The 121488-nt window shown below is 37.1% G+C and overlaps 4 protein-coding genes across 6 annotated transcripts; 2 read left to right on the top strand and 2 right to left on the bottom strand.

The window, feature by feature from the left end:
- Positions 1–3669: 3669 nt before the first annotated feature.
- RBP4 (retinol binding protein 4) lies at positions 3670–13479 on the top strand. Its single transcript, XM_033066716.2, has 6 exons — positions 3670–6634; positions 7331–7466; positions 8110–8246; positions 8384–8490; positions 9822–10034; positions 13277–13479. Exons 1-6 carry the CDS (start codon positions 6402–6404, stop codon positions 13288–13290), a joined length of 840 nt encoding a protein of 279 aa, XP_032922607.2. The 5' UTR covers positions 3670–6401; the 3' UTR covers positions 13291–13479.
- A 698-nt stretch (positions 13480–14177) lies between these two features.
- Positions 14178–19769, bottom strand: FFAR4 (free fatty acid receptor 4). Of its 2 annotated transcripts, none has more exons than XM_033066620.1 (3): positions 19217–19769; positions 18425–18553; positions 14178–14763 (listed from the first exon to the last, which is right to left on the bottom strand). In XM_033066620.1, the coding sequence occupies exons 1-3, from the start codon at positions 19748–19750 to the stop codon at positions 14356–14358; spliced, it is 1071 nt and encodes a 356-aa protein (XP_032922511.1). In that variant the 5' UTR covers positions 19751–19769; the 3' UTR covers positions 14178–14355. The 2 variants fall into 2 exon arrangements, with proteins under 2 accessions (XP_032922511.1, XP_032922512.1); XM_033066621.1 differs by having other exon boundaries at positions 19322–19769.
- Positions 19770–29003: 9234 nt separating this feature from the next.
- On the bottom strand, positions 29004–39138 carry CEP55 (centrosomal protein 55). Its single transcript, XM_033066562.1, has 8 exons — positions 38962–39138; positions 36872–37159; positions 34583–34627; positions 33677–33815; positions 31474–31787; positions 30410–30481; positions 29650–29775; positions 29004–29210 (listed from the first exon to the last, which is right to left on the bottom strand). The coding sequence occupies exons 1-8, from the start codon at positions 39136–39138 to the stop codon at positions 29004–29006; spliced, it is 1368 nt and encodes a 455-aa protein (XP_032922453.1).
- Positions 39139–40800: 1662 nt separating this feature from the next.
- MYOF (myoferlin) lies at positions 40801–101605 on the top strand. 2 transcript variants are annotated; one of them, XM_033066725.1, is made up of 54 exons: positions 40801–40973; positions 46615–46670; positions 47537–47628; positions 53827–53935; positions 55123–55207; positions 57256–57416; positions 57911–58039; positions 59489–59551; positions 59658–59708; positions 61219–61249; positions 61700–61815; positions 62942–63068; positions 63501–63604; positions 64531–64599; positions 64715–64758; positions 65147–65229; positions 67381–67419; positions 69116–69240; positions 69695–69811; positions 70154–70331; positions 71154–71278; positions 71765–71871; positions 74169–74361; positions 75404–75559; positions 76552–76683; positions 77998–78161; positions 79842–79956; positions 80076–80181; positions 81715–81857; positions 82145–82318; positions 83533–83644; positions 84901–84978; positions 85442–85623; positions 85716–85874; positions 86002–86100; positions 86412–86573; positions 87070–87235; positions 87846–87922; positions 91275–91286; positions 92023–92121; positions 92730–92855; positions 93601–93756; positions 93865–93956; positions 94880–95050; positions 95571–95719; positions 95943–96082; positions 96363–96451; positions 96533–96628; positions 97197–97338; positions 97653–97752; positions 98627–98820; positions 100045–100154; positions 100477–100624; positions 101012–101605. In XM_033066725.1, the coding sequence occupies exons 1-54, from the start codon at positions 40886–40888 to the stop codon at positions 101045–101047; spliced, it is 6177 nt and encodes a 2058-aa protein (XP_032922616.1). In that variant the 5' UTR covers positions 40801–40885; the 3' UTR covers positions 101048–101605. The 2 variants fall into 2 exon arrangements, with proteins under 2 accessions (XP_032922616.1, XP_032922618.1); XM_033066727.1 differs by lacking the exon at positions 67381–67419 and having other exon boundaries at positions 81715–81882; positions 82164–82318.
- The last annotated feature ends 19883 nt before the right edge of the window (positions 101606–121488 follow it).

The following is a 121488-nucleotide window of genomic DNA, read 5'->3' as shown; positions in this document are numbered from 1 at the left end:
TATATGTCCTCATTGAAACAGATCTGAATTCCAGCACAGTAGGAGAACTGCAATACAATTAAACTTACTTCTGTTTATGGCATCCACATAGATCAGAACCAATGAGAAAGTCTTGGTGTAAGGAAATAGCACATACACCCTTTGACCATTCTTAATTTGAAATGAGTATTGCCAAAGTACAACATCATCTGTCTGCCAGAAGCCACAGTGTGTTGATATTTGTTTTTATCAACAGATCTCAAAGAATCAACATGGGCAACTGACACAGATACTCTCGAGCACAAAGAACAGGTCACTGATAGATGCTCAATGACACCTAACATTACTTTTCCCTCTGACCATTGGCACTAATTTTTTCCAGACTGCAGATGCTCTACAGATTTTAAATGGTGTATGAAAATCAGTACATTACAAACACATTTTGGCCTGGCTCCTTTTCTCTGATTGGGTTGCTGCCCCCTGCAACCTGGGGGACAGGCCCCTCCCTGGTGGGTGTGTGAGTTTTGCAGCATCTTCTTGACAGGTGACTCGGTGATAGGAACTTATGGCAGCACAGCAAAGTGTTCTCACCATTGTAGAAGAAGATTACAAGAAAACAGCAGAAGAAAGGCACATTTATTCTTACTCAATTTCAATATTAACAGTTTCAATATTTGATCAACATAAAAGAGTAGAGACTTGAAAAGAATTTTTAATGTAACTATATAGAGCTAAACTATTTCTTGTCATCTTCCTAATTTCTAGCTCATTACTTTTCATTCTGCACCTTAAAAGAAGAGGATGTTGAGGAGTCTCAATGAAATCATGAGAAGGAATAGTAACATTTTTTTGCATTATGTGTTCAGTCATATGTTTTTACTGACTTTGGAACATTCCACATAGTAGTTTCTTTGAAGTAGAAGGCACTTATAGAGGATCTATCTCATGCCCAGCTAAAACATTTTAAAAATTAAATTCTATGTAAAATTTACACATTCATCTTTATCACAGATGATAAATCAGTTTAAACTTCAATTCTTTATAGTGTGATCACATTAATTTGGTGAAATAGAGTGGCATGTCACTCTCTGGAGGGAGAATAAGTGACCAAGTGATATCATTCTGCTTGGGGGCAGGGAGGTTGGGTGTTTACATTTTTGTAAACTAATAAATTTACTATCATTTTATTGTCATTTTTTTCCTATGTGCAAGATCATCTAAAATGCTTATCACACTTCCACCAGATCTCCCTCATGCTCATCAGTTTTTACAAAGGATAAACTACAGTATGTGTACTTTGAGATAACAAAGATAATTTTTTAATTAGGTACTACTGTAAGGTGATACATTTTCTTTGTAATAAAATATTTCAGAAGTAGCTGGGCTGTCCCATAATCATTCTTATATCATAAAGCAATTCTAATTGTATTTTCCTTAATTTAGATTCACTCTTAAAATTTCACTCTTGCACTGTCAAGTCTGAAATGACATGGAAAGAAATAACAGAAACCAATAGAAGTTATTTTTGAAATGTTGTAATGAATTTTAAAATTTCTCTGCTGGAATATGACTTTTATTTTCTGTTCTATCTCCTTTATTCTCCTTTTTTTTCCACAGTATTGAACATTTTATCTTTATTACAGCTAATTCACATTTGTATTTTAAAAAATTAATTTCAGAGACTCTCAGAAGTATGTGTGCTTTGTGATTTTAATACATATTATTTCATTTGCCTTTGACTTTCATAGTACCTACAGAAACAAAACTATTTATGGAGTAGTTCTTAGTAGTAGACCGTTCCTGAGCCCTTGTGATACATGGAAACTCCTAAGAAGGATAACTGACAGACATGGTTATTTAAATAGATTCAAGCAGCACTTAAATGTCAAAGGCATTTATAAGGTTTCCCAGTTCAGCTCAGTGTTTGTATCTGAACATCTCTGCCCATCCTGATAGCGGTTAATGTGGTTCGTTCAGTTAAGATTTTCTGAAAGAACACAGATCAAATGTGCCTATTTCAATTGCATGACTTTTGATGTGGTTAATATTGTGGCCACTGTCTGGACATTGGAGATTCATATGTATAGTCCAAGAAATTATTATTCAGAGTTGTTTGGTTTTTTTTCTAAATGGATAGGTTGTGAGAATGGGTTCTGTAGGTTTTTACAACAAGTACTGTGTGACACTAACATAGCCAGGTTTTGGCACTGAAATGTTTTGGTGTCACCGACTTGGTATCTTCTAGGAACCCTTATAAACTTCCTTAATTTCATGTTTCTTTTACAATAATTCTCTATTCCTTTTATTACAAAAATAATCTTAAAATATAAGCACTGGAGATGGTAAGTTAACTGCTTTTTCCATAGAGCTGGAAATGTTTATTTTCTCTTTAAACAAGCAATTATTAGCTCTAGGGGATCATGAAATTGGTAAGCAACAGAGATTATAGACTCAGGGGGAGATTTTCTGAAGTAAATGGCCAATCCAGTGTGAAGGGGTTAACCTGAGTTACCAGATGGACTGCAACTTTGACCAAAAGCATGGATTTCTTCATAGCTCAGCATGAATTTTAGTATACAGACTAAGGAAAAGGCAGCAGCCTTTTATCTCAGCCATTCTCACATATACTCCTGGGCAATCTTAGGTTACTTGACAAGTTTTTACTGTTGAGAATGTTATTCAGCACTGCTGAGAAGGGTCTGACTGTCTCCTTCTTGCTCTCCTGTCAGGTATGTATGTCGTTAAGATCCCCTCAAACCTTTTTGGGCTGAAGAGTCCCAGCTGTCTCAGCCTCTATTTTTGTCAGATTCTCCTATTGCTTTGTGATCTTTGTGGTTCATTGCTAGACTCATTTCATCATGTCCATTGTCTCCCATAATTTTAGAGCTCTTCTCACCTGGCTGGCCAGCCTGCTGACTGTTTAGATCTTTGTTTCCAATTGTTTCCATTTCAGTAATATGCCCAGAAAGAACTTCAGTTCAGAATCACAATCTCAGAAAGACTTGCAAAAGAAAACAGAGGTACCAATTTTAATTAGTTTTGTTAGTAAATAGTGTTTGTAAAGAGCTCAGTGTAAATTTACTCCCTAAACAAAATGTCACGTCATTAAATTACAAAAACAGGTAGTAGACAGGCTGGCATGGAGCAAAGGGCAGTCTTTTCTATTCTGTTCTGTCCTTGACCTCTGTACTCAGACTGCCACCAAGAGGAACAGCTGTGATGGTGACAGCTTACACTGTTGTCCTTTACAAAGTACACGGAGCTCCTTGGCTCAGCTTATGCCGTTTGTTGTTGATGTGAGTCTGGTTTCACAGGGCAGTGGCTACACTTGCATCCCCTGCTCTGTGCACACAGTGGTCATTCATTTGCCTGCAAATCTGCCTCTGAGAGTTCAGTGGATACCCGTGCTTGTAAATGGCATTCTATAAATAGTCAAGAGAAGACAGCAAAAAGTCTTTCAATCTATGTGTAGTCTGGCTAGAAATGGATGGTCCATTTCCTACTAGTACTTTTTGAGTTAACTTTCTCCTAAAAGCTCAACGTATTCTTGTGAACAAAAATAAAATTTTAGTTCTTTCAATATGCAAAGCTTGAAAGTTGCAGCATTAAAAATGTTTTAAATAGTAATTTGACTAGTTTCTTCTTTTTTTTTTTAAGTAATAAATGAAGATAAAATCATTCCTACAATTAAAGGTTTTTTTGCAGCCATTTCCTTCCATATTTTTTCCTTGCTATGCCTAATTGAAAATATTGCAGAGTTTTACATGCTATTAATGTAGAAAATAATCCAGTCATAGAATCACTGCCAGAAGATAGCCCTTTTGCTATCCTCTTGGCAAAATTCAAAGGTCGAAGACCTTCTTTCCTTTTCATTAAATAGAGTTCAAAAAACTAAATAATGACTTTAAAAAAGAAATCTGTAATATTCATAATACACTGCCAGCCTCAGGTATCAGAAGTAATTTATTAAACTTATAAATATTTAAATAATTCATCAATATTTTAATAATTCCTTTAAATATAATTGTCTGAGCTTTCCCAGAACCTGGAAATCCTCGGATATCATTGACTTGATCTATGCATATTCCTCTCAGATTCAATTGATATCCTGGCCCAAGTTCCTTTCCATTTGCATGAGAAGTATAAATCTGTGAGGTGAATATCTAGGACTGGATGAGGATCATTCCCTGACATCATTTCTCAAGCAAACCCAGATCCCAGTCAATCCAAATGATATTTAACTGAGTCAAAGTTTGCACTGTTTATGAGTTTACACAGTTCTGCTGGCACTGCTGTATCTCTTAGGACTGAGGAAGAATTCACCCTTGAATTGCCATAGCGATGCTCGTCAGCCAGAGCCCTTCCATTCCTCTCCCAACACACCCTGATCTTGATGTAACCAACAACAGTGTAGCCTTTTTGCCTAAAATGCTTGTCCCACTGAACCAATGAAGTGCTTAATCTGTAACTCTGAAAGCACTTCACCAATGTAAACTGTCTCTTGTAGGTAGTATTGGAGGTACAGCTAAAGCAGAGGAGGCAGAGAGCCCAGTTCCCTGTGTAACCTTCACGTCATTCTAACTTGCCCAGCTTCTCTTCTGCACTTGTCAAAGTCTGACTGGGAAAATACTGGTGTGATTTCACTGTAGCTGCACTGCCCCAAATTCCCAATGATAACACATCAAAAGAAGAGTTTCCTTGGGCATTGTCTAGAGTATGTAGAGGTCCCAGATTTGAGGACTTGAATGAGTGGAAGTTATAATTACTGTCAGGCACCTCCACCAGATATGAGTTATCAAATATTGCAGAGATCGGTAGAGGTACAAATTAAAGTAATGCTGTGCCATGACTTATACAAAATTACATTAATTTAATTTAATTATAACATCAGATTAATTTAGGAGAGTGCAATATCTCTTGTGCACATTTAGAACTGATCTTATTAAAACTTATTAACAGAAGTAAATTTTTGTTTCATTGACACCTGGTTTCATTTGGTTTCATTTCCTGTCTGTGAATCTTCTGACAACAGCAGTATGTGTAACAGGAACACTGACCTAGAATTTCAGAGGTGGTCAAAACTCAGCAGGTTTTGATTTATGTGGTTGACTGACTGTAGACTCCTTTGAAAATTTCATAGACAATTATGCTATTGAAAAAACTTTAGAGGAATAGATTTGATCCTGCAAGAACCTCTCTAGTAGTATAAAGTAGTATGCAGATTTTTGAACAGGACAAACTTAGGAGAAAGGATAATATTTCACAAATTGGCAGAGAATAATAATAAAAAAAGTTTTCCTTGGTATTAAATAAAGCAGTAGATTCAAAGCTTATGAATTAACCTATAATCCATCTTATTGCTATCAGTCATATGAGACACTGAACAAAGAAAATCCATGTTGATTTTGGTCTTGTTGTATATTTCATATGATGAATTCATATATTAAGATGGTGAGTGTTTTGTAAAGGTTTTATAAAAATGTATGTGTATCATTGGTATCACCATTACCAGACTAGAGCAAGATTCTGAAAGTCACCAGAAGAACAGAGTTTACTTTTGCTCTTCAGTCTTTGTAGCAACTAGCAAATTTGAAAATCTCAGCTTAAAAATAGAAATGTTATTGCAAAGCTGCCGCTGAAAGTTTCAGGACAATTAATATACATATGCTCTTCTAGCTCCCTGTGTTAAATATGTTCTTTACTTTGAATAGAAGCTTAATATTTAATGCAGTAGAATTTTTACTGTCTGGTGTTATCCAGGAAATCAAATGCAGACATGGAACAATAGATTGCTCAGCCTTGAGCAATAGATGTTTGAGAAAGTGAATAAGACATACTCACTGTGCAGAAAGCCTCCAACAGAAAGCAGAAAAGGAAGATAAATCAATCAGACTGTTTGCATTATATGTGAGAAGACTGTAAAGGACAGCAACAGTAAAACATCTAATACTTTTATGAATGTATGAAAGAATATTAACTAAACATCTGGGAAAGGTCATGCTGAATAAATTGGTTAAAGCTGTACATCGGCTACTATTGCGGGGTTTTTTTAATACTACATTGGTATCTCCATATTTAAATTATATTTTTACTTGATTCTTAAAGTAATGAATACCATCCTTTTATATAACAGGCTTCTGTCTTTATTCTTTAAAAAAAGTGAGGGGAAAAAAGGAGGTGAATTAGTTCTCTTGGTAACAATCAGTCCTGCTCTGGTTACATGCCTGGAAAATAATTAACAGATTTTCTCTAATGCTTCCTAAAGATGTTGAAACTAGAGAACAAATATTGACCAAGAGGCAGCAAAACTTGCCTGGACAGGGGAAAATAATGGTTTATATAACTGAAAACAGTTTGCCAAAAAACAGAATAGAAATTATGGAATATCTGATTTTAAATCAACCAGATGTCAAAACAGCCAAATGTGGTGTGTACATGCACTCAGGTATTTGCAGGCCACACTTAAGTCCTGCTACCACATAAAAGGCTCTTTCACCATCCTGAAGATCTGCAGGGCCCTGCAGGAATCTTCTGGGAGCTGCTCTGGAGATAATTTAGCACTTAAGAGAGCCCTTTGGATGCAAGAGGGAACCAATCATGAAGACTGGAAGAGGTTCTGGCATGACCAGGCTTTCAGAAACATGAGCAGAACCTTGCAAGTATTACGGTTGCCAGTGTTTATCAGGATAAAAGAGGAAAGGACTTTGAGGAGGAGGTGAAGGAAACAAGTCCGCACCTTGTAACTGGGTTGAGCATATTGGGTAAGATGGATTTTGGACTGCAGTGTGTAAAATCACCGAGGAGGTGGAGGCAGTTCACTCTGCCCCATGCAAAGGTGGGATGCCTCTCATTCCATTTGTTCTCCCCACACAGGTGTACACCCCTTCCCCCAGGTGTAAGCTCTGCTTTTGGGTTGGGAAAAACAAAGAGAGGCATTTGCTCCTAGCGCCTGCTTGGCTGCAGATCAGGGTCAAAGACCACCTGAGCCCATGGGTGTTATGCAAGAGGCTGTTGTGAAGGGGCCCCAGGCTGCAGCATCCACCAACCCGCCTCCCCGCTGCCCTCCCCAGCGCTGGCTCTGGGGCTCAGCAGGTTGCGAAAGCCCCAGGGGTACATAAAGCATTCCCTGTCTGGGCACTGCCACCAACATCAACACTCAGGCTCTCAAGAGGCTCCAGGGATCAGCACTGTCTGTAAGGACCCTGCTGTTACGGGCTGGGGACAGCCAGCTTCCTTGGCTGCACACTCATCAGGGAAAGCTGCGTGATTTCTGGAGACCTATCAGGGCAGCCTTCCTCCCTTCACTTGTGTGACAGAGCCTGTTTCTGATGCTATTCTCTGTTTGCTGCAGGGACAGGATGGCCCACACAGAGAGAGCTCTGCCCTGGCTGCTGCTGCTGTCACTGGCCTTGCTGGGCAGCAGCACTGCAGAGCGGGACTGCCGAGTAAGCAGCTTCAAAGTCAAGGAGAACTTCGACAAGAACAGGGTAAATTTTCTTTACTCTCCTGGATCAGTGATGTTTTGCATAGTTCTTTCCAGGCTACAAACTTTGGTATTCAGTAGCACCATCGTGGTCACATTTCAAACTCCCAGACTGTAATACTGACTGAGAAACAGCTAAAGTGTGTGATGTCCACACCTCCACAGATACTGGATCCTGATGCACTATGAGGAATACTGCAGAAACTGAGTTTTAGCAGACTGGTCTCAAACTGTAGGGTAAAAGCAGAAGGAGTATATTGACTTGGTTGTTTCTGTGAAAAATAATACTCTAGTGTTTTCAGACACCATTGCAAGGAAAAAATATACATAGATCTGTCAAGATCTGTCAGTTGTTATTCTTTTTTCTGCTATATTTTGTATTCCTTATACTGGACAGCTGCAGATGCAGATACAGATATGATTACCAGAAAAAGGTAAGTATTTCCACAAATTATGACTGCACTAGGATGTATTGATCAGTTTATAGTGCTGAAACACTGAAACAGCTAGATTTGTTTCTTAGGTACACCTTTGAGGCATGGTGTCAAAGACCTGCATGCTCTTCCCTCTGTCACCTCCCCTGTTCTGTACTATTGTAATGTTTCATTGTTCTAGGTCTAACTGCGGCCTCTCTCATTTCCTTGCAGTACAGTGGCACCTGGTATGCTATGGCAAAAAAAGATCCTGAGGGGCTGTTTCTGCAGGACAATGTGGTTGCCCAGTTCACTGTAGATGAGAATGGACAAATGACTGCTACTGCAAAGGGCAGAGTCAGACTCTTCAAGTAAGCTGTTTGCTGTTCTCTTGTTCCATTTCGCTAGCCTACTGCTCCAGTCCTACCTGCTATCCTATCCCTGTGCTAGTCAAACTGAACCTGTGCTCTTAGATTGGAATGTGATTTTTTTTTGTCTCTGGCTACAGTAACTGGGATGTCTGTGCTGACATGATCGGCTCTTTCACTGACACAGAGGATCCTGCCAAGTTCAAGATGAAGTACTGGGGTGTCGCCTCTTTTCTGCAGAAAGGAAGTGAGTACTTAACTATAGAAGATGCAGAATTTCCTGGAAGACTAGTTATGTTGTATGTCCATGCTGGGGAAGGAAAACTGTTGAATTTCTTAAACACACTTAAAAGACATAATAACTATCACATTGCAAGGTTTAATGTGAACAAGGTAATCACTACTTTTTTATGGGACAGCTGGTTGGCTTTCTTTAAACAATTGAAGACCTGGCCTTTGTATATCTTTGTATTTATTTTGCTTGTTACCCAACAATATAATTGAAGGTCACTGTTTGGAAAGAAATGAAAGGCAGATGAAATATTTTAAGACTTGTTTCAGTTCAGAACTCAGTTACCGGATGCTTCTGATCTATCTGAAGCATGATGTCAGAGCCGGTCAAGCAGGAAAGAGGAATTAGAAAATGTTACTTTGTTTGGTCTTGGGTCTGCAAATGTAGAGATTTATCTGTTTTAAGAGATAAATATGGTCATATGTATATATTGATATATTCATACTTTTGTGTCCTCTCGAACCCTATGCAAAATCAGTTCCTTGAGCCAAGCAGAGATTCAGACACTTTGTAGCTCAAGACATTTCTTTGGATTGGTTCCAAGAGAAGCAGGTAGAATTTGGAACTGACAGGAGCTCTAGTCCATCCAAAGACACGGTTACAAAGCATGTTTTGGATGCCAATTTGTCTTAAATAGTTCCCAGGTCTCCTCAGAATATGCTGCTGCGTCATGGGTTCCTCAGATTGCTGGCTGACCCCAAACTCTACCTTTCTAAAAGGTCTGGTGTCCCCTCCACAGGAGAGAAGGGGGGGACAGAGTGTTGCTTTCACCAGTGCAGATGGACTGTAAGGGTACTGTAAAGGAGAATACACTAGGTTTTACTGCAAACACTGAAACAGCCTCACTTCTGTTAGAACAGAGTGTCTGTGTGACCAGGTTTTTGTCAGATTACATAGCTAGAGTTAAGAATTATCTGAAATTGTAACTGTGTTCTAAGAAGAGGGTTTATGGCAGAACTCATAGCAAATAACACTTCTAATACACATGCATACTGCATGATAATATTTTCCCTTTAAAATGCAGTCCAAGTAACATCCCTGGTAGGAAAATATTTATGGGTTTGTGTCATCTTGAGCAGGCCTAGCATGTCCATCTATTTTCTTTTAGAAATAAACATGGAATTAAATACTGGACGTAGGAATAAATGAAAAGCTAATCTGTCATAATTTGTGCTGATCTTCATCTTAGTATTTTCTTTACAGAGTTGTGGCAGTAATCCTTTCTGATTTACTAGATTTCACTGGTGTCTCTAACACTTTTCCTTCTTTGCTATGGTTTCTTCCAGATGACGATCACTGGGTAGTGGACACAGATTACGACACATACGCTCTTCATTACTCCTGCCGCCAACTAAATGCAGATGGCACCTGTGCTGATAGCTACTCCTTTGTGTTCTCCCGGGACCCCAAGGGATTGCCTCCAGATGCACTGAAAATTGTCAGACAAAGGCAGATGGATCTGTGTTTGGACAGAAAATACAGAGTTATCACTCATAATGGTGAGAAGTCTTTTTTTCTGAAGAATTTTATTTCAGGGTTTAATGACTAAAGCATTGGGATTCTCTTGCCTATTACATATGAAATGCATGAAACCTTTTACTTAGTGGCTGCAACATTGTCTTTTGAAAACTGGAGGATGTAGGAAGTTATTTCCAACTTTACTTCCCTTATCTGAAGGAGAGCTGAGGTGTATAGTTTTTCATGCAGCATATCAGATCAGCTGAAACAGTAATTAGAGGAAGTTGTAAAACAATCAAATCAATGTAGTGTGAGTAAACATGGTAAGGATAAACTTCATAGCTACAGTAAAAAGTAATTGGGCAGCTTTTATCATATCTCTTTGCCTCTGTTCAAATACTTTCTTGAGAAATTCTTCTGAAAAGCTTTTAAGGAAAATAGAAATCTTGGAAAGGATACCTTTTAGAAGACCCTTTCTCACAAGTCCTCATGCCACTGTTTCACAAAGAGGTGTGGAAGAGGGACATAGCCCTCATACTGGAAGCGTGACACTATCTTGAGTCACATAGTCAGGCTGAGCTTACAACACAGGGAATTAGCTCACTTATGCTCAAGTATATTACAAAAGGCCAAATGGTAATAATCTAGAAGAAGCCATAAGGTACTTACTCATAAGAATTACACCCAGGGTGGGGAATTGTAAAGAGTGAAGGAGAAAAATCAAAATATTTAGAACTAATAAAATAGTAGTAGCTCTCCCTACTCCCTCCCCATCCTTCACATCCTGGAAGACATGCTATCTGTGAGAGACTTGACTGATGAATTACCTGAATGGGAACTCCCAATGTAATTATGTGAGCAAAAGAGTTAACACAATTCTTGGATGCGTAAACCAAGACTCACATGAGATTGTGGTGCTTGGCATAGGTCTAATTGCTATGTCACGTTTTGTGACAAGCATAACTAGAAAAAGTATTGAGGATGAATTAGAAGTTTCAAAGAAGAGCAGAGAAAATGATTGAAAGTTTGTAAAATGTGTTCTCTAGTGAGTGCTTCAAAGATCTTAATCTTTTCTCATTAGAAAGATGTTAAAGGCTGACCTGAGTAAAGTCTGCTTGTCCACACAAGCAATAGGAATTGGATAGAAAAGGACTTGCAAACACAGAAATAATACATTTAAATGGATGGAACTTTAAACTGGACACATTCAGAGCAGAAATAAACAGCCATTTGTTTAACTCCAAAGGTCATTAACCTTTGGAACAGTTTACCAAGAGCTGTTGCATGCTCTTCATCACTGAAATCTGTAAATCAAGATTAAAGGCTTTTCTCAATTACATGCTAGAACAAACTGGGATTGACCAAAGGAACTTTTGCATTTTATAAAGAAAGTCATAACAGATGAGTGAAGTCATCTGCTGTGGCTCTATTATCTGTTTATCTGATCCGTAAACACAGAGTAATATATTGCTGTGCTGTAAAGTAGTATGCTGATAACAGGGTGCCTTGAAGAAAGGGTGTCACCTACTCTGCTGAACTAGGTGGTGTTTACAGTATTAATCAGTGACCCGGGAAAAGTGCCTGACAACAATGAAAAAAAAATTGTCTTGAATGAGAATTTGGAGACAACATAAGTCAGCTGACACTTAGAACAGTCAAAAATAAGTGATATCATAAATGCAAATGGAATCAACTTCTGTGAATGACTTGTATGATTGCATAAATGGTAGGATAGAAGAGAAACAGTGTCATTATATAAATTGATGATACTTTTCTCTTTTGAATCCTGCATTCCCTGCTTTTCAAATCAGGTCCAGCAAGAATGAAAATTTCTGAAAATGAGAAAGCCAAATAATCATATGCTTTGGGATATTCTGTTTAACATAGTTTAAAAGTTGATCATACTTCCTCTAGTTTGTTATACATATCAAATATCCAATCTACCAAGTCACACTGTTCTTTGATATCCTAAACTCAGCTGTTAGGTGTTGAGTGCAGTGTCTGATATGACTGTTTGAGTTTTGTAGTTTGCAAATGAAAAATAGGAGCCTTGGTACTTTTTTATTAAGGATTATGCCAGAGTTTATAAACCCAAATATAAATTGAAGCCAGCAATTTCCATTTTCCTCTTTACTGATCAGGACCTTATTATTAGTTGATTCTGATTTCCCAAGTATCATTAAGCCAAAGTTCCCACAAATCAAGCACATTTGGGACTGAGGGAATGATTGTGAGCTGAACTAAAAAAAAAACCCAAAACCAAAAACAAACCCAAAACCAAACCAAATTAAAAAACCCCCGACTTTTTAACCGTACTATTAAGAGCTACATAATTAGTACCAAAATAAAACAACTTCAATTGTCTGCACTCACCTGCATCCTATTGTTATTGTGGTAAAATTCTGACTGAATCCTGCAAGAATAGGCTTCTATCTGTTGCTAATTGTGCACACTCTGCCTATGTCTTGAAGCTAAGTAAGAGTGTGTGTGTGTGTGTGTGTGCGCATGTGTGTGTGGCCCCTCAAATAATAGATGTACAAAATTTACCTTGATTTAAAAAAACATTAAAATATCTGTACTGGCTGTTCAATGGAAAAAAGAAGCCTAGGAAATGAAAGTTTTTTGTTCTAACTTACACTGCATTTACGATGTTAGGTCCTTCTGAAACAGCTCAAGCTAGGATGCACTTAGTCTCTCAGAGTAATAACTCAAGTAACTTTCAGCTATGTAATGTCAGTGTCAATATTAAGTTAGAGTACTTGTAAATACAGTGTCATGTCAGTAGAGCTGAAATCTGCATCTGCTGTCAGCATTTGCTAGAAGCAAAAATGGTGAAATAAAGAGTGGTATACTCCTTCTGCTAATTTACTATTGCCATTAGAAGTTTTGGGGGTCAGAAGATTCTTACTTTGTTGAAAGACATTATTAAATGAATTATTTTTAGGCAAATAACTAGAAGCTTGTTAAAATATAGACTCTTATCACTGAAAGATACTCTTTTATCACTGATCTGTCTAGTACCTTGTCTGCAAAAGTATTAAAATGCTCAGGAGACGTGTAACAGATTGGATGAATTCCCATTTTCTTCCAAGTTGAAAATTCCTTGGAATTACAAACTGCAGAGTAAGATAATAGCATTTTTATTACAAGTAACAGACTGCTGGACTCAAGAGCATTTTAAAGACATTAGATATGTATGCATTTTTAATTAGGTGAAAGTTCGAGTAATTAAATTTTGTCTCGAGTGTTTGACAAATACAACTGTGGTTTTTGTGTGTTTCAGGATTTTGCTCTTAAGGAGATCCAACCCTATGGAAAGAAACCATGTAACAGCACCACGGATGTAAAGTTAACACACTGATCATGTGTTCTCTGGAAAATGCTTTTAATGGCTTAATTTAGATTTTCAATATATTTATCTGAGCTGTGTAGCTCACCTTGTTAATAAACCAATGAAGCATTTTAATAAACTTGGATTACAGGGGATGTAAATTGTATGCAAATCTGTACATATATAGACATTGGTTTCATTAGTAGCCCGTTATCTTAGTGCACTATTTTGAACTGATGGCACACGATGATAATTAAGAATATACGTAGTTTTGGCTTTTTCAATGGTTTCAATTTCTGACTAAAAGAATATTTATCATAAACTTCCAAGTATATGTATTTTCTTTTCAAATAGAACATTATATTCTCTCTATAAAATACTGGAAATCATTTAGAAAGAGAAAGGAATTTCAGTGACCCTATATATCACTAAAGAACTTTATTGTATGAAGACATAAAAAGACATAAAAATATGCATATTTTTAAAAGAAATATTTTACACATGACAATTAATATTTTATTTATTTATTCTTTACTTGTAAATTCACATGTATTATTCACATTTCTAAATTGAGATGGAACCAAACTGGTCATTTACTTGGTGACAGCACATGCACATTACCTTGTTTCAGTCACTCTGCCCAAACCTGTGTTCAGGCAGTCAGTAATTCAAGTGTTTAAACAAGTTCCCTTTAAAAACTGGATTTTTAAAAAGCAGGTACTTTCTGAGGATGAATATTTTCACTAGAAAGTTTAAAGTACTTAATTCAACTATTTTACATTCACCAAGTTTACTGCCATATTTCTATTTATTTCAGAATAAGAGGAGAATTCAATCCATTGGATTAAATTGTCCAAATCTTACTGAGGCAAAGCAATGAACTCAAGAGAATTTTACCTGCAGGAATTAAAAATACATATTTAGCTTTTTTTCCACCTCCTCTGGCATGTAATACTATAGTATAATGACCTATGTGGCCTGGGATAGCATAGACAAAATCCAAAGTGTGGCACAGCTGAGACTTTAAATAATTATCTGGTAATGAAAGACAAGTGTGGCTGTTCACGTTTACTTCTTCTGACAGTGGTTTCTGTACCAGCTCCATGCCTTTCAGGGTTCCCTGTACAACAGAGAAGAATTTCCTGAAATTTACGTCTGAAATAGGCAACATTATACAGAATTGGATTGACAGCAGAATTGGCAAAAGTGAATAATGCTATCCAGAAGAAAACTGATGGCAAAATATTTAAATCTTCTTTGAAGTTCTGAACTAAAATTAAAAAAATAATTACTATTATTGGGCTCCACATAATGAAGAAAGAGATCATCAGCAGAAAAAGGGATCGGAATAGTTTGTAGTCTTGCTGGGAAACACGAATCTGATGATGTTCTGAGTAGGCTAAACCAGCATTTAAACTTCTTCTCGATGCTTTTGTAATCTGCAGTAAAAGAGAAGAAAGCAACTTTCACTGAAACACATATCTCCAAATGAAAAAGTAAATCTTGGCACATGATGTTTTCTTTTGAAAAGTGACTACAAAAACATGCATTGCAGAATTAATTTGTACTTTTTGTCAATGGTTCCATTTCAAATGTTCTCACTTCACTTGCACTTCTTTTTCCTCTCAGCTGTGAACTCATCTCAGTATTAGGCAAAGTGGTTGTTCTTTTCACAGTTCTCTACCAGTTACAAATACTTTTCAGCATAAATCTTAATTACTCATGAAATCCCATTAAATTCAAATTAAGACCTCATTTGTTCTATCTAAAGAAACACATTGATTTTTTCACAAATGCAAACTGGAACATAGTTAACAATCCTGCTGATGCACAAGAAGAAATGTGATCCAATTCTCTCACAGCCATGTTGATATTATAAGGTAGGTATTAGAAGGAGCATGAATTTATTAGAATAAATTATTTTAAATACGAATGAGATTGTGTATTGTGTCACACTTAGCTTTTCAGACAGTAATCACAATTTCTTTCTATGAACTAACATGAAATCTTACAGATCCTTACAGTCATTATAAAAATCTGTGTCATGTAAAGGTACTCTCTGATGTGATAAACTAGTCTATGGATAGTTTGGAAACCTAGTATTCATAAATACACATCCTCTGTCATTAGGTAGAATGTTGAACCCAATGGTTTGCAGAAAACTCTAAATCTCCTGCTCTACATCCCTGTCTTCCCTGAAGCTGGCATGACACAATTAAGTTCATTACATTCATACATCTGATGCAAATAAAATAAAACTGAAAGATTTGTGCTAAATAACTGAGATGCCACTTTATCCCCCGCATGCATATAAAAAGGGTGTTTTCAAAAGCCTTGATCAATTAGCTGTCTACACAGGAAAGTGAAAAGGTAAGACTCCTCCTGCCACTTTTCCCTTTAGCAGAAACAGCAGGAAGGATAACACTAATAATGGCAACACTTTTTAACTTCCTGGTACAGGTAAGCATGAAAATGTTTAGAGAGAGAGAGTAATTTGTCATTATTTGCATTTTTCTGAATTTGTCACAGAGATAAATACTCATTAAGAATCTAGATATCTTATAAATATTTCAATAGAATGAAGGTATGTAAATCAAAACTGTGAAACAAAAATGGGTTTCTTCGCAGCTTTGGGGGCTGCAAAGGGGACAGTATCACTTGCTGCTTTCCCGATTTAACAAGAGCAGAGAATTCTGATGTCCTGAGCATGTAAAACCATTCCAGCTTGATGATCTCCTGCTGTGCCATGTGGAATCCAGAAACTACATTAACTCCTCCAAACAGTCCAACCCAAGAGCTGATCTTAGAGAGTTCCTAACCTGTCTTAGTAAGAACGAAGGTTTCACAAAATGCAAAGGACTAATATCCACTTCTAGTACAAAAGTAAGAAAACTGGAAAGTGTGTGCACTTTTCAGTCTCCACCGTTGAAAACTGCTACAGAATGTCCTCACCAAATACATTTTTATCTGTCCCACACAAATACCTTCTTTCCTGCAGGAGCTACACGGCCTAGAACTAAGAATGCAAGAATCACCAGACTGTAAGTAAGACACAACTGCATCTTAAGAAAGTGTTCAGGAGAAATGGGATGTTATGGATCATGGGAGCAGTAGTATGTTATGGATCCCTTTTTGGTCTGCCCAGTACAGATAACTATCCTGGGCATCTGGACCACACTTGGACAAATAGGAACTTAGAAGTCAGATATATGTAAGCATGTAACTTCCAAAACACACATATCTTCCCTAGCTCTAGCCTCTGAAAAAGTCTTGCCCGAGAGGCAGAACAATGGAAAACCAAATAAATTACAAATTAGGGCTTCTATTCTATCATTTTTGCCAGGGTTCTGGGAAATGTTATGTAAAAATAATACTCAGTTTCAGAGTAAATTGTGAAGTACACATTTGTATTAATGTATATTTGTTAAAAAATTTCAGGTCTTATATCTGTAATCAGTCATCACCATCATCATCATCAATGTTGTAAGATGAATACATGAATGCTTGGTACTGCTTCCAGCAATGCTGAGAATCATGCTATGTGTGCACTGGCATAATGGAGCATTCTCACAAAGTAAGAGTGAGTCTGCTCTGGGGAATGACTCAGGGATTGAGACATTCTGCAGTTCAGTTCTAGTGGCTTCCTGGAGAGAGAGAAGATTCAATTATTTCCTGCTATGGGCCTCAAGCCTTCTTCATTTCACAGGAAATTGTAATGTACTTTAGCATCTCTGTTAGCAAGTTAGAAAAGATACAGGAGCAGAGCAACACAGGGAAGTCTTGTAATCCAGTATTTCAAACACTGGTTTTGGTTCCTTGCTCCCTCTGTGCCATTTTGTTTTATAAATTTACCTGGAATCTGTAATCTGCAAAGACACCACAAATACCATTCCTGTCCTGGCCTCTGACCAAGAGCTGTGGCATTTCTTGGCCTGCAGTATTTTGCAGTTCTTTCAAAGGACTCACTCTCCACTGACTTACTCTGTGCTCTTTGTCTACAGCACTATGTGATTGCAAGTGCTTTACTTCAGTAGAAGAGGTTCACCTGATGCATTTACCTCAAGCTTATAGTGAGCTAACAGACAGTACAGAAACTACAGGCTGGTGACTTTCACTACAAGTTTCAGTTTGATCAATAGGCAAAGATGTGTGGAGACCAGATTCTAGGTCCTAGGTTCATTTTACACCTACATCCAGCTCTGTGCATCCACAGCCCCTTGGTGCTCAGCATTTCACCAGTTTCTCAATATTCCATGTATGTTGAGGTTCCTTTCCAAAACCTATAGTTTTCTTAATACATATTATCAGAAGTTAACTGCCCAATAAAGGAATCAAGGATCATGTGGGAGGTTGCTAAAAACTAGGCATTGCAGTGACTAGTTTTAAGTGCTCGGTTTGAAGATTTCTAGATCTTTCTCACTCTGGTTTTGGATAGTATAAAAGGAATTTACATGCTAATATAATGCTTGCTAGACTATAGATGAAAACTCTGTGGTGCTGGGTGGCTTGGTTTCTATTTCAGCATATATGTTAAATATCCATTTTGAAAGAAAGTGTGAGAGTTTAATTTACAGGTTTTGTTGACAAAATTTGAAATTGTGGAGGATTAAGTACAATCTAATGAGATTTGTGTATTAAAGACACATGCAGAAAGCCAGTAGATCAAAAAGTGGACGGGTTTTTTTCTAGTCCTGCCCTTCTCTGCTTTCTTACAAATCCCTGATGACTGGAGGCTCAAGGAAAGCAAAATCCAGTTTTTAGTTATTTCAAATGCCCGAGTCTTTCAGCATTTAGGAGATTGACAGTCTTTAAAGATGAGCAGCACATAAATGAAGAAGTGTATTTAATATTACATATAAGAAGACAAACCATGTGTTGGGCCTCTGGTAATGTGCTGTTGAATCATATTCTTAATTGAAATGTATAGGCTGTTATGTGCAGGTTGAAATGCTTCATTTTATATCACATACTCAGATTTTATTGAACAAATGATGTTTGTTTCCTTTACATGTATTTGTATTCAGTGACAATATGCTGATTCCTAGTGAGTTACTGTTTACTTCCCCTTGTTTTACAACAAACTTTAAAGGAAAAACGTACCTGTAAGATTTTGGAGTAACTGATGACAATGACAACTCCTGGTATCAGAAAGAAAACAACGGCGAAGGTCGTATCCCAGACTATTTCTCCTGCAGTGGTGGGCCAATCCAGGGTGCAAATTTTTATATCCTATTTACAGAAAATGAAGAAGGAAAGTAATACTGTACCATTATTTTCAGTACAGAATTATCCTTCTCTCCCTCTATGCTTATGGAAAAAAATGGCTAAACCGAGACTAAACCAAGACTGTGAAAACTTTCTACTTAGACAAAGCAGTCAAGTAATATACTACTTGACAGTTTTAAAAGCCCATACAATTAGAAATAGATATGTACTGTAATACTCCCATTAATTTCATATCAAATGGTAATGGCAACTTTAAAATTGAAACTTAGAGATCATAAACTTAATTTATTCAAATGTCACATCGTGCACACTTTTGTATGCATTTCAAAATATTAGGCAGAAAAATCTGTGAATGGCCATTTTGTACAGAGGGGGCTGTGGGTGCAGGGCAGCTCTCCCAGGATGCTGATCCCTCGGTAAGGATATGCGAGCTGAAAAGGGGATCTCTGAGCCGCACTGAGAACGCAAAGAGAATCCCGTGGGAGCCGATGCGCGTCTCCCGTCTAACGGGACGGCCCGCGGGAGAGCGGGCAGGAGGGGGCGGGGGGAGCTCCGGGCACAGCCTCGCACCTGCCCGGCTCGCAGAGCGCTGCCCGCCCTGCAGGCGATCTGCTCGCGGGCCGCCGTGCCAGAGGCGGACGAGCCTCCACCGCCGTCGGTCCTCACCTGGCCGGCGGGGCCGGGCAGCTGCACCACGGTGAAGAAGCAGCAGAGCGGGAGGGTGAAGAGGGCGGCGAAGCTCCAGATGAGGAGCAAGGCGGCGACCAGCACCTTGCGGCGGCGGAAGGCGGCGTGGCGCAGCCGGGCGATGCTGAGGACGCGCTCCAGGCTGACAGCCGTCAGGGAGAGGATGATGACGGCGCCGCTCAGGCTCACCACATAGAAGAGCAGGTGGCAGACGGCGTCGCCCAGCTCCCAGGACTCGGTCCAGCGCACGACGGCGATGAAGGGCATGGCGGTGATGAAGAGCAGGTCGGCGCAGAAGAGGTTGAGGACGAGGCAGTTGGCGGCGAAGAGCAGGCGGTGCTGCCTCACCAGCAGGCAGATGCCCCAGACGTTTCCCGCCAACGACAGCAGGAAGATGAAGACCAGGGCAGACGACTCGCCGATGCGCAGGGCCGTCACATTGTGGCCCCTGAAGTCCGAGAAGAAGGGGAAATAGGTCCTGTTCCCTCCTGGTGTGCGCCTGGACATCGGCATGAGGGTGGCCAGTGGGCATGAGAGACCCACCGTGGATGGTGGCACCAGCCCTAGGGGAAGGGCTGCGCTCCCAACCACCACGGCGGTACCTGGGGTGCCCTCCCAGCACAGAGCCAGGGGATGACCGCCATCCCCCTCCCTCCTCTTCCTCCTGCCCCTGCTGCCAAAGGCTCAGCCGTGCCAGCCGGGCGGTTTATGGCCCTCGCACTGGAGTGGAACAAGGAAGTGGGAGAGTAAATACGGTGGAGCTCACACAAAGGCGAGGCCGCAGTGCGTGAGGCGGCAGTGAGGGGCTGCCCGACACCTCCCTGGGCAGGGTGTGGGCCAGCACGCTGCCATCTCCGTGCCCAGGCACCCAGGCCCAGCCACGTCCCAAGTGCCTGCCCCGGGCTGCTCGGCTCTCCAGGCAGGCCCCTGGGGTGCCAGTGACTCTGGAGGCCACCCAGTCTGCTCCCATCCAGTGCGGTGGGCATGGCTTAGAAACACGGATGGCTGCCACACCTCCTGCAGTGATATGTGGAAACAAGCAGCAGACCTGTGTATTGCAGTCCTAACTGTGGAGAAGTGTCTGACATGATTTTGGGGATCTGTTTATGGAATTGATCCAGAATCTCGCCTGTGTTATGCGTTCTTGCTGGAGAACCCTGTTAAAGTAAGGCAAACCTAGAAAATACCTTATTTTCTCCGAACTTCAATTACTAGAAGCAGTTGCTCAGATTGTAAACCAAAGTAGGGCTTTCCACTTAGGCTCTTCACTCCAGATGATTTAGAAATGGACTGGGAGTGAAGCGTGTAAATTGTCACAGACAGGCAGATAATGTCTCATAAAAGAAGATAAGATGTTTTCATGAAGTATGTAAACAGTTGTATAACTTTAGACAGCTCTGGGTGAATTCATTTGGCTGAGTGCCAGTCCGGGTGCTCAAGGGTACACTTACAGGCTCAGTGTGTGGACCTGCACCTTTTGATTAGGTGAGAGTTCTCCCCGTGTGTGGAATACAAAACCGGTGTGCCACGGGGAGCATGTGCCAGGCAGCGCTTCTGCGGTACCCGGGGTGTGACCCTGCCATCAACCATTTACGCAATGGCATTAGCGGGGATTCCAGATTAGTGGGGATTCCAGAAACTCTGTCCTTTGAAGGGGCAATCTCCTAATGGGGGATGACAAGAGTGACATCTTTCCTGGACTGCTTCCCATGTCTTTACCTTTGCAGAATTTGCATTTATTTCAATTAGCATGTTTTCTCCTGAACTACAAGTGGTTCTATCTATCTATGCTGTCTCATCAAACAAGGAGTTTGCAGAGCAGCCTAAGCAGGTGAAGGAAATGTTCCTGCTGACTCCTGCTGACTGATGACTGTATGAAATGTGGGCACAATTGCTGTTAAGTAGGAAAGGCTATGAACTCAAATGAAGACAATAAGAAAACTTGCAAGGATTGGGGCTTTTTAAAGCGAGCAACACAAGTGACTGGCAAATGTCTTGATATAGATACTTTTTTCTAAGTCATTTGATTGGAGAAAAAAAATCAGCACCTATATTGCAAATATTTCTGAAAAAATCTACTGATTTTTTATTAGTATTTATGATCAATGCTTGGCATATCTAGCCACAATTTATGGTGGGTCTGCTATGAACTGATTCTTTAAAATTATTAGTGAATCTTGAAATATAGCAACACCTTCCAGTTGCCACAACCTCACAGGACTGGGACTTTTTACAAGCTGACAAACTAGCCTCAAAGTTCTGGGTGGTGGCAGTAGCAGTGGTCTGGTCAGCTCTAAATAATGGCAGGGATTTGGGAAAGAGCTATTGCTAATAGTCTGGTTGTACTTGTGTGAAAACTTGGGAGGCAGTAAGAGGACAAGGGGACTGCAGGTGGGGCAGTTGGAAATGGTAGCACAGATAAGTGCAAATTTTATTGTTAATAAGATCTTTAGTCCCTTTGACATTAGTGGAAAGTTAAATTAGAAACTGGCCCGGTGAATTCAGGGTAAAAGTAAACTTATTTGAAACAGAATAGAGGAAAGGAAGCGGGGAGTGAAACATCCAAAGCTGCATTATTGAAAAAATTAAGATACTTTTAGTCAGGGAGGAAAGAAATGCCAGAGGAGAAGAAGGTTTGAAAATGAGATGATGTGTGGAAGTGTCTGGGTGGATCTTTGGTATTCTTTAGAAAGGATCACCTTTACCTTTGGTTCTTAGGTGTGAGTGAGAACCTTACTTGGAATAAGCCTGTTGTTTGTTCAGGAGAACCAAAGTAAAATGTTACTTTTAGTATGCTGTTGGTGAGTGGATTTCACACTGACCTGTGTACAAAATCCTTTGCCTGGGGACAGCAGAGGTGTGAAGAAACATTCTCTGTTTCTATCAAGTTTGATCAAAGTGGGGGCTCCTTGCAGGAGCAAAAATAGTCTGATTATTCATGGGTCTAATGGACCTACTATCTAAAAGAGTAACTTTTTTTTCCTTCCATGAAGTACGAAAGTTGTATTTGCTGTTGGGTAGGTCTAATGATAGCAACCATCACAACATGAAATCTGAGGAAGAGAGAAGTTGTAACCTCCATAGAGCTACTCTGGCTTTACTGTAATAGGTGGATGCTGTGTGTGGTATGTGCACCACATGCTTATGACAAGGAAGTGATTAACAGAATGCCTGGAAACCTGTTATGATTGCTTAACCTATATAATTTTTTTTCAACCTATGTTTGCTTCTATGCTTAAACATGGAGTCAGCTCAGATTTCATTGCTCTAAGTTAAATGGAAGCTGCAGAGACTTCTGTGGAGCTCGTTTGCCTAACCTGGCAGGGAAAAATCGTGTTCCTTCTTTCATGTGTGTTTTCTTCATCTCTAATGAAAGCCCAAGGTTTAACCTTCTGTTTCAGATAAGGGCTGTGTTACCTGATACCATTAGTCAAGCTCTGCTTTTCAGATTGTTCCCCTGGCAACCATGAACTATCGTGACAGATGGGGATTGATCAGCTTATTTCTATCTTGAGCATTAAGAAATATTCTCAGAGAGAGGGACCACTTGGGTAGGTGAGTGGGAGATGGAAGTTTTTGTTCCATTTGGACATCATCTAGAAAAGGTTCTTGCCTTATTTATGCATCTTCTTACATGTAGATTGGTGTTTTAGTCTTTGGGTGTATTTTTGTGCACCTGTATCACACTGGGTAAACAGCACTGACTTCTGTAACAGATGTATTGCACATTTAATGTTTGCTAAGTGATGTAAATTCATTTCATTGGAAATGTTGTCTCTGTCTTCACAAGAGAGGTTGCAAGCTTGTAGATGACTCATGTGTCTGCACAAGAAGATTTTTATCATAAGTTTCAACCAACATTAGCTTTCTATTTTCATTTTTGCTCTTACATACACATTGCAGATGTTCTGCTTCTGGATACTATGACTCCTGTGCTTAGAAGATACCATTGTAAGGTATGTTTCAAATACAAGTCTATTTTGATTTATTTTGTTTTTTAGGAAGTTTTCTAATTGCTCACCCATTTTATACTTACATGTCAGTGAGCTGAAACACTTGGACCAGTGTGTGAGGGACAACTTTAAACTTTTAGTGCAAATATAAATGCATCTGTTTGTTTACATGTAGTAGCAAATCCCCACATTCCTGTGTCCACTGAAAATAGCTAGGTGCTTCACTTATCATGTAAAAAACTAATCCCTGTTTCTTCTGGGACATGAGCAAGTCACTGTTTCTTCTGGGAAGTCTCCTTTTGCTGTGGGCAGTACCCATCAGAAGCTGGCATGCTTCCTGGGCTAAGTGCCAATGGTGCTGTAGTTTCAAGCTGTAGCAGCAGCATTACTGACCAAGGCCTCAGCCAAAAGCAGAGCTGCCAATAATACTTTCAGATGTGCTTTCTAAGAAAAGCTGGGTCAGCTTTTAGTCCTCAAGACCACCAGAAGTTTTGCCAACATCAGCATTGTGGCTGCAGTAAGGAAGGGATTTCTCACTGAACTAAGTGCAAAGTAAGAACATTATCTGTATAACATAGACTTCCCCTGGATGGTCACATTTTCTGATTTGCTGCATGTTAACTAAGCTTCACCAGAATGACTCAGCTCCAGGTTAAACTCTTATAACTAAATGAAGCTGTTTCTTAACAGTTTTAGAAACTGTATTACACTTACACATCTAGCCCATGGATTTAGGGAGTTTATCAGTGAATACAGAGTATCAGAGTGATTTGTTTGGACATTGCATCCATTTGCTTGGCTCTGGTAGAACACTATTCTAAGGAATTGAGACCCTGAGTGAGATTTTACGGAGTCAGGTGTTATAGTGCCACTGAATCTTTATTTAACTTTCAGGCGTGCATAAAGTTGCTTACATTCCTGCTAATGAGCTTTGATGCAAAGGCATCAAAACAAAAGTTGTGGTGAACATCTTAAAGGTTTGCAAACTAAATTTGTCACCAGCCTCTCATGCTCCGGAGATGCACTCAGACATTCTCTGAACACATGGTCTGCTGGGCTGTACCCTGTGCAGAGATCACAGATACTATTGTTTCCTCTCATCCTCAAGAACCCAGTGATTAGAGAATGCTCTTATTCACGAAGTTTAAGGAGAATCGGCCCTTTTCTTTCCCTGATGTCTCATCTTAGAAGAGGAACTTCTTGGGAGCAACAGGGGTTCTTCAGCTCCAAATTGGGATAGCAGCTTTACTTTTAAAGCCCACATATTTCTGAAGTAAGGTCTAGAGTGCCTACTATTCCTGCTGCAAAGATTATCTATATTGTCAGGCTTTTCCTTAGCTAGCATTAAGCTAGGGCTGGAGAAACAGAAAAATCAATCTTGCAAAAGCAATGAAAGTTCAGATAATGCTTTAAGTTTGGCTTCCCTAATGTAATGCCAATCATGTTATATCCCACACTGTTTATGGTTGTCATTTTAAGTGGCCATTTGAGATGACTGATAAGATGTGACTTGGAGCTTCCTATAAACTGAGTCTGGAAAGCATGTATGTTTTAATTAGGCTGTAGAGTTTTCTATGTAGTTGCATGAGATAATACTGACCCTATCAAGCTTGTTACATGGATAAAACCATCACTTTCACTGGCACAGTGTGCACATTCACCAGTTTTAAATAGATGAGGAAAATTAAACTTGGTTGCACTTCCATCAAGAAGCCAGCTGGATATCACCATGGTAAGGTCCTGGGTTTCTTTTTGAAACACCTTCTCTTGGTCTCTCTTTTTGGAACTATTAATTCAGTTTAAATACTGAAAATTTTGGTTGGTCATAGAGAACACCAAATGAGTATCTGTCCCTGTCTGCTGGTGGGGAGCTCTGTTCCAGGTCAGAAGGGGGCCTGGGTGTGAGGGGAGGTCTCACTTCATGGTTACATTTTCTGTTTGAAGTCTGCTTTTTTTTGCAAGAGACGTATTTGACATTGACAATGTTAGAAGAGAATTTACATCTGTGATTCCTCTAGAGCAGTGATGTTTCTCATTGTCCAGCTTGGCCAGATCCCACTAAGGACATCAGCTTTCTGAATCTTCTCCTTGGAGCACCTTGTGAAGGGAGCCTAAATGCCTCAAATACGAAAGAACCGTGGTGCTGTTTGTTAAAACAATGTGGGAATGATGCACTCCCCAGCAATAAGGAATTAAGTGACATAAAGTTGTGCTTGTGTCATTTATCTTGTTTTTCAGCAGGATAGCAATGCATGAGTGCAAATACTGATTTGAAACATATTCTGTGGTATTCTGTGTCTGCTTAGGCGAGATGTTCATACAGACATAGGAATACCAGTAATTTTCCAGTTGAGAAACATGAGATTAAACTGTTTTAATGATTTCTGATGCAGTAGCTACTAATTTAGCATGTAGTGAAATAACACTACATGCTAAAGAAGATGAAGTCAGTGCAGGAGAACCACTGTGGCTTTTTTATTTAAACCTTATTGTATCTTTTTTTCTTGCAGGTCTTTATGGGCCATTAAAAACAGGGCTTCAAGGCACTGTGAGAAATAAGTGGCTGATGTCCCTGAGCCAAGGCAGCCTCACCTCTCAGGGTTTAGGTGGTTACATAAGTGTCCCCATAAATCTCCAGTGGTGGTGATTTTACAGCCTCTGTAAGCAATGTGCTTCACTGTTCATCTATTCCAACCACCAGAAAGCTTTTCCTTATCTGTTGCAATTTTGAACATGTTACTCTTCTCATTGAGCATTGGAAGACTATTTTTCTTTCTTCTGTTTGAAATTTTGTCATTTTTCATGTTTTTTTCTAGATTGGATAAGCCTGGTTCTTCCAGGAATTTGATCAGAAATCTGAAAGACTTCTACTACATTCATATCAGTCTGAATTGTTCTTGAAGTACAATATTCAAAATCAACATAACCATGTGAAAGATGGTTATTAAAACTGAGATGAAAAGCTACACAAGCAAGTAGAGTATTAGAAATTGATTCATGGATCTAAGAAAAATAACAGAGCCATCTTTCAGTTTTTATTTCACAAGCAGCTTTCCTTATGGGGGAAAAAAAAAGTGGAGTTTTAGCTGTGTGTCCAGCCACCCAACATTGCATCAAAACCATTTAATTTGCTGTTTAAAAAGACAAGTATGAAAGCTAGGATTTATAAATATGCTACTATTAGTAAACCATTGGATTAGCACCAAAGTTTCCCTAGGTCAACAACTTCAAATAATGCAGTCTTTCTGGTAGATTGAAATTCATTTCCTTGAAAGGGATATATCAGAAAAAGGCTCCTGAAATTGTAACCCCAAAGTGCTTGAAATAATGAAAACATTGCTGTTGTTTCTTGCCTTACAAAGAACTATACTTACAGCTATTCATTCTTACCAGTAAAGCGAGCACGCGAGGCACAGACTTCTCTTTTCCGCATTTAACGAAAGAGAGGAGCAGCAGATCTCCTTTGTTAACATTTAGAAAAATAAATAATTCTGAGATTTCTTAGTTTCTAAGGAATGGAAAAAAAGCAATGATATGATCTGCATACCTTATGAAGCTGGCGTTTTATAGTTTATTTTAATTACATGTAGGTGATGACAATAGTATTTGTGGGTCTGCTTTCTAAGTAAGTGCTTTATTTCACTGGAATGTCATTTTGGTATTTTGAAACATATGCCACAATAATGACCTGTAAAAATTTATCAGCAAGGGCTCTTTTGTGCTTAGGTGTAATATTTATCAGGTAGGACTAAATCCATTGTTAAAGTTCAGAAAAAGTGGAATGAACAACACTTTTAAAACGTTATTGCATTATGAACTTTCCAAGTCTCCTTCTACAGTCCCAGTTTCTAATGTGGAAGTGTTTCATGCTAATTTAAGAAAGCCTCAGAACTACTGAAGAGTGCTGACCTGTAGTAAGCAAACCTGTTTCATTTATAATACATAAAAGATCAGGATTTCCTTTTACAAAAACTATGCTGAGTATGCAGCTGGGAATAGAATATTAGCTGATTAAGGTGTTGTTAAAAGACAAACTTTCAAAAGTAGTTTAATTGGAGATTAAAATTATTAGGCTGCAATGAAAAGCATAGTTATTATCCTGAGCTATAAGATTTTTAAAAAGATATGAAATTAAGACAATTTCATTCATGGCAAAACCTTGAGATTCTGAAGCACAATTTCTGTTTTACTCATTAGTTTATCATATCTTTGGTCAGAAAACCTGTTGCTAGCAATTGAGCAAATTGTCAATTACAAAGATTAGCCTGAGACATAGTGAAATTGAAAAGTGGATAGAGAGTGGCCAATACAATAAATCTGGTAGAGGTATTTCAGATATAAAGATAATACCTTTTAATATTTTCTGTCTTATGAACACCAGATTTAATTGATAATAACATCACTTACTACTATCAGTTATTTTCAATATTTGGAAAACACCTTCATATTTAAGAATAGGATTTAACCATAAGATTTAGCCATCAGGGATTAAGGTGAACATTATGGGGTAAATGCACAAAGCATGCTGCAGCAAAGCACAATGGAGAAAGTTGGCACCAGCTAGGAATCAGAATCAGCAGGCCAGAGAAAGATGCACCTTGGATACTCGTGTCCTCAGCAAACCACAAACTTGTAAAATGAGCAAATTTATTCCTAACTAGTGTATCTTTGTAAAATTTCCTCATTTTAATAATTTCCACTGAAGTAATTTCTTGTTGGGAGTTCACCACATACGCAAGGAACAAAATGCTCACAACACATTCAAGTTTACAGTATGTGCTAAAGAAAAGTAACACTGCAATTGCAAATCCATTAGGGATATTTTTTTTGCCAGTTTCTAATTTGTTGCCAGACTTTGTCATTAACTTTGATATTAATACATTGTTTTGTATTAATACCAAAATACAGTGACACTTCAAATCCACTAGAGAAATTTGTTAAAAACCACACTTTGAGATATTTGTCAAATCTAGGGTTGAATAACTGACATTTCCCAACTAAAATCTCTAAAATACAGAAGCAAAACAAGTTTAATTCAGCATAATTCTATACCCAGATTTCAAAAATGGCCTCTGAAATTGTCTGAAATATAAACTTCCTTCAGCACCAAGGAAGTTTATGTTTGCTAGGAAGTTGGTTTTTCTGAGATTAAACCTTGGTCAGCATTTTAGTTACCCCTGATGCTGGTTCAGGATAATCAGCTACTTAAGACTGATGTTTTGAACATCAATCTTAAACAGCAAAGACCTAACATAGCCCTCCTGAGTTTTTATGTATCGAGATGTTGGTATATTCCACATATATAGGATATATAACAGGTGTATGTATATACTATATACACTACACATACATACACACACCATGTATAAATAAAGATTTATATATAGTGCACCTTCGAGAGCCAAAAATATTTTGCAGCTATTCTTGTCAGTTAAGGTAAAGCACAATCATGAGGATTCAACAACCAAGAACTGGGTATGCCAAAACTAAAATATAGTCTGACACAGTAATTGTGCTTTTACTATCCTTACGTTCAATAGTGCAAAAAAGAAAGAACAAAAGTCAGTAGTTTACTATTTAAAATATTCCTAACTCTAAAAATATTTCGTTCACAAATAGAAAATGCAGTAGCTGTTTTGCAAAAACATGAGGTAAAATAGTGAGGCCAAATGATAATGTTAATACTGTTTTTGTGGAACTGAATTATAAAATCAGCAGTTGTTTATACAACTGAAAGAAAAAAGTTTTAAAAGGTCTTTTGCCAAGCATATTGGCTGCACATATGAAGCAAAGATAGTAAGTCCATTTGAAGCTCAAGCTGTACAGAAGTCAATGTGTGCTAGTAATTCTCTATGCTGGCTCGTTGGATATGATGCTTTACACTTGGGACACTCGAGAAAACTTTCATCAAGGCAGCTGGAATGTTTCAGGGGAGGACTTCTGTCATATGTGGTCAGCTTCTGGTCAAACACAGCTTGCAAATCTTCTTGTGATTCTGTATGTCCAGGTTCCCGGAGTTTCTGGAAAAGGAGGAGCTTGACTGTAAGACTGGGGCATGCATGCACTGATCAAAAATAAATTAAGGCCTGATGGCACACAAGCCTTGGGTGTGTTACACCACTAAGTCCTGTTCACCACCAACTCTTGAGTGGAAGCACATTGCAGCTTTGTCATGGTGCAACAGACAAACCTGGGTCATACACTGTGATACAAAATACAGAGTGCTGCCTGCTCAGCACCCTGACTGTTCTGGAGCTCCTGCTGCAGTGCTCCTGCTCCACGCTTGCTGCAGAGAAAAGCACTGCCTGCCTGTCTGGCACAGGGCTCTGCACCTTGGGGAAACACACACAAGGATGGAGGGACACTTACTCAATGCTTGAAATAAGATCCCAAAGTAAGAAGATGTATGTTTATGCAAAATGCCTGACTAAATTCACCTGCAAGTCATTCAGTACATACCAGAGGTTCCAGACGAGTTATCTTCTCCTTGGCCTTGCGCAGCTCCTTGAGAACATGGTCTAACTCATGCTTCAAATTCTGGCGATCAAGCTTTCCATTCTCTAAGTCTGTGGTGCATATCTGGATCTGGCAGCCCAACAAAGTGAAAAATTAAAGTCAAAGCTAATACGAATTGGGAGGAATGTTTCCTACTTACATATTTAAAGTCAGATTTGCTCTGCAATAATATCTTAAAATGGGATTAAAAGGAAAATTTAAGTGAAAAATTAAAAATTGCTGTTGCTTTCATTACAGTGAAATTCACACATACCCAGTTATTAAAATCTCCCTTAGCAGAGGTGCACTTTAAAGTTATTTTGGTTGGAGGGTGTTTAAATTTCAAATAACAAAAACAGAAAATACAGCAATGCAATTATTTCTATAACTATATCAAAATATAATACAAAACATTAATTGGATGATTAGTTTTAGGATGCTTCCTGTAACAGTCTTATCTGAGGCTTTACCTATTGAACGCTGGAGAAAACAGCGTCAGGTTTGATCACACCCTCTTATCAGTACAAGGTTACAGGTTTTCTCCTGACATTCTGATAGATGTGTGAAAATTTTTGAAAGCATCAAGAGATTATGCACCGTTGAATATTCATGCCTAGCATTACTTTATTTAATATACAAATCATTATTAAATGTGAAGTTAGTCTAGAAAGACTTTGTGCCTAACACAGATTAAATATCGGTACTTTAGCACATAATTGTGTACCTGTTGTTCCAGCAAAGTTATTCTTGTGTGTTCTGCCTCCTGTCTGAGCAATGATTTACGGAGAAGTTGCACCTACAAGGCAGATAAACATTTGTAACAAACAATTTCCATATACAGTGGTTCATAAGCTTAAAAGTAATTCATTTATAATAGGATGGAAGTAAACTCTTACATTTCGATGCCAACAGAAAATGCATTGCTGTTATGAAAAAAGCAAACTCAATTCAAATCACTACTTCCCCAAGGAAAACCCTAATAAAAAATTTTAATTGCATCGAGAAGGGGAAATGCAGGATGATGTTATTGTTAAAAAATCAAAAACTGAAGCCTCCTAGGTGATTGCCAGGATGTTGACAAAAATCTACTCACAAAACCTGTGTTTGCACTAACATGACATGATGTTAATTAAAACAAACTGTGATTTTTTTTTATGTAAGAGAAAAAGTTTAAGGGTCAGAAAGTACTGTATTATAATCATGAAGTAAATGCATACATTAAAATATCCTCTGCTTTCAGCATGTATCAACTTTTATGATAATGCTGTTCAGCTTCAAAAAATAAAATAAAATAAAATAAAATAAAATAAAATAAAACATCTTTTAATCATTATTAACCAGTGACAACCAGTCTGTCTTTAGAGAGCTTAACTGTTCTGGTTTTGGCCTTCTTTGGTGTCTAGTAAATTTTATTCTCTTATTTCAAATATCAGTTGTATTTTAGTTGCCAGATCACAGCAAATATTAGTGGTATTCCATAGTTAGGAGGATATGATAAAATGAATTTTTAGCTTCTTGTTCTCATTTACTATGAGTCTCAAGGATGAACTATATTACAATAAATTCAGTATTTTCACGCTTCTCTTTTGTGTACCTTAAGACCAGCGAAATAAATCAACCAAGAAGTTTCTTGTTTAAACAATTCAGTTTTAACCACAAGGACATGAGTCTACATCTATGTGAAGAACAATTAGCTGAGAGAGGGATGGTGCATTCTGATTAACTATGAATTTTCATCTCTCTTGATTCTTTGTTAATGATCTCAAATCTCCAAATCCATCCACTTACCTGACATAAAAGATCTTCAGACTTTTTTTTTTCTTCTCTGAGCTGTTCTTTGATAACTTCATTTTCTTGTTTTAGTCTTTGTGCTTTCTCTTTCATTTTATTTTCATTTTCTTGAGTCTTCATTTCAGCAGCCCGTTGTGACTGCAATAAGGCACTTAAAGTCATCATTTCTCCTTGTGTTTCTTCATATGTCTTTTTAAGTTCATCAAGTTCAGATCTCAGCTGGGTTATAGTGCGTCTTTCAGTCTTAGGATCTCTCTTAGCAGTTAGTAACAGCTGGTCATAGTATTCCTGCTTTTCCTCTTGTAGATGACCTGAATGAGTCAAAAACAATTGAATTAGTAATGTGAACTAAAAAGACCCACTTAAAAATCAGAGCACTAAATCTTTAACATCATTTTAAGGCTTATTAATAGAAATTGACTTAGTAGGCTATTGCACAGCTCAGATTAGAACTAAACTTTGGTTGAAACAGCTTTCAGTATTTATAATACATTAAGCCTCCTTATGAATATACTTACTGGAAAACACAGTTCTTCTAAGGCCTCATGCATTATACTGACTCATGGGAATCTGACCCAAAGCCACTGGATTCCTACTTCCACTTTTAGGCTCTTTAGCCAAGCTGCTGGCATTACTGCCTCCCCAGAGATACCCCTGGGGATGTGATAGATTCTACTTCAACCTTGTTGACCAAAGCCAGACCTTGCACTGGTGTTTGCTGATGATCTTTGCTAAATAGTATGCCATAATTTACTTCTAAATAGCAAATAGAAAGGACTAGGATAGTTCTTTTGATTAAAAATGCTTGCTTCTTGGTTAGCAACTGTTACTTAAACCAGGGTTAGAAAATTTTTGTTTGTTGACCCAAGGGAAGCTTAATAAGGAGGAAAAATTAAGAGGCAGACTGCAAAAATTCAGGAGCAGTACAAAATACATCCAGAAGCAGAATGAGGGATGCAGAATTTCATTTGCTGATTTTTGGCACTGTCAGTTTTGTTTTGTACTTTTCCTATTGAAAACTTACCCTAATTCTTTACAGTGTAATTTACTAGAGAGTTTCCTGCTTTACTGCTCTCCCTTCCCTCAGCTATGAACTAAGCCCTACCTTTTCATTAGCAATACTTCTTTATAGGGCAGTGACATCCACAGAGATGGCCAGGTTTTTCCTTGGAAAAAGTTTTCCTATATACTTTCAACTTATCCCATAGGTTCTTAGAAACTTGGATTTCTGCTACTGCCTAGCTGCTTGAAGAGAGGTCAAGTCTCCTTGTGGCAAAGCTTTGATTGTAGTAACTCTGGGGTGCATTTCCTGGTGAGCTGAGTCTGCCTCCCTCTAAAAATACTGTTCATAGATTTCTGAACAGCACCAAAACAAGATTATGATGAAATTTCACTGTTTTCCAGAAAGATTCAAACAGCAATACAGAAACTAAGCCACTGCCCATGAATTACTAATGGCAAGTGTGTGGGTATGCTCTTACTCCACACGATGCTAGTTCTGTTTAGTTAATTTACCTTGCAGGTCAGTTGCAGCATGAATGAAATTAATAATTTGCTAATAAGAAAAGCAAGTCAATGCCTTCTAGTTCTTCTGCTTAATATGATTTTAATTTTATTAATACTTGAAAAGGGAGTGCCTTATTAAGGAACTGCACAGCAAGGAAGTGAGCTGGAGGTGGCCAGATCCTTATTGTGAAACACTGCTTTGGAGAGATGCCAAAACCTATCACAGGCTTTCTTGCCCTGTAACAACTGTTCAGGTGAGTAAGGAACATGGCAATCTTGAGTCATTTTTATAATATTTATTTTGAAAAAAGTAAATTAAAAAAAATCTGATCCACACCTAGCTAATAAATCCTTAATGCTTCCATTATGTTGACTGAAAGTGTACTTTGAAGGATGGGAGATGTACATCTATTTGCCTCAACACTTTCCACAAACAGAGAGGTTGCTAATAGAGTGTCAAGGCTGTTAAAAACCATCTTTGAAGTGGATAACAACAGGAAGTTCTGTTGGTCAAGTAACATACCTAGATAACAGGAAGCAGAGAAATATTATTTAACCAAGTTTTACCATTAAGCAGCCAAAGTGTTGAGAACAAAGCCTTGATTTTAAGTGTGCTATAATTCATTTTCAGAAAACTAATTCTATAGATAATTATGGTTTTGGTCACTTGTGAGGGTAAAAATAAAGTTGATACCTTCTGAATTTGAATTAGATTCTTGCTGGCTAACTCTTTCTGCCCTCTGTTCAAGTTCAAAGATCCTTCCAAGCAATCCCCTGATATACGCTTCCCGTTGCTGGTCATACAGTAGCCACTGCTGGTTTTTCTCAAGAGCCTTCACAAAAAGAAACAGAAGAACAACAAAAAAGTATCTGGTAATTAATCAGCTTTTAAAATTATTGGTCTTATGTCTTCAAAATATTAGAAGTTATCTACTAGGCAGTTTAAAGATAAGCTAGTTAAGTCTGTTGCAAATTGTTGTCATCTGTACAATAAATAAATAAATAAATACATCTTCATTTGGAAAGTTCGTTCAGGATGCTGAGCATAAGTTAAAACTACAGCAATGGGAAAATTACTTAAAGAACAAAGGCTTTCATGAGTCATGCCTAGATTTTGAGTCTACACTTTTCAATCTCAAATATAAAGTAAAATATAAAATAACAGACTTTGAAAATGGAATAAAATAAAACTGCATAACTGCAATTTAGTTTGTAAGAATGCGGACATGGATTTTTTAGCTGCTTGGCTCATAGGCTTATTCAGCTTAGAAGGGAGCTCAGGAGGTTTTTGATCCAACCTCATGCTATGCCAGGCAGTGTCAGGTTTCTAGAGGCTCCTGATTTGTCAGCAACCACTTCCCTTTGATGTTCCAAACAAGGTTTTTCAAAGGTGATGGAAATCTTAATTTTGTCTTTTGCAAGTTTTTGGGTTTTTAAATTTAAATTACTGCCTTGTCACAAAATAATTTTAGGGATTATATTTTAGAAAGAAACATACCCTCTGAGGTCCCATACAACCTAAAAACGTACATGATGATAATTTACATTCTTCTGCATGTCAATACACATGGCATGTGCTTGAAATTTGCAGGAAACTTACATCTTTCAATTGTCTTTCAATTTCAGTGCTGTCTGTTGCAGCTTCCTATGGACAAAGAACAACTTGTTAGTGTTGTTGAAAATAGATGGCTGAAACAGCAAAGCTACTCCTGTACAACTATTTATTTCACATAAATAGCGTAAGAATATTTTAAAAATTAAAACAGATGCATTTAAAAATTACAACATACATGCCTTTTGTGTTTAAAGATCTTTATAGTTGGTTGCTGGGTTTCTTTTGAAGGATCTAAGTTATGTAGAAAGCCATTTCATATATTTAAAATAGACTCTTCTGCTAAATATGGGACAAAGATTTACATGGAATTTATTCCCTAAGTCTACAGCTCATAGTTATATTAAAACATTTCCTAAGGAAGCCATAATGTATTTTCTGCTGAACTGCTGCCCTGGAAGTCCTGAACGGTGTTCCGCAAAGAGCTTTTGAAAAATGAAGATATTTAAGGGTACTATTTAAGGAGAGGTAAATGTTTCTTCTGTTATTGTATTCTCATACATTTGACAATGACCCAGACATACAGGAATTGTTGGGAAAAGCCAGAGACCTCAATGCCTCCCTGGGATAACAAGAAGACTGTAAACATCTGGGAAATTGTGCAAGCCTGTCTGGAAGCATAAGGACAAACTGACTCATTTTCTGATCCTCAGTACAGTGAGTGTGACTTATGTACACATATGAATAGGAGAGTTCTTGAGACCCATTTAAAACTGGAGAGAAGTTACAGATTCATATTTCTTTTACTCTGACATGTATGTTCTCTGCGTGATACAAAGTGGTTATGAAATTGTGTAGGTATAAGCCAGAGGGAACTTCAATGAGAAAAAAGAAGTGTAGGTTACGACCAAATCCAAACTACATTTTTTCCAACATTTTTCTATGGCTTTTGGAACATTATTTACAACAGAATTTATGGCTGAAAAATACAGAACTTTGAATGCAATTATTAAACTTAAACACTTCCTAACAAAAATAGGATTCAGAGACACTGAACTTGTTTCTATGAACATCAGAGTCCTGCCTCAGTAAAAACTTTCCCAAAATTGTGTCATGAAACTGTTGTTTCCATTTCAGAGCTCCTATGCCACCTAGCAGTTTCAAGCAGCATTGCTAGACTTGTTTTCAAGTTCTCCAAGACATCCAGTCAAAATATCATTGTCCTCTGTTGATAAATCAGTTAAAAATTTAAAAGAAAACTATAGTTTTAAAGTAATACATATTTTGGTGGTTTATTGACAAAAATATCATAAAAATCTGTTGACAATATAATAATTTAAACACCTCTGATGAAGTTCAAAGTGTCTTAAAATTTAAAATAAATACATTGCATTTAAAGTGGTATTTTTCAATAAACTGTATTATTAGAAGTACTATATATACATGTGTTATCATTCAAAAGTAGATTAATATATTCTGCTATGTATTGGCTATAGCAGAATTTCTAGAAATTGCTCAACTTCCATGTAGAATGCAGGGAACCAGCACCATCTGCAGGTCAAATCTGGAAAAGAAAAACTTACAGCCACCTATTTTTGGGCACCTGTGCCTAAACAACTTCCCTGTGCCCCTCACAGAGATACTGCTGCATTTTCCAAAGAACATTAGAATGGGGCATGGGGGAAAAAACAACTGTAGAATTCTTAATGGACTTGTAAACCCAGCCAAAGATTGGCACCATACCTACTGATCATTTGACATGAGAGGAGAAACTAATCATTCCTGTTCTATCCTGTGTCACATTGAAGAATTTACCACGTGTGATGGCATAGAAAGTAAAGACAATTAGTTTTAACAACTGAGACACAAATGATGACTCATAAGAGCAGAGAAGAAAGTTATTCTCATCGCTGAAGCTGAATTAGGTGAGGAGCTTAGTTTGTCTTTATTAGTGCCCCACATCTCTTACCACTGCTGCCTTCTCACTCTGTCTAATCACTGAGCACACAAATCTGAGAAAGGCACAGTGCCTGCCTAAGCAACAGTGGATCATACCATGTAGTATCACAAGTCATACTACCTGTGTGTGAACTTGAACAAGGCACCTTGCAAAATAGCAGGGGAGAATTCGCTCCCCAGCTGTGTTGCCTGAAGTGTGCTCTCTGACTGTTCCTCATTTAGAACTCAATCTGGATACCATCTCACTTCGTACAAGAATATTTCAGCATGCAACACAGCTTGTAAGAAAATTTTAAAATCATCCTATGTTATAACAGGTATTGGTGCTTAGTGGGCACAAATTCCAGTTTGCAATTGCAGTATTTCGTCAGTGCTTACCTGGGATGCCTGAGAAGTACTACTGGCTTTGTTCTCAAGATCAGAGCATTTTTCCATGACTGCAGATAAATTACATTTTAACCGGTTAATTTCTTCTGATAGAGAACAAAGTAACCGTTCCCTCCTTTCTGCTTCCTTTGTTTTTTCCTCTAGTTGATTTTGTAGTAAGGAGACTTCATTATTCTTGGTTTTCGATCTAAGCTTGTCTTTCAGGTTTTGGATTTCTCTGTCCTTCTCACCAAGAAGATGGTTGTATTTTTCTTTTTCTTTCTCAAGGGAAAGTATTTTCTAAATGAAACAGAATAAAAAATAGTAAGGGTTAGTCTATGCATCAAATGCATTAGCAAGTTTACAATAGTTTGAGATGATCTGAGCAGCAGGGTCTAGTGGAAGGTGTCCCTGCCCATGGCAGAGGGGTTAGAACTAGGTGATCTTTAAGGTCTCTTCCTACCCAACCCATTCTATGACCTTATGATTCTATGATGCTAACTTTCAAAGTTCTCTCTTAGCCTTTAATTAGCTGAGAAAATTATTTTTAACTCAAAGCAGACAATACTGGAGTGATCATCTGAAATATTTCAAGTAATAGTAAAACCAGTCTGAAATAGATGAAACAAGGAGAGAATGCAAAGAACCAAGTTTCACAGGCTTGGTAGGTACTCAGTTTTGCATGTGAATAAAGATCACTACAGTATATGAGCCTTAAAACAAAAGCAGTACAGGAATTCCAAAACACTTCCTCCATAGAGGTTGGTGCTACATTTCTTAGTATGTTTCTTAGCATATTTGGTAGCTTCTGGGAAGTGGCAGAGCCTTCTTGCAAGCTACAGGACAGCAAATTACAAAAGAGTTATAATAAAGCATTCAGGAGAAGGATCCTGTTTTCCATATTATCTGGCCCTGTAGTTTCAAAATGTGTTTGAGTAGATGTTTTCAACATGCACTCTTTTTCCAGTAGGCCTCCAGCCAGGTAATCATTACACAGAGCTAGTACTGCATTTGAGATGCCATGGGGCTCTGCATGAACTTGAGATGTGATAGCATTTGATTCTTCTGAGAAAGGCTGATGTTGAATTCCTGCATGTTGATACCAAGTCATTAGAAACTGAAAGAAAGTGAATTTGAGTAAGCCTCGTTTAGGGAGTGGCTGAACACCACTGCTCACTAAAATTAAAATGGTGACACCAACGAGTATCTGGTATATTAAACATGACGGTGATTCTCCTCATGTTTTTCCTAGTTTATAGGAAACCAGTATTAAATCACCAATACCAGCAAACACAAACAGACTAAGCAAATACACAAAGGAATTTAGCCAAAACTGTGCATGAGCTGCCCAGCCATAGCTCGTCCTTGGCTTAGGATCTCTCAACTGATGTTGTGGTGGCACAGACACATGACAAGCCCTTTTGTTAAAAAAAAGTCGCCTAGAAATATTAGTATGTCTAGTCTACATTAGTTGCATCATTTTCCCCATCCTTCTGGGAAGCCTGACAGCCTTTGACAAGGTCACCTAATAAGTCTTGAACTTCTCTCTCTGCCAGAGGTTTGCTTCGAGTGGAACAGTCATATATGCATACAGATGCTTCAATACCTTGCAGTGCCTTAGTTTCTGCTCTTTAGCTGCAGTGGAAGAATAATGTAGCAACCTGATGACATTTACCTAAAGCTGAGTAGAACTTGACAATTCAATTCAATCAAACACTCTGCACTTCTTGGCATGTTCTTAATCAATGTTAAGATTGATTATGCTTGCAAACGTAAAGTTCTTTGCAGGAAATGCTTAAAATACTTCCCTGAGGCGTTTTCTATTGAACAGGTGAGGACAGGTCTTAATGAACTGGCACCTCTGGCCTCGAGTCTTTGTATTCACCAGCCTTGTCAGATGAGTGTGATTTTATTAGCTCAGCTATCATTGAAAAATATCTCAGAATGAAAGTGTGAAACTAAAAGTTTGTCTAAATTGTCTAACTACCAAACCTGTCGTGACATCAAAAGTTTTGGGAGGAAAGCTGTGGCTCCTGCTCCCGAGGCTGAGTGCCGTATCCGCGGGGCACGGCCCGCGCTGGCTCGAGGAGAGCCCGGCTCACCTGGAGGACCCCGCTCCTCTCCGGGTCTGTTCCTTTGCCTGTGGCCGCTTCCTCCATGGATTTCCGCGGGGCAGCGCTCTCCTGCTTCCCCTTCTCGAGCCCACTGTCGGCTCTGCAGTTGCCCGACTTTAGGCCTCCCTTGCCAATAATTCGACCTATGGCGGTCTTGGCGTTCATCTTCAGGCGCCTGTACAAACCAGATGAGGCACTACGGAACAGCGATCCCTTCTAGCGGGCAGGACGACTCTTCCGACAGCTGGAGTCGAGCGCAGGCTGCGCGGGCCTTCCCCTTCCCGCGGGGCTCAGAGGGGCCGGAGGGCCGCGAGTCACGGTGCGGGACACGGCCCGGTGAGGGGACACGGCCCGGTGAGGGGACACGGCCTGGTGAGGCGACACGGCCCGGAACAGGGACACGGCCTGGTTCGGGACACGGCCCGGTGAGGTGACACGGCCCGGTGCGGGACACGGCCCGGAACAGGGACACGGCCCGGAACAGGGACACGGCCCGGTGAGGGGACACGGCCCGGTGAGGTGACACGGCCCGGTGCGGGACACGGCCCGGCGGTGGCTCCGTCCGGGCCCGGCCCGTGCCGCTTCCGGGAGTTTGAATCCCGCGGCTCCGGGCCGTCACTTCCGGAGTTTCCGGATCATCCCCGCGGGCGGGGCGGCAAGGGGCGGTGTCCCCTCGTGTCGCCGCCCCCTGGTGTCACCGCCCGGCCGGTCTCTGCCCTCCGCCTCCGGGGCCCCCAGCCGGGGGTGAGCGGGCCCCGGGCGGTGTTGGAGTGCAGAGCGGTGCGCCCGGTGCTTGGGAGGAGTCTGCGGGGTCCGCTCAGTGCTGTCTCTTCCGTGTCTGTGTGTTCGTTCCTCTCTGAACTCATGTGTATTTTTTTCTCCAGGAATCCTCTTCATCTACCCTAAATCCAGTTATTTTACAAATTACACAGTAAACTAGCATAGGCCTCATGTGACCATGTAAAAACCAGGCTGAAGTGCTCTCACTCGTGACTCATTTTGCTCCATCTTGCTGGCTGCTCCTCTGTTCCCTCCTTGCGAACACGTGTGGCAGTGGCAGCGTGAACCTCTCGGGTTTTTACATCTGTTCACAGCTGAGAAAAACTAACCCTGAGCACAGGGGAGCTCAGAGCTCCCGTGTTTATTATGTAAGTGTTACCTAGTTCATGTGCCTTAAAACAATACACAGGGTCTTGTCACTTCTAATTTATTTTCTTTTTTTCCCACGCATTTGCTTAATACTTTATAATTTTTAGTTATGGATACCTATTTCAATAATTCTCCAAGAATCTGCTATATCCAGGGTGTTCCATGAGGAAGCTGCAGTGGCGTTGTTCCAGAATAAAACAGGAGGGGGAGAACTTACACTGTTTTTTGGGATCATCGCCACTTTGTGACTAGGCTAGCACGGAGACAAACCAAAAGCATTTGCGAACAATGAAGTTCTAAACATTAGGGGGAAAAATAATAGCAAGCCATCGTGAAATTTCATGCCTTGGTATACCGAGAGGCAGAAGCGGTTTAGCTCGAGCTCTGAAGTCGTGCTTAATGTTCATATTGCTTAATGCTTATTCTTGCCTTAGTTTCTGACGAGAGATTTATCACGCAGTTTAAGAATAAAAGCAGACACAATAAATGAGAGTTTTTGCAGCGTGCCCTTTCTGCTACAGGATTTCACTAGCGAGTTTTTTCTGTGCAGCAAGACAGAACCTGGTGTCAATTTACAGGACTCTTTTTTTTTCCCAGGGCTTTGAGTAGCTAGCCCGTCATAGATCCACCCATAGACCTCCTTTGCTGTAAACCAGTAATTCCCTGCCTCCTCTTCCTGCCAGCATTTCAGTCCAGAAGTTAAGGACTGTGAAAGATTCAGTTCCTTCGGTAGTAGTCAACATTTAGGCAAAGACGGGAAACAATGCTTCGGGTGATTGTGGAATCTGCTACCAATATCCCTAAAACCAAGTTTGGGAAACCAGATCCTATCGTTTCTGTTGTTTTTAAAGGTAAGCAAAACTGTCATAAATGTAGTCAGGGAAGAAGACTTTTAAAAGATAGTGCCCTTTGTAAGTATTTGAAAATCTGGGAAAACATGTTTTCCTGAAATTACATCTGATGTCATTTTAGGGAAGACTTTTTAATTAAGACAGGAGTTACTTGAATGAACTTGGAACTGGGTGGAGCACATAGGTCTATTCTGACCAACTATACTTCTGTTTCAGGATCCACATTTTACAAGCTTTTCCAAAGGATTAGCCTGTTGCTTTAAAAAGAAATCTAATTGTGTAAATGAACCCACTTTTAATTCTGATACTGAGGATTACCTTGTTTTCCATCTGAAAAATCATTGCTGTCTTGATTACTTTGAACAGGCACTTCTCACTGTCACACACATACAATAAAATTGTGATTTATTGTTGTTACAAGTAGTATATTGAAAAACAGTAGTACTGTTTCTGAAGGTGTTTGATTTTATTTTAATTTGGTTTGGGCTTTTTTGTTGGTGGTGGTGGTGGGTTTTTTTTCACAAATGGAATTTCACATCAAAATTTTGCCTGTTGAGTTTATTTAATTACAATATTTTGGAAGGAAACTGTGATAAAATTTTTATCATTTTAGCATTTATATGTAAAACTAATTATGTTTATTTAGAGTATATGTGTTGCCATCATTACCTCACTTGGCTAGACTACAGGAATTTCTAGTATTGATTTATCTTTAAGGTGCCAAAACCTTTAAGCAATTTTGGATCATGTAATACATCAAAGCAAACTCTGACAAACAGGTGTCTTACCTCCTGGTTTCCTAGCTGTGCACTGAAATTCAAATGTATTTTAAAGTGTGAAAAATGCTTGCAGGAGTTTGTCATCTTTGGAAACCAAATCTGAAATCATGACAGCTGTAGGCTGGAAAAGGACAAGAACTGCACATGCAAAGTCTTAACTTTCAAAGGAACAAGTTTTCAGATACATTTATTTCAGCATCAAAAAGATGTGAAATTGTTCAGTTTCCTTTAGTTTCCTCCTTTTTTTCAAGGTTTGGTTTGGCTTTTTTTAACTACCCTGAGTGTTAGAACAAGTGGCAGAGCCTGTCTCAGTAGCTTTTGAAACTTCGTCATCCTTAAAATATGATTTTACTTGCTCTGCAAAAAGTGAATATACTGTAATTTCTCTGGTTTATTTCACATTGTGCTGCTTCTTAAGTGTCCATTTTCTCTTTCCAGTTCCTTGTCTTTCTTTGCTTTCCTGCTAGTTTTTCCTTTCTGTGTTGCCTCTGTTCCTGCAGTTTCAGACTCTAGAGCTGGTTTATGCCTTCCCTTCTTTATGCCTGTGTCTGTTTAATCCCTTCTGGTAATTTTTTTTTCCTTCTATGTGCTCTAATGCAATTAGGTTTTACCTAGTAAATATGAGTTACAGATTTCTTTTTCTTCATTGCTGGATTTCTTTTCCAGTCCTTCAGTTATCCAAACACAGGAATTGGACAACAGGCATTAAAGGAATTAATTTATGTTTATACTTTATATACTATAATTGGGATTTTTAATATTCCCAAGCATACTTAACCAGTGTCAGCTTCATAATTGTGGCAGGTTTTTAGTAGGATATTTAAATTCTCATTATGCTGCCACTTCCATTTATGTGATTTTACTGCATACCAACAGTCTGATTTTTCACTTCCTGTCCAGAGTGATTCAAGTGGGACACAAAATACAAGGCTTTTACCAACTATTAAGCAGCTCTGATTTAATTTGCAAGTGGAGTGCCTGGTTACCAAGTGCAAGGCATAGAGTCATATCTGAAATATGTTCAACTTCTTGCTGTTTGTGTTTACAGATGTTTTTTATATACAGTGCTGGTTCCCCTCTCACCTTGTTAATGTGTAGAGACAGGAAAACAGTCTTATTTTGGGAAGATTATGTCAAAGTGCATTAATCTTTAATTTTAGTCCCTACCCAGTATAAATCCTGGGGGACATAAACAAAAGCATTTGGGAGTGCTAGACTGGGACTATGACCATGGCCCTGCAGCACATTTTCGTGTTCTTCTTTGACTCTGGAGTGTTCTTGGTAAAGTCTTAGTAAACAGCACTCTGACAGAAAATTGCTGTGGAAGATGGCATTTCATTAGAACAGTATTTTGTTAAAATTTTAATTTACATGGTGATGTCAGGTTCAGCCTCCCATGGAAACACTGTCATTCAGCCTCAGACCTTTATATAGCCATGCTGAAGAAAAAGCTCATGATCCTTCAGCTGTTAGTATGAAAGTGACTGCAAATGTTTTAAGACATTAGGTTAATATGGTTTCACCCATGAATAGAAGAGATTAAATCTATTTTATCATTTAATTATATTAACTAGGCAGTTAATATAATTGTTACAGTGATGTATATTAGCTGTATATTAGGAGCAAATAGGCAGCTGTTTCTGTTCTGATATAACAGAGGAGTTTTGTGCAAGCATTTCCCTTTTATTTTTTTTTACACATTTATGTCCAGTCCAATGGGATGGAACTCTATTTACTTTAAGAACAGCTCACAGTTCAAAGAGGACTACACCCTGAGAGTAAATGAATATCGCTATCTGGAACTGGGTGCTGTTCTTGCAGAATTCTGAGTTTGTCACTCAGAGCATGAGACAATTCATTGGTCAAATTGATATAGAAAACTGGTTTTTTTAGCTGTTTGCTAAACTGACACTAAGTGATAATGATTAAATCAGTATAATTGCTTTGGTTTGTTAGAGCCTCATCTCAGCATGTAAAAATTGATTCAATTGCTTGTATGTGCAGTCACTGCTGGGATATTTAGTGCTTTGATGATTTGTTTTGGCTGTCTCATTCCAGTTTATGCAGTAAAAACTGAGGTGAAATGCCATTTAATTTGATTGATCCAACTTGATTCTATTTGTGCTTAATCTAAGAGCTTTTCAGCAGGCCTGCAGTAGTTCAAAGCTATTTTAGTTTGTATTTCAGTGTGTGAAAGAAAATAATTTTAGAGTGTAATTATTCACTAGATTTAAATTTTCTGTTTTGCAGAGAGCGAAATGATCTAAATTTAATTTCCAGGATTTTTGACGTCTGCCCGTTTGATCCTGCAGTTACTGCCACCATACAATCTTAATTCTCCTTATGAGAAAAGTTTTATGGGATACTTCCTTTCCCAAAATGCGATTCTCTCTTGAATCTTAGACTTAGGACTGTTGTAAAAGATAATGTTTACTTCTGCTATTCCCCACCTGCTCATGCAAGTTATAATAGAAAAAAACCCAAGATGGATACATGAAGTATTTTGCTATACTGTAATCTTTGTAATGATGGAACAATTATTATTTAAACAACTCATCTTAATTTTTTTTTTTGGACATTGAGCCACTAAATTCTGATTACAGTAATTTCCACCTGAGAATATTAACTAGCATGTTATAATCTAAGGTAGTATAATGTCTCCATCAAGATAAAGCAAATAGTGATTTCTTCTACAGTACCACAGTTCCTGTAGTTAGTTTTTAAAGAAACAAGTATCCAGTGTTCTACCTGTATCCACAATAATTTATTTCACGGTAGGGCCACACTAAAAATGGTGACTGGCCCTATTGCACAGTTTGTCCTGATGTGGTTTAGTCTTGGTTGCTATAGCTGCAGTCATTACCAGCAGAGGAAAACAGCCTGAGGACCTGAAACTTTTGTGAGCTCCTGGAATAATTGAGCAATCTACCTAACCCTTCTTGGCAGCGGGGATTTTTGATTGGAAGAAGAAAGAGCTTTGCCAAGAGCTTAAAAACAAATAGCACCACCACCCAGTGGATTAAAATACCAATAAAAATGTAATGAAAAGGAAGTCAGTAAAGAGACAAGAGTATATTCAAACTTTTTCCTTGAGGAATGTGGATGTCACACTCTGACTAAGATTATAACTAAAATTCAATGAAAGCTGTTCTTCCCAGTGTTTTTTCATCCAACTTTCACACAGATGCATAACAGAAGAAGGTTTTTTTCTCAGTGAAATCTGGAATATGCATATTAGTGGAAACATAAATCTTGCTTTTGTGAACATGGATAATTCAGAGTGGAAAATTTAGCCTCTTGTCAAGAATTGTTATGACTGTTGTTCAAGCCAGGACTCACCTTAGAGAGTTACATTTTAGCTTAGGCTGGGATCATAGGACTTTTATCCATTAGTTCCGTCAGAATCAGGTCTTTAATTTACTATCCTCTTTGCTAACAGCTGTAGCTGTTCCTTCTTTTTTCAGTGGCAGTGAAAACATCTTTTCATCTGCCATTTTCTAGAGGGACTTGGAGTATCAGTGCCCAACCCCAGATATTCTGGGATACCCAGTACTGAAAATGCTTTGTCTCCTATTAGAAAGCATAAAATTGGATTTCTCTCACTAGCTTGTTAATTAGTGCTTTGTTCTGCAAAATGTCATCCCACAGTATGGTATGTTATGAAAGCTCTTTCCTTTGTCCTACAACGTGAGTCAATATCCTGTATGAATTGTAGACAATTCCTGTTACATAAATGGGAGTCAGTTCTTGTAATTTGCAGCATGGGGCTGACACTTTCAGTACATCCCACTCTCATCCAATAAAAAAGAGCCACCACAGTCAGCAGCCTGACTAGTGGGTATATGAACTTGCCCATTTGGCATATCTTTACCTTCAAATAACAAAAATGCAATTATCTCTACTGGAGTCTTTAAAGATGTGGAGTGTGTCTGAAGCTTGGACTTCTTTTGCTGGCTGAGCATTTTGGACATCAGCAGCTGCTTTACACCCTATACTTAAATATGCTCTTTTCTTACCACTAATATATGCAGTCTCTGTTTTAAAGAGCTGTGTGTTTGTGCTCTTTCATGCTTCTGAGTGTCAAAAGACAGACATCCTCCATTGGAGCTATATCCATATATTGTAACTGAACAGGAAAAATAATGCCAAGCTATGTATAATTTGCACCCTCCATATTCTTACGATTTGTAGCTTGCCCAAATGCAAATTTTACCATGAAGTATGGAAAATTTGCAATTCTTGTTGTTTTTAGGCCACATTAGGTTCAGTGAAGTCATATCTGCATCTATGGAAACCATTTTTTCAGGAAGGATTGCATTTCCTCTTACATGCATGTGTATTTTGTCTGATATTTGCTCATTTAAACCAGATGGTGCTGACACATATCTTCTTAATTTTTTTTTCCATGTGATTTTATTCCAGAGCTAAACATTCAAAAATATTTTGTAACTCAAATATGGTAAATATGTAACACATTTTCTTTACTGCTCTCAAAAGTAGTACTTTACTGCTATCACGTAGAGATTACTGTTTGGTTTGATGTCTCTGAGTCTTTTAGTCTGTTTTTTTCATGATTATGGAAGGTGAAGCTAGGGGTCATGAAAGGTTGCAAAACCTAAATATTTATTTTGGTTTTTGGAAATGCAGCTAGCTGTGCTTAAATGAAAAAATGAAAAGCCTCAACTACTAAAATTGCCCAGGGGACTTCTTGATTGTAAAATATGCAACTTCTGGAAGAGATAAAAAGAATTGGAACATTTGGTTGAAATTTCAAACCTTCTTTAGAAAAGTGAAAGGAAAAATATTATATTTTTGTAGCGCTTTAGCAAAAACAAATACTCACAATTTGTTTGTATTTGCAGATGAAAAAAAGAAAACAAAGAAGATTGAAAATGAACTCAATCCTGTTTGGAATGAGGTAATTTTTTAAAAAATAAATCCTTGCTCATTTTAAGACAATGCTTGTAAGGTCCTTAAGTCAGTTCGAACAGCTGAGCATATTGTTGGAAAGATCTAGTGCTGTGTGTTCTTTGAAGGTGTTAGTAAGTGCAGGTGAATGGATTCATCTTGTACCATATACTACAGTTCATTAGTAATGTGTTAATGAAAAATTAAATGGATAACTGATGAATTTGTGGCCTGGTTTTGTTCCCACTTTCTTTTGATCAAAATGATACTCGGCCATTGTTTAGCCACATGTATGGGAACATAATGGGATAATGTATTGCATACCAGGAAAAGCCATACAGAATTAAAAGGAATTATGTATTGAATGTCCTCATGGTTTATTTGTAGGCCTAGTCTTATGTTGCATCTTCAGTAATATTTTTCTTGGGGAAAATATTTTCTCGTCAGTGTTTTTTCACAAAAATAATGGAAAGTTAGATTTTTCTTACATTTTGGAATTAGAATTATAAATAAAGGGAACACACAACTATTTGTTTAAAATCAATAGCAACTGAGTTCAGCCAGTAGTGGAGGGGATTAATATCAGATATTATGAATGACAAGACAATATGTATGTTAGTGTGAGGAAGTGGAACTGCAAAAGAAATGATGACTCACTATTAAACAATTTAATTGTGCTATTATTTCTAATAATTAGCAAATCAAATACATGCTATGAGCCTTTTTTACTTTACTTTTGCAAATGTAAGCTGGATTTGGTCTCTCACTAAATGCAAAATTTATTTCTGAATAATTTTGTTGTATATGTTACTCTGCTGTTAATTTTTACATAACTTGTCATTATAATTTGGGTTTTATCCTTTTTTTTTTGTTCAGATTGTTGAATTTGACTTGAAAGGAATTGCTCTGGATAATTCATCTTCCCTAACAATTATTGTGAAGGATTTTGAAACAATTGGACAAAACAAGTATGTTCCTTGTTTCCCTCTCCCCACCCACTCCCACCCCAGTATTAAACACAATTTTCAATACAGAAGTACAAGGGGAAATGGAACTGATAGCTGCTGTTTGCTGTGCTCTCTCTTTTCTGTCAATGCCAAGTCATGTTCTTAGTTGCTATCCTGAAAGGAAGTATGATCATATCATCTTCTTTCTTTTCTTTTCATGGCAGATCTCATGTGTGTTAGGCAAACATTCATGTTTACTCATAGTAGCCCAATTCCATTGTTAGCTTTTCTTTACTACTCTCTGCCTCCTCCCAACATGTGGATTCTGGATTTTACAATAATCTAACAACTCTGTTGTAAAATCGCTGTGTATCAAGCCAGTGCCCTCAGGTCTCTCATTCTTGAGATTCCTGCAGGTCAGTTAGGCAGGAATATAGTGCATGTCTCTGACTTCAGGGAGATCTCGAAACTTGAGATAGGAAGCTTATCAGTAATCAGAATTTTGTAATGGACTTTATAATGCATCAGAAAATAAAGGAAACTGATTCTCTGAAGCACCTAAAATGTTTCACTCTGTGCATGGATTCAAAGTTAAGCAGTCATGTGGTCGGTTTCTTCAAATTGTATTTGGAAATATAATCTAGACTCATATTTGTAACTCTTAACTCCCAGCTTCTGCAAATGCCTGTTTGTTTTGCTTGGGTTTATGCACAGAAAGTTGTTCAGCCCAACACCTTCAGTGTTTTTGAACATTGTTCTCTTTGAAACATTGTTCTCTTTGAAAACAAATCCTCAATAATATTGTCATATTTGCAATGTCTGATGTGTTTGGAAGGGATATTGTCAGGGATACAGGGTAATGGGGTGAGAAGTCAGAAACGCATGAGCTGGCATCCTTATTGTAACATGGTAATAGGAAATAGCATCTTGTAGTTCTTTTAAAGACACAAAGCTGTGTAACAATAGAAGAGATGTGATGAACATTCACATTTAGATGAAAGAGTCCATGAAAGGAGGGAATGTGGAATAAGTTTCTCACCCACCAACTGCATGTATGCATAACCTGTATTTCTGTAGAGTTACTGATTCTCTTTACTGAGTTGGAGAGAGATTTAGGACTACCCTATCATAGATTTGCTACTTTTTCACAGTATCCTCTTTTAATAATTAAGAAAAAGTCTATACTTAGATACATATCTGAAGTGCTGCAGCGTTTCAAAACAGTGCTCAGTGGAAGAGTGTGTAAATAACACTCCCATGTTTTGTCAGCAAGCTAGTTCAGGATTGGAAAAGTGGAGCACAATGCCTGTCTAAGGTCCTTACTACTGAGAGGTATTCTAATGACATTTTAAGAGACCCAATGTTTGCTTCTGTCATTCACAAGTAGACCCATTAGCTTGGGAGGTGTATTAGATGTCTAAGTGAAGAGAAATTCAAGCTGAAATCAACAGTATTCCCTTTAGAGATTCATGGTTTTATATATTTTATATTAAAATCTAGATTTAATTTGGATTTAGTTTTTGAGTGTAAAGAATATGTCTAAGGGCCTCTGTTGCCTGAGAACAAGCAATGAAAAGAACCTACACCATGTCTTTGGCTTTATTTTCTTTCTTCTGTTGGAAAATCAGTGGGATTTCTCTTGTCACATGAGTGACAACTTCTGCTCAAGTGTTCTGCTACTATCTGTGTACCGGCCAGAAGCAGAGCAGTGTTTCTCAGCCCAGCCTCCCTCTCTGGCTGCTCACTCACAAAGCTCCTGGCCAATACACACTCTGCTGTTCCTGACTAGTTCCAGACACCTGTCTGTTCCTATGCCCAAGAGGTGACTACAGAACCTCTACTACCCTCTGGAGCAACAGAGCAGGAGATTGCAATATAAGACGTGATTTGTTCCAGCTTCTAAAAGCTGATATTGCTGTTCATCCAGTCTGTTTTTAAACATGCAGGAGGAGTGCAGTGGATGTTTTTCTGCTTTTACACTGTGCCAAGGCACTGGACTCATTGCTTTGGTATGTTTCTGTAAATTAAGCCTGAAAGAGCATTTGGATATTTTTCCACTTCTTTGTTTTCCTGGAGAGAAAACTTACTCCTTCATTTACAGGATCACTAAACTTTTCAAATAGGTTAATGAGTGCTCTTCGTGGTGAAAAGTCACAATAATTGGAAAAGATAAATAAAGCAAACCACTGTATACAGACAGAACATCATAGGAATAAACCAGAGGACTCGTATGATTCATGCTTAGTTAGATTTTCCGGCATAAATATGTTTGAAAAGAGAACACATCTGTTTTCTATTACATCTAATACTGTTTGTAGAAAGATTTCAAATTCTCAGAACAAAAATCTTTATGCAGTTAAAAAAGTCCCAAAACCCCACAGGAATGTCAGTTGTCCCTGTGAGGTTAAGAGAATGAGCTGGAATTATGTGCTTCCCTGTGCCCTTTGTGTAGTTAGTAACCTAGTGAGACGGGAAAAACAGATTGGGCACACCCTTTGCTCTAACAGAAAAATGTGGCTACAATGAACAGTGCAGCAAATTATTTATTCATTACTAAGGATTTCTCATAGTTAAATAATTTCCTGATTGTTTAAATCCTCCTACAGCTGTACCCTTTTATGTGGATTCTTTTCCACATCAGTGTGACTGTACATAGTTGCAGGATTTCCTTGCATCCACTGCATGCAAGATCTAGACAGTTTAAGATTCAGTTTTGGGCTTTTCTTCCCTGTTCAAAATAGTATCCATGTTTTGCTTCTTTTCTAAAGTTTGTTCTTGCAAGGAGTATTATCAAATAAGTAAGGATAACACAATAAAGTTAAAATAATTAAATAGTTAAAAGTAAAAATAATTAAACATAGAAGGAATAACAGAGGGTGGGTGCTGGGTTTTGTAGCATACTCTATAACGAAATATACCCACTGAGATAGGAAAGTTAAGTATAGTAATTATAACTGCAGCATAACATCAAGTTTGCTGGTGAGAATCATAAATATAAACCTCTGCCAAAATAAACCCTTAAAAGTAGATGAAAATAATTTAAATGCTTGACTCTTTGAGTAATTTAAACCTTGGGGCTTCCAGCAGAAGTAGCATGTAAGCAGATAGAGGACATGATAGGCTAAAGAATTTAGTATAGATTGCTAGTTTCTGACCAAGAGGAACAATAAAATGGTTGGTACTGTGAATTGGCACTTCCTGATCCAGACATGGGTGTGAAGTTTCACTTCACTTGGTTATTTAGGGAGCAAACAGGAAGTGCTAACCGCAGCACTAACGGATTAATTAGCTCTGGCACAAATGCAATTCAGTTTTTAGTAGCTGGTCATCAGTAGTTCATTGATTTCATGCTTATAAACTAGGTATTTTTCTTTCATTGCTGTGAGAAAATTGTCATAGGCTTGGTAAGGTTCAAAATCAGCTTCTGAGTAGGGACTTTGCATTTATTTTTGGTGTTGTCTCCAGTGATAGACCAGAAAGTTTAAACTGCTTGTGGCAGATAGGGTTTTTGCTTTATTCCTGCAAAGCAGGAAAAGTTTAAGAGACCAGACTGATTGAGCATTATACCTGTAGAAATCTTAGGGATGGCCAAAAAGGTGCTTAAACAATACTCATTTGCTCTGATCTTCTGCTAAACAGCTGATGAATGAAAGGTCAGAGGATGCATTAAGCTATTGCAGTAGCAGAAACTGTCCCACTTGATAGTGTCAAAAGACTAGTGTGATCTGGAGTTAAATGGGCAAATGTTGATCTGCTCAGGCAGGAGGAAGAAAGCTGATATAGGTCCAGCAAAGAACAGTGTCCTTTGATGATGAACAGGTGGTAGAAAGTCTTTTCAGCTGTGCTGGATGGAAAGGATTCCTTGTCATCTTGTAAGTCATGGCTTCAGATGGAGATCACCTACAATCCTGCCCGAAGGTAAAAGTTCTTTAGAGCTCATAGGAACCCAGCAACTTCACAGTAACCATGCAGAGAACCAGGAGTCTAGTTACCTGTCAGAGGGAAGTACAGGAGCAGACCTTGCAGCAAAGTACTGAACATCAATGAACTGGTGATGGATATGAGCTCCCAACAGCTCCTGAGATCTGACTTAGCTGACAGCCCAAAGATTAGAGACCTGAGAGAAGCACGTCAGAAAAAAGGTTTTCGCTAAGACTTGTACAAACATGACAAAGATGATACCTAAGGATGACTTTGAGGCATTCCTTGTTACTTTGGAATGTATTACTTCAGTTGTTGAGTAGCTGTATGATCAAAACCAGACTGGACATAGTCATGGGGAACCTGTTCTAGCTGATTACGCTTGGGCAGAGGCACTGGACTAGATGATCATGAGTGATTCCTTCCAACCTCATCAGTTCTGTGGTTCTGATAAGGGAGGGGTAAAACATCCCAAATCCAGTGAACAGGATGACCTTGGGAAAGGCAGAATAGTGCCCAAAGTTTAGAATTTGGCTAAAGTTTAAAAGTGGACTAAGATAGTTTATAGACTGAATATTAAATTTCTCAGTCTTGTTAGAGTGGAAAAGGACTGGAGACTGTTGTTGTCCAGCCTTCTAAAGGAGGGAGAAATAAAGGCTTATAGATAGAGGGGCAGTATATAGAGGCAGCTGGTTGCAAGCAAGAAGTCTCTGTAACTCTTCAGTCTGCTGAAGGTGACCACTATTTTAAAAGTGGCTAGTATGCATTCAAATGTGTGCAGTTTTCATTTGTACAGGGCAATGAGGATGTAGAAATGGAAATGTACAGTGGAAAATTTCAAAAGCATTACAGGTGAACAGCAGTAATTGAGTTAATGTCACCAGATAGGAGGGTGTGGTTGCTGCAACATTCATCCTGATTATTTGAGATTACTTTAGGTGGGTTCTGAATTGATGATGCTTTTGAAGTCAAGTCTACATAAATTTTTACAGATGTGCATAGGAAAATATTTTCTTTCTCTAGAATCAGATTTGGCCTAGCTGCTTATGGGTAGTCTTGTTGGGTTTTTCCCTTCTGAGGCACCTCAAAATATGTAAGTTTCTGCAGCTAAACAGAAGTTGTTATGTGTAATACCTGGAAGGTGTATTTGGAGGAAATTGATCTTTTGTACTTAGGTATCCTAATGTACTTTGCAAAAAATTAATTTCTGTTCTCTTGACACAGTATTCAAGAGTAGCTATAACAGTGCTCTGCATCTTTAGCTACTCCATGAAAAAGCTCTGTAACTTCAGGGGACCTCAGTTAAATTCTCTGTGTACAGATCTTTTTTCTGCTTTAGCAGCAAAGCTGGTATTTTATTTGTAACGCATGTTCTTTGAAATATTTACAGGGTAAAATGATCTTGGTTCTTTTCATTGAAAAAAATCTCAGTTATTCCAGCAATCCACTTCAGTATGGGAGTAGATTGCTACTACATACCATGGGAATTAAATACAGTGCCAGGTATCATGACATCAGTGTCACACTAAGAAATGTTGCCTGAACTAAAAGTAGTCTCTTGGGTTAAAAGTACATGCAGTTTTCATCTTTCTGGGAGAGGCTGGGAGTGACAAAGTAGGCAAAAGTAGCTCAGAAGAGTTTACCACATGTCAGGTCTCTTTGAAACCTTCCTTTGATAGACCACTCTAGTACCATTAGAAACATTCTGAGAATTTAGAAGTGAGGAGATGAACCTATTCCAAAATTCAGAGTATGGGCAAGAAGATAAAATTTTGTGATTCTCTAGTAAGCATGTTGATTGCATTTGTTCTGTTTCACTGTTTTCATTACTAAAGACGTGGATGTGTCTGGTTTTGCCTCTCTTTCTGTGTAGTACAACAGCTGTTCTACCTAGTTTATATTCACTACTTCTCACCAGAGAGTTTGCAAATCTGTGTAGGGAAAGAAATTTTTATATTCTTTAGTTTACCAGTGAGAATTCAGTGGTGGAAATAAGTGACTTGGCTGTTGAAAGTTATACAGAAGATTATTTTCAAAAATACACGAAAAATAATTTCATTTTTTAACCTCTTTTAGGTTAAAGCTGTGGCTGCCATAAGGAACACCAACACATTTGAGTGTAATGAAACAGAAATGAAAAATTAACAGTACACATAATTACATGACATTTGCAATGGTCTTTTGCTATGCTTTGTGTTTTCAAGTCATGGCTGGAGGTACTTGATTCCAGCAAAAGAAAAATAGGAACCTCTGTTTGATGTATACTTGCATTCTAATAATGATTTTATTTCATTTCAGATTAATTGGCAGTGCATCTGTAGCACTTAAAGATCTTGTGGGAAACCAAAGCAGATCTTTTCCCTTCAAACTCATACCTCTACTGAATGAAAGGGGACAAGAAACTGGAGTGAGTGACTTACATTTTCTAGTTTTGCTGTATTCTTGGTCAACAGGGCTAATATCAATTTAATTCTTGGAAATTTCTAGCAAAAGCTCCAGACAGATGAAATTTATAACCAAACATACATATGTTTATGTCTATACAATTTTGTTTTCTCTCTATGTATTATGTAATTGTATATATGTGTTATAAATATTATGGGCCACAGAGTATACATGGAAATCAGCCTGATGTTGAAAAAGTGAATTTTCCAAGTTCCATATGCACCTTTATGCTTTGAAACAGCTACCTGTGTCATAGCACTGATTCTGGAAAGCACATGGTCATACACATATTCACTGCCAGCTCCCTTCAGAAAGTTACACAAGAACCTGCTTAACTTGATTTAGCACATGTTTAGATTTAAATGTGCTTAGTTATTAATTAAGTAGTTTTTGGAACCTGGGACTTACTGTGTTTGTGCAGTGTAGCTGTTAAGGCACTTCATACTGCATTCTAGTACACTTCAATAATGAGAGAGAGTAATTTCAGTCTCTCATCAGCTGCAGTTAAATATCATGATTAGTTGGTCACAGGGTTGGGCTTTTTTTGCTGACTCCTCATGTTACTCTGGCAACTAGGAATAATAATGGTTTGTTCAATAATGCAAAACCACAGTCAAGCACAAAAAATACAATTCTATAATTGGAATGGAAAATGACGTAGTGTTTTTCTTCCAGGATGGAGATATGAACAAGCAATTAGTGAGGCCAGATAGGCAATTTTACTTATGGTTCAGACTTGTTAAGTTGTTGATGAGATAGTGTTATTTCTCTACTGCCTTTGTTTTTCTGTATGTGAATTTAGGATGTCACCTTGTCTGTCATGAATATTGTGGAACTGAAATTAACATTTGTAGAACATCTTATATGCTTGTATTTTCACAGATTTTTCTACATATAAACACAGCAATTCCATTTGTTAGATATTATTTTAGAACCTAGTCCATTAGCTGCAAATTGTGTAACCTTTATTATTCCTATGTATATATATAGCTTAGTAATAGTTTATGAATTTGCTAGTAGCTGAACCTTTATAAAACTGTTGTGCCCATGAATAGTTAACTGTTCATGCACAGTGTTAGAGCAACTTACTGCTTTAAATCAACTGCTGTGAATACTGTGGACTACATAAAAAACTGTATTTCTCTACAGGCAACAATTGATTTGGTAGTTGGGTATGAGCCACCAGCTGGACCTGCAAATCCAACTGATCCAGGAGGGACCAATGCACAGGAAGGTATTTCAACCTTTTCTCAGAACATTATTGTTAAAAACTCTAGGAGGTGTTTAAGGTAAGGCAAGAAAGTGATTCAGCAGCACTGTTTGCCAGAAGCAAGCATGTCAAGACTGCCAGGTAGTAATTTTATAGAAATAAAGTATGATTCAGAAGCTAAGAAAAAAATTTGCGTTTCCTGACCATAAAGTGGATTTTAGTATCATTTTCTCTGTTTGCTTAAAAACTTTTCAAAATGGCTTTTACTTATAAAAGAAGGTTTTTGAATGTTCATGGAAAGAGGAGTTATCTGCTGCAATTCTAGGGCTGACCAAAAAGTAGAGTAGTCCTATTACTACTTTTAATGTCAGGGAGCTTTGGGAAAAGATTTTCTTGAATAATTAAAGCTCTTTTCCCTTTTAGAACAATTAAGGTTTGGAAGACACTGTTTTATATTGGGTTGATATTTGACTAGTCAATGAAATACTGTGATCAGTAGGGAATATTCTTTGAGCTCCCTGTATATCATATTGACCAGGCTTTTGCTGAGAGTATTTTTGAGATCTGATCTTCCAGACTCTTAAAAGAACCGTGAAATAACAAGCTTTTGCAGTTGGTTGGAAAATAATAAGCCTAATATCAAGACTGTGTTTGTGCAGAAAGAAGGAAGTTTAGTAAATGTTTTGTGTTTGTGTTTGACCATTATTTGGTGATAGGCAACATAAGAAGGAAAAAATGGAAATCAGGAGTCTTCTGGAGGGAAATTTTGATTGCACTGGCTTCTCTCAGAGATGTTCTTGGAGAGTGGAAGAACAAGTAACATAGACACAAAAGCTGTGTGTTAAATTACTGCACTTCAAAGTAATTTTATAGAAATGTGGACTTGAAGGCTAAAAATGCCAATTCACTTTTATGAGATTATTTTGATAGGTTTTAAAATGTTTTTGAATGGTAATATATAGATAAAATAAGAAATTGAAGTTTTTTAGTATTCAGCAACTGCATGAAATTATTTTAGTGTGAATTATCAAACACACCTTAGTAAGTACTGATTTCTCATGAAAGGAAATCACTTTTCCTGAGATAGCTACAGGTCAATTTCAAAAATTAAATATTAAGTGCTAGGGTATGTGATCAATTAGCTGCACGGATCCATTCAGGCAAATGCATTTGGAGAGATGTTAGAGAGGTGACTGGGGTCTTCTGCTTATAAAATACATAGTACATCAGTGTCTCTGGTTTTATACATCTCTTACAAGGACCATAAAGTTATACAAAGTGATCGTCACCCTGTAATTTATGAAGTTAGTATACATTCGGTTGATGCCAACAATCAGAGATACGGTTCATTCTTCCTCTACATTTTACTGTAGTCACTGTCCAGTTAAGAAAAGCTGGAAGCACGAGGAAGTGACCAGTTTTGTGGTCTAAATATTTATGCATCCTGTTTTACAATACTGGAATCTCAGAGTATGATTCAGTATTGTAGTGTCATGTGGTTGTAGAACTGTCTTCCACAGAGGTATGCTGATTTCAGAACTGTCAAAGAGCCTTACTGAAAAACTTACTCCACACATAAATGTTGTGAAAAAGGATTCAGTTTTATTTTGGACGACAGATCCTAAATGTATTCATGCATTCGAAATTCTGAAGTAAAAACCAATGTTGTGCTGTAACCTAGTCTTGCTGATGGGAAACAGCAGGATTTATTCAACAGCAACGTTTATTCAACTGGAGTAAAATTAGTCCCTTGCGGTGAATTGTGTACTAGTTGGGGGATGATTACAGCTCAACTTCGCTTCAATCAGTTGATTTAAAAAGTGAATGTATTAGACATTGCATCCAGAAGACTGATCTAGCGTTAGTTTGGTCAGGATTTGAACTTGTTCTTAGCAGGCTGAAACAACTAGCTTTCAAAATGAGTTGGAAGAATGTAGTTGGCAAAAACATTGTTCATGTGAGCTAATAATAGAATTTTAGTGGAACCTTGGATATCAGACTCTGACTCCTGTAGCTTTCCCAGCAATATTTGCTATTTATTTATTAATTGCACTGTTTTTTTGCTATATGAGATGGAGAAGATGATGGAGGTTATGAGGATGGGTTGGATGGTCCAGTTGGTGGCATCACACCAAGTGTTCCGAGTGGCACAAAGGAAACCCAGCTTGCTAAACGCATCACCAAAGGAAAGAAAACACGGAGAATCCTCTCTAACAAACCACAAGATTTTCAGGTACTATATTTATTAAATATTGCATGTTCCCTTTTTCTGCTGAGCATAACACTGCTCCTTTTACACAGCCTGAGTATAATTTAATGTCAGCTTGTCTAATGCACCACAGAGATAATTAGCCTCTTCATTTGAAAGCCAGTATTTCAAAATTATTTTTCAAATGTTCCTGTTAATGAGATGTCTGATTTTGTACAGTTCTGACTGAAATAGGGATGAACCTTATTTAAAGTATAGTTTTACAGATTTCAAACTACTGTAGCGGCTTTAAAAATAAATGGTAAAGGCAAGTGAAAAAAACTGGTGAAATAATTAACCCTAACTTGTCTTGTAAAATTAGTTACTATCATAATTAAACTTGCAAAGTCTGGTTCATATCTGTCAGCTACTGCAGGTGTTGGTTAGTATTTTTGGTGGTATTATAAGGAATTGTTGTGATCAGGATTACAGGTACTACAGAGAATGAATTAGTACAAATATTTGATTCTTTTTTTCAGATTCGTGTTAGAATCATTGAAGGCCGTCAGTTGCCTGGAAATAACATAAAACCAGTAGTCAAAGTTCATGTTTGTGGTCAAACACACCGGACAAGAATCAAAAGAGGAAATAACCCATTTTTTGATGAAGTAAGTGGTGTAAGAACACCCTAACTGAAGTGTTGAGGCTATCAACTATAGACAAATAGTTAATGCAGCTTTTATTGTTGATTAATAAGAATTTACTAATATTTATGGGTAATTATGGCTAACATGCATTATGCTATTCCCAGTCCCTTTCTTTATGTATTCACATCACTAAACACATCTGTGTCATGGACAGTCCTAGCAGATAAAACTATCTGGAAGGAAGTCAAACTTCATATGAGACATATGGAACATTTTCTTGGATGCATTGGCCGTGTGACAGAATCACTTTGAATAGTTGTGTGCAGATTGTAAAAATCACAGAAAAATTAATTAGAAATCATTGTAGACTTCTATGGTGTGAGCAGGCAAGTGCTCAGTGCAATGCCATAGAACTGCCACAGAATCTGGAAAATGTCATTGCCTTGCTACCCGATTTGTAAAAACACCTCTAGATTTCTCTGTCCAGACAGGGGGTCTGTGCATCAAACACACTGAAATAGAGGAGAGAATTCAAAGCCACCTGAGGGACACAAGAATGATCCCATAGCTGGAAGACTAATGTTGCAAAACTGAAATGTAATGGAGAAAGTGCTGAGGATAACTGTCAATGTCTGGGCATGTGTGGAAAATTCAGAAGATTTTGGAACTGTGTGGCAAGCATGTTTAACACACACAGGCAAGACCAAGGAACTTACAAAACTTTGAAACTCAAACTAAGCTGTAGGTAGCAGTCAAGATTTATGAAGCCATGGGAAAAATAGGGAGCGCAGAAAATAGGTTGCACCTTATATTGAAAAAATTCCTTGGCAGTCTCAGTATCCATGGTAGTCTAAAACTGAAGTAGGAGGGACCATGTTTACATACCCTTCCATTATTTTGTATAAAATGCTGACTGGAATATATCTAGGATCAAAGACCAAGCTTAATGAGGCATGATCTGTTATGAAAACAAACTAATAAATAATATATATATCCTCATGATATCAAGCTATCAGATTTATTAATGTGGCCTTGAATTTCAAAAATTCAAATCATTACAATCACTACCACCACTAACCTTTAAAAAGGCCTCTTTGACAACTACATCAGAGATGGTTAGACCAGGATTTAGTGTTCTGGCAAACAAACTTTATAGTTTATGAAGCTGTTCCCCTGAGAAAAATATGAAGTGAGCAAGGGGCTGCTGGAAATTTGCAGCACAGTTATGCTGACAGCGTTTGTTAAAATGGAAGTTGCAACTATCTTTTCTGTGTTGTACTGAGTCAATTTACTAAATTCAGTTTTTCATTCTGCACTAAATTACCACAATATGTTCAGCGAGGAGGCAGGGTAAAAGTACTGGACCAGCCATGCTTTGCATGCTTCTTAAAATAATGCTTTTGCATTTTATATTCAAGTCATTATATGTTTATTGTCTTAAGACAGAGCTTTTTGTTTTTACCTTGACAGATATTTTTCTACAATGTCCACATGACTCCTTTAGAGCTACTTGATGAAACAATTAGCATTCGGGTAAGAAAAACCAGTGCATATTCACAAGGATCCCTGTAGCATCCTCTGACCATTTCACCAGGTTGTTTAGGAACATTCCTGTTTCATGCTTCTCTGTCTCTTCTAGGTGTATGATTCTCACTCCCTACGAGCAGACTGTCTAATGGGTGAATTTAAGGTGGGTAAGCTCCATATCTAAATTAAATTAAATAAAATAGGAGAACAGTTTTAAGTACTAGTTTTAAATGTTTAAATGTATACTTCTTTATCTTGGGACCAAAGAATTACCTGATGATGTCTTTCATCTCAAACTAGAGACCATTCGCTCAAAGCACTAGTATGCAGGTTTTTTTATTTGGGTAGAAGACTATTGTTAAATTTGTGTGGTTTATATACCAAGTTCTCTAATTTGCATCCAGGTGACTTTTTTTCTTCTTTTGTCACCAGGTGATTATTTGGTATGAGGTAGGGTTTGAAGAGATAATTTTATTAGGTAACTAATAGGCAGAATAGTGATGTGTATGGTGGCATAAAGATACACATTCCTAAGTTATGTGGAGAGGTGTTCCTTTGGTCAGAAGTTAAGTGAAAACGATGGTGGAAAATTCACTTAGTTAAAGTAGTTTCTGTGGTTCTGATGATATTAGTGAGATGGTCTTTATTTGCATTTGTTGTGGTCAGCTCTGGGAAGGAGACATCTGTCTGCCAGGAATTCGCATGGCAATTGTAATGGCTACTGGGATCCACTGTTCCAACATTTCCATTATCAGTGCTGACTGTCTTTTCTGCTTGTTTATTTGGTACTGCATAAATTCAGTGGTTCTCTGGACCAGCTTTTTAGGAAAATATGCAAACAGGGAAGACTGCTCTTTTCTAAATGAAACACTTTCTGCAACAAAGCTGGTTGCTTTTTGCTTCTCGCTGCTTATTTTCTTTGTGATTTCTAGTGATTCAGACAGTGGTATATTGCTCTGTGGAAGGTTAGTCACTAAGCAGGTGACAGCATGTCACTCAGCTACTTTTTGTTCCTGCAGGCACACATTCCAACAGGAAACCGCAAGGGTAATTCTGGCTAGAAAATCATCCCTTCAGACTTTACCTGCAAGGAATACTAGCCCCAACTGCCATGAGCAAACATACTTACATTCCTGAACATGTTTAACATCTGATACAATGAATGAGGCAATCTTGTCCAGGTTTGACACACTGGGGAAAGAAGCAGTCATATTCTTAATAAAGAAAATATATTATTCATTTTAAAATTTTCACTTCTGGAACTGAAGGATGACATGTTGAGCAGGAACAAAAGAAGTGTTCTGAAAAGCCTTTCTGAACATAAGATAACAAGTGAGCATAGGGAATGCAAGAAACAGTAAGCCAGCCCCATCTTGTGTCTCTGGTAAATGAAAAAGCTAGGGATCCAAGAAAATAAGAAAGTATCTGAATGTGTTAGTTCTAATACATCTTTTCTTGCATTTTCTTCTTGGCTGCTCTATCCATTTGAAATCTCCCATTTTTCAATGTGAGGCATTTTCTCTTTCTCCTCCTAGTAATACTCTATGTAAACTACTTTCTGTTTGTGACAAGAGAACAATGTAGTACTGCCCATTAAAACCATGGGGGAATTGCCCAACCATTCTTCAGTTTTGGTATTTCTTCAGAGGTAATGTCTTTGATCTTTATTTCAGATTGACATTGGCTATGTTTATGATGAGCCTGGTAAGTAATGGTTACTTCAGAACTTCCTTCCCTGAAACTACAAGTTGAAAAATTTCATTGAATTTCTAAAATAAAAGAAGAAACTTAGTGTAAAGTTATGTAAGTTTACTGCTTTAAATATTAACTTCAAAATATCCAATAATATATAACTCTTTTCAGTGAATTCACAATGAAGTACAAGCCCCTTTTTTATCAGATACCTAAACTTTGAAAAATAATGCAAAAATATTTGATGACTATGTCCCTAAATTAGTATGCTGGAGTAGTTTTACTCCAGATTTCTTGGTTTGGATGGCACTATTGAGACCTGTCTAGGACAGGATTATTTTGTTAAATGATTAGGGTAATTTAGGATATAGCATACTTTTGAAATAGCTCACTGCTTATATGATGTCTGCCATTTTGTAATGGCTGTTAATGGGGCCAGAGGTGATGTTTGTTTTATTTCAGGCCATGCAGTCATGAGAAAATGGCTTTTGCTGAGTGATCCTGAAGATACAAATTCAGGAGCCAAAGGCTATATGAAAGTCAGCATGTTTGTTCTGGGAACTGGAGATGAGCCACCAGTAAGTTTAATTTAAATATTTTTCTTCCCCTCTACATCCCATGGATATTTATTTATGTCCCCCCAACATTGTTTTAATACTGTATCTTTGCTCTGTGAGCAGTATTTATAAGACAGAATTTACTAGTGGTTTCAAGAGCATCCTGTACTAAGTGGCTAACTCAAAGCTTGTTTTGTTATTCTGCTCAGTTACGCAACCTCTACCATTTGTGGATGCTCCTTCATGTACTGGAAATAGAGATGTATTAGCCTGGTTTTGCATGCAAGCTGATATGTAACTCTCCTTAGCATAGCAAAGCAGGCAGAGTAACACCAATACCAGTTCCAGGACTGATTTAGGAATGTCTCCACTGCTACAAAACATAGACAAGCCCATAGAGAACCCAGAGTACCAGAAAGCTCCAAATTTTTCCTGTTGAAGATCAGACCCCTCAATAATTACGAGTCAGGCAGAAGTAATTTGATGCAGATAAAAGCAGTAAGTAGTTTTAACAATCCAATCCTTCACAGTTTGCTGTTCTGTAAAGGTGAAAACAGGTGATTTTTTCTTGTAAGGCTTTTATTACCTGACCATTTCCTGTAGTTTAAGTTCTGCTTTTCTTCGTGTCTGATATTTTTTGCATACCATTACTCCTTAGGTAAGTATAATGTGGTCCCCAAAACCATGGTAGATTGCCTTTTAGTTTCGTATTAACTATTCCTCTCTGCTATCCTCATGATTCTTGAAATCACAAGGATATGCATAGTTATTTGTGGTGGGTTTATTTTTAAATGAGGAATCAATAAGTTCTGGTAAGTTGTATCAGACTTGTAAGCCTTTTATAGATGTTGTAAGTGCCTTCTCTTGACGTGAGTATGAAATTTGCATGGCACATTATACATGTGCCAAAGTCATTGTCTGATGATGATGATTTTGAAAGTGTGATTATAATGGGCTCCTGCAACTGAGTACTGAAAGCAAAATAGTTTAACTAGAATCAAAGTTTTGTGGCTTGATAATTTGATACAGTCTCATTCATCATTAAACTGACAAGTCTTTAGCTGATAACAGAAGTTTACCTAATCATCTTAATTCTAATTCTGTACGTTGCCTTGTCTTTTTTGTCTACAACTGTATTCCCTGACAGGTTGAAAAAAGGGAGAGAGATAATGAAAGTGATGATGTGGAGAGCAATCTTTTATTACCTGCTGGGATTGCACTTCGATGGGTCACTTTCCTTCTCAAAATCTACAGAGCTGAGGACATTCCACAAAGTATGTAGCTGCTCCCTACTTGTCTCTTAGTGTTTGAATACCACTAGAAATAGTTGTGTTAGCTGTTCAAAATAGAATATAGGTGACTTTTTATCCTTTTATAGCATATTTTTTCACCTATATCTTTGCCAAAGAGCAGTCTTCACATACATGTATAATGCTTTCCAAATACAGTGATGCCATTAAATTCAGCACTTCTTATGATATTTGAAAATTCTGTATTCTAAATTGCCAAAATTCTCAATTTTTACCTGCAACAATTGAAAATTTTGTTTATCAGGTTAGACTTTAGCCTTCCTAGATCTGTGAACTGGTTGATTTTGGTAAGATTGCACGGGCAGTTTATTATTTAGGAATAATAATAATAGCAATAATAGTAATAATAATAATAATAATAGTAATACCTTAATTTATTCTTTGACACCTCTCCAGTGGATGATGCTTTTGCACAAACTGTCAAGGAAATATTTGGAGGAGAAGCAGACAAGAAAAACCTGGTAGATCCATTTGTAGAAGTTTCTTTTGCTGGGAAAAAGGTAATTTAGTAAATATCTGAACCTTTTTATTCTAACTGTAGTCCTGAGAACAGATTTCCTATGCTAACATGAGTTTTTAAGTGTACTGAAATTATAGAAATCTAAAAAAAGAGAAAAAATTTAGTTAACTTTGTAAAATGGCAAACTTCAAGGTACAATAGGAAGGGTGTTAAACTGATGACTAATGAAAGGAATGTATGACTAAAGGCTAGAACATACATATGCCAGTTTGCTTGCCTACCTTATGTTCCTGATTGCTTTTAGTAATTGGTGATGCAGATCTTTCTGGACAGATAAACCACATTTGTACATTTAAATGATAATGCATTCCTTAGAATTTCCAATTTCATCTGGAGCACAATTGCACAACTTACATTCATTACTAGTCAGTTTTTTGTCAGTCATTTAAAACGCTATACAGTCAGATTGCCCCACCCAGTAGTGTAGAAAATCTTTAGAAGACATCACTAACAAATAATGCAGCCTCTCCCCTACATATGTTCTTCATCTACCCTAAAATTTGCATAAAGAAAGCTGAAATCAAGTAATTCCTTCATCTCATTTCTCTGCTGTGATAAAAGCACATTAATGTGGCTTGTGGAAATAAGAAGCCATAATAATTTCATTTAATCATAGCTAGTGAAAATAAAAAGTAGGGTAACCCAAATCTTATGCTTAAACACTGCTTCAATGTTTTCTTTTCCTCCAAGTCATTAATGCTGCTTATATGAATTACTCTAACAGTAATTATCGGTGGAAAACTCATTGAGCATCAATGACTCATTGCAGCATTAATCCAGGATTCATTGGCTACTATATTAAATTTTTCCAGTCAGATGATGGTGTGTCCTAAATCATAGCTAGTAAATACTTTTTTTTCCTATTTTATTTTTGATGTGTTGTATATTGGATTTAATTTTTGGCAGGTTTGCACAAATATAATTGAGAAAAATGCTAATCCAGAATGGAATCAAATTATTTATCTTCAAATCAAGGTCAGTTTTTTACCCTTGTTTCTGTAGTAAACAGCCATTTTTTTGGAACTTGGGGCATTAACATTACAGGGGTGAAAAAATGACTTATTTTACTTTCATTGGTGGTTTTTTTCAGTTTCCCTCCATGTGTGAGAAAATAAAACTTTCAATTGTTGACTGGTGAGTTTTGACTTTTAATAAAATTACTTAAGAAGCTAAATTATAATAAGCAGAGTAAAGTTTGGTTCTATAGATGTCAGGTATTTTTACAGTGCATGAGAGTATTTAAGCAAGTGTTTAAGTACCTTTAGGGTTTCTTTACAAGAGATCTGATTAGTGTAACCTGAGATTATTTTTTAATTGTGTGTAGTGAGAACTGAGCACTGTCACTGTTTAATGGTAGTATAAAAGGTGACATATTCATGGTCTGCAGCCCACTTTTGTAACTTGTCATTACTGGTTTTGTTAGTAATATTGAAGCATTTCAGGTCATAGAACTATGACCACTATGTGTGATGACCAGCATTATATTTAAATAAAATCTTTCTTTTTTGTTTCTTTTTTGTAGGGATCGACTTACAAAAAATGATGTAGTTGGAACAACATATTTAAGTCTCTCAAAAATTGCTTCTTCTGGAGGAGAGATTGAAGGTACGTAATTCCTTGAGCAATGTGTAACACACTGTCTTTTCCTGTGTTACACACAGTGGCAAAGATCAGTGTTCAAAGAAAGTATATATTCGTCTATAGTTTCTCAATTCCCTTGCAACAAGATTATCTGTTCCTGAAATTTTCAAAAGAGTGCTCCTAGAAAATATTCTATGGACTTTTAAAAGTAAAGTATTAAAATTTTAATGACAAAACCACATCATCATGGAAATAGCAATAATTCAAGATTTGGTTTTATATATATATGTAAGTTAATGAACTAAGTAAATTTGTGGGTACTTTCTCAAATTCAGAAAACAATGTGATATCACAATCTACCACGTGTAAGATATGCAAATTTACTTAGATGCTTAATAAGATATTTAATTTCAAGACAATTTAGAGTCACTGTTTCAGAACCACTTCTTTTTTGGATCCTGGTAAACAAGACTCCTTTTGCTACCTTATAAGAGTATCTGTTGTATCTCTGAGGAGAGAACCTAAAAGCTGTGGAATGTTCCTGAGTAGTTAAGCCTAAAGGAGCAATCTAGAACCACTTACTCATTTCCTGGACACCACTAGGCTGCTTTCATATGCTCAGAGAGCTTGGGTCAGTCTCTGCTCTGATCTGTAGCTGACTAGAAGCATCTCATTGCCTGAGTGCTCAGTATTCCTATTTTGATTGCACTGCTATGTTTGCAGACAATTGATTTATGTGCTTCAATCAGTAGAGATGGCTGGATATGTAATTTCATACAGTTAAAATCCAAAACTGATTAACTACAAGAAAACAAGTTAGGCAAGATATGAGGTGCCTAACGTGGTTGGAAACTAGCTTTGTAATAAAACTTTTCTTTAAAATATTATAAGAAATACTATTTGTGCCAATATTTTGGAAAATATTAGAAAAAATCCAGTTACGTTCATATTCTAATTTAATCTTGTGATTATTGATAATTTCTTTGTGATCTGTATCTATAATCACCTCTTTTTAGAGCAAGATCTTTCATACAATTGGACCGGCTCCCAGACTAGGATTCTGTGTTAACTTGCCAGAAAAATTGTTTTATCTTTTTTAAGAACATAGCTTGGCAAATTAGTTATCCATATAGAATTATAAAGCTCTGGGTTAAACAACCTTAGCATATATTTATCTGACTGTGTATGCTAGTTTGAAGGAAACTCTCAAAACCATTTTCACCATTGTCGTAATAAGAATCTAAATTACTAATTTTTTCTGTTGTATTTACAAAATCTATATGATATGTACTTGTCTTAGACAGACCAATTTATCCTAAAGTTGATGGCTGTATCAGGTGTTTAAAAAGAAAGTTAGTGGCTCCAGTCCTGTACTGACTTGAGGGAAGAATTGATGGAATTGTATTTTCAGTCACATGAAACTACTTCTTTCACTACTTTATAAGCAGTCCTCTTAGAAGGATTGCTGTTGAAGTCAAACTTCATGCAAACGTTCTTTTTATATATCCCATGTGCAACCAGAAGCAAAAGAAAAAGGCAATGGGAAAGCCAAGACAGAAGGGTTGGGTTGTTGGGGAAAGTTGAGCTCTGAAGCTTGTACTCCCCAGATGAGTCTGTATCTTGAACTGCAGCTGAGTCACAGCACATTTACACTTCAAACCCAGGCACTTAGGAACTGGGGAGATTCCTTTAGTTTCTCTCTCTGCTAAGGTAATGACATTGGAATAGCCATTTCTATTATCTCTAGTGCTGGCTTCTAAAGGATTGTGAAACTGAACTAATCTATAGTCCTCAGTAAATGTAAATGTAGATACCCTAAGGGGCCCTGAAATGTAGTGGGTAAAAAAAGTAAAACTTTTTTGTTTTAAATTTACTTTTAGAAGTAGTTTTAAAAAAGAAATCTGTATTTTGTGTGGAAGACAATTGTACAAAGCTGAACAATAAGCACCAAAGCAAGATGTTTTGTCAGATATATGCTGGTTTTTTTCCCTTTGAAATTTGTACAGGAAGAGTAATGCCTTCTTACATTAATCAGAAGCAAAATTCTAACCCATAACAACTTTATTTTTTCTCAGGCTTTCAGCTTTATTTTAAAAGGAGATTGCTTTGTGATGTGTATTTTTTAAAAATGCTGTTGTCACTCATCATATAACTACTTCTCTTTTCATAATATAGATTTTTCATCTTCGGGAACAGGGGCTTCATCATATGAAGGTTTATATCTTCACCTGTTACTGATTTTGTGTTCCATTGCCCAAACTGAAGAGAATTGCCTAAGATACTCCGTCGACTTAAAAATATTTTAAATAATTGTCTGAAAAATTTCACCATTGTGATTAAAGAGTATCAAACATAACTAACTCTATAAACCAGTTTTGGCACTGGAATTGGTTTGAATATATTTCTGTTTGGCTGGTGCTTCAAGCTGTGTGTTAGAGATGAGCGTGTAGTTGCTTCAATTACAGAAGCAACTCAGTTCAATTGCTTAGACTAACAGTCTAACAATGGCTTGACATTTTTAACTTAGCTATGAGATCACAAGTATATTTGCACCTGCAGAGCCCTGCTGAAGTAAATAACTGCTTAAAATAATTAGTGGCTGTTTTGCTGATGCTTAGCAAGCTATATAAACAAAATCTGGAAAGCAAAATCTAATTCTGTTACTACCTGAGAGGCAACTTTTTCCATAACTGTCTAGGTTAACATCCAGGTTTGAAAGACTTTCTGTTAAATATTTAAATAGCAAGAAATAAATACAAGTGGAGTGCAGTTGAAAGGTAATCAACATTCATCCACATGGTTACTTCATTTACTATCCTCCTTTCTTAATAAAGGAATATTAAAGGCTGAAATAATTTCTCAGAGTCACTTTCTATTACACATGATCATTAGCCTTCTAAAAGTAAACAATTTATTTTAAATTTAAAACAATAGAAAATAAATTATTTTTATTCCAGTTTTGGGAGAGGTTTTTAGTTACCTGTCTATATGTTTTTAAATTTAGATCCTGTTTAATTTATTAGCATCAGTAAATACTGAATGTATTAATTTAACAAATATCTGGATCTTAAACCTAGTCATACTGAGGTCTGATGTGAGCAGTTCAGTCTTTGAATTTTTAAAAAATTGGACATTATTGCAGTGATTTTTTTTCATTCAAATTTTGGACTCTTTCTGATTCAGAGGTAAGGGTGTGAAATAGCCAAATGCAAAATAGAGAGCTGCAAATCTTTATTTTATATTTTGCAGGTAATAGGTGACTTCATGCTGACAGGAAATTACATCAAGACATCACATTCTCTTTTACAATCCACTTATATCTCTCAGTGGTGGCACAGCCACACAAGGCATAACCCTTTGCTGGCACAGTCTTACCTCAACCTTCTTTTCCTGTGAGAAATAAGTGTATCCCTCTCTGTGCTGCACACCACTCCGGGCAATTTTGGTTTCAAAGTTGGCCTGTTTCTCATGGGTTTTTTTTCTGCTAGAAAGCACATCTTTTCTGTGGCTGTTTAGTTTGATCATTGGCCTGAGTGTTTAAGTGATTGCAAGTGTTGTTTTACTCAGTTCCTTTTTTTCTAGAAAACATGTTTTCTGTTAGCCTTACATAAATTAGAACCATATATTTAGAGTGGGACATAAATTCTTCTTATTCAGTAGGATTTTTGCTGCATGAAGTAGTATTTAGTGTAAGTGTTGTACAGTGAAGAAAGAAGTTAGGTACAAATACAGTCAGTGGTATAATTGCTTTAAATTCATGTGGTATATCCAGAGAATAAAGTGTTCTTATATTACTAATACCTAACTAATATCTAACATTTCTTCTAATGGATTTGATAGTAATGTTATTTGTTTCTTTCTGGCTCAATATGGTAATTAACAAAGATATAATGGTAATCTCTTCTGTTAGTTAACTCTGGAGAAACTGAAGTTGGCTTTTTACCAACATTTGGGCCTTGTTACCTGAACTTTTATGGAAGCCCAAGAGAATACACTGGATTCCCAGACCCATATGATGAGTTAAACTTTGGAAAGGTAAGTTTCTCTGTTAATTGTTTTTCATTTTAAAATTAACCCAATTCTTTTAAATCAATGAATTATTTTATTTTTTTCACATTACTCACCTCTTGCTCTTTATTTTTGAATAATATTTTTTAAGATTAATAAGGAAGTACTACAGTATTTTCCATTCCTATCTGTTTTTGTTTTAAAAGATATTTTTGAAGGAACACCAATGATTTTGATGATTGTTACTAACTGCACCTTTGCATGCGTTTGTATTTCTTCTTTCCTTGTTTGCATAAATATGTTTTTCACTTGTAGCCTTAAGCCAACTGCTTTATTTCACTTGTTTCAGTATGTACATGCATGCCTCTTCAGGAGTTTTGAGAACACTTCAGTAAAGCCAGAATCATGTACAGCTAAAAAAACTGTATACTTCTTTAGGACACGTACATAAAATTTGATCTGATATGTGTTTATGTTACAGGGAGAAGGAGTTGCTTATAGAGGGAGAATTCTGGTTGAACTGTCTACATTATCCGAAAGCAAGCCTGTTAGTAAAAAATTAGAAATGATTCCTAGTGATGACTTACTGGTTGTTGAGGTAAATTCTTGTTTGATTGTCACTGTTGGTAGTGGAGATGAGCCTTGGTTTATTGTTTTTAGAGAGTGATCTAACTAAACTCAGTACAATAGAGTTCAATCTCCAAGTTAAGAGAGGTGGTTGAGGAGTAGTGGCTACAAAAATGTTGTGCCCTTGTAGCAGGAAGTGTTAATCTGAAAAATAATATCAAATACAGTAATTTATTATACATGTTCTATTTTTTGTTTTCTTCTCAGAAAATGGTAAAAATATTAAAGTTACTATTTCCATGTAGATATTGCTATTGTTTTCTATAATTGTGGATGCTGTTTTGAAATACAACTGAAAAGGTTGTTTTGGTAGAAATACCAGCGCAGACGGAAGTTCTGCTTGGCTGCTGTGTTTCATTCTGCCACAATGCTGCAAGACACGGGGGAGCCCATCCAGTTCGAGGTGAGCATTGGCAACTACGGCAACAAGTTCGACTCCACCTGCAAACCTTTGGCATCAACCACCCAGTACAGCCGCGCTGTGTTTGATGGTAAGGATGCTCCGCTCTGGGGATGAAATACTCTCAAATTGTCTTTTGGAAGTGCTGTTCATAGCTTTGGAATGTCAGCCCAAACTGCACTGGACACTTCCTGAAAACGTGACAGAAAAGAGCGCGTGGCTCTTCACAACGTTTGAGATGAAGTTGCATTTATGGAATATGTGCTGCAAGGCCTACTGAGGTTATTAATGAAATTTTGACAGAATTCAGTGAAAGCTTTTGACCATACTAGATATGCACAAACTTTGCAAGGAAAAGAAATCATGTTGTTTTAGAGGTATTTAGAGTTAAGTAAGGAAAACACGCTTTGAATATTCTGATTTAGAATAAAATAATAACTTGTTTTTAAACCATACATCTCTCAGCCAAGAAAAAAAACAAATTAGCTAGATCACAGGAAAATACACTTTAGCTATATTTTTTTCTTATTAACTGCAAAGAGTAGTTACTTTTTTCCCCTGCATATTAAATGAAATACTCCGACTTACTCTAGAAAATTATTATTTTAATATTTTATTTCGAAGATAAATTATATTAATGTGCCATCTTCATCAGCATGTTATGGAAAGAATACGTTAACAACTAATTTATTTTTAAAAATCTGTTGGATTTTGAAACCATTTGAAACAATTTGAAATGAACATTTACCATTCAAGCTATAGTGGCTTGAAAATATAAGTCCTTTTGTGAATTTGGAGTAGCTTGTGTGTTCTTAATGATTTGTAGTAGATAAATGATGTGAATGTAGCAGCAGTGTACATTATGTATTCCTGCCATGAATTCTAAATCTTACATACAAATGTTTCACACCAGGTAATTACTATTACTACTTGCCATGGGCAAACACAAAGCCTGTTGTCACGCTGACTTCTTTTTGGGAGGACATAAGTCATAGATTAGACCCTGTGAATGTAATCCTAAACATGGCTGAAAGACTGGTAAGACATTTAAAATCTTTCTTTTTCTGATAGGCTTTTCATTTGTACCCTTTTACATTTAGAGGTGTAATCAAAATGTGGCATTTTGAGCAAATTATGAACATTTTGTGATACTTTCTTTTTTTCTTAGTCAAAATTAAAAGTTGCTTGGTGGAACAAATGGCACTGTTAATCATAGGCCTGTATTTTAGCAAGGCTCAATACACCCCTTCTTGAATCCACAGGGAATTCCCATGGGGAAGAAGAATCCTCAGTGCTGGTTAGGAGTATGTCGAGTCTTTGGGACTGATTGTATGTTTTGTTAAATATAGTGGGGGACAACATCAGAACAGTCCTGTTAAATAAAAACTAAGTTTAAACATAAACCTTTTTTTGGTTTGGCCTTTACACAGATGAATAAGTAAGATCAAAATCTTGAAACTCCTACTGACCTTAAACCACAATGGAAGTTTATAACTGCGAATTCTTTTCTTTTAAATTCCTCAGCAATCCAACTTAGCCACCTTAAAATCAGGAATGCAGGCTAAAGTGTCAGAAAACCAGTTAGCTGAGATGTGGTTGAAGCTGATTGATGAACTTACAGAAGATATAAGGTAAAAGAATTTTTTTTATCTCTTATGTTATCATTCCAGGCCTGCTCAGAATCTTCATTATTGCCTCTGCTAAGTCAGAAAACATTCTGAGGACTATAAAACTGGCTAATCTCATGAATTGACCTAAGAACTGAAATTCCAAAAGTGTCTGAAAGTGGTGAAACATCATGGATATTGCCAGTCAAATAATCCATCTAGTTGTGTAATTCTCCATTATTTCAGGATAGTTTTATTACTGACAGTGATAAGACCAAACAGTATCACTTGAAAAAATATCTGAAGGAGGACTGTTCTGAAAATGGATATTAGGTCTCTCTGCTGCCTTTCTTCCATTCACCCTTCCTTAGAATTTCTTGTGTACCTTTGGTTTACCTGTGTTTCTGTGTTATTTCTGAAACTGAAGAGGGAAGAAAGTCTAGTACTTTACTGTTACGAACAAAATAAAGAAAAGTTAAAAGGTGTGTAGGAATTATGAGCCATAAAGATCATATTTTTGAATAAGCCTCTAGTCAATATGTCTGTATGTGTGGGGGTGTTCAGAGAAGGCAACAGGAGTCAGCATTTAGAGTTTTGAAAGATAATAAATTCTAAATAGAGAGCAAAGGATTGTATGAGAAAGAGATATTTAAAAGGAGATATTGAGATGTGGAGTGTAAACAAGTGGGTGATAAAACAGCACAGGAAAAGGAAAGGGAAAATGACAGAAGAGTTATTGTCCATAAGAGGAAATAACAAAGAACATGAAATGAGAGAACAAACTCATCAACTTGTAGAGCCAATATAAAAGCAGAGGAAAAAAAACAAACAGTGGAGATCAGTATATACTAGCAAAGAATTACATAAGCTTACAGCTTACACAAAAATATAAACTAATAACTTCATAGAATGCTGTGATTTGAAAGAAACCAGAGAGAAAGGACTGGCAAACTCTAGGAAAGTAAAACGTGAAGGGAATACTATTGTCACATGGCACTGACTAGTCAGTGTGGAAACTTCAGGTCAGTTCCTCATCCTGACACGTATATACACTGTTATTAATTCAGACCATTACTTTAAAAAGTGTCACTCAACAGTTATGGAGCAATAGCACTCAGCCACCAAATGACCTTTATGTTGCTCCTGGGATACAATGCTCTTTTTGGGCTTTTTTCCAACAAACTCTAAAAAACATATGCCAAAGACATATCTCCCTTTTTTTCCTTGCTGTGATAAGAAGATTTTTCCTTGCTGTGCTAAGGTTTAAATGAATTAAGGGTTTGAGAGAGTTTTCAGTGCACTATTTAAACCTAAAATGATGTGACTTTCTGAAGGTTCTGATCTGGTACATTTGATTCATGTCTCCGTAGCTCCCAGGGCAGACAGCCCTTGCATTCAGATTAGTAGAACTAATTGTGGGGAGGCACAACAGTCAGTATCAAGGTTTTACAGAATCAAAACCCTTAAAAGTTCATAGCATGTCATTAAATGTAGGTCAGAGAAGAGTTAGTCTTTTCAAACTAGGCAGTGTCTTTGGAAATTTTTAAACTTTTTGTAAAATATCATATTAAAGACATTTTAATGAACTCTGCTAAAAGGATATAGTCATCGGTCTTGGAAAAGCTGCCTTTGCCTCAAACCTCCACTCATTTTTTCCGACAGAATTGGACAGCATTGTAAGACACGTGGTGTGATTTTTTTGGGTTGTTCTGCGCAGAGGCAGGGCTCAGTGATCCTTGAGAGTCCCTTCTAAGTCAGGATTCTACGATTTCTTGGTTCCATTGAATAGCTGCTCTGCCCTCTGCTGACTCAGAAGTTCTGTGTCACAGGTTTTTTTTAGATTTCTTTGGTGTTCTCTTGCCAGTGGGTTAGATAAATCTAGTCATAGCCACAAGCCATATTTGTGTATTGAGTTTCTTAGAATATACAGTTTCCAGTGAAGGAAAGGAACCTAATCTTGGTCTGAAGGCCAAGACTAGTTTCAGTTTTGAGATGTACATTTTGAGACAATAATTTTTTTACTGTGAAAATATAAAGAAGTGGATTTTCCTTGGTTTGATTGGCAACAATTACATTAAAGCAAACACCTCAAGGTGTTATACCTTGGTGCTTGTTATGTAAGTACTTTCCCTTGCTTACTATAAATGCCTTGTGAGGTGAAAATCTCTGCAGAAATAGATGCAACAGCACTGTTCAATGTTTTTCAATCACAGGAAATGATGGCACTCGATCCGTTGCCACTTGTTTGTGTCTCTGCATTTAGAGTGTAGCTGAATAAAATCCACTTAGATTATTAACCATAACAAATATTCTCTTTTCAGTAAACCATTTCCCCTCATAGAAGGCAAATGCAATATAACAGTCCTTGACACTCAGATAGAAAAACTGCGCCTCAAGTCTCTCAAACAGATTGGAGAAGCAGCAGCAAGGATGAGAAGTGAAGCTACTGATGTGAAAGCCACTCTGACAGAAATTGAGGATTGGTTGGAGAGATTACTGCAACTGAGTGAAGAGGTTAGTGCTTCACAGTACTGGAGATTGGTTTAGCAGTACTGCTTAGTTTAGCAATGCCTGTCTTAACACAATTGAGTGCAAAGTTCACTGCTGATCAAGCAATATCCACTCTCCATAGAGTAGTAATTTTAGATGCTGTGAAAGTAAATGTGTTCCCTGCTGTAATTGCAATTTACTTAAACAAAACTAATGTGTTAGCTGTTCTCCCTAAGAATGTGTTGAGTAATGATCACCCAGTGATTGGTAGAATAGACCCTGTTCTGTTTAAGTGACTATTCTGTCCTCTCCTTTCTTCCAGAGTTGCAAGCCACTTTTCTGGTTCAGGGACTGCAGAGTATATGCTGGATTTCCACAGATTGTTAGTCATATTAATCAGCTTCTAAAAGAGTTAAATCTGTTTCTGTGGATTTTTTTTTTAATTTTCAGCAATGTTTTCTGTTTTCATCTTGGCTATCTCATTACTGGTTTTCACAACACTTTAGAAATGGTTTTATTTTTAATTTGTTGCTTCAGCTCTGTAGGGCTACGGATTTAAAAAAAAAAAGAGCAATTAATTGGCCAGACTTGCAGCTAGCTCACAAAGGTGGGCACAGAACTCTTTCAAAAAGGTAGTTTCTCTCTTTTGCTAAAAGCCATACAATGACATACCTTCAATGTGGAAGCATCACAAGGACTTAATATGCAGCAGGTCAGTCCAAAGCATCAGGCTATGGCATCCAGTCACTATCATCACCATAAGGGAATCAACATACAAAATGTCTCTAGAAAAATTTATAAAATATGTAAGGATAGGTTTTTAAATAAAACTTACTTTGCTTTCTGAAAATCTCAATGGTATTTTTTATGATTATTTCAGAACTATATATTAGTTTACTTGCAAAACAAAACAATTCCCTCTATTTATCCCAAGTTTGTCATGGTTCACAATTCTAAATGATGAATCTTTGACACAAACCCTAATTTAGGTTTCTCTTTTCTAGATTAGTTTATTGTTCTATTAATTAGTCTCCTTAACTCTCCTTTTCCCACAAATAATCCTCAGCCACAAAACAGTATGCCTGATGTAATCATATGGATGATCAGAGGGGAGAAAAGACTGGCTTATGCTCGTGTTCCTGCACACCAAGTGCTGTACTCCACAACAAGCCCTGAATCATCTGGGAAATATTGTGGAAAGACCCAAACCATCTTCTTAAAGGTACTGGTTTTTTCTCCTTAAGAAACAATTAACTGCCTAAATTGTGATACTATCTGACATGAGTGTGAAACGTGCAAACAAACTATGAACAATGAGGTCATACTCAGAACAGATTAGAAGCCAACTGCATATAGCTTTTTCAAAATATCACAGAATTTTAAAGTTTATCATAAACCAGTTAGAACCAGTATTGGCACCTATCTCTGAGACTTTTCTAAAAGAGCTCAAAGTTATGATAGAATTTTTAAAGTCTTACTGAAGTTGGTATTTGTGGATTGGACATTATTGGAAATCTTGAGAGGGAATAATAAGTGTATGTCAGAGAAGTTACAAAAGCCTATTCAAAGTTTTGGATGGTTTTCTGTAACCAGTAGAGCTTGTCTACACCCAGAAGTTATCTCTCAGAACGAGTCTTACTCTTGAGTGGAATAATGGCCTTTCTCCATCTAAGTTGACATTATATTCGACTGAAATAAATTTATCCAGAAATAAAGCAATCTGACAATAAAACAGTAGCACTTACAGAGTTTGTCATTTTACAAGTAGTTATATTCATGAATGCCTCAATGCAGACAAGCCTGTGTCTTCATGGTTTTATTCAAACCCCCATTGATTCTGCTTCTACTGAACCATCCCTGCTAACCTCTGCATTTCCAGCATCTCCCAACAAGAAACTCAAACATCAACATTGAAGTTTTAAGTTATTGTCAAAACTAAAAACTCATTGCTGAATCAAACTTGGGAGAGAATATACAGCAGCCTGGATGATACTACTGTTAGTGTGTTTGGTTTATATATGCCCTAGGCAGGTATTATTTAAAGAATGTTTTCCTCCTGACCTGCTTATTATTAGCTTTTGAGAAAAAGTAGTACAGGAAGAGATAAATAAATATTTATTGTGACTCATATCTCTTTGTTGTTATATATATTTTACTGAAAGCTATGATACCTGCACAACATAACAAAGAATAACATTTTTGTTTGTGTGCCAGTACCCACAGGACAAGACGAAAGATGTCAAAATGCCTGCAGAGCTGCGAATTAACATTTGGCTGGGACTCAGTGCAGTTGAAAAGAAGTTTAATAGCTTTGCAGAGGGCACATTCAGTGTTTTTGCAGAAATGGTATGTCCATCATTGCTTTCTTACTCTAAACTTGGATGTGTCTGTTGGGACTTTGGTGAAGTTGGAGCTGTTTTGAATTTCTTTGTGTGCCAGACCGAAAAAGAGAGAAGTGTTGATTATAAAGAAAAAAAAAGTAGAACCCATTCAAGGCAATTAATGATAAAGTCCATTGTGCCTACCAGAAGAACTTCAGCAGACCAGATTGTGAACTGGTTAGTCAAATACAAATCTGGTTAACTCCAGTGGTTTCAAATACGTTTATTTTAGATTTTTGTCAGTGTAATTAAGATTGAGATCTAAACTATTATGTGTTGGCATGTGAATAATCCTTTTTTTCAAATTGCTTCTTTACTTCTACAAATTATACTTGAATATGAGTGGTTTTGCTTAATGATGGTTCTTTTGTAGCAGTGGAAAATTTACTGTTGCTGACAAAATGATAACATTTCAATGAGAAGTGTTAACAAATTCAGAATACAAATACTTGAAACAGTCCCACAGCATATAATAGAGGTTTTGGATGGTAATTGTAAGTAGCAGGTGTGTTTTATATGCCACATCACCTAATGGTGCATATAATCCAGTATCAGTAAAATAACTAATAAAAAGACATTTTTACCATTTTTACATTGATGTCACTGTTGCACCTATGCTTAAATATTTAGCAGTACTGTACTAAGTCACAATGGGTGTTCAAAGCAATTATTTAAGCATACAGTTTAAGTGGCTCTTGAATGTCTCATTTGTTGGTCTTCAATATTCCAACAATTTTACAGGAATAAGGGCAGAAAACTCAAGACGATCATAAACTACAAATAATCCCAGGAGGAGAAATAGACTGGCTGACATCAGAATCATGCCCCTTGTAACTACTGTGATTAGATTTTGATTCAGTTCTACAAGTTACAAAAGAAAACATTTTAAATAGGAGATTTGAGATGGAAAAAAATGACAGAATCCTGCATTTAGGGAACAGAAGTAACTTATTTGAATAATGTAACAGAATTTTATTTAACAGAGCTTTAATGTTGAGAAAATTTTACTGTTATTGTAGGGAGGTATTACATTGAGAAGAATGTTTACCAGGCAGCATAGGAGAAAATAAAAGAAAGAAATTGATGATGATATTGCAGAGTAATGTGGAAAGGGAGTACTTAAGTTCAGAGGAAGAAAATTTATAGTTAAGTGTTTCAGTTATAATACATAAATATTCAGTTACATAAATGCATTACAGTTGCATAAGTATTTTTTTCATTCTAAAAGCTATTTATAATTCCTAAATAATAATTGGATTTTTGCTTTCTTCCCCCACAGTACGAAAATCAGGCTCTCCTTTTTGGAAAGTGGGGTACCTCAGGACTTGTTGGTCGCCACAAGTTTTCCGATGTTACAGGAAAAATCAAACTGAAAAGAGAATACTTTCTACCCCCAAAGGGTTGGGACTGGGAAGGAGAATGGATGGTTGATCCTGAAAGAAGGTCAGATTTTTTTAATTTTATGCAGGTAGGAATAAAGGCATTTGTGGCATTCAGTAAAAACTTCTCTCTGTTTTCTTGGCTGAGAAAGGGATTTTAAGCTGAAGGTTCCAGGACAGCAAAAACCAGCCAATAGTCAAAGCTAGTTAATAGTGCTAAAATTAACATCACCTTTTTAAAAAGTAAAACAGGCAACAGAAAGAAAGCATCCATTTCTAAGAACTAGCTTATGGTTTTGCAGTCCCCATGTTATGATGGCCATATTGCTTATATTCTCTGGGTCTCAGTGCATCATCTTTTAAATAAATAATAACAGTGTTTCATGCCTAGGAAGCTACTACAAGGCTTATATATGTCTGTGTGAGATTCACAGATCCTGCTGTGATGGTTTCAGAGATCCTTGGTTTGGTGAATCTTCCCTGGATAAAAACCCTGGCATCCAGTATTATATCTGCAGTTCACACTGTAGCTACACCATTACAGCATTTGCATGGGCATTCACAAACCCTGGATGGTTTTTTGTGTTTATTTCATTAAATTTTGAAAAGTTCCATTGCCATCACTAATCAGCTGACACAGGTTATTTCTCAAACTGACTCAAGGCAGGCATTGTTTTCAGTGGGAGGCTGTGGTACCACGTGGCAGCTCCTCCCCTGGCAGACCAAATCCATGAAGTGTCAGTCCTTCCTCAGCTCTAACAGGTTCAGTCTTGCTCTGCCAGAGGTTTTCAGCTCTGGAGTTGTGCCAGTCCAACTGAGTTTCCACACTTTAAATCAGACTGGGAACATTATTTGTTTCATAAACAAAAACCAGCATGAGAAAGAGACTGTGTTCTTTCTGTCTAAAAGAAAATATTTGGCCCATTTTAAATTCTTGTGTTCTGATGGTGAAAAAGATACAGAACTGTTGCTGTAGAAAAACTATGTGGGAAAAATATGTGCTATTATCTGATCCATTTAAAGATTTTATCAGTTATATGTATGAATAGATGGGAGTTTGTTTATATTGTTTCTATTAAATCAATCGTTTTTTATTAATAAGATGGCATGAAGAAATTGCATCAAATCCTGTTGAAATGCATGTTTTTGCAGCTGCTTCCACTGGGAGATGATCTGTGGCTCAATTTGGCCAGCAAATGGCAGTGTGGAACACACTTTGGTGCCTTCAGAACCACAGTGAACCACCAAGGGATAGCAAAAGCCTTTTATTTGATTTAATATTCTCCTGTTCCTTTTAGTTGCAAGTTAGAAAAATATTAGCCTACTCATTTATTGCCTTGTCAACAGCATAAATGAAACAAAATTAAGTACATTGCCAAATTTTAGTGTATGCACAGATGCACATGCTTTAGAGATGCATATAATTCATACATAGTCCATTTCTCCTACACTTAAATTTATTATGTTTTTTTCTTTTTCCAAGAGGATTGAAAGCAGATCCTGAATAAAACAGCAGTTAGAAATTCCTGCTCGTCACTCATATTTATGAGTAATGTTCCTCCTATTGCTTACTCCTATTGCTTACTATTGTTGTTTCTTCAGTGTTTTTTTCTAAGTTTACTTTGTATAGCTGGTCAATCCAGAATATCCCCATGTGTGCACATTCTGTACTATGTTTCTGTATGTTTTCTGTAGTGAACTAAAATGGGTTTTATTTATTACTGTATTTTCTTTGGACATGTAGTCTGTTGACTGAAGCTGATGCTGGTCATACTGAGTTTACTGATGAAGTATATGAAAATGAGAGTCGCTATCCTGGAGGGGAATGGAAAGCATCTGAGCAGAGTTTCACAGATGTGGTGAGAATTAAATTTTTCACTGGATAAGTAAAGGTTTAAGAGAAAGAGTACTATGTTTTGCTACACAGTGTATTTACCCTACTAATGCAGAAAACTGTTTTATTTCCCTTACATAAAAGAATGGAGAAAAAGCCCCACCCCCACGTGAATTCACATGTCCTTTTGGATGGGTGTGGGAAGATGATGCTTGGAAATCCGATTTAAACCGAGCAGTGGATGAACATGGTAAGATTTAATGTTTATCTGTTATTAGGACAATCTGCTGTAGTTCACAATGAAGGAGGACACATGTCAAAACTGTAGCAATATTCTGGGTGTGATATTGGTTGCCCTATGGCAAAAAAACCAAGGAGATATTTGGATAAAGTTGCTTAAGGAACTTTATGATAATATGACATTATCTACAGATGTTTCTATTTCCATTTTAATGGATTAGTGAGGGGTTTTTAAAGAAGTCAGAAGTTTGAGACCTGAAAGCTCTGTAATTGCACCAAGAATATGTGGCAAAGCCAGGTTTGGATCTGTGTGGTAATTTTCCTGTGAGCCTTTAACCATGGGATGAGTCACCAAATAATGCTACAAAGAGAATCAGGAGGTCTGGGGACTAAAGGAAGTGGGGAACCAGTTTGTGTTGGTCACACACCACACAAGTGTAGGAAGGATTCCTGTATTGCTGAGAGCACAGTAGCAGCACTATTTGTGGGAAGGGAGCCATGCAGTATGGAACATTCATCAGGATGAAACATTGGTTATTAAGCAATTCTTATATTAAAAAACTTAAAAATCTTTCCATGAAGAGTCAGGTGCAGCTAGACAGAGGTTTTCAGATTATATTGCTAACATGATTAGGTTAGAAAATCCTAACATGTTTATTACTCTCAATAAATTAAGACTGCTGTCATCACAGAAAGCTGTGATATAAACAAGCTCACAAAACCATAATTTGGCTTCTACTACAACAGGAAAAAGTAGTCATAGCAAAGTATCTACAGGACATTGATTTGATGGTTTGAAAAGAAAACAGATAATTTTTACAAAAAGAGAAAATCATGGCAGTGAATGGAAAACCTAAAATTCTGCAAAACTGTAAGAAATTTTTGTTTTGTTCTGAACCAAATTAAAACTCTCAAATACTTACTGCTTCTAAATAAAAAAATAGCTAGCTATTAAAGTAGAAAAAAAATCTTATATTTATCTCAAGTACTGATAAGTGTCTTAATTGGAACTTCTGGTAGGAGTCTGCAGTAAGTTTTTAATGAGATTAATTTAAATTAAATTCTGAGTCTTAGTTGCTTGGCAAATGAATTATACATAGACCAAAAACATAGTAACAGACTTACCAGTTTTATGATCAGAGTTAATGTGGCTAGTGTTTGTTTAAATGAAAAGCTGCTGGAGTCACAAGAGTGCACAGAACATTTGACTCTTATTTCAAATTAAGGGTTAGATTTTCCTGCAGTGGAGTGTGAAAATGTGATATCAACTTCGGAGAAAATAAAAATGTAAAGAAAATAACTTGAAATTTATTGTATCTGTTTTAATGTTGCGATTTTTATTGTCACATATATCATAACACAGCATGATTATATAATGTCGCTTGCCCCCTGGCTGTTGGACTGTAAGGATCTGCAATTCTCAATAGTCTTGTGTGATAAAGCTTCATCCTCTGTAGATGCAGTCACTCCATTCCCCATGCTTCTCTTCTTTGTATCTTGCTTGTATTTCTGAAAAAATACCAACTCATCAATTCTGTTTTAGGGTGGGAATATGGAATTACTATTCCTCCAGACACTAAACCCAAGTCGTGGGTTGCTGCAGAGAAAATGTACCACACACATCGACGACGAAGACTGGTGCGGAAACGTAGGAGGGAGCTGTCTGAAGGAGTGGCAGCAGGAAGGGTAAGAAGAGAGAGATCCAGTCAGGGCATTGAGCATTGTAACAATCAGAGGTTTTTGGTTTGTTGGGTTTTTTTAAATCTGCATGAGATTACTCATTACCTGAGTGAAGAAAAAAAAATCTAGAACAACCTTCTATATTTTCATAATATTCACTTTCTTTATATTTTCATACATTGTTGTTTCTAACTTTGGTTACGAGGGGGTTTTGAGGTTTGACAGAGGAAACACTGCTTTTTTTCCACTACAGTTACACAACACTGTGTATAACAAGAATTTATATCTTCAAGGGAAGGTCATCACATGAAGATCAAGAAGGATGGGAATATGCTTCCTTGATTGGCTGGAAATTCCACTGGGAACAACGCAGTTCGGATACTTTCCGTCGAAGACGATGGAGACGAAAAATGGCTCCCTCGGAGACACATGGTGCTGCAGCTATCTTTAAACTTGAAGGTGCTTTGGTAAGGGACAGTGTCAAAAACATATTTCAAAGGTCAACCTATTAATTTGCAATGAATAAATAAATGTATCAGACATTTAGCCTCTGAATTGTTAACTTCTCAGTTATACACTAGTTTAAGCCAGTGTACATTGTTGAAATTATTTAGTCAGGAAGGGACCATTAAAGTTGAGGATGAGATTCTTGTATTATTACTATTTTTTAATATTTTTATTACATATGCAATATTATATATTACATTATATATAATTAATGTTTTATATTTTAAAAATCTTACTTTTTACTTTATTTTTCAAATTACTTTTATTTTTGCATTATGTGAGATTTACTAGATTTACAAATTACTAGATGGGCCTCCTGTAAGTGAAAAGATAGCTCAGGCATTTCAAGCATATAATTTTGATGTTTTAACATCAACACAAAAGATAACAGGCTTGCAAAAAGCTGCCACTGTTGAATATTTGCTTGAACAAACAACAAAACACAAGAGAAGATAGAAAAAAAAAAAAACCACAAGAAAAGAAAATAGTGTTGGAGAAGCCAGAATTTCATGTAACACAGATAGATGAGCAGAATGCTCATTCCTCAATGCTCTGAGGAATAACACAGCCACAAATAATCTCTATTTACCAAACTACAAACTGTAGCAAATAATGTGATAAGGCTCCTTTGTTTTTATAAACAATAATAGTTTATAAAATAATAGTTCTGAGTGTATAGCATTAACAAAAATTCACACTTTTTCTTAGTTTCTTTCTCTTTCTTGCATCAAATGTTGACCCAGGATTCACTGATAGTGTTTTCATTCTCCAGTTCATTTGGTTGCACCGTGTTTAATAATTCCTATTTCAGTTTTGCTTACAGCTATAGTTCCTGGGCTAGTGCTGGGATAAAACGTTAGAGCAGTTCTCTGCCACAGCACAGTGCAGAAGACCTGTGACCTTTCCTCCACTAGGAGCTCACGGGTAGCTAGTACATCTCCAGAAATAAGACATTCTGGAAGATGAAATGACCACATATGATTTTTGCAGAGCCTCAGTTGTCGACAGGAAATTACCTCTGGACATGAGTAAACATCTTGTAAACTATGAAGTTAATTTCTCCTTGTCCTTGAAGAGAGATGGAAACCCATAAATTCCTTGACATAGTCCATTTCTATCAACTTCCTTCTTTGTTTGTAAATACTTAATACCTTCTCTCTATTTGCAATTTCAGGGAGCAGACAATAGTGTCGATGATGGAGAAGGGAAGAGTTCAGACAAAACCAAGGAGTCAGCTACAACAGTATTTGGTGCCAACACACCAATGGTTTCCTGCTATTTTGACAGTAGGTTCTTCAATAATTCCTGTCTCAGCAATGTTGTCTGTTTCATTTTGGTCTCAAAAAGAATCATAAATCTTTGTGGTTTACATCTACCTTTATATGCCTTCTGTAGTAATTACTATCAGACCCTTGGATGGGCCCTATTTAAGTTGTTAAAGAAAAATTGCAATTATTCATTTTGGTATTTCAGTCCACTGTCACACAGATATTTTAAAAACCTGATTGGGACAGGAATTTTAATGCTAAATTTAACTTTTTTGTTGGTTCAGGTCACTTAACCAGCTCAGTGCAGGATCAGACAATGCTGGCCCAGAGGAAGCAGTACCATGTGGTTGAGCTGGCAAAGGGAACAAAACTTTGCTGAGTTGGATGGGTTTTAAATTCTTTGTAATCACTGCAATGTGAGTCAAAAAAGCAGAGATGTTGAGAGTACTAGTTAACAGGAACAGAGGCCAAGCCTGGGACTTAACATGCTTTTGGAGGAGCTCTGACTGGAACACTTGTCTTTATTTGAACTCTGTAGAATCTGATCAACCTGCTGAGAATGGATGTCTAAATCTTAAATATTTCAGAACCTGGGGAATATAATGGCCATAGCTGGAGGAAAATGGTATTTTTTCTTGCCGGAGGTCAGAGGTTTCAGCCCATTTAGGCTATATAGTGACTCCTATTTTTTCAAGGGCTGAAAGGGTTACACCTGACATCTTTTAAAGAAAAGCCGTAGTGAGTTCACCCCACACGATCTTGGGTTTGGGCCACTCACATCTTCTCTTTAAGCTATTCCACCTAACATGTAGTGGTTTATTTTTTAAAATCTTTTAACTAAAGAGACAGAGTTACAATCGGAATAACTTTCTAGGCTAAAAGCTAAAAATGTGAAACATCCAGGATCTTGGGAATGCTGTAATGAATACTTAAATTAAGGAAAGGAGTACCCAGCTCTTGATTCTGTTTGGATGAGCTAGATTATCACACTGTTTCAAACAGAAATTTCTGAATACAAGGATTTTTAGATGATTATATGGTGAAAAAAGACCAAATAACTTTAGTGATTTTTTTTCATTTCTGCTTTGTGTAGGAACAAATGTTCTCAGATGTTAGCTCATTGGTGCTAATACATCATGTGAAAAGCAAAGGTGTTAGTACAGTGTTTGTTTAAGTTAAAATGTGTAAGGCATTTGTATAAACTCAAAATATCTTCATCACAGAAAAGAAGCCTGTATAATGCAATTGAGCTGGTTTTTATTTGTTTGATACAGGAGTATATACTTACCACCTTCGCTGTTACATCTACCAGGCAAGAAACCTCATGGCTTTAGACAAAGACAGCTTTTCAGGTATGGAAAAATCCTTCTAAAGGTACAGAAAACCCACTTTTGCCATGAACTTGTAGCTTAGTTTATTTGGATTCTTTCTATTATATATGAGGCTATACAGTTGGGTATCAATGGAGACAATAAAGAGTTTCTACAGACAAGATTTAAGACAAAATGAACAGTGTTTCATTTTAGCTTTCTGGTTCTCTTTCTGCTTTGCAAGATATTTTATCATTTATTACTCTGTTAATCAAGCCTTGTATAAAGGAAGTGATGTAGTAATCAAATGGAAGTTGCTCTATTAAATGTAAATTATGTGTACAAGTTCATTTTTGTTTTACACAGAATGGCTTATAGAACTTGTAACAAAAGTAGAAGAACAACTTAATTATATTTGATAAAAAATGTGCTTGTGTGCCTTATGGCTTGATGTGGTTTTCTTTATCTGTAACTCTGTGCTTTCAATGTTTGTATGATATTTCAGATCCCTATGCTCATGTTTCTTTCCTCCATCAAAGTAAAACAACAGAGATCATTCATTCAACTCTAAATCCTACCTGGGACCAAACTCTCATATTTAATGAAATTGAGATCTATGGGGACCCACAGTCAATAGCCCAAAACCCACCTAATGTTGTTATTGAACTTTTTGACAGTGATCAAGTGGTAGGTGAAATCTTTTTACCCTGATTGCTTTTTTACTTATTTATATTAGTTGACAGTACATTAATGGTTATTTTTGCTACTTTTGGTTGCAGGGTAAAGATGAATTCCTTGGAAGAAGTGTTTGTTCCCCCATGGTCAAGTTAATCCCAGAAGATGACATCACACCAAAACTGCTCTGGTATCCTGTAATAAATAATGGCAAAGCTAGTGGAGACATTCTTTTTGCTGCAGAACTTATTTTGAGAGACAAGGTATGTATTTCAAGACACAGCATATATTCTTTCATGGTGAGACATGGGAAGAACTGTCTTAGTCTTTGCAAGGTATTTCATCTAAGAAAGATGAGAGATACTAATACTCATGTTTGTGTCTTAACAGGGTGGTACCAACCTTCCAATTCTTCCATCACAAAGGGCCCCAAAGCTTTACATGGTCCCTCAAGGAATCAGACCAGTAGTTCAACTCACTGCTGTTGAGGTATGGTTATTCTTAAACTAACTGAATACAAGTGCAGTCTTCTCATCCTGTAGACAGCAATTTCGTGTATTTACTTACGGAAAACAAAAAAAAACTTGTAGTGAGAAGTATTCTTTCCTCTAAGTAATTCTTTCCTTTAAGTTTGTGAATTTCACTGTTTCCATTAATTTTCCTAGAACTAGAACCTTGAAATATTTTGCCAGACATATATTATTATTGAAAAGACTTCATTTCTTTCCTACTTTTGAATATTGTATTAAGCATATTGATATCCCTTCCCACTTTTGCTTATATTGGATTTTTCTTTACAGATTCTGGCCTGGGGACTGCGAAACATGAAAAACTACCAACTGGCACCTGTTATGTCTCCAAGTCTAATTGTGGAATGTGGGGGTGAAATGGTGGAATCTGTGGTGATCAGAAACCTCAAAAAGACACCGAATTTTTCATCTTCTGTTCTCTTCATGAAAGTTGTACGTTAAAAAACCTGTGTGCCAGCTATCTATAGCAAAATAGTCCTCCATAGTTTAAAAGGTCAAGGATTTGTTCTGAGTAGAAAAGCTCACACATCTTTTATGATTTACCATAATTTATGAGCCTGAAAACTACAATAAGGATCATGTAAACATGTCTGTGCAGTCACTGGAAGATTGCAGAATTTTATATGCACAATCCAGTGCAATATATGTATTTTTATTTGAAAACGCATCAATTTACCTATAGATGTTTGGCTACTTTCTTATTGCTAGGATGGGCAAGAGTCGAGAAAATGCAAGATGTGGGGCAATTATTCTTAATGACTTTGATTGACTGATAAGATTAGAAGTTTTCATTCACCATACAGCCATAGAACATAGTGGTTCAATATTAAATAAATGAAGTAACAGCCCTAATTTAATGGGGAAATATTTCTTCTTTCTTTTTCTTCATTTGCATTGTAAAGAAAACCTCTTATTTTTCTATTTTTAGCTTTTACCAAAAGAGGAGTTATACAGTCCATCTCTTGTTATTAAAGTAATAGACCACAGACCATTTGGAAGGAAGCCCATCGTGGGACAATGTACTATTGATTTACTGGAAAGCTTTCGCTGTGACCCCTACACCACTAAACAGGACATTGCACCACAACTGAAAGGTAGAAAGCTGGAAAATGAAAACTTTTCCTTTCTTGTAAGATGCTAGAATTACCTGCTTGTTTACCCTGCATGCCATGCTGATGAATAGCCGTTTCGTGTTGGAAATAGCCATTTTTCGCCGGTGGAGATAATGTCATCTGAGAGGAAAAACATCTGACAGAGAGTATTAATTACTGTAACGTTCTGTGCAGTATAAGAGGGCATAATGCAAAGGCAAGTCCACTCCTGGACTTGATGTGCTCATTCCCTGATGTTCCTCTTTAGTATCAAATTGGAAGTTAACTACCTGCAGATCACCTCAGCACTGGTGCCAAAGAAATAATCCAGTATTCCAGAAAATATAGTGAATACAGTGGGGACACTTCCTCTATGTGTTTTCATGTTTTACTCTTAATTTTAATTCTATATATTTGAGAAATGTTTGCATATCCTGCAAAAAAGTATTTTGTCTGTTTTTAGCAAAAAGTGGTAATGAATTGCTTTCTTTCGAGGATCAAACAATGAATTATTTTACATCTTCTGCAACTGTCTGGATTTAAATCTGATGAAACTGTTTAGTAAGATATTTTTCCTAAATCATATTGCCCTAATAAAACCTTTGGCTTACAGTTAGTCTGCTCTCTGCTGCACTTCGCCAGGATACAGTAATTGATATGGAAGACACACAGCCACTGCTGACAGCTCAGGTAATCTTTGAAATTTGATGTTTGACTTTGTTCTTAAGATCTTTGATTTCTGAGGAACTATCTAGACAGAAGAATTCTCAGAAACATTTGCAACCCTCTGGTAAGCCAGATGGGAGAAAGTTACTTGGTGACACGAAAGCAAAGGAAATTTGTTAATAATTTTAATCTTTGTTTTCATATAGTAAACACCAAACATTTTGTCCTTGATCAAATTCACCAGTAGCTTAAGAATTAATTCACTTGTTCAATAGCTACTGAAAGCATGTGATAGAACAATACCCAGTTCCCACTGATGGTGGTTAGAGCAGCCTGATTTTGCACAGACTGAGCAGTTCTAGATAAAGGAGTTAGAAGCAGGTGTATGCTCTGGTCCTTCAGCTCTTCATTTTATCAGTCACGGCTTGGCCTCTCCTGCCTTGAAGCCATCCAAACCCAATTCCACTGAAACAATTTTCTTCTTTATCCTTTTCTGTTGTACCTTGTCTCTTTACTGCTCCGATTCTTTCGGGACCACCACAATACAGTTTTACTTGCCAGGTAAAAAATAATTCTGCTTACAGGATTTTACTCTTGAAACATGACTAAAGACAGATTCCAAGCAGTACAGTTTTAAGGAAAAAGTGTTACTTCTTTAAGGACTGTAAAATGTTTCCCCTGCCTAGAAGGTGTTTTCATGGATTTCTGATGGCCTGTTACATTAAAGGAAGCAGAGAAGTTATGCCCTTTAATATAGAGCAATTTTGCAGGCTCTTAATCCAAAATTTTGACTTTTGAAAATGCAGAATATTTTACATTGTTACAGCAGTCCCAAAGCAAATACTACTGAATTTAAACTTTTGAACTCTTACTGCTGTTTTAGTATTTTAATGATTTCCTTTTTCTTCCTTCTTCTTATCATCATATTCAGACTCTAATTTAAGTATATCATAGACCGTGATCTTGTGGTTACTGGCATCATACATGTAAATTGTCATTAATGTTTAATTTAGAACAGTCTCTAACTTTTATCTGAAATAGGTTTGCTCTTCTAATATAAGTAGTATGTATTCTAATACAAACTAGAAAAGAGAACTATTATTTTATTTAAAAATTATAAAGAAAAATATTTAGAAAATAAAGAACTCCAAAGTCACCAATAAAATGAATTATATTTCTGTAGTTTATTTCAACTAAAAATGGAAAATTTTAAATGCTACATAAGCAGAAACACAATTTCTTTTAGTTTGACATCACCCAAACCAAATTAGATACATTATATATATGTTTTACTATATAATATATATTATAAATAATATATAATACATATTATATATATATAATGTTGTAATACTAGATACAGTGAAAGTATCCATATTAGAGGAATGAAAACTCAGAACAGTCCAAATTTAAATAAGTAAAGCTGTGGAAAGTGTAAGTGCTATGCAGACAATACACCAAGGACACAAAATGCCAAAATTTCATCAATTACATTCCAATTTCTAGTGTTTAAGCAGTATGTCAACAGCACTCAGCAAAATGGCTTCTCCAACCACAGTGCATGTATGTACCAAACTGATGCATGCAGGTGACCAGGAATGTTATGTTAACCCTTGGGGCCTTGAGGGGTTCTTCTTTGGCAGTTCTGCCAGAGAGAGATTTTGGAGGAGATGATGCTCACGAGTCTAGTAAGATTAAGTATCCTTGTTCTGAAAATCATACTATGCATATACAATATGTACACTTCTTTTGTGTATCAACTTAGAATCTGTGTGATAAAAGCAAAAAAATAAACAGGAATTATTTCACTATGCTATTAATATTTAAACTTTGTTTAAAAGTCTACTTCCTGGAAAATTAAATCACAGTTAAAAAAATTCTAACTCTGACTGCATCTCTTAGATTTTTTTCCATAATTCCAGATTTTTCAAAAAGATAATAGTTAAATGTTAATGTCTTGACAACTTCATGTCAAGACATTTTTAAAAGGACAATAACATTACATTGTTTTTACCATGCAAATATTTCACTCCAAAATCTCTAATTTATCATATGGCATTTTATTCTGTGTTTTGGCATTCTGTGAGCACATCCTGATTACAACTTATAGTAACAATAATATCTGAATATTAAAGACTATTATTTGCTCTGCGAATTTTTAAAGAAGATCTTAAGGTTTTGATTTATTTTTCTCCTTAACTACTTCTTCCCAAAACTACCAAGTGCATTATTTGAAGAGACATTTGGAGGTATATCAAAAGAAAAAAATACAAACCCAAAACATAACCCCTGACTTAAACTCTTCCAACATTATGTTTTGATGAAAGAGTCAGAGTTCTACATAGTGTATTTTTTGAAAAGGGTTTAAGTTTGGTCGCTAAATTATGATTGCATAATTATGCAAGCTAACATTTGCATTGCCAACATTACAAACTAGTATTTAAACAAAGTGAAATTTAAATCTGGCGAACTATTAAAAATTACCTTATGAATTCTGCCAATAAGTTTTGCAAATCAATAATTATGTTGTTTCCAAAAAAAAATCACTCCAACTGTCTTTAGAAAATGACAGTCCCATGCTAATCTGATAAGAATATGCTGTATTTATGATTTGAAGGTAGACAAGACTAGTAAAATATGATAGACCTGAATATCCCAGTGAAATAATTACTTAAGAGAACAAAAATGGAAGTAAATGAAAATGATATACCTGAGTGATGTCCTGACCTATAGATGCATTTGGCTTGTATTCGTAAAATGTTTTGCATATTTCTTCTGCTTTGCACAAAAATTCATTGCTAATGCTTTTAAATGAAAACACAAGGTATAATGTATAAAAAGTAGTAGAAATTATACTTGCTAATGGTGGTTTCCAGACGGGATGCATGATGCTTGCTTTTAAGACTAGTGGGTCCTAATTATGGTATCTGTGATTTAACAGGTGAAGCATTTTGGATTGTGCGCATTGTTTTTACACTTACATGGAAAAAATCTACAGGCACAATTTTTTTTGTTGTTTTGTTTTGGTTTTTTTTGTTATGTGAAGAACAAAGCACAGGGTTGTAATGTCTTATATTCCTGAAAACCCACTTTCTAAAACGTGTGTGTGTATGTGTGTGTGTGTGTGTAAATATATGCATGCTCCAATTGAATACCTAGAACATTTTGCTTTTTCTGACAGCACAAAAAAATCAAGTTAAACACATGGTGTTCAAAAGCATTTCTAAATTATTAATGTTAGTAACTTACTTTGCACACTTTCTATATACAAATTCCTAAAGATTTAAAGCCTCTTTAACTGATGTAATTCTACAAATCATATCCTTACCATTGCTTTTATTTTGCTCTTTTTTTATGACTTGATCCTCATGAGCAGCTCACAGAAAAGGTAATGTATACTACTTTAAAAAATCTACACTTTGCTTTCTCCAGTTGAAAACCAGTATATCAATATTGCTTACAAATTATAGCATTTTAGGCATGTAGGTGAGAACAGTAGTCTCTGAAAGTGCTTGATATAAAACCTACAGTGAACTTGCTAGATGGTAAATTTAAGAAAAATATGCAGGACTGAAATAGGAAGCCCTATATATTTAAAAAAAACCCCAACAAACCCAAAACAGCCCAAACAAATCATCACCTTTAATGATCTGCATAATACTTTAAGAGTCTCTGTAAATCCAAGTAATCTTAAAAAAAAAAAAAAATCATATTTACACAGTGGATGAATACTACTCTTTCTGTTAATTCATAGAGAACGAATGCTATTTATTACCATTGGAAATTTGCTTTCAGGGGTAAATAATTATATTATACAAAACCTGAATACAGATGATAGCACTTTCTTAAACAGTGATTATCAGATTTAAATAAAAATAGAAAAAAAAAAGCATAGAAATACTGTATTAGTAGAATGTATAGATTGCTAGTATCTAGATGACATGCTGCCATAATTATTGTATTCTAAATTTCTTTCAGATAAAGCTTTAATATTACCTAACTGATAAGTTTTAGAGTATATTATTTGTTACTATGATTAATTGTTCATTATTTCTGCTGTACAGTATGACAGGAGAGAGGCTTTATCTCCCAATAAAAGCTTTTTTTATTTGCTTTTTTTTAAGGAGGAAGAAATCGTTGACTGGTGGAGCAAATTTTATGCTTCAATAGGAGAACATGAAAAATGTGGACAGTACATTAAAAAAGGATATGACACTTTAAAGGTATTCCTTCAGAGTTTATAGGCCCAAGACCTGATCAAAACCATCCCTTTTTTTAATGCTCTTCAAAATTTAACTATACGTGATTTTCTATAAAGGTTTCTTTACTAATTCATATGATTAAATTAAGATTTTTAAGAAGAGATCTTGGCTTCTCTTCTACTGAACTACACTTACTAAGAGATGTGTTAATAATTTAATCTTGCCTTTGGTCAAAGGGAATTTTACTCTTGACTTCTTTGGGCGCCAGGCAGATCCTAAATAAACATACACAATAAGTATGAGAATCATACAGAGAATCAGCACTTTTACTGTTTGTTGGCTGAAATCTGAAGTGTGACTACTTTCATTTCTTATCTAATACAGTTAACAAAGAAAGTAAAGGTAAGCTTACAACATGCTACTTACTCTGGTTTTAACCGAGCCTAGATGAAGCTTTATCACATGTTCTCCAAAACATTGCATTTTCTCACACTTTGACATGAAAATATTTCCAAAAGCTTTAGTTCCTTAAAATATTCCATCAAGCATAAAATACTTTGCAGTGCTACTATGGTGGAGCTGATATATATGATAATAACTGATAATTTCTACACTTTTTTTTTTTTAAGGTGTATGACTGTGAATTGGAAAAAGTACCTGAATTCAATAACTTAACAGACTTCTGTGATACATTTAAATTATACAGAGGGAAATCTGAGGAGAGTGATGATCCATCAGTGGTCGGGGAGTTCAAGGTAAATTTCAAATGATGGGCAACAAACAAATGCGGGTTGCAGTCTTTTGTCTGTAAGTGGTTATTTCAGTAGTTCTACATGTGAGCATTTCAGCTTAAATATGGATGTGTGCATTAGTAGGGGCAACAGATATTCATAACTACTTAGCTATAGGCCCATTTTTTTTAAGGAAAGTACAACTACACATTGCTCACACTAGATGTGCTACAACGTTAATTGAAAATAGATATAATTCCTGCTAATGTAACCCTCCCCAGTAACCATGGGACAGAACCTTCACAGATAACGTCTTAAACAGGACTAAAATTCCAAAAAGCATATTTTTAGAATGATTTTGGAAAAGGTATTTTGTACTGTTTCTGTGAGCATTATAGATTAAAATAATGCTAATATAGATAAAACCAACCAACCAATCAAAAAATGTCCTAACCTTAAATTATGTGTTTGGAGAGAAACAAATACAAAGTATTGGTTCCATATTTTTAGCTGGAGCAAAACTGAGTAATTGTGTTGTCATCCAAACAGCTGAATTGAGTTAAACTGGCAAAGGATATAACCTTGTCTTTTTAGTCATATCACCCAAAACCCACTAAAACAAAAGACTTCTAAGTCACTGTGGAGCAGGCTATAATTTTGCTATTCCTCTATAAAACAGAGCGTGTCAATAAGAATAAATAAGAAAAAACAGGCTTAGCAGAGTGACTTTTGTACATTTATCTTGACCAAGTCCTTACCCTATTTTCAGGGATCGTTTAAGATCTATGCACTGCCGGAGGATCCCGCTATTCCAGCCCCTCCTCGGCAGTTCCGGGAGCTGCCGGACAGCGGGCCCCAGGAGTGCATTGTGCGAATCTACATCGTCCGAGCCCTGCAGCTCCAGCCCCAGGACAACAACGGGCTGGTGAGGCTCTCTGCTTCCCTCTGTCAGCTCACTGCTCTCCTGTCCTTTCAATAAAGTTAGTCTTGAGAGCTATTTCTTAACAATATTCTTTTTTCTTGTTTTAAATAGTGTGATCCTTATATAAAAATATCTCTAAGTAAAAAAGTAATTGAAGACAGAGATCATTATGTGCCTAATACCCTCAACCCAATCTTTGGCAGGTAACATACTTTTTTGTCTTTCCGATTTACTGTATTTTAGAATGTTTTTCAATTTTTTAGGTCAACCATTTCTTCACTGCTCTATTCATAGTTACATACTGACAGTTAATTGTGAGTAAAATTGCATAAGGCATTCAATCATTCCAATGATTGAAATCATTGGAAAACACAGATGTTTGGCTAATCCATAGATTTTCTTTGTCATGTGGGTAAATTGCACAAAGTAAACTTAAAACCAGTGGTGTTAGATATGCTTGTGGAATATGGAAAAAGTTTAAACTCTGAAAAATAGATGGATCTCACAAGTAATCAGCTTAGCATGCATTTCCAGTACACTGGTCTTTCCATCAAAGGTTAATGACATTGAAATATGTGAATAAAAAATATTAGTTAGGAGTGAAAAGTTAATCATCTGCCCAATTACTGTGAAATTCTGGGTGTGGTTTAAAGTCGTAGGAGGATTTTGATAACTTAGAAGATTCAGAGAGGAGGAATAGAAGGATTATAAAGGGTTTGAAAAGCATAATTTGCAATTATGTGCTACAGGTTTTAAATTGTTCAGATTATGCAAAGAAATAGACAGCAAAGATACCTGATTACAGACACAAAATAACTTCCTTCCTTAGTCCCAGTTCAAACTGATGCACAGAAAATAGAATCTAAGTAATACAATGTGCAGAAAGGAAGGAGGTCATATCCAAAGGAGTAAAAATGAAATTATTTATAAGTGCAAATAGAAATTGGAGCATGAAAGATAACTGCTGCTAGATTCATCAACATGGAAATATGCTTTTAACACCTTCTTAAAGTTATTGCTTAAAAATAAACTAGCAAGTGCTTTTCTCAATTTGTATTTTTAAGTTTAAAAATAAGAAACATTTCTTGGAAGAGCAATAGCCCTAACAGGAATTTTTTATGTTTAGAATGTATGAACTCAGCTGCTTCTTGCCTCAAGAAAAGGATCTGAAAATTTCAGTCTATGATTATGACGCATTGACTCGTGATGAAAAAGTGGGTGAAACCATAATTGATCTGGAAAACAGATTCCTTTCTCGTTATGGAGCTCACTGTGGCATCCCCCAGCAGTACTGGATGTAAGTAATTTTGTTGAAAATTTTAATCTGTAAGACCTAGTACCCAGCCTCTAAAAAACCTTAATTCTGTGGTTAAAAAACAATGCTGTGGCTTCTCAAGGGTATTTGTTGTGCTCGTTCTATCATCTAAATTCCAAGTGAAGCTGTAAATCTTCAGAAAAGCCTTTATGGAAACCAGAATATTTTAATATTTTCTTAATACATTAATGTATGTTATTTCTGTCCAGAGAACTCACACTTAACAGAATTTTTCTGACCTACTGTTGCAAGTAAATATGAAAGCATTAAATAAATATCTGTGAGTGTAAATTATTTTGATACATAAAGAAAAAAAAACACTATCTTGGAAGTTAATTGAGCTGATAAAAAATTATGCACTGTATCAAGCTCCAGAGCCTTCAATCTAGGCAGTTACAGTGCTGCTTTTTCTGAGCTAGCTTAATAAACATGTTGTACATGATGTGTAAATGCCCTGAATGGTGAATAATTTTAGGATATGTTTCTTTTGCTTTCATAAAAGTTCAGGTGTGAACACCTGGCGTGATCAACTGAAACCCACCCAGTTATTGCAAAATGTAGCAAGGTTTAAAGGCTATGCTCCTCCTGTCCTCTCTGACAATGGCAGAAAGATTAACTATGGGGGTCGAGCCTATACTTTGGAGGAAGCTGGTGAGTTGTTTCACTTATTTTATATGTAGGTCGCAAATTCACATTGATAAAATATAAAACCTTCCAGTTATTTATGGAATACTAGAAAAATGTGTTCAATTTTTCTCCAAGATACACATACTTTTATGCTCAATTTTAAATATCTGTGTTTAATTTTTTTCAAGTTCAAGTGCAGACTTCAGCTCACAAGCCCCTACATTTTTTCTTATTTCTTTTGTTTCAGAAGCTAACAAAATCTTGCATCAGCATCTTGGTCCAGGTGAAGAGCGGTTAGCCCTTCACATCCTCAGAACCCAGGGTTTGGTACCTGAACATGTGGAAACAAGAACCTTATATAGCACTTTCCAGCCCAACATCTCCCAGGTACTGTGAACTGGCTTGGTGATGGTTTCTCGAAAGCAGAAATGGAGTATTCCAGAATTCATGTCATGTTGTTAATGGTGTGGTATCTCTCAGGGGGAGAGGGCTACAAATCATTATTGCTTGGCTTAAAATGTAAAGCAGGTTAGTCTAGAAACATAATAAAACACAGCTTTTTAAAGAAAGTTTCTGTAGAAACCAGAAAACTTTTCTGAAAAATAAATGGGCCTTAACAAACCTATATGCAACAAACAATCCCTCATCCGTCTCTTCACTGCTACAGGGAAAGCTCCAGATGTGGGTGGATGTTTTCCCCAAAAGCTTAGGACCGCCAGGCCCTCCGTTCAACATCACTCCCCGAAAAGCCAAGAAGTGAGTATCCCCACACACCAAATATCCTCTGGTAGCCTTGACAAAACAATCCAAATCTCTTGCCCCAAACGTCTCTCTTAGGTATGTCTTGCGTGTGATCATCTGGAACACCAAAGATGTCCTTCTGGATGAAAAGAGCATCACAGGAGAAGAAATGAGTGACATTTATGTGAAGGGGTAAGAGCATTCTTTCATGTAACACTTAAAAAGAATAACATTCAGAATGTCCTGGAAATACCTTGACCATGGGTTTTAAATATGATTTGGTTCAGTTAAGTCAAATGAGAAGTACAGAAATGTTATGAGATAAAGCACAACCAGTTAATGTGTGGTGAAAGATCCCAGAATTTCATCTCTTGAGACGGACAGCAACTGAAAAGGCAGAGAGTTAGCTTCGGTGCTGCATAACTTGCATTGCTAATTTTTACAGTCCCTAGTCTTATTATAAGAAAGCAATAGAAATCAGAGAAATATACTACCAGGCAGATCTAATTTCTCACTAAAAAAGAACTCAGCAACTCACTGCTGATACAGCACTGGTCTTAGATCAGAAATTCAGTTCAGATGTTCCTATTTACAGTGCCAAATTGGAACCAAACTGCAAAGGGGCATGAAAAATTCCCCAGCCCTCTGTGAGCAATTCTTACAGCTTGTCTGCAACCCCTTAATGACGCAGTTCCAATACAAACAGGCACCAGTGTAGTTCCACTGCAAACACCACAGACACATCTCTCCATATTTTCAGATGGATGCCTGGTAATGAAGAAAATAAGCAGAAAACTGATGTTCACTACCGATCATTAGATGGCGAAGGGAACTTTAACTGGAGGTTTGTTTTTCCTTTTGACTACCTCCCAGCAGAGCAACTCTGTTTAGTTTCTAAAAAGGTAAGTATTTCTAAAGATTTCAATGCATAGAATACAGATTCTAGTTAGCCTGGTAATTTGTACCTACATATTGAAAGAGATAATTTGGCTCAGTTCCATATACTATCTCACATTGCTGTTGTGAACAGATTCATTTTGCCTTTGGGCCAGGAACAACACACTGGCAGCACCAACAGTCTGCTTTTAGCAGGGCAAGATTAGATCTTTTAATACTTCCACCAACCCCAAAATTCACAAGTACTAGCAGACCCCCAGCTAAAAATTTTCTTAAGTAATTTTTAAAGGTGCTTGGTATTTTTTTTTTTTAATTTTAGGAACATTTTTGGAGTCTTGACAAGACAGAATTCAGAATCCCACCTAAACTGATCATTCAAATATGGGATAATGACAAGTTCTCCTTGGATGACTATCTGGGTAAGATTTTGAATTAAAGTAGTTACTATTGTCTCAAAGCAGGATATCAAAGTAAACAATTTTTAATTATTGCATAAGGATTGCATTTACAATGAGACACTGAACATGGAAATATACTCCATCTTTCCTTCACAGTGCAGGTTTACTGAATGAATAAGTATTCACTCAGTAAAGGCCTACTGGCAGGTAAACCAAGATACTTTTCATTCAGGTAAACCTTCTCACATGGCACATGAAGTGATAATGTACATGAAAATTTACTTTGCTTCTTTCTTTAGGTAAAATTACTTAAATAAGGGCACTTCAGTTCTAAATAAGAGTATTGACAGTAGCACATAATATAGATTCAAGCAATCTACTTCACTGTTATTAATCTCTACCTTTTCTAAAGATACTGCTCTGTATGGGATTCTTTGTTCCACATTAAGAGTGCTCCAAAGTCTTTAGCTTACATACAAACTATATAGGCCTCAAAGTCTGAAAACAAGTAATTGATTTATAACCATCATTCAAGTTTGCTAAATTATGCATTTAACTGTCAGAAAGTACTTATTACATTTCTGTATTTGGGTATCTTTCATTTAGATGTGTGGAGAAAAAAACCCTCTATTAAAAAATAAAAAAATATTACATTAAAGAAGGAGGAGTCAAGCTTGTAAAATCAAATTTATCAATACCAGCAAGAGGGGTTTAAACACAATGTGTCCCACTTCCCTCACAACATCCTTAGACAAACAAGAATATAATGTGTCTGTTGATTGTCTTTCCTGTATTTTTATATGTGTATGTTTAGAGATGACAAGGGTTGATGTTGAGCTGCTGTGCTGTGTGGTTGGTTGTGATATGCAGTGTTAACTTTTGTATCTGCTCCTAGGCTTTGTGGAACTTGATTTACATAAAACAATCATTCCAGCAAAAGTTCCTGAGAAGTGCAATATAGACATGATCCCAGAATACAAGGCAGACAGTTCTCAGAAGGCTCCCAGGACTGCCTCTCTCTTTGAACAGAAATCCATGAAAGGATGGTGGCCATGTTATGTTGAAAAGGATGGCTCCCGTATTTTAGCGGTAAGATTATTACTACTTTTAAAAGTACTTCAGACATGCTTACCTTACTTTTCAAATTACAAAGAAAGACTGGAAAGAGTCTCCCACTTAGCTGTTAGCTTTCAGTGGATAGACAGAGGAAGGAGAAATAGGACATTTCATGCACAAGTTCAGGAATTTGGACCAGCAACAATTTTTTGTTTTAAAATGTGAGTTTAGTACTTCATTTATGTAGTTTGTTGCTGACTGTGTTTAACTTGAAAGACCATGGTGCCAGGTTGAGTCATGCTATCTTGCCAAAGCACCTGATGAAGTCATGTGAGTGAATGCATAGCCTCAAGCTGTGCCAGGGGAGATTTGGCTTGGACATCAAGAAAAAAAACACAGAAAGGGATGTTAAGCATTGGAATGGCTGCAGAGGTAGGTGGTGGAATCACCAACCTTGGAGGTGTTTAGGAAAGGACTGGACATGGCACTTAGTACCATGGTGTAGATGACAAGGTGGACTTGGTGATCTTAGAAGTCTTTTCCAACCTAAATGATTCTGTAATTCTTTAGTTTACCACATTATTGCTCAGAAGAACTTCAGAGACATCCAAAATGCATTAAAGATCAAAGGAAAATGTTTAAATCCAAAGTATTTTTGTACACAGCAAACAAAATCACTGTACTGAGAATCCAGACTAGCTTTGTAATTATGTATGCAGTCAGAAGACCCAAAGCATTCTAACTTGTTCTACAGAGAATATAAATGTATATTTATCATTTGCAGAATATTAAGCCTTTCAATGGTGTCTTCTTCTTTCTAATGTTTTTTCCTTAAAACTTTATTACTGGAATTTAATAAATGAGGAAAAAGTATTTAGAAACATTTACAAGCCACAGCAATATAAAAAATTAGATGCATGGTCATTTGGAAAATACGCAATCCTTGGGTTGCTCTTGAAAGAAAAGAAGAACTGTTTCTGTTTTGCTAAATTGGAAAGAAAAATTGCAACTTAGAACTATAGCTGAATTAGCAGAGCAATTTTATGTCCAATGATTTGGTTTTTTCTATGTGCCTTTTCCTGATACTGTGTTGTGATAGTTTACTGTCATAGTAAAGAAATCAGTATATTTTGAGGAGGAAGTCAGAAACACAGATGTAGAGCATAAGTTGATCCCAGCTATTCTGTATAAGTACCAAGCAAGTCCTATTAGTATAATTTCAATAAGATACTTGTCTCGTGCCACTTTTTTCTGAAGGGTAAAGTTGAAATGACATTGGAAGTTGTCAATGAAAAAGAAGCTGAGGAAAGGCCAGCTGGTAAAGGAAGAGATGAACCCAACATGAACCCCAAACTGGATCTACCGAAGTAAGATATTTTTATCCCACTAGCTTTAGAAATACTCAATATCTAGCTACTCTGATGCATGCAGTAATGTATTAGTCATCAGTTATCCTTTGCAAAACTCCATTTATAAAAACCAATCTTGTTTTCTCCTGCAAGCATTAGGATAAAATGCAAGGTGGTTTCAGTACTAATGGCACATGTTTACTGCAGCTGCTACCTTGCATTTCAAAACTGTCTGTTTTCTTCAACCTCCAGACCAGCATGTTTTAAAGTGTTATAATCTCATGCTTAAGTATTCCCTGGTTTTAGAGTATAAATAATACTTACTTCTTTCAAAATGCAGCCGGCCAGATACTTCCTTCCTTTGGTTTACAAATCCCTGCAAGACCATGAAATTTATTGTGTGGCGCAGGTATAAATGGCTCTTCATAGGCCTTATCGTCTTGCTGATTCTCCTCCTGTTTGCAGCAGTGCTCCTCTATTCCCTGCCGGTAAGAATTTCTGAATGTTTCTGTTCCTCAGCTGTGGGATGAGCTTAGACAGGCGTCATCGACAGGATACACTCCTGACTCAGACAGAGTCTATCACCTATATATCCTTATAGCTGTAAAAAAATTCAACTGATTTGTATTGAGAAACAATTAAAATTTAGGTTAAAACTAACGTATTAACTAAAGATGGAACAAGGAACTGCTTTAGAGGAGTTAATAACTTACACAATTAAAATAGCTAGTAGCTGGCCTAGAGTCTACATTAGTCTGAAAAAAATTACCAATTTTCAATATATTTTGATCCATTTTAATGTCTTTTTCAACACTACACTGAAGTATTTTGTGTACATCATTTTACCTCTTGTTTCCTTCCTCCTCCCCCAACAGAATTATTTGTCAATGAAGATTGTGAAACCAGTTTAAGGAAGATTTTTTTTACCTCATTTTTTTTAAGCAATGCTGAAATTTCGCCCCAGGCTGTGGACCAAAATCAGCAAGGCTCTCCATCCTTTGTATCTGCTTGTATTTAGAATGGTAAAATAGATAATTAAGACTTTCAATAAGGTTAGCCAAGGTCCAAGAGGTCATGGAAGATGCTTTTTAAAAACAAGGAATAACCCACAACCACCTTTTTTTTTTTTTTCCCCTCAGTGGTATCTGTGTATGGTAAACTTCTGACTTTGCTTTTAAAGTGGATTTTTCATAAGAATCACTCAGAGGAGCTGCCTGTTATTGCTGTCTCTGGTTTTTAACAGATACTTCCTTCTGAGAATCTTTTCTGTTGGTCACACTTTGAAACTTTGCATTTTAAATTAAAGAAAACAATCACTACTTACAACTATGTCTACCAAAGAAACATCACAGTGCAACCAAAGGGTTATACATGTTTCTAGTTCCAAAGTTTTAATCATCATGCTACTTAAAATTCTTATTTGCCATGCTGTAGACTTGACAACACTATACATGTATCCTGACAAGTTCATAAACATAGAAATGCATTATACATTTTTTTTAGTATAATTACAAAATTTTAAATAAACTTATCCACAAGTAAAATTTAAGTTTCCAGTATTCTTTAACTATTACAGAACTACAACGTATTAGGACTTGTGTAGTGTCTATCAGAGGATGTAATGTCACAGACCTGGAATTTAAGGCATGTTACTGTTATCTGCACAGTGAAGAATAAGGAAATGCTTCTGCATTCTGCAGTTCTCATTACTTTATTCATTAAATTGGAAACTAGTAAAGAAATCTGTTGACTAGTTCACTATACTCCCTGTATTCAGAGATGATCAAGAATCACAGCACAGGAGGATACATGACCTAGAATCAACCCTTGTTTGAAATCTGATCTGCACATGGGAAGTATCTAATTTTGCCTCAATCTCCTCTCCCGATGCAGAGTAAAATACAGTCTGCACTAAAAATCAAGTTATAGTCTGTGGTTCTGTCTCACCTTTATGGAAGGCTGACACAGAAGCTTCTGTGTCAGAACATCCCCTGAACATCCTTTGATCCTTGAAATAAAGGAAATTTTCAGCAGAACCTGAAATCAGCATTTGGTGTGATTGTCACATTTTTGACTGGATAAAGACTTCAGCTATCTTTAAAAATATGTCAAAAATAACTACAAAAATTAATTAGTTTTTAAAAACTTCTGTCACTGTATTTAATTACAAACTTAACACTTCCGTATAACATAGTACTGTAAAATAATAAGTATGCACTTCTCAGGCAAAATAAGTAAGCTTATTCTGTTGGAGGACTTAGGGTAAAGGTCTGACATTAAATAGGTTCCATCATGTGAAGTCCCAGTGGCTAGAGTGGAACAAACAGCAGTCACCCTGACGAAAACATAACACCACCCTTGGTCTTTTGTTGTCAAGAAACTCTCAAGCATCTTGACCCTTGAATGAGAGCCTAGAGCTGGAACTAATCACTATCCAGATGGATTGTCCCTCCACTAATGATGAAATAGCACTCCAGAAATAGCCACCAATTTGCATGAGCTACTGTTTGATCATCTGCTATTAAAATCTGTCTCAATCAATGCCATAAATCTGACAAGTGGTAAAAATCACAGCAAACTTATTTTCATGCAAGACAAGAAAGTGTGTTGCTTCTAAGAGTTGTAATTAGAAAGCATTTAACTTCAAAGAGCGTGGAGCAGAGATCCAAGCAAGCCTGTTCACAGTGAATTTGAAGAGTGGCAGGTACTGCCCTTCTGAGTGGAGTTCACCCTCTTCCAGATGCTTTTTTGTTCAAGCATGCATAGGCTTGATCGTTTCACTTCCATTAGACAGTGCTATTAAAAACATAACTGAAAAGTCTGAGAAACCATTCTGTCTGTCAGCCTGCTCCAGTAGCAAACAAAAGGCAGCACATCTTCACAGGAAAGAAAAGGATGATCATTTATGTTTGCATACGGTGCTAGTCAAATCTGCAATCCCTGGCACAGCTGCTGTGCATGACTCCAACATGCAACAGGTTTTTGTCTAGCTGGAACAGCTACTAAAGATTTAGCCCTGTGTTGGGAACAACTTGGTGCTGCTTTCACTGTGCGCTGATGACTGGGATGTTCACTTTGGCCAGTCCAGCTCTAAACCACTCCAGTTACCAGCAGCTGAGGCAAATGGCCTTTGAGGCCACAGAAAAGAGGGCAGAATGTAGATGTGCCTGATACGCTCCTACTTATTACAGGAAATTACTTAAGCCTGGGAATTCCTCCTCCCGTGAGTTTGTTTTGCCAGGAAAAAAGCTAAACTGAAAGTGCTTATAACAAAAGATGGGTAACTAGCAGCACATGTCAGAGTCCTTCTGCCTCTGCCATCCATTACGTTCAAACACCAGTGGCTGCACTCTTTGATGCACTCAGATATCCCAGCAGTATCCAAGTGTGACTTCCTATCAGTGCTTGCTGTAGTCACCCCAAATCCTGCCCACTGGGGGCGTGAAAGGAAATCAACAGCTGCTGTCATGTACTTTACAAAGAAAGAGCCAAGGTGTAATTCAAGATAAAATACTAGAAGAAACTTGCACCAGGCTCAGCATAAAGAGGCAGTAAACAGGCACACTTACAAGCTGTTCCTGCATTTCTTTGAACAACCACAAGATGACATCCCAAGTCTCGTGTGTGTTCACAAAGGCCTTCCAGTACTTCTGTTTTATACCTACCCTAAATACATCTCACGTATGGAGATGAACAAGATACATTTAATAGTCAAGGGATAGCAGTCCCATCAAGTCCATGGCTTCTAAGGGTATTTGAAAAACACAGCTGTAAGCACCTTCGGGACCTACCTATTATATACAAAGTGACCCAAGCCTGGTCCTCACTGACCTCTATGCTGTTATATCCCTTCCCTGCCCCTACCTGCTTACGTATCTATTTAACAACTTGAAAGCAGTACTAAAGTGTGAAATGGCAGCATTCAGACTGCATCATGTGTCAATGCTAGCTCAGCTAGTAAATACCATGCAGCTTTTTACACAATACTTGCCATTGCCCAGAGGTACCATGTCATGTATACAGATAGGGATCTCAATTAGAAAGACAATTCTTTAATGGAAAACTATCAACTTCTTTAAAAATTCATATATATAGAAAAAAGGAAATACACATTTTATCTGTTAAGTTTGACCGTGCTCTAACCACAAAATTACCCTCTGAAAAATTTATTTCCCTTGTAATCTTTACTGTGGCTAAGAGATTGCATTCACTGACAAGTGCAAGATGAGGAACACTGTAGGGAAAAAACACTTTCCTGAAGCCTGAAAACTCTGAATGCATTGTGGGTGCTGATCAATGACTCCAAGACAGTTCTGTTCCTTTCCCAGACTTACAAGGTGTCAGGACTTGAAGCAAAAAGCACCGGGGCATTGAGAACACAGCAGGAGGTACACAACGCCCAGAACGAGCAGTGGGACTGCCAGCCACCTCACAGGGATCCTGGAGTGTCAGCGCAGAAGGGAGTGGTGCTCATTGCATTTGGGAGAGTTGGCAGAAGTGAGCCTCCAGCATGCATGCTGGATGCCAGCATCCACTTGGGGTCTGCAGACCACTTCCTCTCCATTCCTGTCTGCAGCAATGGTGCTGCTGCAGCACAGCACATCAGGAGCAGTCCAGCACACTCAGCCAGGCACTAGATTTAGGTTTAAACTTTTCAGGCAGAGAAGTGAACTGAACCTTTGCTTCCAGTCTCCTGTGTAATTCTTGTCACTGTTAGGCAAATATAGTAAAACAAAAGAAGACACTTGGCACCACCCTCCAGGAGAAATTGTGGTCAGTACCACAGACAGTTTGTATGAGTGAAGCTGTCAGTCCAGTCTTTAGAGACACTGAAGCTTTTGGTCATGATGCAGGTTCAGTGCCAAGCTGGGTAGCTGTAAAAACATACAGCTACTTCCAGAAAGGAAAAGATGCAGAACCAGGAGAGACTAGAGAGTTTATATAAACCTGAAGTGCTGTTAGGCAGTAATGGAACAGTTACAGATTTGCACCTAAGCACCTGAACTCCCAGTAGTGCCTCTTCACACAGCTGTGTGTCTCTTGGGTCATGTCACTGATCTCTATAAAACAGCAGTTAGGAAAATTAATGGAGTTAGATGTGTCATCAAACAGGAAACAATTAATAAATTCAGGATATGTTAACAGTGTTCTATCAATCATAATCCTCTTATGTTCAAACCCTGTATTCTGCTATAGGTCTCAAAAAAGGCACATTATAAATTAATAAAGATTCAAATGTGGATAATGAAAATAATTAAGAGCAAGCAAGTAGGATAAGGCTTCCTGTACAAGAAAAGCTTGAGACATCAGCAGTAGTCTGGAAAGTGGCAGAACAACAAAAAAATAACAAGTGTCTAAAGTAGGCTACAGAGAGGTAGAGAACAGAAATCAGATGCATTTCTTCAGGGAGTATATTAAAAACATGCACATCCACACATAAAGACTCCTCCCCTCTCAAAACCTTCAAACTAAAAGCCAAAAGCTTTACAAAAGATTAAAGGAGATGTTTTAGTGCAGATTTTAGGTGTCTGTTGGAACATACTGGCAGGGAATATTATTAAGTTTAATAAGGACAGAGAAAGTCTGCAATGCCTCCCTGCATTTACATATTAGGACAACATTATGAATGAACTAGCTCTGATACATCCTCTCTGGAATTCCACTCTAAAATAGCACCCTGCTTCTGAGAGGAGGATTATGCACCCACAGCTGTGAAAGATGTCCTTCCCTGCTGAATTCCAAGTTTTCCAGCCTTAACTGCGCACTGCCTACAATTCAGGTTATCAGATCAAAGACCATGAAGAACTGATCATGGACCAGCCTCAGAGTCACCGTTCCAGTTGGGCCATGGCTTCACAAAGCATTGGCACTAGTGGCATGACTAACTTCAGGTATTTATTCCCATTCACTACCATCCTCTTGACTAACAAAATCAAAACAAAAAGAAACACTACCAACCTTCCTACACCCTGAGTTTTCGTTTCATGTGAGACAATCCTCCTATTTCCTTCCAGCCATAGTACTATGGTGTATTGAAAGAAATCATGGGTTATGGCCTTGAGAAGAATATCTTAAGCTGGTGTAGTCATCAAACAAAATATTCTCAAACTGAGTCATCAGCAAGTTCCTTTGCCACAAGACTCCATTTCAGGACTGCAGACAAACTCAGGGAGACAAGATTACATCAGCAGCACAGGGGAGACCCTCAAGAAGAATTTTGTCGCTCACAGGAGGACAAATATAATAAAAAAAAAAAATAAAAATAAAAATAAATAAAATATAAAATTAAGGTAACAAAAGATGGCTTAGCTACCAGTACCAAAAATCAGAATGCACAATGCAAAGACGACAATTTATCAGTTGAGATTAAGAATGCATAAGAAGGCCAAAACTTACTCTAAATGTAAAAGACACATTAATATGTGCTAAAACAATGACAGTTCCAGTTAGCAGCAAAATATTAGGTATCTTGGAAAAGAGCAGCAGGCTTCTACAGCAAACTACAGATTTCTTAATACTCCCTTCCATGTTTTCAAGGGGAGAAGCCTTGCAGAAGTATTTTTATAAAATTCTGCTCTGCTTTTACTCCCAAAAACACGAAGCCTTTGTTTTAACTGAGGTAACTCCCTGGGTGAGAACTGATAGCACAGTTAATTAGCACCTTCACTCCAGCCAGAACACCTCCTGTGCAGTCACACAGCAGTCTCTGAAGGCAACCTCTGGGACCAGCCATGAGCTCCTGCAGCAGCCCTGAGGCTCCCTGGCCTGGCAGAGGAGATCCATTTCAGTGGCTGCTTTCAAAGCTGAAGAGTTCTTGTTTTGGAGTAGGGGGCAGTGAATTAAACTTTTAAAACTAATCCTGCACATGTCAGAACAGTCTAGCCCCAAATCTACACACTCTTCCATGTAACCCACTTGCCCTCATGCAAAAACCTGCATGCACTATATATGAATAACTGCTGCTGCTAGAATATAAAGAAAGTTTAAAAAAGAGAAAAACAAACCCCAGAGACAATTATTTGTGCAAGAAAGACATGAACTGGAACACCTGGCAAGATCTTCTGGTGTTGCCTTACATGGACTTTGTTATAGAGGATTTGTTCCACGTTTTTGCCTTGAAATATCCTGAAACAAAACGGGATGGTCCCACTGTGCTGTGAGTGTAAACACACACACGCACAATGTAGACAGGTAAAAGCACTGAAAGCAATCAGTTCTGAGAAAGGATTTACTTTTACTTCAGTTGCACAAGTATATGTGGGTGTGTTTTTAAATAGAAATAATATGTCTCCACTCATCTTGCTCTAATCCATGCTGTGCCAACTTAAGCCCTGCCAATGCATCTGAATAGTCAAACAAACGTCTGTCCCTCCCCAAACATCCACCATTCACATTAAATAAAACACATAACAATAGAGGGAAAATAGACCTGAAAAGAGCTTATTTCCAAATGCAAAGGTCTAACCTTAGGATAGCTATTTTCATGCAAATCTGAATTCTTCTTGCTCATCTACATGAACCCAGAATTATCTGTTCAGTTAACATTCTTAGCTTCTCTTATGCAATTAGCAGGGAGGAGAAAATTAAAGGAAAAGGGAATGGAAATCCCCCAAAGCAATGAAAGAGAACCTTAGCTCTGTTGCTCCCAACTAGCAAAAGACCCTGAAAACAAACTACTGTGCTGAGGGCAATAAGGAGGGGAGAAAATGGATTGAAACCCCAAATCTGTCTTGCAGCAAAAGCCAGGCCAGCCTGCCACATCTTGGGAGAGTCCTGCTGTCAGCACCAGGTTAGTGACTGATCTGCTCCTAGTCCCTTTTGGAGCATGGGGGAAATGCCTTCAATTCAGCCAGCCTCCAAATCAGTCTTACCTTTGCAGAGGTCAGGCAGCACAGATGCTGATGCACCACTGAAACACCTTCCCACAGCAATTGCTCAGCGTGTGGCCACCTGCTCCGTGAAACTTCCCTCTATTATAAATACTCAATGCAGCATGCCACTACTGGCTTAAAAGCTGAGTTTCCAGTTTGGAAACTGGAAATACCTTCTTTTTTTCTTTTTATTATTTTTTTCTTCTTTTTTTTTTTTAATTTTAAATCTGAATGCAACAATTTTTTAAAAACTCTGTGAAAATTTGCTGTGAAAGCAAAAAGGGGTAAAGAAAAAAAATCCATTGCCCATTTGGGAAAATACGCACTCTTGATTTTGCCATGAGCAGCAGTTGCAGTGAAAAGCAGGAGAAAGCTACCAGAATTGCCTGTGGTAACAGCAGTGACATCTAAACAAGCTCAGGGCAATGCTGGAGCTGTAACAAGCTCTCAGAGATACAGGCCAGGCTGTAACAGACCCTGTGTCTATATAATGAACAACACCTCAACTGAAATGTCAAGATCAATGAACTTTTGTTTTCTTTTTTTGTCTATAACAAAGTTATTTTATTTTACCCCTCTTGTGTTTCGTAGTTCCTTTAGGTAAGTACATGTCTCTGCAAGATATATCTGACAAATATGACAATTTTAAACTGATTTTAAATCAAAATGGTAAATTTCAAACAAAACTCAGTTCTAAACTCATTTGCCTTGCCTCACAACTCAGAATTACCCCATTAAAATCAATTATTTGGCATAGGACAGAATCACTAAGCAGCTGAAGGAAGGATGTGTGGTTTAGAGAGGACTTGAGGGAAAGGAAGAATTTGGCTAACAAACATTTGTAAGAAGAGCATCCATAAACAGCGGTGCCATTATTCTACCAGAGAAAATAAAATTAAATCAGCATTTGTAAAAAGCATTATTAATTTCCTCTTTTTTTCCCTGTTTATTTCACAGAACAGAATGTCTAACTACACATAAAACTAGGTCAGAAAAGGTCTAAGGAGGACATCATTACTCCTAAGGATGTTAAGGGCAGGCACAGTCTGGGTAAGAGGAGTTACCAGTCCCACACCCTGCTGTTAAAACACCAGAGTGGAAGAACGACCTGACCAGGTCCCCTCATGACCAGGCTTGTCTCAGCAGCCTCAGCTGCCAGGCAGCTCTCTCTACAGAGCCTCCTCTTCCCTACACAGTCTTTGAACAACAATTCTCTTGTATTAAATGCAGAGAATAACAGTGATAGCATCATGTATAGCTGGTGAGAACAACCTGTGTGGCTAAATTTAATCAGCATTTCCTCCAAATGTGTCAAACAATCCTGTGCTTTCATTGTGTAAACCATCTACAGAAAGCAGTGCTACACCAGGTAAGGAATCTCTTAAACACGTTTCAAGGTTATTAGCAGATGTTAACCTTTACTGTGCTACCTAATGTTTATAACAAGCAAGGTTACTTCACACTCTGTGTGCTCCAGTTCACAAACCCACAGGAATTCTTCCTTCCCTTCTCTGTCCTTTGACATGAAGACTGGGAGGGTCACGTTCGTAATAAAGGACAGCATATGCTACCTCCACATTCCTGTGTAACACCTCTCAAAATTTATAAACACCTGAATTGTGAACTTTACTCAAATTTCTCAGAAAATTTTGTCCAACAAAACCCAAAGCTGGTGACATTTTAGGAGACCTTTTCAGTGGATTATCTTACCTTTTGAAAAATTGCAACAGAAGAGCTAAACCATATTCATTAGTTCTCCTAGTTATGCATCTGTTGAGTTTGGAAAGGGACTTTTTATCAACTCAGAATTCTGCCTGTGAAAGGCCTGAAGGGACTCTCAGAATCCTTTTGGTTTCATCCTTAGCTCAAACTCACAGGGAGACTGTCTCAATACCATACTGATATTCAAGTATTTTAGCTTTTTGTCCTGAGGGCTCCATCTGCAAGCCCAGTTCCTTTGGTCCGGAAGAATGGATTGCTGGACCCATTATTATCAGTCAGGTGTTCTCTTACCACCCAGCTACCTCAAGATAAAAGCTTGCTGTTTAAAATGTAATCAGCATCCTTGTTTGAGCCCAGCTTGCATGCACTAAAAAGGGTCTGAACTCTAATTAGTGCCAAAAGCAGTTTTATACTCTCAAGTACTTATGGCACAGAACCAAGTACTCATCTTTGAAGATGGAACATTCAGACTGGATTCATCACCTCCTACCTCTCTTCAGTAAAATTAGTCTGCAGCCTCACCCCGAGCATGTCAGGCACAGCTCGTGATGCCTCACTAAGCATCCTGGGAAATTCTCAACAGTTGCCTATGGCAAGCAAAGGCTCATCTGCTAATTTTGTTCCTTCTACACAAATATTATCTATGATTTCTGTTCCACAGGATCCACCCTGCACTCTCTGGATTTTAGGAAACTAACATTCATTCCATTTTGCCGTGAAAGGAAAGCATCATTGTTAGACTGTGCTAAGTGCTCTGCTAACAGGTAACTGCAGGCTTGACCTCACTGTCCGTGGAAATGGGTAACACCCTCCAAGACAGCATCAATAAATAGTTTGATACGTGTATTTTAAAACAGTATTTCCAGACACTAAGAGCACTGTTTGTCAAATGAAATATATTATGCTTTAAAATTCCTTTACATGTATTTCAAGGGACAGAAATTTCACTGCAGCCAATATACTACTAAAATGTTTCTGAGGTACAAATAACTCATCCCCAGTTCTTTCAGAAACTTGCAAACAAGTAATTAGCCCTTCTGAACTCTAGAGTCTGTAGCCTGTAGCTAATGTGATGTTACTAATGCATTTATAAACATCAGGCTCCAAAGCCAACACTGAGATATTCCATCATAATTTAGATTTCTCATTAACTTCACCACCCTGACCAACATGCTGTCACTGGCAGAGTGTTTGACAGTTTAGATTACCTGCAGACATGAGTTCATGTCAATTCAATTAAGAAAGATTAATTCCAGAACTGACAATGCATAAATATTTTAAAATTACACCTGGCCTTGTTGGCACTGCTTATTCCAAGACTGACTTTAGAAGAGAGAACACGTCTTTAGCCTCCTGGGCAGAAAGAAAAACTCGAAGGAAGGTGAAAGAAAGAATTTATCATGAATTCAGTATTCCATCATACTGTCCAATCTATCTTTTGTGATTCCCTTTCCCTCTCCCCCCCCCACCCAATAATTAAACAAGCTTATCTCTCACTGTCTGTTACAGAATGAAAGGAAACAGGGAAGATTCAATGCAAACAGGCACTGCCAGAAAATTGCCAGCGACATCTTTGTGATGATCATTTGTTGACTGGTTTAGGTCTAATTTGTGTACATCACTGCTTTGGAAGGCATTCAGATACCATGGTGATAGACATCCTGTGAGAATGTAGATAGATAATATTTGACATTTATCTTCATGAACAAAGATCTGGGTAACTCCCCACTGATTGCACTTCTGATGAGTGAAGATAAATGTCACATCAGACTAAGCCATCCAGCATTCTAGTGAAACACTCTTACTCTTGGCTCTGATGTGTAAAAATATCCAGCTTCAGTGCATGTGAACAAGTTTAATTAGGTAAGCATCAAGCATACAGTGATAAAATGAATTGCTCGCCTTTATCAACCTGGTCACGATTCTGAGTAGCCAAATTTCTTAAATTCTGGTCCAAGGTTTAATCTACTAGAAGAAGCTTTCTCTGAGATCTCAATGTAACAATTGCACAGCCATTGCCTGAAAAGTGCATTTTAAGAAGAAAAACTCTCCTGCTCTAGTCAAATCTGTGCCATACCCAAATAAACAAACCACTGAGAAAGTGAGCAGTCCCTCATGAGCATCACAACTCATCCTGCTTTAGGGACCAGAGCTTTGTCTTTGTGATAAATGAGGTTGAACTGTGCAGATACACCAACTCCAATGCTATTAACATTGGCTGATGCTAAACAAGGCAGATGTCCTTACAACAGGAGTGGGGATCTCTGCTAAAACATAAACTAGGAGCACAATGAGGAGCATTCAGACAGTAATGGGAAAGGCAGGCAGAGGTAACATTTTTTTACTATTTATAACCTGATGGTTCATCCCATGGACTATTTCTTCTGTCCCATCGAGTGAGCTTGGTATTAGAGTTAAATGAGATGGAAGTAGTCATGGAATCCAGAGCTACCTGACATAAGCATTCAAGATTTTAATGCTTTGACATGACTTTACTAATTTTTCTGTGCACGCAGGTTGAAAAGTTGGATTGAGTGGCTTGCAAGGTACCTCAAACTCATCAAATTCGAGTACTTCTGTACTAGCCAACAGGAGGCAGCATTAAAAAGAGACAAATACATCAGGAGAAGAAACAAATTCAGAAAGTGTTTTCAAATCCCTGCTAAGGTACAGGTTTGAGCAGATATTAAATACTGAATCAAGTATGTAAAAGTGGTACTCTTACGTTTTGTTTTGTTTGGGGTTTCTCAGTATTTTGTTTCACTTTCAAATCCTGTATTGTATTTGCAAGAGTATTAATTGTTCAACACTTCTGTTATCATAAGTTATAGAAACAACAATTTCCAGTTTCTTATCATCTAATGGGAGAACTCTTAAGTTTTAGTTAGAATTTGAATTTTTTTCAATGGATGGTTTTTAGAATGTGTCAGGAGAAAGAAAATGCTTCAGAGGCTAGACCTTTTTTAAAAATCACTTCAAAATTAAAAAAGAGAAATGCCAAAACCCAAACAAATAAAAAAAATCTCAAACTCTTTTCATGTGTTCAACTTCACCCCCACCTCCCCAAAACCTAACACAATTGTGGGGGTGCAGGGAAGGGCAGTTCATGTAGGGGGTCTTTGTATGAACCAGAGATGCTTCAGGGTGTCTGGAAAACAACACATGTATATACACCTATTACAGTTCTCACTCATCCAATCAAGCTTTACTATCACATACTGCATCTGACCTGGTCACTGCACACATCAAAGCTTTTTCACCAGACTCTGTTATCCTGTCTGACAAAGGCACCCACCTGTGAGCTTCCTGTTTGTGAGGAACATAGATTTGGCCTTTTGAGCACTGAAATTCGCTAATCTTGGCAAAGCAGAGAGAACTACAGCCGAATACCATTTCTTTAGAGGTCTTTCATTTGAGCAAGATTTAATTAATTTGTATTCTTAATTCCAGAAATGCACTAAAGAAACCTGGAGTTACTGAAATTCTGTGAAAATAAATTTGAAAACAAAACCACTTAAGCTAATAGTAGTGCCAAGTCATTAGAAATATGTAGATGCATTAGGGAAGAAAAAACAGAATTAGAACCACCATTGTGGTTCTAGGAAATGCTGTCTATGTGGAGTGGGAAAAGACAGTCATAAACTGCACTGAAGCCACAGAGGGCAAAGTTTCAGCTGCATGGAGGTTATTAGCCCAGGAGTTACACTACAGAAAATAAATTACAATTTCTGTGAGAATTTTTGGTTCAGACACAGATAAATTTGTGCTATTTCATCTAATCTCCTAGATTAACACAACAATTACTTCAAAATCAGCGCTAAATTAAGTTGAATTTCAAATCTCTCTAAAGTACCAATTTGTTAATTAACTGTTGCTATTTTCTCTGATATTAGTTTTGGAGGGGATAGGTTTCAGATTGAATAAAATTTTGATGATATGCTGAATAAATAGTTTCCTTTTTTTTCTTTTTTTTAATTTTAACTAGAGCACCTTATTTTACTTTCTGTGTCAGTTTTTAAAAATCACCTTTTTTTAAAACAAACCACCTCCAGTGGAAGGACAATAACCTCGGGAGCCAATGTACAAACTCTTGAGGCCACTTTTAGGGTGAAGGCAGTAAAACTATTAGACTTTAAACTAATAATACTTTTTTTCAAGTTTGAGAAGATATTCACTATTCTCACTTTTTCTTCCTTTCTAACCTAGCCATTTTTAGACAACTGACTTGCTCAGCTATGCTATCTTTCACTGGAATATTGCCTTTACTGGAGCACAGCCAACATCATCACTTGGTGAGGGGTGCTTACACTGGATTTCTGTCAAGGATCAACAACAAGGCAAAACTTGCACCTTTATGGATTTGAAAACCTGCTGTTCTGAGCTTTGGGCCAGAAGCCTTGACTCATACCAAATTTCTCTTACTGCTAGTAAAGTAGGATGCCTGATAAATCTCTTATTTGATTCAAAATTTTAGGAAATAGGGTTTTTTAAGGACTTAGGAGTTCTAAGCCCTTTTTCATGTAATGTCCATTTACACTGCTCCTTCCACTGCACGGTCTGTGCAGGTCACACTATTACTGTTCTTGCAGCCAAGTGAAAGAGGTTCCAGGCTGCAATACCCTGGGACAAACGAGTACAGAGTAGAGCAGAAGAAATAAGGACAGCATGGTTTTCCTTCTCAATTTAGGCATATCTTTCATGATCACAAAGGAGATACCCAGTGGCCCTGGCATAGCAAGGTCACCAGCAGCATTTTCAGCAGGAGCCTATGTGCTGGGAATTGGTTTCTCCAAAGTTCCATGACAAGCAGGTTGAAGCAGAACGCAGACTAATTTTGTTTTGCAGCTGAAAGAAATGTAGGTGTACAAGTGCAAAAAACAGAAGAAAGCTCAAATGAAATGGAAAAACTTGTAAAAGTTGTGTGATAGTTTAAGAAAGAATTATACAAGAAACAACAAAGCATGTGTGAGCAGTTAAATCCCCAGTAATAACAAGAAGCAACTATAAAATAAGAGTAGCTACAGAAAACAGCAGAATGGGCAGAACAAAAGAGTTTTAATAAGAAGGGCAAAATATCTTCCCTTCCACTTGTTTAACTTTAGGATCTTTAGGTCCAGTGCTACCTCCTTATGTGCTTTTAACACCTATCCTGCAGCCCAAACTTTCAGACACTACAGAAATAAACACTTCATGAGAATCCCAGTGTAGCATGTGGCAGATGGTGCAGTACCAGAACAAAGAAGGCACTGAAAGGCCAATGCACTTAAGGTGTCTTAGAGTTTGGTTTCGGTCATGGAGGGCTGGTTTTGTTCTGACTCTCTTTGAAAAAACATAACCTGCACTACTGCACGAGTAGCCTCTGCATCAGGCAACAGAAGACCTCCCTCTGAGATGTTTAGACCCCTCTATGTTTTCCTGAGTCAATCCAATACGACCACAGGGACATCTAAGTTCTCTAAAAAGAGCCATGAATGACATCAAGCAGCATACCTCACTGCTAGCTTTGAAAGCAGCATTTAAATTCTTTATAGGCTTTATCTTAATAGTTTGGTTGGTACAGATTTTTTTTTTTTACTATTAACAAACGACTGTGGAGAATTTCTTGCATTTATGTTTTTAAAATCTCAAAATATTAGTAAGTTCCTTAAATTAATACTGTCCCACACATTTTGAACTACTTCTCATCTGCATGAGCCATATCTAAATAGCTTCTTGCAAACACAGACTATCTTTGTCATCTTTCAACAAAGTCAATTCTAGGCTATGTTAAGATAACCAGGTTTGGGGTTTTTTTAAAGGGATTTTTAAGGTTTTTGTAAAAATAAGAAAAATAAGTATTCTTTTTCCTTGTACTTCTCAGTTTTTTTGCAGTTTTCTTTCTATACTGCAGGCAGTTGTGTGTTTCTAAACATGCCAGAGCAAGAGTCAGATGTAAACAGCTGCATTAAAATATCACACTGATTAAATAACACCAAATGACCTGGATAAAATAATGCCAAAAGACCTTGCCTAAAAGAAAATAGGAGGAAATTAAAAACTACATCTGACACTTCATCTTTAACTCAAAGGACTGAAAGAAGATTTAAAGGACAAAGGTCCTTTTAGCTATGAAATTAATCCAAGACACTCAAGAGTGAGATCGAAAGTAATAGACTGTCTGCAGGTTGTACCATCACAGTCACCTAAATAGTTTACTGTCAACCTGGACAGGCAAGAGAACACACAGGGCAATCCAGGATGCTGTAAGCAATGGAACCCCACACTCAGCTACAACAGGCACAGCAATATTCCTGATCACTTAGGCCATTAAATGTTTCAGGGGAATTTAGAGGGGTAAATATATCTATTCCACTGCACAATTCTACTCTTCCTTCTATTCTCCTTACAGCACCACTGAGTGCATATCCTTCATGCCCTTTGTTGGAAATGGCATGGTTCTGTTTCAAAAGCAGATGAAGTGATTTCAAATGAATTTATAAATCTCTTTCAACTGAAAACATTGTCCTACTCAATGTCCAGCAGTTTCTGTCTGATCTATTTTGATGTTGTTGAATAGAATCTCCAAAAGTTGGTAAATTTTAACTGCTCTTAGAGAAGCAAAAACATAAATGGAAATTACAAGACAACTGACAGATCTAAGACCTGCTCCTTTCAGAACATTCCAAGAGAGATTCTGAAATTAGTTGGAGCTCTCTGAAACATCACCACAGTATCCTTGGTTTCAATGTACTAGAGTTTGGAAAGCACCAATGACCAATGAACTAGTGCTCAATGGACATCCAAAGGTCCAGTTCATCCAATCACACAGTCCAAGAGAAATTATCATTTATCAAAGGCAACTAAATATTTGGGTCTTTATGTTAATAATTAGGATTTCTTAGATACTTCTACCTGAACAGATAACCAAGCAAGAAACCAGTCTTTCCAGTGGAAAGCTGATATACATCCTGCTGACTCGTTTCATAGTGAGGTGATAAGAGGATATAATAAACCACAAGATGTTGCCTTGAACCATAAAAACTATGTTAAGTGGAAGTGTTGTCCTAACAGTTAATGGTCTATGAAGAAATATCCAAAAGGTTATGGGTGAACTCAGCTTTCTCCTGAAGTGGAAGACAGAAATCAGTCTTCATCTGCCTTTGTGCTTTTCTTCAGTGGGAGGTCCCTGCCCAGAAGCTGAGAAGATTACAGACACATGGATGGCATTAAGTAGTTTCAGTGGATGCAATGGACACACTTCTGTGGAGATGAACAAAGAGGCACAGGGCTGAAACTGGAGTATCCATGGGTGGTTTTAGGTTGATGATCACTGGATATGCTCAGTATTGAGTGGTGTCCTCTCTAACAGAGCGAAGGATCTGATGAAGTTCTGCTGAGAACCACAGAACTCGGTGCACCTGAGAAGCAGAAAGTGCTGTTCTGGGATAGAAACACATCTACCCCAAAAGCTGAGCACTTGGACTTATCTTCACCAAAAATGAACTAAGAAGACTTGAACACATGACTGACACAAGAGAAGATTGATAACCAAAGTTATTAACAGAATTTTCTCCAGGTTTTGTGTTTGGGGATTTTTTTCCCCAGCAGGCATTTACATCTACTGAAGACTGATCATAAACCAGCAGCAAATAATAGTAGGACCAAAATCATCGTGATTTCTCTGCATGGGACCTATTCAGCAGAATGTTTTATCCTGCAGGCAGCCTGAGAGGAAGTGGAATTGTGATAGATATACTCCTCCTGCACAAGAATGGGAGGGATAGCAGAATATGAAAAAAACCACTACTTTCATGTGAAGGCAAAAAACTGGTCAGTCTCAGGAACAACAGCACTGCACACTTGCAGTGTTAATGTAGTTACAGACTATCACTGCAAAAAGAACATAGTTGGGTCCACATATCAGATATGATAATATAGGATCCTGTATTACGACCCCAGTGCCACTTATTTAAAAAGATGAAATCTAAAATATTATCACTCTCACAGAAAATATGAAATGAGTAATTAGTAACACTGTGACCAGACAGGAAAGAAAACCAGAAACAGAGAAGTCAGAAGTTCAAAAGCAGAGAAGAACAAAGACCTGTTAAGAGTGAAGACCTATAACACAAGCAAGAAAAGAGGGCACAACTGTCAGGAGTGAGAGGCCAGCAGCTAAATGAAAACAGGCTGAGTAAAGACCAAGTGAAAACAGGACATGTGAAATGTTTGAAAGAGATTCATCCCCAAGAGTCCAGATAGAGAGAAGAGCATGAGACAGCTATGGTCTGTGTTCAGCATGATTCCATGTCATACAGTAGAGTCAAAGCGGAGCAGCTGCCCAGTGCTGCTCAGCAAAAAAGAGGTAAAAAAAAAAAGGTAGTCTAGTTTAGTGGGATTGTGACCTCTATCACATAAGGCTCACTGATCCCCTGACAAGCAGGCATGAGTAATCCAACAGAGTGATGATGGGATCAAACCGAGCTGTGGAATTAGAACTGAGAAGTCAGGTTGGGTGGCCTCCTGTGGGCTTCTTTACAGGAAGGGCAGGGACAAGACCTGGATAAAGATTATAAGAAGTTCTGTGGAATAGGAAAGAAGACACTGGATGCAATGCACATGTAATGAGCAAAGAAAATACAAGAAATTTAAAAAAATATTTCTCACAAATGTGAAGGTTTAGCTTTTGAATTATCTTCCCTCAAAATACACTTTGAGAGAAGTACTTCTTGCTTTCCTAACATTCAAAGATTAGACAAAAACAAACCTCATCTTCAGTAAAAACACCTGAAAATCTGTGGGTAAAGGAAATCAACAAATTTTACACAGATTTGATGTCAAACCCCACGAAGGCTTCAATGAATGAAGAAGTTATAAGGAAAACTATCAATGGAAGATGGTATCAGTTTATCCCAGAACAGTATTGCACATCTCCAGCCAGCAGATTTCTAATCATAGGAGAACAGTATTTATTTTCATTTTCCCCCAGCAACACTTTAGACACTCCCATAATGCATTTTAAGAGCCCAGAGACACATTCCCATTGCTAAGTTTTTAACAACCCCACAAGAAATTTATGTCAAAAAGCAAAAAAAAATTGTCTGAACATACCTGTAGTACAAGGAAGATTTTTGGTTTACTGAACAAGTGCCATTAATATTGTTACTACTTGATTCATATTATATTCCACTCTGACTCAAAATATTTTTGCCCCAAATCTCTGTAATTAAATGTATCATAGCAAACACACACACATTCATAATCTCCTAGTTGATCATGAAATTTTAGGGACTCTGTATAGCCCCTCAGTAAATGGTAAAGGATCTTATCTCTGAGCCTTGTTATATGGGTCATGAATAATACTAGAAAGCAGGGCTGTGTCTCAAAACTGAACAACAACAAACAAGGGAGCTACAGAAGAGGAATAACAAACACAATAGACCAAAAGAGAGAAACATACATCCAAGGCACTATGTCACTGCCCTACTTCATTTATAAAAGGGTTGGTTAGTAATGAGCATTAATTTAGTTTACAGTTTTTAATGGTATGACATTATTCTAGACATACATCTTCAAAATTGAGTAGTGGCACATTGGCTACTTTTGTTACTTTTACATCCAGTCCTAATTCCAAAATTAGCTAAAAAGTAAAACCATTTAGGAAAGATATGAAACTCAAATAAGACACACAGAATAAAAATCTGTTTTAATCACATGGTGTACCCAAAAAGAAGAGGGAAATCAGCAAAAACAGGTCCATTTTCATTTTGACTCTCTGTAAATGTTTAATGTGAAAAAATGTGATAATTAATGTTTCTATACTCTTATGCTTAAGGAGTCATTACAATCAGCCTTTGTTTGCTACAGAGTTGGCAGCGCAGACCTGCTGCATTTGAGAAGGGAATGTTTTAGGGTCATTTAACATTATATCACTCTTGGTGATCCAAAAGCTGCTATAATTCTGCCAAAGAGTATAGAGGGTTTCCCAGTCAAGTTTCATCCTGATTTTGATTATTGTTTATCTCTAGTCCATGTCTGAATAGTTGTAGTAAAATAGAGGAAGTTTTACTCCTGAATTTGAGGTCAGCTTGTAATGAACCATGGTTTCAATCGCATGAACAGCTGCTTCTTTTATAAGCAAAAAGGGTTCACTTACAGTTCAGGGTAACACAGTAATAATTTAAGGAACAAGGAAGCTTCTATTCATTTCTTTATTTTTTATATGTTTTTGAAACATTTTGACATCTGAGTGCCTATAGTGGACTTGTCTGAATAGAATGTAATATTCACACTATTCTGCTTTACCAAAAAAAAAAAAAAGAACAAAGTGAATTTTAAAACCAGAAATACAGTAGACCTATCAATCACCGTATAAAAGCCTTTTTTCATTGAGAACTTCATTTTTCATAGCCAGAAAAACTATTATTGATCTTCTAAAACTTTGTAACTCAAGTTAAAAGGAACAAAGTAAATCAGATATGCTCTCTAGAAACCAGACCAAAAATATCTGGAAATTACAGGAAATCAAAAGGGGAAAACATCCCAAACTAAGACATAATTAAAGTCAGTGGGACATAAAATTTCTTACAATTAACCAAGATCTCAGCAGAAATAAAGGGGTTGGTGTTTTTTCCTTATCTAATTTGTAAACATCCTTCTGGGTGAGTAGAATTTTCTACTCATTTGTAGAATTTCTACAAATTACAAAAGTAAACAGGAGAAGATTAGCAATTAATTTTTCGCTTCTCCAAGAAAACACACTATCAGGCAGACACAGAAGTAATCCATTGTCCCAACTCACAGCTGTCCTGAAGAGAACTTTACTCATTCTTCTTTCTAACCCTTACAAAAGATTTGACCCTATCTGTTCCAGCCACCGTGACTTCAATTCAGCTTGGACTTTTCCAAGTTATTCCATACCTGTGCAATGGTGTTCAGGGGATTGGTTCCTTACCTGCAGCAACAAAAAGGTGAAGAAAACCTGGTGCTTTTGCTTTACCTGACACATTTCATCACTCAGCCATACACATCCCTTTTTCCAGTGTTATTTTACTGATATAGCAAATGCCTTAATTTTCACCTGTCCTATTAAATAAGATTTAACTTGCCAGTGCCAGCACACTCACTCACATCAGGCTTGCCTAGTTAGGGCCATTCATTTAAATGTATCCAATTGCTTTGCAATGCACTTCAATTTATGTTCTCTTCTCTGTTTACTAAGTAGCCATCATCCAATGTGGTATATGATTTCACTAATTACTAAAGTTTTACTAGAAGTTAGTGGTGGTGGGATTGGTTTCTTTGTAGTGCATTTTATCATGATGATAGGAAAGGGAATCTAAATCCAAGACTCAAAGTTTATTTGCCTGGGAGATAAAGCTGTGCCGACTTCCAGCTCACCCGAAGGATGACTGTCACAAGGCATTGTAAAACCTAAACTCAATTCCAAATGGTCCTGTGTCCTGAATTTAGAGGTAAATTGCTTCTTTACCACTTGGGAAATACCCAGCTGTTCACAGCAGAACTAGCTGATGGAGAGAGAATCCCAGGAGCAAAGCAATGAGAATTTCAACTATACAAAAGGGTACATGACTATCACACTGTGCCTTTAGTCCTCTCTCATGGTTACTTCTCTGCTAACTCAGGCTCTTGGCTCCTTTCTGAAGTGGCTGAGGTAGAGATGAGCTAATTCAGGATTTTATGTGACCTAATTCAGAAAACACGCAGCTATTTCACTTCAGCATACACTGTTCTGCAACTATTTTTATTCATGTCTATGT

The sequence above is a fragment of the Catharus ustulatus genome, chromosome 8, assembly GCF_009819885.2.
Source record: "Catharus ustulatus isolate bCatUst1 chromosome 8, bCatUst1.pri.v2, whole genome shotgun sequence".
NCBI lineage: Eukaryota > Metazoa > Chordata > Aves > Passeriformes > Turdidae > Catharus > Catharus ustulatus.
This window is presented reverse-complemented; position numbering and strand designations above follow the sequence as displayed.

Excerpts from the sequence above, each read along its gene's own strand:
- RBP4 (XM_033066716.2), top strand. The coding sequence starts at position 6,402 with ATGTGGTGTGTACATGCACTCAGGTATTTGCAGGCCACACTTAAGTCC. Across the intron at positions 7,467-8,109 it reads AGAACTTCGACAAGAACAGG|TACAGTGGCACCTGGTATGC; the intron begins GTAAATTTTCTT and ends ATTTCCTTGCAG. Across the intron at positions 8,491-9,821 it reads CTCTTTTCTGCAGAAAGGAA|ATGACGATCACTGGGTAGTG; the intron begins GTGAGTACTTAA and ends GGTTTCTTCCAG.
- FFAR4 (XM_033066620.1), bottom strand. The coding sequence starts at position 19,750 with ATGCCGATGTCCAGGCGCACACCAGGAGGGAACAGGACCTATTTCCCC. Across the intron at positions 18,554-19,216 it reads TGCCCGGCCCCGCCGGCCAG|GATATAAAAATTTGCACCCT; the intron begins GTGAGGACCGAC and ends TTCTGTAAATAG. Across the intron at positions 14,764-18,424 it reads GTTACTCCAAAATCTTACAG|ATTACAAAAGCATCGAGAAG; the intron begins GTACGTTTTTCC and ends CTTTTACTGCAG.
- CEP55 (XM_033066562.1), bottom strand. The coding sequence starts at position 39,138 with ATGAACGCCAAGACCGCCATAGGTCGAATTATTGGCAAGGGAGGCCTA. Across the intron at positions 31,788-33,676 it reads ATCTAATTCAAATTCAGAAG|GTCATCTACAAGAGGAAAAG; the intron begins GTATCAACTTTA and ends TGACTCATTCAG. Across the intron at positions 29,776-30,409 it reads TAACTTTGCTGGAACAACAG|ATCCAGATATGCACCACAGA; the intron begins GTACACAATTAT and ends TTGGGCTGCCAG.
- MYOF (XM_033066725.1), top strand. The coding sequence starts at position 40,886 with ATGCTTCGGGTGATTGTGGAATCTGCTACCAATATCCCTAAAACCAAG. Across the intron at positions 53,936-55,122 it reads AAAGGGGACAAGAAACTGGA|GCAACAATTGATTTGGTAGT; the intron begins GTGAGTGACTTA and ends ATTTCTCTACAG. Across the intron at positions 92,856-93,600 it reads CAGTGGTCGGGGAGTTCAAG|GGATCGTTTAAGATCTATGC; the intron begins GTAAATTTCAAA and ends CCCTATTTTCAG.